Below are 144,179 nucleotides of genomic sequence, written 5' to 3'. Positions count from 1 at the left end.
TTGAGCATTGTTCCTGCACCAATTGCTCAAACAAACCAGCTGAACAGAGCTATGAACGTGAAGACTCTGATACAGAGTTGCAAATATAGTTCTGAGATTGTAAAGAAATGACTTTGGCGGGACACCTTGTAGTGTAGTACTATAGGATCAAACATATACCATACATACTGTAAATTTGTGTTATTGTTTTACTACTATTTCAATACTTGTAAGGTAGGAATGTGTAGCAGCTTACTAAAACTGAAAAAAATGATACTTACCTGTCTACTGAATGCACACAGAACATTAACGTTTGTTGATAAAGTTTAAACATGTCAGAATTGGGAAATTTTGGCATTAAGTACATCTTAAAACAAATGTCCCACCTGAAAAACACTGACATTTGTATGTTTGTTTGATATAGTGCATTGATTTAGTCTCAGTTATCTGTATAACTATTCATACTGTGACCTTTTGTGGTCAGTTCTGTTCGGATTTTCATGTGATTTTGAAACAATAAAGGCTATTAAGTATTACTCGTCCCGGACACAGTCACGAGTAGTAATTGTGTACGGTAAGCTGATATAAGTGCATGTAGGATAGCCCTGCCACCAAAATAAATTGCCACAACCATTCATTTACAACTTCTTATACAATGTCCTTTAGAAAAAATGTACTTTCATTTTGTTCTACCTGGGGGAGGGGTATCTCCTTAAATAAGGCCTTTTTCCAGAATCGCCGCACTCCTATTTGGTCGACCCATTCACTGTACCGTACGGTATGTTCGGATTTCGTAGCCCGTAGGACACGTTAGTGTTTGATTAACAGCCTTAGTTTGATGTGTAGCGCAGCAGCGGTCGCTGTCACATTAGTCACTATCTATCTGTCTATTTATCTATCTATCTATCTATCTATCTATCTATATATATATATATATATATATATATATATATATATATATATATTATCATCTATCTATCTATATCTATCCATCTGTCTTTTTGTCTATCTACCTATCTATCTATCTATATCTATCCATCTGTCTTTTTGTCTATCTACCTATCTATATCTATATCTATCTATATATGTATATAGACACACACACACACACACACACACACAAACACACACACACACACACACACACACGCACGCACGCACACGCGCGCGCGCGCGCGCGCGCGTCCCGCTTTTAGCTCCAATAAATCTGATCACCTTAGGTAAGATCCAGAAACAAAGAAACCGGAACACAATAATGGTAGAATTATCAACTTGCCGATGTGATGGATCACACATTAATTCACCCAGTCGTTCAAGCCCCAGAAAACTGGCTAAATGACGTAGAAAAAAAAGAGAGGAAACGAAAATGAAAGGCTTAATAACTATGAAGGAAAAGGGAAAGGCAATAGGCTGGATGTAAAGAATATATTTATAAAAGGAAAGAGGAAAGGCAGGAACTGTACTGGTCTAGGTATCATACAAAGTATATTTAAAAACTGGTTTCACTGTGAATGAAACTGAAAAAGAGCAAATAGAAACAGTGGTCAGAGTGAATATATTGGAAAAAAAAAATGGCTGTGACTCAAAAGAACACGGTAATTAACTTAGGGAGAAAAGATGAGAAAGTCAACTAAGACGGATTAAAGAATTGTTGTGTTAAGATAAAACACCGAGATGGAAGAGGTAGGTAAAGAAAACGATAAATGAATAATATAATGATAAATAAACCAGATGAGAATATAAATAATGGGCACAAAGGTGGTGGTGGTGGTGGTGGTTGTGACGGCGGTACTGGTGACGAGGACTAAGTAAAGGTAGAAATATGTATCAAAATTTGAGACGGATACCCTCAAAAATGAAGAAAAAAACATGTAAAACATAATATAGGAAAGCAATATTATGTACCAAAAGAGGCTCACCGCCAACAAAGACCAGACAACTCAGATCACCACCAAAATTTAATCAGCTCTTAGTCCTTGATCCACATATCAAAATAATTTCTTTGAAGTTCATGAATAACGTTTTAATATAACAAACAAACAACCAGATAAAAATGACTGAATACATAACCTCCTCCAACTTCGTTGGCGGAGATAATGGTAATATATAGAGCAATTAGTTGTAAATGCAACGCATAAGATGAAAGATTACGGTGACAATGAAAAAAAAAAAAAAAAAAACGACGAAACGTCTGTCAAGCTGGAGTTCGTGAAAAACAATGACAAATGTTTTAATGAAAAAACAATAATAAGTTACACGGAGAGAGAGAGAGATCAATATGATGCAAGGAAAAATATATTTGCAGTAAAAGCAAAAGATCAGTAGAAAGGAATAATGGCAATGATGATGATAACGATGATGATGATAGAAAGGAGAAGAAAGTAAAGTAAAACTAGAAAATGATAAACTGGACGAGAAACGATATTCGAAAAAATAACTTGAGTGATAGCAGTGAACGGAAGAAAAGAGCTGACGTCAATAACATGAAAACAAAGAACATCAAACGAGTTTCCTGTACTCCTACTTAGCTTAGATTTTCTTCCTTTTGCAGCTAATTGTCGTAACTCAGACGTAAAATAACACAATACTAGAGTCTTTACCACTTTATACCACTTATTAATGATTAATATTGCATCCTACTGTTCTATTCTTCCAAATCAACGTTCAACATGAATAGATAGCAATTTTAAGCCAAGTTAAAGCGTAAAGAATATTGTGGATTTGACTTAATCGGAGTCTCTGTTCAATAGTAGCTGATATTTTTCTGAGTGAGGGGAAGAGGGATCTTGACACGGTAGTTGACAGGAGAAAAAATATTTTATGACGTGGAATAAAATTAATGCTAATGCTAAGGAAGATGATTAAGGTTTCCTCAGAACTGTATGAAAGACTGGGAGAGAGAAGGAGCAGAAGGAAAAGAAGAAGAGAGAGATTAACAAAGAGGTGACGGAAGGAGTGAAAGAAGGAAAAGTAGGAGAGAGAAGATGAACTACGAGGAGAATAAAGAAGAAGGAAGAGTAGGGATAGGTAGGGAAGAGAAGGGATGTCGAAGAGGGAGATGAGGGGAGAGATGGGGAGAGGGAAGGAGGTGATGAGAGGAGAAGAGAGAAGGAGAGGGTAGGAATGGAGAGTGAACGCACTGAATGGGAAGAGAATGGAAGGGAAGAAAGGGGAGGAGAGGACTGAAAGGGTGGGGATGAGATTAGATGACAGGAAATGAGAGTAGACTTGAAGGACGTGACATGAGCCGACACGATATTGATAAGAGAAGAGGGAAAGGGAGTCCAGTTACAGGAGAGGAAGAGCTACGTAGGAAGGGGAGGGGAGAGGAGAGGGGAGGAGAGGAACAAAAGGTAGGGGAGATGTGTTAGTGAAAAGGAAAGGTTGGGAAGTGAGAAGAGGACAATAAAGGGGCAGAAAGGACGGGATGAAGATGGGAAAAAGGAGGAAAGGAGAGAAGAGGAAGAGAAGGAAGTAAATTTGGAAGGGAGGGAGACGGAGATTTTGGAAAGGATGGGAAGGGGGAAAGAGAAAATGAGTGGAAACGGGAGGAAAGACTACATAGGGAGATGAGGTGAAAGAAAAGAATGAGAGGAGATGGGAAGGGAGAGGATATAAGAAGAGAGGATAAGAAAGGAAAGAAGTATGAAAGGAGGAGAGAAGAGATGGCAAAAGAGGAGATAGGATATGAAAGGAGATGGCAGATGACATGAAAAGAGAAGGGAGGAGAAAAATAAAAGAGGTTGGGGAGAGGGAGAGTAGGTGGGATGAAAATATTTTGGAATGGCGGGGAGGAATGAGGAGAGCGCCAATATTCGGACGAAAGAAAAGGAGAGGAGGGTAGGAGTGTCGAATAGGGGAAAGGAATGGAAGGGAAGGGAGGGAGAGGAATGATGGGGAAGGGAATGACATGATGAACAAGAGATGATGTTGAGGAAATGAGAAAAAGTGATAGAAGGGGACAGGAAATGAAGAGAGTTGACTGAAGAGGAGGCTAGGGAGAAGGCAGGGAGATGGGAGAAAAGGGGCAGAAGATGAGAGGCTTTACTAAGAAATATCAGCATTACTTGAAGTAGTTCTTTACTGTACATGACGGACTGATTTCGTTAACGTGATGAATGAACCAACATTTATCAGTGTCACTGTGTTCGACGGCGTCTGTTGATAAGTCCGACCTGCTTGTAAAGACGTTGTTCTCTGTCCCCTTTAACTTAACTTAAAACTACCTACCATCTTTTCCTGTTGAATGTTGAGCTGTTGCAAAAAAACAAACAGTAGATAATGGTGCTAGTCACGACGGTGAGCTGCGGAAATGGACATAGAGCAGCATTATTGTCTTACTTTTCCATTTAACGGGAGATAAGCTGTAAAAATACGAAAATCTCCGACATAATAAATTGGATGAAAGATGTGACATGAGTATGGAAGTGGGATCACGGTATTTTATACCTTCCACTAAGAAGTCTTTTTACCCGGAGGGGCTCGGGGACAGGTATTTATTTTCAGTCGGTTTGTCTGTCTGTTTGTTTGTTAACAACGTTACGCGAAAACTACTGATGCGATTATTACTAAAATTACATGGATGATGGGCTATGACCTTCTGATCGCCTGATTAAATTTTGGACCAAATTGGGCCAAGGCCCAGGCTGTAGGTCCAAAATAAGTAAAGATGGGGACCGGCAATCAGTGTATATATATATATATATATATATCCATCCATCCATCATCCAATGCTACATTGCCCCATGAGGAGCGTAGGAGTCCGGGGCTAAGCAGTTGGTCCCGACATTTAAGATGAGAGCGAAGTATATATATATATATATATATATATATATATATATATATATATATATATATATATATATATATATTTTGGATGTGCTAGAGCTCCCTACGTGTCAACAAGTGGGTTGGTGGAGGGTTAGTGCCCCTCCCCGTAAAGCAAATAACTCAAGGTCAAATGGCCACCCTTTACCGGATTATGGCGTCTGGCAATAGATAGATAGATAGATAGGATGTGCTAGGTACTGTACCTGACCCTCATAAAATCATCTGATGTAAGCCAGAATTAAATTCATTATTCTTATTTTGCCGCCAAAAAATTAAAACCAATTGAGCTGCATCGATCTAAGCCTTATCCAACCCTCTAAAAACTACCACAGTATTGTCCATCAAAAAAATATTTTCAACGGTCGAACCTTAAAGTGGATGCATGGGTTTCCGATGCTGAGAGTGGGGAGAGGTTTCAGTGTGAGCCTAGTTTAAGTTAGTTTATATTTTTGTTATGTATCCGACATGAGGCGCAACAAGAGCCGCCTCGGACCGTCACATGATACGGCCAACCCACCTTCCACACTGTATTCACGCTGACTCTGTATTATTCAGGACTGGCGTGACGGCGTTAGCGGGGGAACTTAATTATCATGACATGCTGTGGATAATAGGTTCAAGACTGCTGTCATAATAGTCAAATTCTAACACTTACGCCTTTACTGGGAGATAGCAGAAATGAAATACAAACGGCATCACCGGGTTCAATGGGAAATACTGCTGCTACAGGGAATACTTGATCAAAAGGAGGGATTAAGAGTGATTCGCATTACACACTCCGAGGACGACTTATTATTTCATTTTTTGCCACTGTCTCTATTTCCGACTGCCAGTGACCTCCAGCCCTTCTAAAGTAATGTGTCCAGGCATCTAAATTAACAGATCATGAATTTGGCTCTCTATTATCTTGTTTTTGTGTTTTTCTTGCAGAGACAATCTTGCGGGCTTCTGGACTTTGGTTCCATCTTCCTTGCATTAAAAAGAGAGAGAGAGAGAGAGAGAGAGAGAAAGAGACTTCGAACTGTGAGGGTTGGACAAAACCAGTATCAGCACCTTCGCTGAAAGGTATCTAGGCCTATGTGTTGAACAAAACAATATAGGGGTAGCTTGAATAAAATCTAAGAATAAGTCCCGGCTTGAGGGGGTTTAAGCTAAATAATACATGGAATAGCAGAGGAAAAAGTACGAGGAAAGGGGGACGGGGCAAGGAGGAGAAAGACGAGGATGGAAAGGAGAAAAAATGGGGTTTGCGTGAAATGGAGTGAGACTGGAGATAGATGGCGTGTGACAAGAAGTATGAGGGAAGGAAGTAAAGGATGAATGGAGCGTGTGTTTGGATGAATGAGTTGGCATGTGGAGAGGAGAAAGAGAAAGAGAAAGAGAAAAAGTAAGAAAAAACACACAGTATGAGCGAGAAAGAGAGAGAAAGAGAGAGAGAGAGAGAGAGTGAGAGAGAGAGAGAGAGATGTGACCGGCTGTATGTTGCCAGTGGTTGAAAAGCTGAAAAATAATTGTCTTTTATTTTTATGGGAGGAAGAAGGAACCAAAGGCCATGAGCCCGCAATACGAGTTCCCTCCAAGTGAAAAACAAAATACAAGAGAGAGCCAAATTCAAGATCCATTCATTTCGAGATGCCTGGACACACTGCGTTTGAAAGACTGGAGATCATAGGCAGCAGGAAATATAGACAGAGGGAGACAGTTCCAGATTTGACCTGTTACATAATTGAAGGACAGGGAGTAATGGTTAACTCTTGCATTAGAGAGTTGGACAGAAAAGGGATGAGAGTTTGCTGCTAGACGGTTGCTATGCGCCCGTCGTAGAGGTGGAGGAATGCATGCAGACAGTTCAGAGGAGCAGTGACACTTAAAGTAGCGACAGAAAAGAGATAAAGATGCAACTGTGCGGCGAAGAGACAGAGGTTGAAGGGAGTCAGTAGGAGGAGGAGAGTTAATGAGATGAAGAGCCTTTGACTCCACCCTATTGAGAAGAGTTGTATGTGGGAAGCCTCCCCACACATGAGAGTTGTACTCCACACAGGGGCGGATAAAACCCCTGTATAGAGTCAACAATTGTGCAGGGGTAAAGAAAGAACGAAGTCGGCCTAGCACACCTAATCTCTTGGAAGCAGATTTAACAAGAGATGTACGAGTAATAGGATCTTTCCAAGACTAGTCCCAAGCAAATGAAACCCCAAGCATGTTCAAGGATGATGCAGGATTAAGCTGAATATTATTAAACATTAGTGGGAACACCTGTGGAAGATTTTGACGGGTTGATAGGTGTAAGAACTGAGTCTTAGATGCATTAAAAACAACAAGATTATTTTTACCCCAGTCATAGATATGAGCCAAGTCAGACATTAGGTGTGCCACAGCCTCATCCCTTGTTTGTTGAAGTAACTGCTGAGATGGGCGTTGTGGGAACCGAATGGTAAGGTGAAGGGTGGAGGCATCAGCGTATGAGTGGATAGGGTTAGATGTACAGCTTAGAAGGTCACTGATGAATAAAAGAAAGAGAGTTGGTGATAGGACAGAGCCCTGAGGAACACCACTGTTGATAGATCCAGGATAACAATGGCCGTCTACAACAGCATCTATAGAACGACCAAAAAGGAAGCTAGCGATGAAGGCATAGATAGAAGGATAGAAACCGTAAGAGGGCAGTTTGGAAATTAAATATTTTTGCCAGACTCAATCGAAAGCCTTTGAGATGTCAAGTGCAATGGCAAAGCTTTCGCCAAAGTCCCGAAAGGAGGATGACCAGGAGAGTGAAAGGTAGGTGAGAAGATCGCCAGTGGAGCGTTCCTGACGGAACCCATACTGACGATCAGAAAGAAGGTTGTGATAGGAAAGATGCCTTAAAATTTTTCTATTGATAATTGACTCGAAAACTTTTGAAATACAGGACGTTAAATAGTTGGAGGGTTGGTCACCCTTCTTTGGGACTGGCTGAATGAGAGCAAACTTCCAGCAAGAAGGAAAGGTACAAGTTGACAGACAAAAGCGAAAGAGTATGCCTAGGCAGGGTGTAAGCACAGAAGCACAGTTCTTGAGTACAACAGGAGGGACTCCATCAGGCCCATATCCCTTGTTGGTATTGAGGCCAGTGACTGCAGAAAATTCATCAGCTGAAGAAATTTTAATGTCAGCCATGAGGAAGTCAGAGGCGGGCAGTGATAGAGGAACAGCATCGGAATTGTCTAAAGTGGAATTGGAGGAGAAAGTATGTGAAAAGAGATCTGCTTTATCAGTAGAAGGAATAGCTACAGAGCCATCAGAGTAGGAAAGAGGAGGGAAGGATGATGAGGTAAAGTTGTTAGAAAGGTTTTTGGCAAGGTGCCAGAAGGAGCGGAAATAATTCAAGTTGGAGAGTTGAGAGCATTTATTATGGACGAAATTATTTTTAGCAGAGCGAAGAACAGACTTAGCACGATTCCGGGCAGAAACGTAAAGATGATGTGATTCAGGGGTGGGTTAGCTCCGGTACCTTTTGTAGGCCCTCTCCTTGTTGCGGACAGCATTAGAACAAGCGTGATTAAACCAAGGCTTTCTTGCGTTAGTCAAAGGATATGAGAAAGAAATGTATGCTTCCATGCCCGAGAGAACAACCTCCATAATGCGCAAGGCACACTCAGATGGCTCCCTGCCATGGAAGCAATAATTATTCCAGGGAATATCAGCGAACTACTGCCTGAGGGCCTCCCAATCCTCGGCTCCAAAATGCCACAGGCGACGTTTCCCTGGGGGGGTCCACAGGCCGTACCGGAGTGATAGGACAGTTACGATGATAAGGTGTTCATTTACATGTCATATTACATAGTTTTACTTTGTATAATATGCATTCTACTTTTTATATATATTATAAATCTGGAGACTCTGACTGCGAAGTACACAAGCCATCACTAGTATTACAAAACCATAGTGTCGACTGCACTGATGGTGAGCCACTGGGCTACTGGCAGCAGGTTAAAATTAGTATCACATTCTTATTTTGAGTTACTCAAAACCAAATCCGTTCCTAGCTAGGCTCTTAGGAAGAGCCTGATATTTAATCGCTGAGGCAGAAGTGTTAGAAAACCTGTCATGCCAACGAGAATACCGATAGCAGAGAGTAATCATGGAGCCAAAACAAGCAGTTACTATAACAAGTGAAACACAGCTACAAAATGGCAGGAGTTAGACAAGGGTACACGTAATTAGAATACTGACAATGCAGCAAAGAGACAGAAGTGTTACGAAATGTTATGAAATGTCCATCGCCAGTTAGATTACAGTTTAATGAAGAGGAAGAAGAGGAGTTAAAAGGCTCATACAGTAGAATTACAAGATTTATTGAAGAACAAAGAGACAGAAGTTTTACGAAATGTTATGAAATGCCCATTGCTAATTAGATTACACTTTAATGAAGAGGAAGAAGAGGAGTTAAAAGGCTCATAGAATTACAATATTTATTAAAGAACAGAGAGACAAAAGGAGCTCGAAACTGCTATGAAATATTCCAAGAGAGAAGAGTCCAGAGACAAAAATGATGAAAAGAAGACTTGGAGAAAATGGAGGAGGAGAAGGAGAAGGAGGAGGAGGAGGAGGAGGAGGAGAAGGAGGAGGAGGAGAAGGAGGAGGAGAAGGAGGAGGAGGGGGGAGGAGGAGAAGGGGAAGAGGAGGAGGGAGAGGTGGAGGAGGAGGAGGACGAGGAGGATGAAATGGAGGAGGAGGCAATGAAAAGCATTAAACAGAGCGGCAGAAAAGGTGTTATGAAGTTTTATGCCGTCTCTCAGATTAATCCAGTGCAGAGAGGAAGAAGAGGAATAAGAAGAAGAAGAGCAAGGAGTTGTAATAATATAAATACGAGTAGAACAGGAAGCTGAGAAGGGCAGATGAGACTATGAAGATAAAATAGTGAAACGAGATTTAAATACCAAGTGCAATTGGGATTCTTACCATAATAAAGAAGAAAGACAATAAAACAGAAGGAAAGAACCAGCAAACCGACTGACCTGATAGTGCGAGAAGGGACGAGAAAGTTTTGGTTCTGTTTTGAGCTAGAAAACAGTACAAGAGCACTGTACATTACCGTGATGTCCATACTACTGCAACTAAATCTATTAAAATTGATATTAAAATCAATAATTTTAACAAAAACACAACAACAACAACAACAACAACAACAACAACAACAAAATGAAAATTGCCATTAGCATTTTCAATAACTCACCAAATGACAAGTTATCACCGAACCTGGTGATTTCAATGTCCTTCGTATAGTAAGTATGTACTTCGAAGTGAAGAGCTGGTGTAGAAGGGCCCCCCTAGAAGAGTGTTAAACATGCTGGGCGAAGGTGAAAGCAACAAAATCCTTACAGAGCAAAAATGACAGAGCCCAAACTACTTTCCATTGACCCCTGGACGATCTCAGAAAACTACTAGCCCAAATGGGCACCCGCACCTGACCTGACCGACTGACCAGGCCAAATGCAGAAGAATATCCCCTCGGGGCCACGTCACCATTTATTCATCCACAATTTCTCTCCAGTCATTCCTATCACACGCATCCACTCTTCCTTTCTCAACAGACATCCCTCTTGCATCCAATGCTCTCTTCACACTGTTCATCCATCCAATTCGTGGTCTTCCTCTCAGCCTTATACTTCTCACATCTGATCCAGTTATCTTTTTCACCAATCGCTCATCATCCATTCTCTCCATATGCCCAAAGCATCGCAACACACAACACTCTGTTCAACTCGATCAGCTATCTCCCGCAAAAGAACTCCAATTCTTCTTCGCTCTTCATCATTTTTCACTCGATCCATATGCGTCACTCCACACTTACTCCTCAGACACCTCGTCTCCAATCCTCATACAGTCTTCTTTTTACATCCATTCTAAGCGAACGACATCTAAACACTTTTTTCATTCCTCCCAGCACCTTTCCTACTTCATTCTAAACTTCACTTCTACATCTATTCTTCCATCCACAGCAACATGTGACCCTAAATACCTAAAACACTCAGTCTCCTCAAGCAACTCACCATTCAAAACTATATTCATCCTTCTACCATCTATCAACCTCGTACACTTCATCACTTTACTCACATTCCCATTTACTCTCAATTTCCTCCTTTCATACACCCTTCCAGATCCCTCTACCAACTGTCTCAATCTCTTCTCCAAATCAGCCACCAGTACAGTATCATCCGCAAACAGCAGCTTATTCAGATTCCACTCTCTACCATCAGTATTCACTAGACGCAAACCTCCACCTAACACTCGTATTCACTTCCCTTAGAACACCATCCATATAAATACTAAACAACCAAGGCGACATCACACATCCCTGCTGCAGCCCCACTATCACAGGAATCCAATCACTCATAGTATTTCCCAATCTTACACACGCTTTCCTGTTTACATAAAAGCTTTTCACTCTTTTAAGCAACCTACCATCATCTCTTGTAAAATCTGCTTCCAAGAGATTGGGTGGGCTAAGCCGACTCCGTGCCTTCTTTACTCATGCACAGTTGTTGATTTTATACACGGGTTTTGTTCACCCATGTTTAGAGTACAACTCTCATGTGTGGGGAGGCTCCCCACATACAGCTCTCCTAATAGGGTGGAGTCAAAGGCTTTTCGTCTCATCAACTCTCCTCTTCTTACTGGCTCCCTTCAACCTCTGTCTCTTCGCCGCACTGTTACCTCTTTATCTCTTTTCTATCGCTGCTTCAATGGTCACTGCTCCTCTTAACTGTCTGCTTGCATCCCTCCACCTCTATGACGGGCGCGTAGCACCCGGCTAGGAACAAACTCTTATCCCTTTGCTGTCCAACTCTCTAATGCAAGAGTTAACCGTTACTCTCAGTCCTTCATTTATGCAACGGGTCAACTCTGGAACTGTTTCCCTCTATCTGTATTTCCTACTTCCTATGATCTCCAGTCTTTCAAAATTGAGAGTGTGTCCAGGCATCTCGAAATGAATGGATCTTGAATTTGGCTCTCTTTTGTAATGTTTTTGTTTCGTTCTTGGATGGAACGTTTTGCGGGCCCAGCCTTTGGTTCCTTCTTCCTCGCATAAAAAAGATAAATAAATAAATAAAAAAAAGCCCATACAATCTCAAAACAATCCACAAAGCCTCCCTATCAGTTCTATCACACACTTTCTCTAAATCCATGAATGCCAAAACATATCCTTACCTTTTGCTGAATACTTTTTACACACCTGCCTCACAGCAAAAAGCTGATCCACAGATCCCCTCCTTCTCCTAAAGCCACACTGCTCTGTACCCTCTCTAACTCTCCCAGTTAACACTCTATCACACATCTTATCTACAACACTCAACAGAACTATACCCCTAAAGCTAGTACATTCATACTTATCCCCCTTATCTTTATACAAAAGAACCACACAAACACTTTCCCAGTCAATTGGCACCATTCCTCTTACAAAACACACATTCACAATCGTTGCTCCACCACCGTTCAGGCATTCCACAGCACACCCATCCATACCTGCAGCTTTTCTTGCTTTCATCTCCTTTACTGCCTCCTACACTTCCTCCATCATAATCAAAGAATCATTCAGCTCACCCAACACATTTATTCCTTGCACCCTTCCATCTGCCACAAATCAGCCTCCTTTCCTCCTCTACATTGACAAGTAACAGTCTTTCAAAATACTCTGCCCATCACTTTCTTCCTGCATCCATCTCAGTTAACATCCTTCCATCCTCTGCTTTTACTCGCATTTCCTTCTCAGACTCTCCCTTTCGCATCCTTTTTACCTCCTTCCCAAACATTTTCATATTCTGTTGAAACTTGTCAGTCAACCCCTACCCCACCTCTCATCTGCTGCCACTTTAGCATCACGCACAGTCCTTCTCACCCTATTCCTTGTTTTCTTATACCTCTCATATGTCACCTCATCCTTCCTCTGCAGCCACACTTCATATGAACGTCTCCTTTCGGCCACAGCCATACTTACTTCCTCCCACCACCCTTCACTTCCCTTTCGTACACCATCACCCACTCGTCTCACACCACATACATCTTTCGCATGCCCCACCACAGCATTCTTAAACAACTGCCATTCCTCCTCCACACTGCCATTTTCCTGGTTTTTCACTGCATTCCACTCATCTTTCAACTTCTGCAACTCTATCATTTTCTCCCTTCTATCCAACTCACTCACTTTCAAACCCCCCCTGCCACATCTAACTCTCCTAGCTCTCACCCATCTCTTACCTACTTTCAACTTTTCCTCCACCAGGTAGTGGTCTGACATACCTCCACCCTCCCCTCTTAACACTCTTACATCCAGCGCTCTTCCTATTACATTCCTGAACTCAATCACATAGTCCACCAATGCTTTATCAACAACCGTTTCATCCTCCTGTGTCACCCATGTATACTTATAAATATCTTTCTTCTCAAACAAGATACAGTAAAAGCTCGATTAACCGGCATCTGATGCATCAGCACATCCGTATAACTGGAAAGCAAATTCAGTCCCTCCGCTTCAGCTTGTGACCCTGTTCCTTCTACCTCTTCAGCTCCTGACATTATTCCTTCCACTTCTTCTCCACTGTCTGAATCCTCATCTCATGATCCTGATGATCCCCCTATAATTCTTGATTAGTTCTGTACAGTACAGGATCAAGTAGTGTATGCAGCTAAGTTTTCAAAATTATATTGGCCTGTAACATATGCTAACTTTTTCTTTAAATAATCTTTGGTAATGTTTGCTGGTTTGTGTTCGGTCCAGCACAATTTCTCTTGCTGTCTTTTTTTTGTATTGTAGTGTACCTGTACTGTATCTTACCTGTACTGTATCTAATACTGAATAATGTACTTTATGAAATAAAGTCCTAGGTTTGGTCCTGTTTCATTTGTTTGACCTCCCAGAAAATTTCTAGGAGTAACATTCGGTTATCCAGAAAATTCCATATCCGGAATGGAAGAATCCCCATGCATTCCAGTTAATCAACCTTTTTCTGTATTTCCAATCACCAACCCTCGCTCAGCACATCACTATCACCCGTTCCCCATTTTTATTTCTTCCAGGCACACCATGCATACCAACTACACCTCCAACTGCTACATTTTCCACTCTAGCATTCAGATCTCCCATCATTACCACATGCACATTCGCTCCAAAACTCTGCAGATACTCATCAACATCATTCCGGAAAGACTCTGTCTCTTATGCATCCCTTTGGCTACGAGGCCCATATGACCTCACAAATACCTACAACTCACGTTCAAATTTCACTTTCACCCACATCAGTCTCGATGACACCTCTTTCCATTCAGTCACACACTGCTGCACTTCCGGGCTCACTAACAAGGCCACACCTTCTCCCGCCCTTCTGCTATCAACACCTGACATCCTTCCATTCACACTTCCAAACTTAGACTCACCTTTCTCTTTCATTTTTGTTTCATTCAAAGCTAACACATCCAACTTTCTTCTCACAAACATTCTCCCAGTCTCCTCCCTTTTAGCCTCAATTGTTCTACATCTACGCACATTCATAGACCCAATCTTCAGGGTACGAGGATAACTCAATCCCCCATCCCTATCTTTGGCCTGTCTCTTTTTAGGAACTAAAAACAGAGAAGGGGGTCCCTAGTCCCCTCACCCCGCCCCTTCTAGTCGCCTTTCATGACACACAGGGAATACGGTGACAGAATTCTTCCTAATACAACCTGGCCACAGAGTTGTAGTACCACCTTCTAGTGCAGCCAGGTTGTGTCCCTCCCGCTACAGGGGAGACACAATACAAGCAATTACTTCTTCATAAGAAAGAATAATAGTGACAGTAAGAATAACTAGAACTCTGTAACAGTCCTACGGACAGTCACTAGTCTTCACCTACTGTTTTTAGTGACCTTGATCCCAATGGGGAGATTTCGATTTTTTCTTTTTTATCAGTAATGGTCCATGTCACGACATAGAACCTGAGCCCTTCAGATTCCTTGAGCAAACTCCAGTTCTCTTGGAATCGTTGCAAGACTCTGAGGTGAGAATAATAACAGTACCAGCAAAAACAATAGTCTCCACCTATGTAGTAAGTGGAGACTAATAATAATCCTGACAAGAACAAAATAACTCATCACTGGTGGGGTAAGTTATGATAATAATAGTAAGTAGAACTCTGTAACTGTCCTATGGACAGTCACTAGTCTCCACCCACTGTTTCTTAGTCACCTTGACCCCAGTGGTGAGATTTTATTTTCTCTCAGCAATGGTCCATGCCAGGACACATAACCTGGGCTCTTCATATTCCTTGTGTAGTCTCCGGTTCTCCTGGAATAGTATGGAGACTCTGAGGCCAGAATAATAATTAATTACGTATTTTCATTGTGTAGGTACAATAAGGAAGCTTCGGCACGTGCTAAGATATGTGTAATATAAACGTTATTTGAAGACCCTAGGATAACTTTTTGTGTAACATCAACAAGAGCTCTGACAAAGGCGTCGCAGAATGCATGTGTCTGCTACTGTTTCTTACAATGATCTTGGCCCCATTGGGGAAATTTGGATTTTATTTCCATCAGCAATGGCCCATGCCAGGACACAACCTGGGCCCTTCAAATCCCTTGCACAGTGTCCGGTTCTCCTGGAATGGTTGTGAGACTCTGAGGCAAGTATAATAACAGCTAGAACTCTGTAACTGTCCTATGGACAGTCACTAGTTTCCACCTGCTGTTTCTCAGTGATCTTGACCCTACTGGGGAGATTCCATTTTTTTTTTTTTTCTACCAACAAAGGTCCATGCCAGGACACATAACCTGGGCATTTCAGAGTCTTTGAGAAGTCTCCAGTTCTCCTGGAATCGTCGGGAGACTCTGGGGCTGGAAAAATAATAATTAGGTACGTATTTTTATTGAGTAGCCATAATAAATAAGCTTTATTCATTAAGTTTTAGGGAGAAAGGGATTCATTTTTCACGGGAGATCTTATTTTTCTTTTGTTTTCTGTTCCTTTTAATCATCATAATCATCATCATCATCATCATCATCATCATCATCATCATCATCATCGTCATCATCATCAAAGAAGGTCAACCCATCAGTGTCACTAGGTTCTCCCTCCTGCTTCTCGTCTTCTTGGTCCTCCTTCTCCTGTTCCTCCTCTTCCTCCTCCTTCTTCTCTTTCTTTTTCACTATCCTTTACTTTTCCTGAGAGAGAGAGAGAGAGAGAGAGAGAGAGAGAGAGAGAGAGAGAGAGCAAGTTAGAATATCGCTTGAGTATTTGTTCTTCTCTGTCTCCGTTTCTCTGTCTGTCTCTCTCTCTCTCTCTCTCTCTCTCTCTCTCTCTCTCTCTCTCTCTCTCTCTCTCTCTCTCTCTCTCTCTCTCGTCCTTCGCTACATCCCATCTGTGTTTCCTCTTCCATAATTTTCCTCAAGATTTATTGCCATCTCTTACTGTTTCTTCCTATTTTGTTATTCTCTCCTGTTTCTTGTCGCTCCTCCTTTCCCTTTTATTTTCAATCCGTCTTTCAAGCTGCTCTCCATCTTTGTTCTGCCTCATGTTTTTCCTTTTCCCTCTTTTCAGCTTCTTCTTGTCTATAACTATCTTTTTTGTATTTTTTTCGTTACTTTGATGTTTCTTTTTTTCGTTTTTCTTTTCCATCTGCCTATCTCTTGTTGTTCATTTTTTTTTCTTTTTTCTGATATCTATCTTTTGTAACATCCCTCTTTTTTATTATTCATTGTCTTCTCTTTTCCATCCGACTCTGAATAGTGCTGACGTACATTTGTCCACATACGATTCCAAGAGAGAGCTAATTCATTGTAGCCTTATACTTATTTACCCTGGCAGCTGAACTTCCCTTAGGCATGATGGTCGGTTCCCTGGGCTTAGGAGTCCTCTTTCGTCCCACACATTTGTGTCACCCTTAAAGCACTAACACTCACCGTTCACACTAAGCACATGCCAGGTCCGCCCCGTTTAGGTAGTGGATCACAAATTTCTGCTTTAACGAGACCGAATTTACTCACTTGTTTCCTGCCTCAGAATAGGATCGAACTTGCATTGTTTCAGACACAGATGACGACATTAATCACTTGACCACCACCACAGTCCAGTTGTTTCTGGAATGTTATGCTAAGGATATCACACCCAGATCTGATGTTGTATTATTTTTTTGTGCCTTATAAATCCATACATTTCTGCATTCTCCTACTTTCCCTTCCACTTCCTTGTGTATATTTCTTCTTATTTTTGCTTCTGCATTATCCCCAAATACCTCATTATCGCTTATTTCTCTGCTCTCGGTCGTTCATTTTAATTCTTTCTCCTTCTTACTCCTCTTCGTTTTCCTTTTATGTGTGTATCGCTTTTCGTTTTAATATCCTTCTCTCTTATTCTGTCTTTTCCTTTTTTTTCCCTTTCTCTTTGCGCTTTGCTTAGTCCATATCGCTTCATATTTCTAGTATTTTCACGTTTTTTGTTTCGTTTTCTCTTTTTCTTTCTCCTTTTCATCTCAGTATGGCTTCATAATTTTGCTTATTCAGCTCCTTTCGTCTTTTCCTTCCATCATCTCCCTTTCCCTTCCTTTGTCTGAGTGTGTGTGTACATTCTCTCTCTCTCTCTCTCTCTCTCTCTCTCTCTCTCTCTCTCTCTCTCTCTCTCTCTCTCTCTCTTGTATTCTCGTTTCTTTCCTATATTTTTCCCTCTATTTTTGCTCGGCTTCTCATTCATGACACTGTTTATTACGTACTCGTTCCTCCTATCGCTCTTGCAAATCTTCAATACTCTTCTTTCCACTTTGGATGGGTCTACGGTGAGTGACATGCCTAAAGGCCTCCTATTATCCAGGAAGCCATTTACAACGTTGGATGGTAGCCATTAGGCAAATAATGGGGTGATGTGGAGTCTCCTATGGTGCCTCTGTAAGCTGGGTGGAGAGACGCAAATGCGGCGTCCACCCGGGAAACAAACCTTCACATTCTTCCCTGTGCCTCACAGTGGCTAGGAGCTGTCTACTGCAGAGGAATATTGGTTTATTGCACAGAATGGCCCTGAAGGAACGTCTTTTTTTTTGCCTGTGATAGAGCCTGCGCTGCCAGCCAGACCGTAGTTACAACAAATCCCTTCCGTTCTCTCTCTCTCTCTCTCTCTCTCTCTCTCTCTCTCTCTCTCTCTCTCTCTCTCTCTCTCTCTCTCTCTCTCTCTCTCTCTCTCGGTTTCAATGCCTTTCTTCTATATCTTTTTATCTTGACACACTTGCCTTTTCCTTTAACCTCTTTCTTTTTCTTTTAGGACTGAATTTTATTTTGCTCTTTCCTTAACACTATTGTATGTTTCTTCTTTCCCTCGTGTTTCATTATTTATTTTCCCTTTCCTCATTTACTGTTTTTAGTTTTATTTTTCCTTGCTTACCTCAATAATTCATTTCCGCTTCTTGCCTTATATTATTTCCCACTTTTCCATCCATCTTTAATGTTTATTATTCTCTTCGTCTATTTCACTTCTGTTAATTTTCTTCCTCTTATTTCTACTGGAAATCGCCTCCTGATTATTATTTCTTTCTCCTCTCGTTTCTCTGCTTCCTCCTTCCTATCTTATTTCTTTATTCCTTTCCTTCTTCCGTCCCAGCATCTCGTCGTAGCCTTGTCCTTTCTTTTGTTTTTATCTTTATTTTCCATCTCTGTGTAAACTATTTTCCATTTCCCTCTCTCTCTTCGTCTTCGCCATTTCCTTTCTATGTTCATTCCTTTTCCTTGGGTTGCTACACCTTTTTATATAAATATATTGCTCGTTTCTCGTATTCGTTGCTTAATTCATTTCTCCTCATCTCTCTCTGCCTTTTTTTCGCCATCTCACTACTTAATCTTCCCATTCTCTGTCTGTTTCTGTCTGTCTGCCTCTCTCTCTCTCTCTCTCTCTCTCTCTCTCTCTCTCTCTCTCTCTCTCTCTCTCTCTCTCATGATTACTCCTTCGCTTTCCATAAAATTCCCATTTTCCACGACATTCCTTTGTATATAGCTGTATACATATACAGTATATTTGTATATATATATATATATATATATATATATATATATATATATATATATATATATATATATATATATATATATATATATATATATATATATATATATATATATATTTCTTTTTTTGCCGATTACTCCTTTTTCCTGGCCGTGACATCTTTATTCCTTCATGCAGTTGCTTACATATTTCTTTTTCAATCTCCTATTCTTTCCAGTCCCTCTACATTATGTTTTTCCTTTAGTCTTTCATCATTTTACCGCATCTGTTAAATACCTCCCCTTTTTTTTAATACATATCCGTAACACTTTTCCTTTTCATGTTTTTTTTCCTTTCCTTCACCTGTATATGTTACATTTCGTTCTTTTTTCCTTGTTCAGCCTTTACTTCCTTACAAATTTTTTTTAGGTTTCTTTCTCTACCATGTTTTGCTTATCATTTTGTCGTAAGTTCTCTTTCAGTAATGCATCCCTGTATCTCTCCATTTATGAGTTTTCCTTTCCCTCATAATTCTGTTTCCTTCCAACATCTGTGTTTTTCTTCTCTCTCTCTCTCTCTCTCTCTCTCTCTCTCTCTCTCTCTCTCTCTCTCTCTCTCTCTCTCATGAGACATTTTTTCCCTTATACTTTTATTTTTTTTTTAACTTAATATTACTTTCTTTCCTCACCTTTTCTTGTTCCCTTCTGTTTCCTCTTTCACTTCTCCTCTCCTTGTCTGTATACCTTCTGATAATATTTTTGCTGATTTCTTTCCTCTTTTCCTTTCCTTCATTCGTCACTGGAGTCCACTAGATTTTCTATTTCTTTGTTTCTTCTACAGTCCTCTTATTCTTTTCAAATTATTTTTGCACTTTGCCTTTTGTCCCCTCTCCCTTTAACTTTTGCTTTGTTTATTTTTTCTTCACTCCATTGCCTCCCTCTTTCTTTGATCTGTGTTAACTCTCTCTCTCTCTCTCTCTCTCTCTCTCTCTCTCTCTCTCTCTCTCTCTCTCTCTCTCTCTCTCTCAGGTCTCGGCAAGGCTTTCACCTCGTCCCGTCATCTCCATTTTGCTTCTTATTTTCACTTTCTTTGTCCCTCCGCCTTTGTTTTTATTATTTCTTTCTGCTTTTTCTTTTCTGCCTTTCTGTATTCCATCACTTTGTCGCTATATTTTATCGCTTTTCCAATCCTCTCCTTCTTTTCTTCGTCCTACCATCTTACTTTTGTATTTCGTTGCTTTATATCGCTCAAATTTTACAAAGTTATCTTCACAGCATCACACTTCTTTATATTTTCTCAGCTTTTCTCCTTCCTTCTACAGTTTCCTTAGAATGTCTTATTTTGCTCTTCTTCCCTCGTATCATTGCTACTTTTCTTTCTTTTAGTACCCCTCTTCATGATTAGTACAGCTCAGTTCATTGTTGCTTTCTTCGTTTCTGACAATTTCTTTTCTCGTCTCCGTTATCTTTCTCCATTTAATGTTTTTCCCAAACTCCTTTTGTTATCTTATTTACCTATTCACCTTTACTTTTTGTCGTTTACTAAATGCGCAAAATTATTGTCTGTTCTACTGCTTATCGAGTTATGTATACGACTCTCTCTCTCTCTCTCTCTCTCTCTCTCTCTCTCTCTCTCTCTCTCTCTCTCTCTCTCTCCTGTCTTTTCTGGTAGCTCTTTCCCTTTTACACCTCCTGTTTCTCTTTTCAATGTTATGTCTTTTGGTTTGCGATATGGAGGAGGCGGTGGCTGAATCGGTATAGAGGCGGCCTGCAGTCCTAATGGACCCAGGATCGAATCCGGTTACACTGTTTTGCTGTTAAGTGTCCAGTCAACTTTATCAATGTCCAAACAACTTTTTACGTGATCATGCAACTTTAGTGTGCAACTATTATTCCTGTCACTGTCCAGACAATTGTGGAGTAGTTTTTTCTGCCAATGCCCCCTCCCCCTCTGCCAGAAACAGAGATGAAAACGTATTTCGTAACAGTCCAACGAACTACAAACTCGGTCTAAAAAAAAAACTCATCTACTTTCAATACCTATAGTAGCCTAAATTCATGTCTATCAGTGTTTGCAGTCAGTGCCTTGGTCATTCCGTATTTGTGCCAGCAATCGAATTTTCATTACTTTTTCCAACATACCTTTTCTGTCTGTATTTTTCTTCTTTCTTCTTTTAGTCTAAGTCTTAGCTTTATTTTCTTTTTCTGTCCATATTTTGCTCCAGATATCATGTCTCGCTTCTGTGTCTTCGGCTTTTCTCTTCTTCTTCCTCTTCTTCTTCCAATCTTAATTTTAGTGCAAGCCTCTCGTTTTCTCAGTTCAAATGCTTTTTATCCACATCACCTGACTGTCTTTTCCCAGCCAGTGCTTCTTAGTTTTCCATTCACTTTGTTCCCTGTCCGCGTTTCTCTTCTAAAAATAAACGAAGAGATTAAAATTAAATCTTACTAGCGTTTCCTCATTCACTTTTATCTTTGTACCCAGTCGCCTTCATTGTTCAATTCTCTCTCTCTCTCTCTCTCTCTCTCTCTCTCTCTCTCTCTCTCTCTCTCTCTCTCTCTCTCTCACTAACTTTTTTCTTTTCCCAGTATCCACGTCTCTTTTCAGGTTATTCTGTTTCTTTTCTGTCTCTTTTACGTTTCCAAATATTTCTTTGTCCAAATACGCTTCTCTTGTCTTCCATTTTCTTTCCGTATCAAAGTCTCATTCCTATCCAACCTCTCTGTTTGTCTTTACTCTGGCTGTCCACAAAATACAAAATCTTCCCCCAGGTCTGATGAAGAGAAAACACTGAAAATGTTGTGTTGTCTTTGAGAGGAAAGTATTGAAATAACATGACAATATTAGCGTTACGCAAACTGCAAGAAGGGGAGACTTGTTGCGCAGGTTTATACGGAAGCAAAATTACATTTGTATCCCTGCAGGAGTCTCCATAACTCAGTGAACACTGGATATAAGAACTGTCGATTCTGCTTTAGCTACCTAAGCAGTGAGACTGATTAGAATAATATGACCAGCACGAAGCTATCCGATTCGAAAATAATCATATCTCACACAACATAACATTCTATAATAATAGAATCACTGGCGGACACTGTGCTTTCTCCTTTAAGTGATTGGAGAGTAACACCCTAGTAAGAGAGCGTATGATTGGAACGAAGCCCGACTTCGATAGTGAACATTTCTCACAATGTATGGTGATCCATGGTGCAGGAGTTGATTCATTGTGATTACGTCTTTTATTAGTTTATTCTTCCGGGTACCAGAGTATTTTATATTTTTAAAATGAGGCAGAAACAGCACTAATAAGGGCACTTTTGTGTTGAGGAGATTAAATTTAATCTACGTGTGTGTTTTTCACACATGAGTGGAGAATGAAAGACTGATTAAATGTGCGCGAGTGAACGGGTAAGAGGCTGACTTTAAAGAGTGCCTTAGAGATTTGAGGCGCACAAAAGTGCGTCGCCTCAGGGAATGGGCTATCTAGAATGTGCGCAAATTCGGAAAAGTAAAAACAAATAATAAAAATAATAATGATGTGCATTTCCAGACACGAATATTTACTTTCTTTACCCCCAACCAGAATATCAATATATTTTGCCAAACCAAGCTTTCATATAAATTCCTTAGGTAACAATACTTATTTTAACGAACTGATAACACTTTTTTTTTTTTTTTAAATATTGTTGAGTATTCAGGGCCAGCCACACTTATTATCTTGACGCTTAGCGCGAGAACGTGAGACTATCCATTATTCACCCAAAAATTATCTACCATTATCGATATATCTACCTATCTACCCATCCATGTATGTACGTATCTTAATCGACATATCTATCTATCTATCTATCTAATATATCTATCTCTCTATCTATCTATCTCTCTATCTCTCTCTCTATCTATCTATCTATCTATCTATATATATATATATATATATATATATATATATATATATATATATATATATATATATATATATATATATACTTGCAAGCAGTACATCATCACCAGCATACAACAAATTTGAGATATTTCATCTATCACCATTCATTACTAACGCCATCCCTCTCGCCATTACTCGTGTTTTTACTTCTCTCATCACCCCAACCATAGGCCTATATATATTGAGCTACCATGGGGACATCACACAACCTTGTCGCACACCCACACTAATAGTGAACCATTCACTTAGATGCCCATTAACCCTTACACATGCTTCCCTACCAACATAAAAACTCTTGACAGCTCCTAGCAGCTTACCATCTACACCAAACACGCGCAAAACTTTCCACAGTCCTTCTCTGTCTACTTTGTCGTATGCTTTTTCCAGATCCATAAATGCCATAAACACCTTATGGTCCTTCTCACAAGCCTTCTCTGCTATCTGTCTCACTGCAAATACTTGATCCACACATCCTCTGCCACTCCTGAAGCCACCCTGTTCATCACTCACTAGGACTTCTGATATCTCTCTCAATTTCTCTATAATAATTCTTCCATATACCTTCCCTACCACACTCAATAAACTTATGCCACGATAATTCTTGCACTCACTTCGCTCACCTTTATTTTTGTACAGGGGTACAATCACAGTTTTTTTCCGCTCTGCGGGCACAGGTCCACTCATCCATGCCTTCTTACATGTCTCCAACAAGCACTTCATTCCACTCTCTCCACTACACTTAAGCATCTCTGCGTACACCACATCAACTCCAGCTGCTTTCCCATTTTTCAGCCGCTTCACTGCACTCTTTACCTGTGCGAGTGTCACGTCTCCTGGCACTGCATTCCTTCTCTGCACGCCCTCAAAACCAGTCATGCTAACAGCCGCTCTGCTCTCTCTATTCCCATTCATCAGGCTTTCAAAATATTCTTTCCATCTGGTCCTTACTTCATCTCCATGGGTTAGTAACCGACCGCCTGCATCCTTCACAGCATCACATTTCTTTCCCCTTTCACTTCTACATTTCCTCACCTCTTTCCAGAATAACTTCTTACTTTCAGAGTGATTCGCATTCATTTTTCTTCCCAGATCATCATTTACCTTCTTTTTCCTCTTCGCTAGTCTCTTTACGTGCTTCTTGCTCTCAGTATACTCAGTTCTTATTTCAACTGAACCCCTATCCTGGAACTACTTTAGTCACTTCTTTTCCTCCACCGCTCTCTCAACCCTCTCATCCCACCATGCCGCACCCTTCTTTTTTGTTGATACTCTTGCCACACCACATGTCAGGACCCTAAAATGTCTTAATACATAATAGCTAGCAACATACATATACAATCTAGAGGTTAGGTCAATGTCAAACCTAGGAACCAAAAAGAAATGACGTTAGCACCTCTCCAGAATGCCTCTCACCAGCACAACAGCCCACGAACAGCGCCTTGTGACCATACACACACATACACACATACACACACACAGGCCTCTAGAACATTTCAACAAGAGTATAGCACACATGACACGGCCCTGCTAAACGAGAATGTAGGAATCTGAGCTCAGAAGGAGACTGGCCATAGAACCGGCAGGTGGTGGAGAAAGCGAATAAGAAGAGGGGTCCAACTAGACTTAGTTGGTATATTAAGTCTCTGTATAATACATACGCTGCTCAACTTAGACTTTCTCTGAAGATAATAAATCAAGATCAACTCCCTGTATTCATCTTTAACTCCTCCTGCTTTTCCATTACCAAAATAACTTTAACCAAAACTCAAGACTCACTTATTACAAGAAGTAAGAGTTACATATCTATAAATGTTGGCTACGAAGCTCCAACACACACAGCACTTTAGCATTTCTAACTAAGCAGTCCCTATATGCATTCCACAGGCTGTCCAGATCCAGGGACCAGGTACTGACCCCTGTGGTACACCGCCAGTTACTAATCCTTAATTCCAAATTCGACTTAGTACCTTTTATTACAGCTCTCTGCTTTCGTTTCTTCAGCCAGGATTCTAAACATTTTTAGATAACGCCGTCAATACCATGTGCTGGATCCTTCCTAACTAACCTTTCGTGTGTAACTCATTCGAAAGGTTTGCCAAAGTCAAGATCAATTATATGGTAAGAAATAACCGTATCTGCTGTCTCCAAGACCTCTGAAAGTATGATAACATGTTTGAGAGACGGGATCATCCTTGCATGAATCTGTTATGACTTTTATTTATGAGATTAAATCTTTCTAGGTCCCCTCTCTCTCTCTCTCTCTCTCTCTCTCTCTCTCTCTCTCTCTCTCTCTCTCTCTCTCTCTCTCTCTCTCTCTCTCTCTCTCTCTCTCTCTCCAAAACTGATTCTAGCATTTTACCAACTATTGATGTTAAACTTATACCGTAAGACACTAGTTCGGGGCAACTGATTTATCACCCTTTTTAAAAATGGGTAGTACGTTCGATGTCGTCCACGCCTCTGGAGCTTCTCCTTTACTTAAATAATTATTAAAATAATGTAATTAGCTGGCATAATTCTTTCTTGGCTTCATTTAAATTTTTTGCTTATATAGATAGATAGATAGATAGATAGTCCAGACCGGACGATTATTTAGCCTTTAACTTAATAATTCCTTTCAATACTTCCACCTTACTAATGGTTTTATTACTGAGAATATTTTTCGTGATACCATCGTGAACGACTGTTGCCTGAGGGATGAGGTCTTGATTCTCCTTGGTATGGTCTAGATTTTCCTTGGTAAGTACTGATACGAAATAATTATTTAGGGTTGAACACATTTTTTATTTTCACTGATAATGTTGCCTGATTCTGTTCTAAAAGTTCCTATCCTATATTTTTTTTTTTTTTTGTAAGGTACAACTGTTAAAAACCCTCGGATTTTTTTTTTTTTCGATTATCGAGCAACCTTAATTTCAAAATATCGTTTTGCTTTCCGTATCTCCCTCTTTACTTCCCTATTCAAAATCGCGTACAGGTTATGTAAGTGTTTCTCTCCTCTTCTCTTTTAATATATACCTGTAGATATTCCTTTTCTCTGGTTTATGAGAGGTTTTAATCTGTTGCTTTACTATCGTGGCTCTGAAATGTTCATTCCAAACGCCTTTGGAGGGATATAACTATCTCGTCTCCCATTCCGTGATTCGTTTCACACCGAGATTCCGGGCCTCAGTTGACACCTCTCCTCGCTTCATGGAAATGTAATTCTTCTCCATTCCGCAACCATGCACTGCATAACACACTCACCACAACCAACCATCTAAACAAACAAACAGCCAGCCGACCAACTAACCCAACAATCGAGACCACCCAACTAACACAAACAGCCAATCAACCAAGTCAACCACACAAGCACAACTAACCACATCAACAGTTCAACAAACCAAGCCAACAAAGCCAACAAACAACTAACTAGCCAGCCAGCCATCTATCCTACAATACCAGCTAACCAACCCACCAACCAATCAACCAACCAACCAATCAACCAACCAACCAATCAACCAACCAACCAATCAACCAACCAATCAACCAACCAACCAACCAACCAATCAACCAACCAATCAACCAACCAATCAACCAACCAATCAACCAACCAATCAACCAACCAATCAACCAACCAACCAACCAACCAACCAATCAACCAACCAACCAACCAACCAACCAATCAACCAACCAATCAACCAACCAATCAACCAACCAATCAACCAACCAACCAATCAACCAACCAATGAACCCACCAACCAATCAACCAACCAACCAAGCTAAGGAATTAACAAACCAAGCAATCCGACCAAACCTTGTGGCTCTCGAATATTCCCCGGAATAAGGTACTTATCTCTTAAGGGATACATGGAAGTGGAGGAAATCAGGCAGGAGAAAATTCGAAAGAAAGAAAAAAAAAAAAAACATTGTGAGAGAGGACTAGAGGGAGGGAGAGAGAATATCGAGGAGTGACGCCTAGGGAAAGATGGATGATGATTTACCAAAAAAAAAAAAAAAAAAGAAAAAAAAAATTAGGTGCAAGAACGAAAGAAAAGAGAAGGGAGAATAAAAAGAGGAGGGGTGGAAGAGAGGTGAGGACGAAAGAGAGAAAAGGAAGAACTTAAAGCTGAGACAGGGGAGGGGCACAGAACGTGAAAAAAAAGGAAAGAAGGGAAGTGATAAGCGAGAGAGAGAGAGAGAGAGAGAGAGAGGGAAGACAAGAAGAGAGGAGGTAGATAAGGGAGAAGAAGAGGAGAAGAGGAAAATCTTGAAAGTTGGGGAAAAAGTAAAAAAAAAAAAAATACTGCAAGTGAGAGAGGAAGGATGCAGTGCAGTGAAAGAGGCAGGAGAGATAAGAGGAGCATAGAAGAGGTAGGGAAGAGGGAAGACAGGAGGAAGGGAAGAGGGAAGACAGGAGGAAGGAAGAGAGGAGGAAGGGAGATAGAAGGGAAGAGCAGAGACATCATAGGAGAAGGGGATGCAGAGAAAGAAAGAAGAAGAGGAAGGAGAGGAGGAGGAAGGAGAGGAGGAGGAACGATAAGAGAAATGGAAGGAGAAGAAGAGAGAGAACAGAGGCAAGGAATGAAAAAAGAGAAAGTAGAGGGGGAGGGAAGAGAGGAGGGAGAAATAAGATGGTAGTGGAGGGAGGAAAATAGAGGAAGGGAAGAAGAGGTTGGAAAAAGGACATAAAGTAGGAGTCAGAGGAAAAAAGAAACAGCAGTGTAGTAAAGGAGAAAGAAGAAAGCAGAGGAAAGACAGGAAAAAGAGATGGAAAGCAAGAGAAAGGAGAGGACAATGGGAGCACGGAGGCAGATGAGCAGTGAGGAGGAATCAGGAGCTGAGTGTGAGATGAACTGAAAACAAAAGCAGAAAAGTGAAGGAAGAAGAGGCAAAGAGGAAGAAAGGAGAGGAGGAGGCTAGAGAGGAAGGAGAAGAGATAAGTAATGAAAAAAAAGAAAGAAGACAAGGGGAAAAGGTAGGAAGGAAAAAGAAGGGAGAGAGAAAGGGAGACGTATGAAAGGAGGATGAAGAGGAGGAGGAGTGGGTAGCGGAGAAAGAAAAGGAAAAGGCATGGGAGATGGGGAAGAGGGAGAGGAGGGGGATGAAGACAGAGAGGGGAATAAGATAGTGAAAAAGGGAAGGGAAAGGTGAGAAAAGATAAAAGGGAAGAAGGAAGGAAAAGAATGATCAGAGGAAGAAGGAGGAAGAAAGATGAAAAGGAACAAAGGATGGGATAAAAGAGATACTGTAAGTGCGAGAAGAAATGATTAAGAGACTATATTCACAGACCTCTAAATTCCAAGCAGAATAACTTTATGTTTATCATCAAAGTAGCTAAAATGCCTTCTTATGGTCGGAAAAAAAAATGCTTAATAGTCGGTTGATGCGATAGCTGACATGTCGAATAAACTCAAAGTTTCAGGCAGAGCAACATTGTTTTTCATATGTAAGTTCCTAACATGCCTCCTTATGGACAAATTTGGAAAATGCTAAATATTCAGCTGATGCATCAGCTAATGCGACAGGTGACATGTTAAATCAACTCAGTGTTTCAAGCCGAGCAACTTTGTATTTCATTGAAAATCGCTCAGAACTCTCCAAAAGTAGATATTCGAACTCTCCTTGAAAGAGAAAAAAGATCCTCCAGGTGTCCCACTTATATTTTTGTCAGTTTCGCTTTAGGCAAAAGAGGAAAGATACTTCAGAACGGCAGGGAAGAGAAAAGGGAGGGAGAAGTATGAACTGAGGCTGGAAGATTAGAGGAGGAGGAGGAAGATGGAGGTGAGGAGGAGGATGGAGATGAGGACGAGGATGAAGGTGAAGAAGAAGAGAGTGAGCCAACGAACAATCTATTTCACCTGTGCGGGGGAAAAGTTAGTGTGCAAGAGCGTGAGAGGCGAAAATGCTGAGGAAACACAAGACAAGATAGTGTACTACACACACACACACACACACACACACACATCAAAAAACAAAACCTTGCGCCCATCGTAAATATTAGCACCAGACAAGACTATCATTGCACTTTACGGTATGTTATGCTGAGGTGGCAGGCGTGACACACAGCTTATTATGTGGTGGATGGGATGTAGCTTCTTATGAGATCATAGTGACACAGAATTTGTTATGTGGTCGAGAGCTTCTTATCTAATAACTGTCACCCAAAGCTTCGTTTGTGGTAACTGTGACCAGAGCTTTTTATGTGGTAGATGTAACACAGCTCCTTAAATATTTGTGTCATATGGACCCAGTTCATCTATAAACTTACCATCAGTTCCTCATCGTAACTATCATTTGTGTTTTAAGAAGCATCATAATCCTTGACGAATTCAACTTTCCTTCCAGCTAATATATATCAGAGTCACTGTATGGAGCTGACCAGTCTCAGGATTCTCCATTTGAACACATGAAATACAGAGTCAAGATCAATTCATTCATGAGAGAGAAGGACAGAAAAAAGGTGAGAGGGTGTAACCTGACCCTGAAACTGCAAAAAGTCTATTTGTTTATTTCAGTCCTAAACTTAACTTTTTTGTGGAAGATATATCAAAAATGCTCAAGTATGTATTGTAAAAATCGTCCGATATTTGTCATGTATAAAAAAAGGTAGACCCCGAGGGTTTTCCCCTTTATAAATGTCCTTCTAAAGAAAATTGGACAAAAGGATACTCAATTTATGAACTGTTCATTTCATGACGTTTGGACTCACATCGTTATAAGGCAGGACGTGCTGGGAACCACAGACTGTCTTAAGTGTGACGTGACACATGTTCGAAACCCAAAGCGTGATGGAAATTAAAAGTAGGTGCTGGTGTCATGTTCTTTCCTATGCCTGCATATATCTGCACCCCGCTGAGTTATACAGGTGGCATATGAAGACAAATACAAAGAAAATTATTGAAGCTATGAACAACATTTCCATTTTCAAATGCAGTACTCTTACTACAGATGCCTCTTCCCAATTTGTACTTCAGTAGCATAAGGAAACCCTGGCTATTATTGTGTCTCCAAGAGGGTTTGATAATACAGAAAGCCAATTATGAAGTTCAAGTAGAGCAGTGAAAAATTACATTTAGGAATGATCCTTTCATAACATAGCCATCATAATTAATTACTTCTATAAAGAACGGAAAATAAAATCCCTTAAATCCTCTTAACTCCCTAACTCCCATCACTCATCTTTACCCTCTATATCCCCCTTCATCCCATTTACTCGCACTAACGCTCCATGTCTCCCCACTCCCCCGTACTCCCTTTCCTCGTCATTTTTTGCCCCCATTATATTAACTCCTTTAAGTCTCTATCTTCCCTACCCTTCCTTACTCCTTTGCCTTACGTCTTCCTCCTTTTATATCCCCCCCTCCCTCCAACTCTTCGTATAGTGAACTCTTTATAATATTGGTCTTATCATCTCAGGCCTCAGGTCCCCTCGCTGTTAAAAATGGCGGATTTCAACTGTAATATGTGTGTGTGTGTGTGTGTGTGTGTGGGTGTGGGTGTGGGTGTGGGTGTGGGTGTGGGTGTGGGTGGGTGGGTGGGTGTGTTTTGTGCAAAGTAAAAAGAACCTAAGGCTGAGACTTGCAAAACTCTATCTCTTCAAAAGACTGTTGAGCGAACAAAAAAAAAAAAAAATAAGATACGCTCATTTCGAGATGGCCTGTGTTTAACCCTTTGCGCCGTCTACGGAAGGATTATATTACTTTACACAGGGTACCACAAGACGATTTTGTTCAACTGAAAGAAATTCTAGTAATCAAAGGGTTCAAAACTACCTCGACTACCGACTGGATTTATCAAATTTCTCTCATCTGAAAGTTGTTCACTAGATTCAGCCTGTATACTCATGACAGCCAAAGGATTAGAAGACTGCGTGTCAGAGAAAGACAGTGCCACAGTTGACCAGGGGTGAGCTTGAATGACTGAGAATGCCAGTTAACTTTCTCATTGGACACTTGTACAGAAAAGGAGCGGATAGTCAGACAAGACTTGTGGGCTCGTTGCCCAGGGAGAAGGATGCAGGGAAACTGCTCAGTGAACCAGAGACCAGTGTAATGGCATTAGATGAGAGAGTGATGCATCGCTGCGTTGAGGAGACACAGAAAGCCTGCCGGGAGTCATTGAAAGAAAGATAGTTGTTAAAATGATGCTCTTTAGATTCAGTTAAGCTTAAAACGACTGTACTTTTTTATGCCAGAAGAAAGAAACCACAACCAAAAGGTTTCAAATTTGTCTTTATATAATATCGAGCGAAGTGAATGCTAGTATTAAATTATATAAGTTCGTGTCACTTGGACGCAAACTGCATTGAAAAGCATAGGGATCATAAGAAGTGAGTGCGACAGATTGAAAAAGACAGTCCCAAAATTTTCCAGATGAACACATGAACAACAGAGTACAGTTAATACCTGCATCAGAGAGTTGGACAGATAAAAGGTGAGAGGGTGTAACCTGACCCGACAACTGCTAAAAGAATTGCTTCACTTATAAAGTACTCCACTTAGAAGGTACTCTCGCGGCTTCCACAAAAAAAAAAAAAAAAAAAAAGACATTGCACTCATCACTCACGCTTCTGTGACTCATTCTCAGCTAACTAAAGTTGCCTATCATTAGTCAGAATTGAGTACTAGTTGTCCCGAATGTGAAAGGTATAACATATAAATACATAATTAAAAAATAAACAAATAGGGAAAAAAATAAATCAGCCTACTTAAAAAATGATATATATATATATATATATATATATATATATATATATATATATATACATAGAGAGAGAGAGAGAGAGAGAGAGAGAGAGAGAGAGAAATAGATAGATGTACATATACACTAACAAGTATATGGGACTGATGGGGTCCCTCTTGTTGCTCTCAAGAACTGTGTTTCTGTGCTTACATCCCGCCTACGTAAAACTCTTTTGTCTTTTACTGGCAACTTGAACCGTTCCTTCTTGCTGGAAGTTTGCTCTCATACAGCCCGTCCCAAAGAAGAGTGACCGTTCCCAGTCCTCTGACTATCGCCCAGTTGCTCTAACTGTTTGTAATTCCAAAGTTTTTGGAGCTATTCTACATAAACACAAAATAAAATAAAATATAGAACCTTTCCTATCACAACCTTCTTTCCGGTCGTCAGTACGGGTTCCGCCAGGGTCGCTCCACCGGCAAACTTCTCACCTGCCTTTCAGACTCCTTGCCATACTCCCTTCATTATGGTCTGGCACAAATCTTAATTTCCAAGCTCTCTTCTTATGGTTTATATTCTTTCTGTGCCTTCATCTCTAGCTTCCTTTCTGGTTGTTCTATTGCTGTTGTTGTAAACGGCCAGTATATTTCTCCTAGAGCATTCAATAGTGGTTTTACTCAGGGCTCTGTCCTATCATCAACTCTTTTGCTTTTATTGATCAGTGACCTTTAAACTGTACATCTAACGCTATCGACTCCTACGCTGATGAATCCACCCTTAACCTTTCCACTGACTTCTTGCAGAGTCCATCTCGCCAGTTACTTTAACAAACAATGGATCAGGCTATGGTACACCTAATGTCTTACTTGGTTCATAGCTGTGATTGAGGTAAAAGTTCTCTTGTTTTTAATGCATCAAAATCTCTGTTCTTACATCTCTCAACCTGTTATAATCTTTCTCAGGAATGTCATCTAGCTTTTCACAATATCCAACTCAGTCTTGCATCATCTTTGAACATACTTGTGGGATTCTCTCGGGATTTATTTTGGAAAGATTATATAATCTCTCTTGTAAAATCTGCTTCCAAGAGATAAAGTTTGCTAAATCGACTCCGTGCCTTCTTTATCCTTATATAGTTGTCGATTTTATTCCAGGGTTTTATTCGCCCTTGTGTAACGTACAGCTCTCATGTGTGGGGAGGCTCCCCACATACATTTCTTTACAACAGGGTGAATTGAAAGGCTTTTCGTCTCATTAACTCTCCTCCTCCTACTGGTTCCCTTCAACTTCTGTCCCTTTGCTGTACTGCTGCATCTTTATCTTTTTTCTATCGCTGCTTCAGTGGTCATTGCTTCTCTTACCTGTCCGCTTCCATCCCTCCAACATTATAGCTGGCACATAGCACACGTCTAGTAGCAAACTCTCATCCCATTTTTGTCCATCTCTCTCATGCATTAGTTAGCCTGTACCCAAGTTCTTAATGTATGTAACAGGTCAGCTCTGGAATTGCCTTCCTCTGTTCATATTTCTTACTAACTATGACCTCCAGTCTTTCAAACACAGTGTCCAGGAATCTCGAATTGAACGGATCATAAATTAGGTTCTCTGTTATCCTGTTTATTTTTTTTTTCTTGGAGGGAAGAATATTGTTGGCTTCTAGCCTCTGGTTCCTTCTTCCTTTCATTAAAAAGACTGTGAATTGCTTGCTTCTGTAAAGATGTTAATGCTCTGTTTCACAATTTAGTATCAATATCAACTTGGGTATTTCACTAAATATACTATCAAGTATAATATGCATATACAGTATATATATATATATATATATATATATATATATATATATATATATATATATATATATATATATATATTGTGATACAAACTCTACAATATGGAAGTGAAGCTTGGGCGTTTTTGGAGGGACAGAAGTCTACAGTGACAGCAATGGAAATGAGTTATTTGAGAGAAGCATGTGGCGTCACATGGAGAGACAGACTGACAAGTGAGGCGGTGAAGGAGCGTTGTAGTGTGGATGTGGATGTGATAGGAAACACCTTGAGATGGTTTGGTCATGTGGAGAGAATGGAGAGTGAGAGACTGACGAGGAGAGTGCATGTGAGTGAGGTGGAGGGGGGGAGAGGAAGGGGGAGGCCAAGGATGAGATGGAGGGATGGAATAGAAAGGTACATGAAAGAGGGGGATGTGAGCTGGGAGCAGGGCAGCGACATGGTGGGGGACAGGGCGACATGGAGACTATCTGTTTGTGGCCACCCCTTATGGGATTAAGGCGTGTGGCGATAGATAGATAAACAGAAAAATAGAATAGGACCCAGTACCAAGTCCTGTGGCACACCAATTGTAATATCTTTCCAGAATTACTCTTTTTCATTATGACTCTCTGTTTACATCCTGTATGCCAATTATCAGTCCACAAGAGCACAGTGCCTCTGAACCCATATGCCTTTCTGAAGTAGTCTTGTGTGGGAAACTTTTATCAAGTGCTTTCTGAAAATTTAGGTAAACAGTGTCAACGGATCCGGTCTCATCATAAATATTAAATATATATACAGTAGAAGGATTCCAAGAGATTTCTAAGTAAGAGCTGTTATTCTAAAAACAGTTTTTGTTTCCAAAGTATGATTATATATTTCTAAGAACAGTAGACCGTAGTAGCAGTCAAACAAGGTAATACTCTCGAGGTAAATGGCAAGCTGGTGACAGGAAGAGCAGGACCTCCCGTTTCACCAGCCCTCAGGACCTGTTCCTGATCGTTATCTTTGATGAACCTTTCCAGTGTTTTCATTAACTCACAGAATAGGCCAGCATACTCTCATGAACCTCCACATCTAACTACACCACACTACACGCACACTACACTACAAGCATATTATTAGATATCACACCTATTTGCAGCATGCCATGTTTTTATGAATGGAGGACACCTGTAATATGGAGTATGGATTATTCTTCATTTAATTTGTTTTTCTTTCTTCTGTTCATCTACCGTTAAAAAAAAAAAAAAAAAAGCTTAATAAAATTGCCTCTAGTAATCGTTTCCAACAACCGGCGCACCACTAAAATTAAGCTTATTAAGCGATAACTTTATGGGTCCGATCTGTTTTTTCGTTTTTTTTTTTAATACTGGAGTTAAATTTGCTAGTTTCTGCTTGAGAGGAGCCTTACTATTTTCTAGGGATTCATTGCATAGCTCAGTTAATGGTTTAGATTTTTATTTAACTGCTGCCTTCAAAATGTGAGGAGATATTTTATCTTTTCCCGGTGTTTTATCCACTTCATGTATACCAATGGCAAGTTGTACATTATTCTCACTATCAGTAATGTCTCATATATTATGCTTCCCTCTTCAAAGACAACAGGAAAAACTGAAGGAATGGTACCTGTATTGTCAACTGTACAGGCGGATGCTAAATTTTACCGTTTCATCGTTGATATACACTCCATTATCTGTGACTAGTGGGCTAATTGTTGGTGCTATTGCCTTCTTGTTTCTGATGTAGCTGAAATGTTCGTTAGAACTGGATTAGAGGATACGAGCAGCATGAACCTCGAAGGTTTTCTTGCTTCACTTAATTTATTTTATATTCTTTACGAAGTAAGTCATGTTTTTTTTTTTTTTTTCCAATTTCATCTTTTTGGCAATATAGTTTTTGTGTGCATTTTTATTTCTTGATAGGCAACATTCATCATCATCAACATCATCATCATCATCATCATCATCATCTGGATATCCTTTCCCACCCTAGGACAGGGTGAGGAGTAGCAACATCCAGACAGCCCAAGTTTGCCCAATCCAATGGGCTACGCTTCCATTTACTCATCATTCAAGCCCCCAGAATCCTGGCTCTATCTGATTCTCCAAAAACTTTCACCACGTTCTGTAGCTTCACATAAACGTATCCGATAGAGTCAATCCGAACGCTGTCACGTTAAAAAGGAGAGCCAGATCCCTGATCATGCACTTCTCATAACATTCATTCAGCCTGCTTGATCTCTTGTCAGTTTCCTAGCCTCATCAACTTCCAAACTTCTCTTCCTCACACACTCATCCACCATATCCCTCCGCCTTCTCCTTGGCATACCTCGCCTCCTCCCTTCTTCCAACTTACTCAGATATACCTTTTTGACCACTCAATTGTATCCATTCACTCCAAATGACCATACCATCTCAGTACACTTTCTTCGATTTTGGTGTCCACAGACTTCCTCACTCCGCATCTTTCAGGAATCAAAGTATTTTGTATCCTATCCAGTCTCTGTACTCCACATACATTCCTCAGCAGTCCCATCTCCACTGCTCTCACTCTTGATTTTTCACTTTCATGCCACACCATCTCACATCCATATGTTAAAGTTGGCACTAACACTCCTTCATGTAAGCCTCGCGCAGCTGCAACACTCAAGCCTCTGTTGGGGAAACATTTAATAGACATATTCCACCAGTACGAATTACTTATTTTTTAGAGGCCATCAAATGCGCATTGGAATACAACTTTACTGAGAATATCTTTGAACAATTTCCATACTTATAATTTCCGTATCTACTGCTCAACCAATGGGATTTCAGCCACCAGAACAAAAAATTTCCTTTAATTTTTAAAATCCTTTCTCTTCTAATCGGACAATTTCTCATAACTAGCTCTGACACTATCGTTATTGAATTCGATGGTAACTAGAGAGAGAGAGAGAGAGAATACAAATGTCTATCTATCTATAGCCCGACGCCCTAATCCTGCAAAGGGTAGCCGCAGACAAAACGCCACCAAGTCGCTCTGTCACCCACCATTTGACTGCCTTTCCCCCATCTCATTCCCCCTCCCTCATGTACCTCTCAACTCCATCCCTCTACCTCATCTTCGGTCTCCCCCTTCCTCTCCCTCTCTCCATTTCACCTACATACACCTTCTTAGTCAGTCTTACATTCTCCATTCTCTCCACATGTCCAACCCGCCTCAGTGTATTTCTCCTAATTTTCTCAAACACATCCACGTCCACCCCACAACGTTCTTTCACTTCTTCATTCATCAACCTGTCCCTCCATGTCATTCCAAATGCTCCACTCAGGTAACTCATTTCCACTGCTCTCACTCTTGACTTCTTCCTCTCTAGCAAGGTCCACGCCTCGCTTCCATACGTCAATGTAGGGATCACAATACTGTCATGTAGTGACTTCTTAACTTCCATACTCACTTCCATATTTCTCATCACTGCTTTCAGTGAACCAACAACCATCCTTCCCTGCTGTACCCTTTCAAGCACTTCATCCCCAAAACTTCCATCCTTACTCATCACACTACCCAAGTGCTTGAATGCACTCACGTATGTACAGTATGAAATCATGAGTATGTACAAATGTGTATGAATGAGTATATGTATGTCTGTCTGCATGTACGAATAGGCAGTATAAGTGTATGTATCGCTGTGTAAGTATGTGCCAGTTTGTATGCATGGGTATGTGTGGACCGGAATGTGTATCTATCTGTGTGTGTGTGTGTGTGTGTTTAGGTATAAATCAGCAAATAACCTTGACTCCTGTGTTAATAACTTTTTCATTTTGATGGAGATTTTTTTTTCTTTGCTTTTATTCTCGCTGCCTCCTCACGACTTGTAACGTTGGTAATTAGTAGCCAAAGGTTAACACCTGCATTAAGATAATTTCTTTTTGTTATTGCCAGGAGTCGATGGTGCACTGTTAGCATATACAAACAGCAAATGGTAAAACCAGCGTTTGATACAAGGGTCGGTCACACTTCGGGACTCAACTGATTTCTCTCGTCCCTGTTCTCCAACATTATATACAGGAACCTGGATGTAACACTGACTACTGCGGGACGTGCTCTAGACGGGGACTGACATATCAAATAATAAACTGTCTGCTATAATAACTCTGGAGTAGTCGGTAGGTAGGTATCGATACCATCTTTTTGTTCTAATTTGGTTCTTGTTTTTATTTTCCTTTCGGTCTTCTTCTTTGGACTGGATAAACCTTTGAATTAATCTGCCAACACATCCATGCAAGCAAATTTACAACATCCATTTCCACTGGGCTTTTTACTTCACCTTTCCCAGACTATCTACTTCCATATTTCCACCCACTACACCTTTGTTTACCTTTTCTTCTCAGGTCACTTTCAAAAATGCGTTTCCACGGCGAATGTCCTCCTCACGCAATGCCCCTTTTCACATCCCTTTCCGTACTGACCCAGAGCCACAGCATTCACCACCATAGCACCACCAACACAGTCCCTACCAACACAACAATCACTACCGCACATCACTCTCCATCACGACAACAGTCACCATCATCACCATAGTGACAGTCACAACCATCACCACCACCACTAGTCACTGCTACCTCAACACTCAACACTACCACAAGAACTCACCAACACCACCATATTCACCACAAACACCACACTCACCAGCTCAACACTCACTATCACCACCATAAGAACTCACCACCACTACTACATTCACAACAAACACCACACTAACCACACTCAACCATACTCACCTCTACCACCACCACCAGCACACCCAGTACCACACTGACATTCACAACCATACTCACCTCTACCACCGACACCACCACGCCCATTACCACACTGCATCTGCTTTCACGGAACCAGCCTTCCATAGGTAATGTCCCTTCCCCGAGCCTGATAGTCATCCATCAGTCACCCGTCAGACTTTCCACCATTCCCCTCACCTCAAGTCTTTACACCATTCCCCTCAGCTCACCTGCCTCAGCACCATCTAATTCGCCTCCACACTAGGCGTGGGGCAAACTGTGAAAACGGAGTAACCCTGATTTAGCCAAGCACCCTAGTAAAACCATCTGGGGTAAAACTTCTCCTTAACTTGTAACCTATTGTTCGCTAAACTAAATCACTTTATTCGTCTCTGAACTTCAAACGGTTTCACCACATTTGGTCCAAATCGGAGCAAACTGTTTCATTGATACTGTTCACACACACACACACACACACACACACACACACACACACACACACAATATCGAACATAATTCACATAATTGGCGTGAAGGTGTTAAGAAGCTGTCTGTACCAGTGGATCACTCACTGAATTATATACTGTATATATATATATATATATATATATATATATATATATATATATATATATATATATATATAATCATTCATTCCGACTTCACAATTTCTCTTTCCTCCTCTTCTCTCTCCCTTATCCTTCCCTTCTCTTCTCTCACTCTCATTCCTTCTTTCTCGTCTTCCTTTGTCATTTCTTCTCTTCCCACTCTTTCGTTCCCTCATTCTCTGTCTCCCTCTACCATTCCTTCCTCTTCCCTGTCTGTCTGTCTGTCACACACACACACACACACACACACACACACACACACACACACACACACACACACACACACACACACACACACACACACACACATCTGCTTACTTTACTCTCTTCTTTTCGTCGTCCGATATTCAGTCCTTGCATTCGTACTCCCTGCTCATTACCTCCGTCAAAGGAATTGGAGGAGGTTTTGTATTCACCGGCCTTTGTCTGCCTGTTTGTACGCAGCATATCTACAAGTGTTGTAATGGACTTCAATGAAATTTTGTCGATATCTGGGTCATCGGCCTGGAAAGAATTGCTAAAATTTTGATGGTGACCTGAGTTCGACCGGTTTAGGACTGCTTTTCGTTTGTTTCTCCACAAGATGTCATTTTTATTTATTCATTTTTTTTTTAGTTTTCAGTTTTGTGGTTATATGGGAAACTGGCCAAGGAAGAAGTGAATAATCTTTAGTTTTGATCCAAGGCGTCTGGTATAGAAGTCGTCGGAGATATGCGCTGTGAATGGAATTACGAGTATCACTTGGATACTTTTTCACCTTAGTCTCTTCATTTTCTCAAATTTTAATCTTTTTCATTTCTTATCCATGATTTTCCGTGACTCATGTCTTCCTTCTCCACTTAGCTTACACCCATTTTCCTGCGTTTCCTCTTCTCTGAATCTTCATTTATTTTCTTTTTCTTTTCATCTCCCATCTCTTCTTTTCCTCCTTTCCTCATTCCCTCCTCCCTTCTGTTGTTTTCCACATGTTCCATGTCCTCTCTATTCCTCTTCTCCTCTTTTCATTCTTCTTTTCTACTCCCATATCCCATTGTGTCTTGTCTTCTCTTCTTCTCGCCTCATCTTCTTCCCTTATTTCCATTTCTCTTTTGTTCATTTTCATACATTTTTCTTTCTCTGTTTACCTTCCCTTCATCACCTTATTTCATACCCTTCTTTTTCTCTTCCCTGCGTTTATCTCTCCCCTTCGTTTTCTTCCCCCTCTCATTCCCTCTTTCCTCCTTCTGTACGGTACATAATTACTTCCTTTACACTCCCTCTGTCGAAGTGCAGAAGACAATTTCCACAGCCTCAGCACTGTATGTGTTCCTTTCCTGCAATTTATTCTTTCTTCCTATGTATCTTTTCTGTTCATTTTTTCTTCATCCTATTTCTCTTCTCCTTTTGTCCTTTTTTTTCTTCTTTCTCTTTTGTCTCTTTTTTCTCCTCTTTTCATCTCGTGTTTTACCTTCATTCCCTTATTGCCAACTTGTCTTCCTCCCTACCTACTGTTCCGTCTCTCATTCCTTTAATCCAGCCTCTGCCCCCTCCCATTCACTTCATTTCTCCATTTTTTTTTTTTTCTATCAGTTTCTGTACTGTTTCGTAGCTGTTTCACTCTTGCATTTCCTTGCCTCACCACTGCCCCTCTACCCCTCACCTCTCCATTATTCTTGCTTCATCCCTGCATCACCCCAGTTTCACCTCTTCATCATCACTGCCCCACCCCTGCCCCACTCCTCCTTCACCCCAACCTTACTCCCGCTCACCCATGCTTCATTTTTTCTCCATCAGTTTCTCCTCTGCCTCCTTTTTCTTTCCTCTCCTTTCCACTTCTTATCATAACCTGCTCGTATCATCACTCTTACCCTCAGTTCACTTCCTTTTTATTCCATTTTTACTTCGTCTGTTTTCTGTTTTCCTTATTACTTCACCTCTCTTCATCCCTGTCTCAGACCTCCACTTTCCTCTCTCTCTCTCTCTCTCTCTCTCTCTCTCTCTCTCTCTCTCTCTCTCCCTCTCTCCATCCCTCCTATCTTTCTTGCTGTCTTGCCTCATTTCTTTTCCGCTTCCCTCTTTTCAACATCACTTCCTTCTTTATATGACTGGTGAAATTCCTTCTCTAGCAGTTTCTTCATTCTTTTACTCGTCTACTTTCTCCTCCTGTCTTCCTGCCTACCTATCTTCCTGCCTGCCTATCTAGCTACCTCTTTATCCTACTTGCCTTGTCTCATTCCTTCCACCCTTTCTTTGCATTCCTCATTTCCAATTCACTTCCTAACTTATTCAAATGACTGATTTCCATCCTCAGTGCATTCTCCCTGTTTTCTCATTCCTGCTTCCCAGTCTCCCTTCCTATTGATCTGTCTACCCTCCTCCTCGTCTATCTGTTTGCCTATACATCTATCTGTCCTTCTGTCTATCTGTTTATCTATCTACTTGCTTATTTTGGTACCTTCTTTCCACTTGTCTGCCTGTTTGCTTGCCTGCTTTGCTTCTTGCCCTGCGTTGTGCTGTCTACCTGAAAATTTGCCTTTCTGTCTGATTTTCCGTCTGATTGCCTTTCTACATCCCTTACTGACATCCTGTGTTTTGTAGCTACCTTTCAGCTTTCTTTCCTTCATGCCTTTCTACCTTCCTCCTTTAATGTCTGCATGTTTATTTCTTCATTTTCTGTCGGCTTTTCTACTCTTGCCTCATTCTTCCTCAAATATTTCCCATCTTTTTTTTTTTTCTGTTTTTTTTACTCCTGTTTACCCAAAGCCTTTCTTCCTCCTTAACTTTCTGCTTTCCAGTCTACCTGTTTGTCTGCCTATATCTTTCATCACTGAAGTTCGTGCCTCACTTTTCGTCACACGTAATTTACTCATTTGTTGTCTGATTTGTGTTTCTCTCCTTCCCTGCCAAGCCGTCTGTCTGCCTGTGTGCCTATCTTCCATCCGCATATCTTCCTACTCGCCAGTCTGAGTGTCCACCCACTCGCAAATCTACCGACCAGTTTACCTGCATATCACCATATCTGCCTACCCACCTAACTGCCTATGTGCCTACCTGTCTGTCTGCCTACCTACCTATCTGTGTACCCGATATATCTGTCCAGCCACCTATCTGCCCATCCCCCCTATCTGCCTACCTCCGTATATTTCTATCCTCTATATGTCTGCTAACCGACCTGCCTATCTGACTGTATTTTTACCTGCCTATCTGCCTGCCTACCTACCTGCCTATTTGCTTACCTCTCTACGTGACTTCCCTTCCATCACTTTTCATTATGTTTCACTTTCCCCACATTCAGCTGAGTTCTCTGCAATTTCTTTCTAACTCTCCTGACTCACTGCTTCCCCCTTCATCCTGCCTACTTAGCTACCTGTCTGCATTCTTGCCCACATCATAGTACTTCCTGGTTCATCTTACTCCCACTGTCTTCACTTCGTCCTGTATTTACTTTTAGAGCTTGGTCTACCCTCTCACGTCTACTTCCCTCCATCCTTCATCTTTTATCTACCTTCTCACTCGCGTGCCTTCCTTTCGGTTAGTCCTACTACGTCGCCTTTGTACCCTTGCCTCCCTGTTTTCAGCTCAGTTATTTCTGCCTCTGCCTTCTTTCATACCAGCCTACCTGTCTTTCTACCTGCCAGTCTGCTTAAGTATCTCTCCTCCTACCTGCCTACTAGCTTGCCTTTCTACTTGTCCTCCTGCTTGCTTTCCTTCTTATCTCTCTGCCTTTCTGCTTTTCTTTTTATCTGCCTACCTGACTGTCCACCTACCTACCTGCCTTAATGTTTTTCTTTCTACCTTTTCAACGTGTCTCCTGCCAGGTTGCTTTCCTTCCCAGCTCCTTGCCTTACTACATAACGTGTTGCCTTCCGATCCAAATTTCTACTTCTGTGGCAGTGTCCCAGTAGTACTGCCTACTTTTATGATTTTCTATGTACCCGCCTACCTTTCTGTTTTTATATATATCTGTCTACATTTCTAAGTATGTCTCTACCAACCCCTGCCTTCCTACCTACCCCGTGCCTACCTCCCTGCTTACCTCCCTGCCTCACTGCACTCGGCTTTCTATCCTTCTAGCCATCCCCTCGTTCCTCCATGATGCTGCTGGCTATTGTTTACCCCACTTCTCCCCCATATCTTCCCCCTTGTCAAGTATGTGTGTGTGTGTGTGTGTGTGTGTGTGTGTGTGTGTGTGTGTGTGTGTGTGTGTGTGTGTGTGGAGTGACAGGAGATTCCTTGTAAGAGCTAAAATATCCATACACTTCTTAAATTACTCAATTTGAGTGCCAGAGAGAGAGAGAGAGAAAGCACTGCTGGCATCTTGTTTCTCTATTGTATATTGCAGCATTTCTCCGTTGAAATAACAAGCCATTACATGATGATGATGATGATGATGATGATGATGATGATGATGATGATCAGCTCTATTAGTTAATGAAGATGCTGATGATGATGATCAGCTCTATTAGTTAATGAAGATGCTGATGACAATTCTAATAAAAGGACGATGGTGAAAATGATTTCACGGTATTTATCTCCTCCTTATTAACCAAAAAGAAAAAAAATGCAGCTTAGAAAATTAGGATGCATTGAAAGTATGAACAATCAATCTGCCTGCAGTGATTATGCCATTACAGCACAATGACATATGAAGGGGGATTGACAATTGTGTAGTCGGTTGCATACTCAGCTTGCAACAGAGAGCTCCAAGGTTCGATTCCTATACCGATCATGAGACCGTTTGGCAAGGCCGTTTTAAACCCTACCCTTGCCGTGCTCAGAAATGAAGTAGGGACCTGGAAAATTAAGTTGACTGTTGTGTGTCCTATCCATAACCACACTAACACCCACACCACAGTTATTCGCAGCCTCGCACCTAAAGACATATCTATAACCAAACCCAAATCCGCACCCATACCCACATCCACACACACACATGCAAGCCCACATGCACACTTACACCCAAACCCACAGCCACATGCATATCGTCACCCACTGCTCATCCACATCCACACTCAAACTCAAGTCAGTATCTACACCCACAACTACAGCACTTCTCCATAAGCCAGACACATTTCACGTCTTTCCCTTCCCTTCGCGGACTTTAATCTTATTCATTACCACAATGTCCACCCCGACCCTCGACAACACACTGCCCACCTTTTGCAAACCTAAACATCTGGCCTTACCAAAACACACACACACACACACACACACACACACACACACACACACACACACGACCCTCTCATCTTGCCGCTGTGCATTACCTTTTTGCCGGCTTATCTCTCACCAAAGTCTCCCTTCTACAGTTGTTGTCCCAGATCACCACCCTCGCCTGTTCCATTCCCCAGTATTTTTTTTTACTCTTTTGTCCCTGTAGCTGAAATACACTGGTTACTTCATCGGGAAGAGGGATGCGTGGAACGAAGGACTGGATCTGGGTCACAAGGAAGAGAGGAGAGAGGAGAGTAAAAAAGGGAGGAAGGATTTAGAGAAAGAAATGGAAAAGGAGCAAGGAAAAGAAAGACGGGGAGAGAATGGTGTACAGAAAAGAAGAGAAGAGAGTCCGAATCGTCTTGCAGTGAGGGGGATCAAGGAAGGCTGTAGCGTACCCAGCCCCTCCCATTCGAAAAAGTTGCCTCAGCCTGAATAAAATTGTTAACGCAGGGTACGAATAAACTTTAAAAAACACGTCATCGGAAAGAAAAAGTCAGTGAGGGCTGCATCTAATCCCTCCAGTCAGAAAATCTCCTCAGAACTGAATAAAACTGTCTGGATGTAGGAAGAAATCATATCATCGGACTGAAAGGGTCGATGACACCCTGTGACTGTACTGGAAGGTGCAGGTCACCAGGTAGTCGAGGTAGTTATTTTCATGGCAGTGGCCTCATCAAAGGAGAAATGTGTGGGGTGCGAGGGAGGAAGTGGGCGGGATGAGCTGCAACGGTACTGGTACTTGCGTGGGGGGGAGAAGAAAAAAAATATATAGATAGATAGATAGATAGATAGATGTAGATATAGATATAGATAGATAGATAGATAGATATATCATCATCAGCCGTTTGAGTATCCACTGTGTGTGTAGTCTGTGAACCAAGTGTAATCGGCCCGTGCAAGCCGACTGGGTGCAAGCATACTTTATAGTAAGCGCCTCTGGTTCAGCCACAGCACCCCTTGTTTCCGCCAATGCAGTACGTGGCCAGGTTATATATATATATATATATATATATATATATATATATATATATATATATATATATATATATATATATATATATATATATATATATATATATATATATATATATATATATATATATATATATTTATATTTATTTATATATTTATAATAGAGGATGGAATAACAGTTATTCCAGTGAGATGGGGGCGCCCATCATCCACCCACTTAGTGTAGTGATACTCTGTTTTTAGGGTAGCTCTACACTGAGGGCAAGCCAAATGATTTCCTGTAACCAGGAAAGCATTTACAGCCCATGGTGGTAACCTTATAACCAACTAACACGTGTTCCCTACGTTACAGCAAGTGGGTTGGCGGAGGGTCAGTACCCCTCCCCGGAAAACAACTAACTAAGAATACGAACAAGAAGCCTCGGACCCGGACTGACCGAAAGCTGACGACTAATGCCCGAACAAAGGACATGGTACAGATAGCTACACGGAATTTAAGGGGTGCAAATGATGAGGTGAGAGAGAGATTGTTCAGGTGCTTGAGGGCATATATAGATAGATAGATAGATAGATATAGATAGATATAGATATATACCGGTATATATATATATATATATATATATATATATATATATATATATATATATATATATATATATATATATATATATGGGGAGCTGTGCTGCCCAGACCCTCTGACAAAATTACCACCTTGTTGTATTCATACCTAACTTTCATAATGCAGAAATCGTATAGTTGTTTTGCAATAAGAATGAAGGTAAAAATCATTCGAATCACACACACACACACACACACACACACAATAAATCTCACCCAACATTAACTTACTATTTGCGTTCAAACCTAACCATCAACATGCATTAGTCGTACCTTAGTATTTGTTTAAGACCGTGGTTCTGGGAGTCTGCATCGGGGCCTTCTTGGTGCGTCGAGATGGGGGACAAATTGGTGCAAGTCTCACTTTGTCTGACTGAGGAAAATACATGCCACCTGCTTCATGGACGAAATGGCAGAGTTTGTTTTCACTGATACTGTAGATAAATAAGTAGTGAGGGACGTAACCTACCGGCGGAAAACCTAGCTTCTCTGGTCTCTTGGCCCACTGCTTAAGGTCCAACCACAGTCGCTCTATGTTCTGTTTGTGAGTATGGAGGTTATTCGGGTTCACAAAGTGCTCATGGTGGTTAATCACATAGGAGGTATATCCTTCCTCGGCGAGGTTTGAGTGTACCCTCCAACCGTCACTGTACACAACACTTTTCGGGCAGATGTATTTCTTGATAAGAATTTGTATAGCAGACCTCCTATCCACACTGATTAGAGGGATTATGAGGCACTTTTTGCTTTTCCACTAGATGTCTCCAAATATCCAAATCTGAGTTTTTCGTCCACGTTTGTAATTTTGCCGCACAAACAAGGTTTCGTCAATTTTCTCGGCAATCCCCAGCCGACCAATTTGATCATGATTATCAAGGCAGTTCTCAGTGACCTTGGAGCAGAAGCTTTGCCAATCAACACTTGTATGTCTCCCCCAGTGAAGGCACTCGATAATAGCGTTATGATTCCACTTCTTGTGGAGCTAGTAGTTCACGATGTAGGCTACACAGTATCTGCTGGCTTGAGATGTGTCACAGCAAGGAAAGCGGCATTATTATCGGAAACACTGAATGGTCACTGTTTAATGTACACTGTGTTCTCTGTATAGTTGTCCAGCGCCCACAGTACCAAAAATGTTTATATTTTCCATAATTACGGGAGAGTTTACGGTTAGGACAGTCAACCGCTGTTGGTAACACACCGTGACCTCTCAGTAAATGAAAAGCTACATTGTTTTCTTAGAAATATATATATACTTTTTTTTAACAAATCCTGATTAATCATATGAACACCCACTTCATCTGCCAGCCATTATTTTACTAATTCAAAAATCCAAGTTGTGGAGCCGTGCTGCTCACAACAATAACTCCCATTGGCTTGCCTGCTTCAGTCTGATTGGTCGGACTCAGGGCATCTAAATCCAAAGTTCACGAGGCGTGGCTGCTTACGTATGTCACGTGACCCAAAACACACACGCCCATTGGCTTCCCTCATTCGGTCTGACTGGTCACTGATTCTGCCTCGCATGCCCGTCATCGCCACCCCGTCTTACTTATTTACAACAAATAATATTAATCTGTGATAGTCATTTGTATTAGAAAAATATTAGCAGAATCTGAGATCTGTAATCTGTCAATTGGTAATCTTGTAATCCGTTGTGGTCCAAAACGGCAATTTGTCCATCGGGCTTTGTATGTTGGCCAGCATAGAAGTGATAATGATTTAAGTCAATACTTTCTTCAGTAACTGTGTTTGTGTGAGGAGGAGGGAAGGGGATAGAAAAGGTCGGGGTGGGTGGAGAGGAGTGTGACGAGGGGGAAAGGATGACAGTATTATCGAAGGCTGCCCGTCCTGTTTCAAACCTTTCTACAATATCAGGTATATTAACCGCATTAGCAGTAAGAATATGAAAAAGAACACGCGTCGCTATTGTCAACCTTGCATCGCATAAACACCAGGTAAAAAGCATACCAGGTACGAAAGACAATGGTCCGCTGTGTTCGTGGGAGAGGGAGAAGAGGGGTGTGTGAAAAGGGTAGGCTAATGGACTGTATTAGGGAGAGGCTTGGTGTGAGAGAACGGAAGTTTAAAGAACGTTTTTTTTTTCCACGGAGAGAGAGAGAGAGAGATTGTTTAAAAAGTAAATAAGGAGGGAGGGAAAGTATGAAAAGGGAGAGAAAAAGGAAACTGTTGGGAAAGAAGGAGGGAGACAAATAGTTTATAGGGAGAGAATGATGGGAAGACACGGTTATGAAAGAAAGACAGAGACAGTTTAGGGTGTGAGAGTTGGAGAGGAACAGTTTAGGAAGAGAGAGAGGTAGACAGTCAGTTTAAAAGAAAAGGGAGGCAGCTTGGTGAGTAAGAGACGGAGGGAAACAACTTGGGGAGCGAGAGAGAGTAACATAAAAGAGTGAATGAGGGAATTTTCAACGGGAAAACAGAGGGTGGGATTAGTCTAGGTTTTAGTAAGAGAAAATTTTGTGTGGGAGAGTCGATAACACTTTTGGAAAGTTAAAACAGGAAGGATGTGGCACAGAGAGAATAATACCAATGAAGAGGTAAAATGTCTCTGAACGACCGTGTGGAAAATAGACGTAGACGAGCATAAGTTGATAACCATCGCTAGGAAACGGGCTTTCCTGTGTGGTGTGCTGGTGGACAGGGAGAGTTTTGAAGTGCCGCACAAGTGTGAGTATCACGGTGCTGTGATTAAGAAAAAAAAGGGGGGGGGAGGGTATGTGCACTAGAACATAAACATGGGAAACGCTGATGCAAGGAAAAGGATGGCTGATGTTTAAGGCTTGACATAGAACAAGAAAATAGTACAGAACTGCAAGACGACTGCATTGGGTGTGTTACTTCCAACCGTAACGTTTTTATGTACATGGATGTGATGGAAGACTTCAGTGCAAAAGGAGGTAAGGAAATAGTAGGTGAGATTTTGGCAGAGTCTATCTATCTATCTATATACCTAGGCTGCTTCCCCCAAGGAAAGGGAGGTAGCCGAGACAGGACGACACACTCCCCATTTACTCATCCATTCAAACACATTCATTCGCATCTTAGCCCCAAAGGGGAGAAGGGACAGATCCTCACCGCATCACACCGCACACGGGTCAACCGCGCAGTGCAATCAGTGACATCCGCAGCAGGGCCAGACAGTAGAGCTGGTTTACCCCTGCCACATCATAATAGACCCATCCCTTTACCCGCACTTTTGAATAAATAGGCAACGCTGATCAACATGCCGGAGGTAAAATGCTTGTGGCATTAACAGAAGAGTAGTCTTACGCTGATTATTGTTTTTTCTAGATTGGCACAAATGAATACAGTCTTTTACAGACAAACAGAAACTGGCAACCTAAATAGATAGATGAAAATAATGAATAGGCTTCGAAAACAATATGGAAAAAAAAATACAGAAAGGATCGGTGGGATGGACAAACGAATAAAGCGATGATAACAATGACTAGAATTCTGAAATTGCTTAAGCAATATTCAAAGAACTCCACATTCCTGATGCAAATACTTCTGTTATCATTGTACACCTATTATTAATGGACTTTTGGTATGACTCAAATTTTTTAAAGGATTATGACCTGCGACCTTTATATCAGCGTCAAGATCATTCATACTAAGCAGATCATGTTCACTCATGACCCACCAGATTTTCATCGAGTTTCGCCAGAATCGGCAGAATACTTTCCGATTTAGTACTTTCAGGTATGAGGCGGCCATTTTGATTTTCCTCAGTATCTCAAAACGTATTTTTTGGACCTCAGTATCAATACCTTGGTGCACTAGTATATGTTGAGTACGTACTGGAACATTTGCAAAGCAATCGATTTAGTAGATTTTGCTGCACAGGTGAACAAAAACTGGAGAAAATAACATAGATGGCGATAATTCTACGCATTTTTTTTTTTTTTTTTTTTGCGCCAAAAAGAAGCCTGCAACCAAGATACATCACTCCTGAAACTTTCAAGTCTCTATCTCGAACAGTCTTGGAATGCCAGCCTTCTAGATCTTCCCTCCCTCCTTCCCCCCCAAAAAAAATATATATATATATCTACAAGAATCAGTAAGAAATCCACATATGGAGTTCTTAATGATGATGATAATGATGGAGACGATAACGGTGGCGATGCTAATGATGCTGGTGATGACGACGATGACGATGATATTGATGGTGATGACGCCGATGACGGCGACAACGGCGATGATGATGATGATGATGATGATGATGATGATGATGATGATTAGAAAGAAACCTTACTCATAATATTTTTAACAGGAAAGGATGTTAGTGACGCTGCTGGTGATGCTGATGAAGACGGAAACAATGCGACTACGATGATAATCGTGAAGACTGAAAGGAGTGAAGATGAGAGCGCTAGGGTCTGAGGATATGATTAAAAAGGGTATATACTCAGAAGTGGCGGGTCAGAAGAAGTCTTAATAGGGATGTAAATTGACTCCACATAGCCTACAGAGACTGGCTGGAACTGAATTAGTGAATTGTTTGCCTGTGCAAATAGGAATCTTGTCGTCTTGGCTCAGTTATATTTATCCACCATATAATTTCCTGATATATTATTTGATCAGGGAAATTATTACACTCAGGCTCCGATGACTCACTCTCTCCTGAATCAAATCGTCTGCCATCACCTGGTATACACTGCAAGAGTTGTCCCGACATTGAAAGGGTTACTGATGCTGTATCCATTTTCACAATATGGCAGCCTTCTGCCTAATTTTCAGACTATTAAGATCGGATGGTATTAGCTGCAACAGAATATGATACTTGTGCCGACTATGAATGGGTTAACGAGTCTAACTCGGTGTCGTCTCTTTCGGTATTTTCTTGAGTTCCAGACGATAATATTCAGCTAAAGGGGGACTTTTATCACTAGAAGAGTTGGATACACTGAAAACTTCGTTAACTCTTCAGTATTGGAGGTCTTTCCTCAATCGAATACGAGTACAATCGTGTGGGAGTAGCAAGAACATACTGAAAAAGACGTCTCAGGATACGGTGCAGGATTCTGAGCCTGTTGTGTGTATGTTTTGCCCAGATTGGTTTAATGATATATCGAGTATAGAAAATTATGCTCTACTATGAATTTAGGTTGCTATATATAAGTATACATATGTGGCTATAATACCAGACTATGATATGATGAAAAATATACACAAGTGTGTCTCTGTGTACAATGTGTTGTTGTTGTTGAGTAACCCAGGTCTGTTTGAATGAGCAGACCCGTCAACCGCAGGCAAGCAATCGCCCTTGCAGGACCTTCCATTGCCGTGAACCTACTCCTTTGCGATGAACAGCGCCTCACCACAGTGAGGTGCGGGGTAGAAGGAGGAGGTTTGGTTCCTGGATAAACGCCATAATTGTTTCTCTCCACTCATTTACAGGGACACCACAGGGACACCATAGTAATCTCCGCATCACTCCACTATTTGGATATATGGTTACCACCCAGCGGTGTAAATGGTTTCGTAGGGTACAGGAAACCATTAGGCTTGTTTCTCAATGAACAGCCACCTTAAGTGGAAAGAAGAGTAATAAAAAGTGACAGGAAGGATGGGAGAAAGAGGAAGAGAGGAAGGCACACACAAAAAAAAATGAATGACAAAGGTGAAGGAAGAAGTAGGCAGGACTACATTAAGCGAGTGGATGGTTGTCACCACCACCTACTACCAATACGCAGTGTTGCATTTTTAATAGTTTTTCTTTTGGAACGTACAATACGGTAAGTTTTTGCTCTTTTGTGCGGAATTTTAATACGGTATATTGTTATAGGTTTCTCTTGGTAATTATACGGAACCTGAAGAACTGCAGTAACTTACAGTAAGTGGCTATAATGTGGCCTCATGTATGTGCTGTGTTAAAGATAAGTGTACGTAATATCAATTTTGTTCAATAAAACTGTGAACATTTGGGTATGCACTGTGTAAGGTTAGTCGAGATAAGTACCCGAGATATGTTGTCTACAAATTAAATATATGTATATAATTGGATATGACAAGGGCATTTGAACGTTCTTTGCCTGATATTTATCTATGTACAGTAGTTGTATCATCTAAAAATTTATACTAAGGAAAATTTCTCATGATCACATGAACCTGCCTAGTAAGGGTGGGAGCACCTTACTTAAACAGCACCACTCATAACTGTGACACGAAACCTTCTTGGAAGGCGATGTTCCTTCGAAGAATCATAATTGCAGCAAAGCAAGTAAAAATAGTAATAATAGTAATAATTATTATAACAATAATAATAGTAACACCAATAATAATAAAAACTAAAACGCCGTAAAATTGCCCAAGAACAATTTTTATGAAGAAAAACTCCAACAGCCATTGCCAACTAGAAGCCGAGCTATATAGGGACCTTGAGGCCAAGATCACATATATATCTCTGCATATCACCTTAAGTCATCAAGATCTATAAGTCCACCAAACTTGTTGGCTATAGTTTTGTTCTTTCATGTAAAATGAGGTGAGTTCTCTGTATTCCGGAGTAGTTCAAAATGTTGGACCGTGGGTGATCTCGGAGTGTACTGATCCGATATGGACTACACAAAGCACTGCATTCTGGCCATGTCCTAGGTATATGCTAAAAATTTTTCAGACCCCTAACTTAAGTGGCTCTTGAGTTTTGGGGTCCCCCCCCCTTTTTTTTTAAATTCTGGATTCTATCCGGGTTCCGGCGGTAGGATCAGGAGGATTATTTGGTCAGATGAAGCTGCCAGCCAGTACTAAAATGTGGCAAACAAAATGGACGCTGTAGCTCAAACGGTATTTGAATGACAGCGTTTAGATCTATCCTACATTAATTAACATTGACAAAAACAAGAAAACTTTCCACAGCGATGCCCATTTAGGTAATTCATTCCGGCAACGGCCAGGCAAAATAATCATTTTCAATAGAAAGAAACTGCCATTCACATTCGCCAGTCAACTTTGCTGTTGTGATTCTCAAAGTTCGGCCACCAGCCTCCCGCTTTGACTTTTATGGAGATAAATTGACGCAAGCAAGGCACAAACTGCTTTATCCCCAGCCGCTGTAACTCACGCTTCACACTCACGCTCTTACTCCTGATGCCTCGTTATGGGTCAAAAATATACTTGTCGCTACCCCAAAGTCCCGGACATTATCCAGAAAGTACTGTTAGTTGCTCAACAGACAAACAGACGGACAGACAGACAAGCAGACAGATAGATAGATAAACGGATAGATAGATAAATAGGGAGACTGGCAGGCATGTAAGTCAATGGAAAAATAAATAAATATCGTCATAAATATCTCAGTCTCATTGTAGAGGGGAAAATAAGTGTGGCTGTCTGAATTTACGTAGAAGGTATCATTTGCTGTTAAAAATATAGTATCTCATTTTTTTTATAAAAGACCTTGGTTGAACAAAGTGATTTATTTGTCATTTTGAAGGTCAACTAAAATGTCAGTGTCATAAAATATGCGTCATTATTAAAAAAAGAATAGGTACATATTTTATTTTTATATTTCCGGGTCTATTCCTAAACTTGACAACCCATTCCCTGAAGCCAGGCAGTCCTACGTGCCACACACCCCCACATGTCATCACTTCGATGCCAGTTGCCACCATTTGCTAGGGCTACCTTATTCAAGACTGCTGTGAAGGGGTTAGGTGGGGTGCTTTAATGGTATGTCGGTGGGTTTTGTGGAAGACCAGTAAGCTCTAGTAAACCATATTAGCATCAAATTGTTCTCTGCACCACCCTCTCATGGAACTCGCGTCCTTTCACAACAGGCAACATTTCACACCGCTTGACCACTATCTCAGAATAAGTACGAGTAGTTGCTTAAAATATTTATGCAAAGATCTGAGGAACAAACTGGATGCCTCATTTTCTCTTCTAATCGGTTTCTTACTCTCCATTCAGTTCACTCTCATGTATTCTAATAGTCAGGCTCTCGCTCTCCATACAGTCCTGCAATTTGCCAGTCATTCTGTCTCTCCCCTTTCATTTTCACGCACTCTTGTAGTTACCTCCATCCTCCATACTCTCTCAGGCAGTTTCCAAATCAACAACTCACTCTCCATTCACTCTCATGCAACTGCCTAATTAGCCTGTTAGTCTCATTCAAACTTGTATTAAGCAAACACGAAAGTTTTTTTTTTTTCCCCTAAGCCCGATAGCATCTCTTATATTTTGTCAGTCTCTAGCGCAATTCAGTGAGCTTGATGTAATATAATTCATTCACCGATATGCTCTGATGATAGTGACGAGAATCAGCTGGGTGTCGCAAAGTTTACTGACTTGAGAGGAGGAGAAGAAGACAACCTGGGGATATTCCCGCCTATGCCAGGAAGACTCTTTCCATCAACCCCTAAGCGTCTTCAGTCTTAGACCCGATTGACTGGTCTGATGAAGTCTACGAAGCAGCTTTAACCTTTGGATTTACAAGAACTGAAGTGAAGAAGTTCATTGCTGGGGTAATGCAAATGCATCAGTTGTATGTCATATTCAAACCATAAATCATGTGTCAAGCAGGTCACAGAAGATCCAGACAAAGTATTTGGTTATGAGAAGCGAGAAGGCTTCGTTAGAGGCCAAAAAGCAAACAGGCGGTTGATGTCCAGAAGTGAATCGAAGGAGGACTTAATGAAACGGGCACAATAAAAAAAAAAAAAAAAAAAAAGTCTTTAAGTTATATATTTTGCTGATCTTGTCTTTTTCCTCATTAAAGAACGTGTGTGTGTCTGTGTGTGTGTAGTAAGACAATGAAACAGTGTGCTTTCAGTACCTTTCAATTGGTTTTTAGTTAAATGCAAGCCAAATTTTCATTACTATGTGTGCTTTCTGGGAGAATGACATTTTTCTTTAGTATCATATTTATCATTTACAAACGCAAGTGTGGCCTTACAATATTACAAAAAAATGTTTTGTGATTTTCAGCTTCCCACGACAAATCACATATTTTAGTAGCCCTCGTAGGGAAAATTCTAAAAAAAAAAAATCTTCACCAATCAACAAGCCTGATAGGTGAGCCTCTTAAGCTGAATAGAATTATCTGCGGGTAAGGAAATAGATACCTCATAAGTCTGAAGAGATTAAATTATTCAGGCCAGGTAAATGTAAAAGCAGTAGGAGCAGACATAGTAAGGCGCTTGATTGCTTTGCTCATCTCCGTAACTTAATCCTTTGAGCTTGTGGCAAGTTTTTCACCGGGTAAAGGTAAGATCAGTAAAGGTGGGAAAACATAATGAGGCGCTCAGCTGAGTGCTCCTTTCCGTAACTTAAGCTTTTGAACCTGCGGCTAGTTAGTCACCCATTACTTTGGGATTCAGGCCACTGTATTATCTAGGTTGCCACAGTTACATGCCTTTGGTGTTACCCTAGAAACTCCTTTTACGTACCAACCCACAAAGCTTGAAGGAACATTTGTGTCGAGTGACGCCAGCTGCCCGCACCAGATGTCAAACTTGGCGCTAACGGCCCAGCAACTTCGCAGTTAAGGATACTAAACACTCAGTCATCTTGGATGTTATATTCCTACCGTATTCAAATTGCTTTATTCTGTTTACGGGAGCTTATTCGAGTGAGATATAACCAACATTAACCCGGGACTGTTAGGGTGCTCATAATCTAGGAAAACTCTTGAGCCAGCAGGAAAAATATAGCACAAATAACATCCTCCGTCACTACAAGGGACTCCTAACATGAATACAACGGTGTGTCTATATATAAATGTATGTCTTTATGTATGTACAGTATATACGTATGTATGTATGCATGAAGGAATTTATTTATATCCATCTGCCATTCTACCTAGATATCTATGTCAATCTATCGATCGATATCTGTCATTCTATCTATGTACTGTATATATCTATCTACCTATAATCAAACGCCTTAATCCCGGAAGGGGTTCTCACAGTCAATGCGCCTCCATGCCACCCTGTTCTCCTCCATTAGGCCACCCTCCCCTTAGCTTTTATTTCTTTAATTGCATAAAACGCTACCGGGGGCCTAGGTAGGTCTCCTACCCATGTTTTGGACTACGGTGCCCTAGCCTTGGACACCTGCTCGCTGATGAGGGTAATATGGAGACGGCTGTTTCCATACCTCTCTCTCTCTCTCTCTCTCTCTCTCTCTCTCTCTCTCTCTCTCTCTCTCTCTCTCTCTCTCTCTCTCATGATCAGAAATGCACTCATCTTTATTATTCACCTACCAGTCATCATAATCCTCTCAGTCGTAAAGGTATTGCTTACACCTTCACTACGATGACAAAGTTTTATATACGAGTGCCATTTTTAGACCATTTTATTCAACTTACGAAAAGATCCTTAAATTCAAGTGCTTAATGAAGGCTGTATGTAATTAGTTGATGAAGGCTGTATCTAACTGTTTGATGAACACTGTATCTAACTGTTTGATGAACGCTGTATCTGTTTGATGAAGGCTGTATCTAACTGTCTGATGAGTGCTGTATCTAACTGTTTGATGAGTGCTGTATCTAACTGTTTGATGAGTGCTGTGTCTAACTGTTTGATGAACGCTGTATCTAACTGTTTGATGAATGCTGTGTTTAACTGTTTGATGCGTGCTGTATCTAACTGTTTGATGAACGCTGTATCTAACTGTTTGATGCGTGCTGTGTCTAACTGTTTGATGAATGCTGTGTTTAACTGTTTGATGGACGCTGTATCTAACTGTTTGATGAACGGTGAATCTAACTGTCTGAAGAACGCTGTATCTGACTATTGGATGAACGTTGTATCTAAGTGTTTAATGAACGCTGTATCTAACCCCTCCCCCGGGATTAAGATGCCTTGCTTAAGACAGACAGAACAGACAGTAATTGGACAGAAAATGAAAGAAGGAAAGACTGGTTGGATTTTTTAAATTTTTTAATTCTCTCAGATCACATAGTTTTCCTCTTTTACCATCAAACACAGGACATTGTGCTGCTTTTACTACCGGTTACTTATTATGGACAATTGTCTTTCGGCTAACATCCCTCTCCCCCTCCCTCCCTTCCTTCCTTCCTTCCTTCCTTCCTCTTTTACCTTCTCGGTCATCTCCTCCCAACTTCGAAAACTCTTATCAGTTGATGCCATTGGAAATGCAGAAGCGGGAAAAAAAAATGTTTAAAGAAAATTGAAGGCACGTGTAAAATTTCCCTCCATTCAGTGGACCCCGGGTGTGCTGTGAGAGAGAGAGAGAGAGAGAGCACTCGCAGCCCATCTCTCGTCGCAGCAACATTTCCACCACTGTGACGGGACCAGCTCTTCACAGCAGCCGTATCAGCCGAGGAGGGCTGGCCTGTCTCTTCCACCTGGAACTTGAGGGCCAAGATCTGCTCACCAGGAGGTCGAGGCTCTTTCACCCATAGACCACGGCCGACGACCCTCCCTCAGCCACTGCCTGGATCAGGGCCCTCTCTCCTTTCGACGGGGACTGGGCCTACCCTCCTTGGCGTCCGTCTGCTGCTTCTGGGGAGCTGGACGAGCTTCCATCGCCCTTTCCAGCATCGGGGCGGTGTTCCACCTGCAGCTCGTCGGCGCCCACTCCACCGGCCCAGCGATTCCACCCTGCTTTACCCGTCTCGCCCTGCCCTCGTTTCGATCGTTTGACCATCTAAAGCCGCCCCTCTTCCGCCGAGTCATCTCCTGCCCTTGCCGCTCTTCCTCGTCTGCCATTGCTTGCCGTGCTATGTTCTCCTGGGAGAGCTTTTTCTGCATTTTTCCCTGACGGGCTCCCAGTTTGCCCGTGTCCCACCAAGTGTGGGCAAATATTTACAACAACATCAAAGAGAGAGAGAGAGAGAGAGAGAGAGAGAGAGAGAGAGGACTATGGTGGGAATGCAAGGGGTGGAAAGGAAGCCCTCAGATTTTGTTACCACAGTTATATTTGACATAATAGAAAGGGATCATGTGGCTTTACTAACAAGCTGTTATCCATTACGCGCTGCGTATCATGGCTTACGAACACAAACTATTGATATATGAACTATTTGTTTGTGGTAATTGATACTGCCGATATCTATACGGTACAGGCGAAACCAACTGATATTGCATATGGCAAATAATGAATGCCATATCTCAGTAACCATGCCACCTTTGGCCGTGCAACATTCCACAGGCAACAGACCGAAGATCAATGTCTTTCGCAGCATCATCAAGAATTTAGATCCCCGTCTCCGCCAGCACACTCATGCCCCATGGAGTCACTGGTTGTGAAAGCCTCGGGGTACCTTTGACTGCAACTTTACACACGTTGTCAGAGACCAGTGGGATAGGGTTAGTCTAATAATTGTCAATACTCAAGGTCCCATCCCACCCAGGTACCCTTGTAACCCCACTTACACATCACAGTCTATGTAAATCATAACTCCTCAGCCAGGCCACCTTTGATTGTGCAGCATTGCTCACATAGATAATAATCCTGCAACTGAAGCCCAGCATAATGACTGTCCGTTTCATTTGTGCTCTCTGTCCTCCAGCACCATGATCACAAGCCTCCAGTCTCGTCCCCTACAGAGCATAACAGTTGTTGACGTCAAACTAGCAGCGTTTTCGAGAGCATGTCTGAAAACGAGCACCCTAACGAAATTCATTGCTCTGAGCCACCACTGTTTACACTTAAATTATCCCTAAAACCCGCCACCCATCATCTCAGCACATAACAATTTTTGGAACTTGGTAACTGGCGGCTTGCGTACCACCCCTAGCAAGCATCCTCACCTCCCCTCTCTCTCTCTCTCTCTCTCTCTCTCTCTCTCTCTCTCTCTCTCTCTCTCCTAACACTGCCAACCCAGCTTACAGATTCAGAGTCAATGAGTTTATTGAGCCATGGACACATCCTACCAACTAAACCTGCTGATACACCCACCCTGTTTATTCTCCTTGCTGACCCACCATGCTGACCCACTGTGTTGACCATTCCTGGTGACCCATCCTGCTGACCTAGTCTACTGATCCACTATGCTGACCCACCCTGCTGACCTACCCTGTTGACACCCAGCTGACCGTCCTCCTTGCCTGAATGTAGCAAAAGAAACAACACCTATCGGGATACCCAATATTTGATAAGAAAATATGGACCTTACCTGGACCGGATCACCAGAATTAGCACTGATCTCTCTTTATATCACACACACACACACACACACACACACACACACACACACACACACACATGCAAACATACTGTACATTCACACATCCTTGCACAGTGTGCAAATTCTGGTCTGTCTCTCTCTCTCTCTCTCTCTCTCTCTCTCTCTCTCTCTCTCTCTCTCTCGACCTTTTCTGTTCAAAACTTCTTGAACTCTGTCACAAGTGGGTAAGAGTTTCAATTCTCATTTTCCCATGCATATTGTGATGTCATACTAAAACTTATGATTTTCTCAACAAGCTATTTATCCCCCAACTCCCCCATTCGCCAATCCCTTCTGTCTGTCTGTCTGTCTTTCAGTCACACACACACACACACTGGGATTAACCTTTTCACAGCAAGGACGTTGATTAGTGCTATCTCCAGTTGGTTTTTGTCTTGACTATGGGAGACATTCCGAAGTGAAGTTAGGTATTGCCTTAATTACCCCCTGCGTGAATAGTGAGGCCTCCTAAGATGGAATATAGTCAGGTAGCAGCACAAATAAAATGACGTCCTCCGGCGGAAGCGGTGAATCGAGACCAGTCATCATCATCACCATATTACCCAACTAATGGATGCGTGACGTAGGATGTACATACAGGGAAGTGTGAAATATTAACAACATATCATACAGTGAATTCAACGATCTTTCAAGCCATCGTAATGCTGGTTCCATCTCCTAAGCTTAATCTACACCCATTTATATCTTTTAAATGCACTTCATATTCGCCCGTGTGAGAGATCCAGTCTAAAGAATAACATCTTTAAAAGGCTGCCCATACCTGTCATGTGTGTCACTGTGCATGCATCATTCAGCCAAGTGACCCTCCTCAACTTCAACAACTCTCTTGCACATCAACTTGCCCTGTATTATATATTACCCTTTTATGTTTCCCTGTATGTTGTTTATCTTGTTTTAATATCGACATAGTTTATATCAGCACCATAATACAGTACCATGGGGTAAAGTGCAGAATAAATCGCAAACAAGGAGGTGTTACAGAATCTCCAAATCCGCGAGGAACACAACCCTTAGACGGCAGGAGTGAGTGAATAATAACGAAACGTCCGTGAGGAATGACAAGTTGATTTCTTCCTTCGTTCAGGCCGAGTAAAGCTGACGTGTTGTGGCTGGGTGAATTCTGGAATGGTGTGTGTGGGCGCAGTGAATGAAGTGGTGTTTTGGGTAGAAAGAATCGAGTCGTGGTAACTCAATATTCGAAGGAGGCAACGTGATTTCACATACTTTTTCGATCAATTGACTGAAAGGAGAGTTAAGACGTGGGAAAAAATGGGAGAAGGGAAAATAAGGGAGGAGAAGGAAAAGAAAAATGAAGGGACGAGAAGAAGAGGATGGGGGAGGGGAAACGAAAAGAAGGAAAAGGAAGTAAGAATAAAGAAGGGAAGGCAAAGGAAAGGATGAGAAGGATGGCGAGAGAACAGCGAGAAGGTGAAGAGAAGAAAAAGAAGAATAGGAACAGAAGGTGAGGGAAGGGAAAGGAACGGGGAGAGGGAAGATAAGGAACGATAACGGAACGGAAGTAAAAGGAAATTTAAGGTAAAGAAAATAATGGACAGGGAGGAAACAGGAGGCTCAGGAAGGGGAGGTGAAGTGAGGTTGTGTTAGGTACGGTACCATTATTTATGTAAATTTCAGTTTTATTGATTTTGTGTGAAGATTTTTGAACCGTATTGCTGTTACCTGGAAAGCTGTGTCAACTCAAGTTTAGTTGAATCTTCTACAGTTATGTATTTTTTTTTTTAAGCACCCTATGAATTTCTGGTCAATAATCTATCTCTACATCTATATATTTATCCCTATATTCGTCTGTATAAGGAGGTCGGAGCCTGGTCATCATAACACCACATATAAGCCACCCATAGAAGCCACTTAGCATACGACTTATATATAGATGCCTGAAATGTCAAAAGCAGTAGCAATAATCATAAGAATATCCAGTAAACAAAAACACAATATCGTTTCTGTCAGTACCATTCTCATTCTAGCTTCGTCTCCGCTGTGAGTGGACAAGAACCTAAGAGAAGGAAAAGAAAACACACACACACACACACACACACACACACACACACACACACAAAATCATCAATTAATATTCCAAAATGAGCCACATAATCACTCATCATCATATCATCATAACTCTCATCCCACTATTATAAGACTTGTGAACAGGCTCAAGATGTGGAGATAGGAAACAAAATTGGCAGCAGTTATCATCAAGCAATCCATATATCAACATCATTCAGAAAAACAAAACAAAACCGAAGCACCAATTATTACAGCAGCCAGTAAATCGAACCAGCCATTCTTCCATCCACTCATCACTCAAGCCTCCCAAATTCGCCCAGTCTCAGCAGCGACGATCTGTTTTTTACCCCTGAGATCTCTCCCGGGGCGGCCATCGATAATATACATCCTGTTCCCGCCTCCCTGACTCTTTCACGGGCACTCTTGAAGTATCCGTTTCCGATGATGTGAAGCAAGAGTATCTCTATGAGAGTCATTGTGCTCGGAGGCCTGTTATTGTCAAATCCACGTCGATCCCTCTTGCTTTTGTATTCAGCAGTCAAAACTAGGTGGTCTCTTAAGGTAACTTTTCTATTTTTGTTTTACGCTCCCCTCCACCGCCTCTCTCTCTCTCTCTCTCTCTCTCTCTCTCTCTCTCTCTCTCTCTCTCTCTCTCTCTCTCAGTTATTTCATTAATAAAATAAAAAAATAAACGGTCCTACAAGCAGCTTAATATGTAAGTAATATTTCGACCTTGTCGCTACTTGTTGGTCATTTTTATTATCTGTCTTTGTCAGTGTCTGTCTGTTGGTTCTGGCTGTAATTTCAGAAATCTTTAAGCCACAGACCGTAGACTCGCAACTACTACTCTTATCCAAGTCAAGTTTGTATGCGAGGATCACTGGTGAAAGATAAGGGCCACTGGAATGGAAAGAAAGCAGACCTGTGTCATGCATCTTGGTGGTTTACTCGTATAATTATTAGGTCATCCCTTAATTTTTTCTAAATAATAAGGTTTATGATTGTTATGCTTTTAATCAACGTGTCTATTATTACAGAGGAAAAGGTTAGTGGGATATCAGTGTACTGTAGGCTACGTGTATACATATGAGTATATAATATTTTGTAGATTCTAAGAAGACAGCATGGAGTTGTTTTAATCTATATGACAATGACATAGGAAGATCAGGAGTGGAAAACTTTATATATTGGACTCCAGAGGAAAATATGCAGGTAACGTAAGTTTGATTATCGTAGAAGAATAATGATTCATACATGATGCAAAGTAAGAAGATAGGGACAGAGGGCAAGGTCGTACAGAGACACCTGATACAAACAGCATAGTGTGAATGGTTCTGGATGTACAGTAAGTGAGTATATGGCTAGGAGACCCGGGCGTAAACTTACCATAATCGGGGCGCACGACTCTGAGGTTGTCAGCATTGTACCCTGACAATTTACCTGGCAACAGTGAGTCCTATTCCGTATCATATTATACACGAATCATATTACTATACACGAATATATTATACACGAATATTATTTTACACGAACATATTATACACGAATATTATTTTACACGAACATATTATACACAAAATCACACGCATATCGTATTATACACAAAATCGGAGGCACTGTTGATGGGTAGGTTGCCAGGGCATGATAATGACAACCTCAGAGTCGCACACCGCGACTAGTGTGGATTGTTATAAACGATAAGACTTGAACATAGCGACTATGCTCTGTTAGCTTTAATGCAGGAGGTTAAGTATAAAATGTACACTCTTCAGATTTTCTGAGTTTGAAGCAAAGTGGTCAGGATGGTTACTGGATCAGCGAGTGAGTTTGAGAAATGGCGATATTACACTGCAGTACATGATAGGCCTGTTACATAAGTATCGAACATCACCAGTGAAAGAAGTTAATATGGGGCTAGAAAGCAATATGTGTTGATTGAGTATACTTGTCAATATTATAAATGTTGAGACCTGTAAAAGATGTAAAAGAAGTCTATTGGTCGGAAATTAGAAGCAACTTTCAGACCTCTTCACATCAGTGACTTATTAGTTCAATATAATATTATTCCTGCTGCCTCCAGATTATTTTGTTCAGTTTACTACAACCCTCTCGCACTGAACGAAAAATGAATTCTATATCTAACAGGTTCAGACCGAAATGAAATTCTTCTAAACAGAAAAATGTGGTCGTTAGAAGATAAGTATAAAATACCATTCGTCATCAGATCGAAGGAGCGAAAATATATGATCTACTCAAGAAAATGGATATGAATGAGTGCTTGACCATGAGGGTAGCACAAAATCAGAAGGAAGATGACAGGGTATGGGAAGTAAAAGTGTAAATGAGCAAGGCATAAATGTTGAGGTAAATAATAATGATGTAAATTGGTGGATGAATGAAATAGTTATGGACACTCCTAAATTGAATCCCATTATCAACGTGATAGTCTACGAAACGCTTTCTTTTGTCTCCAAAGTAGCCGGCATGTAACAGAAGGCCTAAGTTATAATATAGTAACTTAGGTCTTCTGTTGCTCGATATAATGTATTTTCACATCTATTCTGAGCAAACATTTTGAATCCTTTGTCAACTTATACCCGTATGCTATTACACTGCATGTAAATGATGGTGGGAAAAAAAAAAAAAAAAAAACTTATCATCACTTGCAGCCAAAGGAATGTAAAGTATACCTAAAAAGAATTCTACTGAGTTAAGCATAACCTGTGACCGGATAATGATGCGTCCCTTGGCGGGGCCTCTCTTGCTTTTGAAAACTGGATAAATAACAATCACTACCAGAAACCTACTGTATTTAGCCAGGGGAAGCCACAGACAGGAAATGGATATACGGCTTGACTACGGTGTAACACAGAAATATACATAATCCAGTCATCTCCGGCTTGTTTGATTTTCCTCTGTGAGGGCAGGTGAGGATTTTTGGTCACGTATTTTTGTTAGCTAAGCAGGCTATCCTGCGCTTCTTCCAAAGCAACATATTTTGCACAATTATAATTTATTATTCTCTCCTTTGTTTTCTATATTTTTCATGTCGATATAGACAGCGGAAATGGCACACGAGGATGTACGCCGGACACAAAAACAAACTGGAAATAAATTGCTGGGGGGGAGCTTCATTAACCGATAAGAATACGAGCTGGGGAGAAAGTAACACATAAAATTATATATAACTGGACCATCTGCAGCTTGTGTTGTTTTCTCAAGTGAGTCATATACTTGAAAAATTTTATATATAAACTCCTCGACGAGTAGGAAACACAAAATTACACGTAATCGGACCATCTGCAGCTTGGTGAGTGTCCTTAGTCAGAGATATGCCTTATTCGACAACATATGAACATTGTGACGAAGTTATGACACGATACTGTATAAAATTAATGTTTGCTCGCAAAAATCATTGAGACAAACTAATAACCGTCCCATTACAGTAGGTTTGCAAATACCATTATCTATGCTTCCATTCGTTATTGAGCTCACATTGACCAATTTTCACCAAAAAGTCGAAAAAAGGATTTTCATATATTTTTTGCTTTCGCGATTTCCAACAATTTTGCGCTGGCGAATCGCGCGCGATCGTCATTTTTTTTTTTCTGACACACTTTGGCCTTACAACGACCTAATGCAAACAGAATTATGTCGATATCTATTACTGTTCCCGTGAAAGACGAGAAGAAACGCACAGACAGACATTTTCGCCTGCCATGATAACCGATAACTTCGTGCCGTCTCGTCGTGCATGATCGCCAAAATTGGTGTTAGGTATTTTTCTTTTACTCCCGGGACGTACCCCGACCTAATACAAAATGAATTAGGTTGGTAATTATTATCGTTCTCTTGAAAGAAACGAACAAACGCACAGACAAACACACACATACACAGCTTGACTTTGCTGTTTTGATCGAATCATGTGCAGTTTGCGTAATCTTCCTGAATGTGGAAGGTGGAGGACATTTTTTTTTTCTCTGTGTGTGTGTGTCGCCATCAACACCCAGTCAAATGAGTTCATAAATGCCCTTAACAAACTTTATCTACACTGTTGCTCCTATACGTTAACTTGTCAAAGAATTTCATCCGCTTCAAGCCTATTTCCTGTGGTTCATTGTTAAATATGGCAACAATACGGCCATGCATCCTTTCCCCAGTAGCGTACTTATTAATTACTAGCTACTTATTCTATTGCTATTCTGCTATTACATGTTTGCATTCAACGACAGATAGTAATTTTACGTCTAGTTAATGAACAGAGTCTAGGGGTAAGTAAAACACAAAATTATATAAAATTCGATCATTTCCAGGTGATAGGATTTTCCATTGTGAGGGTGTGAGACCTTTCTCGGTGTCGCTGTCAGCGCCTGGTGTTATGGTCGCATCCCTCGGCCACTTTATGAGTATTACGACGTGCCGAGGAGGACCCGATCATTCTAGGACGGGGAGGGCTCTGAAAAGCTGTGTTTCGCCTCCCTCATACACTGTGATAGATCCTACTTTTCACCGACACACCACGCCCTTTTGTGTGCTAGCCCCCGACTCATTCCACCACATTAGAGGGCATCCACACATAAAAGCACATTCCACCACATTTCAGGGAATTCACATATACCAGCATATTTCCCCACATTCTAATACATCCATACATACCACATTCGAAAACATTTTCATTACATCCTAACTTTCTTCGACAAACGATGACTCTTCATGTACCAGCCACAGGCATATTACACCACATTTTAGAACATTCACACATAACGCCACATGCCAGCTCTCGCATTCCAGCACATCCTAGATTTGACAGATGCACCATGCCCTTTTTCTTATCAACCAAAGAAATGTTCTAATATGTCCACACATTGTACAACATTTCAGGCTTGACATCCACACACTCAAGTTCCCAGCATAACCTCCGAAGCACACTTGTAATACTCATTATCGCCTATAAGTATGCAAAGTTTCATTCGATTCCATCCGCCCACTGTGGAGCTAGAGGACTTGAAATTAGCAGAATGGCCCACCAGAGGTACAAACACCAGGTGACGCTGCCAGCGATCGGAAGTCGGTTTCGACACAAAAAGTCATTTCTGCATGGAGGTACTCCAGTGCAACATTCCACCAAAGAATCATGGCCCTGGCTTAAAGTTTGATGTATAATACTTCTTATCCTTTTCACAGCGCTGGAAATAAACACACAGACAGCAGGAAATATGGGAGTAGAAATACCTAGAAGAGAGAGGATTTTGGCTGTGGGTTGATGTGGTGTGGTGGAATGGGATTGGAAGTCTGGCTGTAATACTGTAGTGTGGAATTGTGGTATTGTGGGAAATTAGGCATCGTTGAGGTGTAGCATGGTGATGTGGAGTGGTTGGAGGGATTTATTATTTCCTGAATTTTCTTGAATCCTTCACAATTTTGCAAGAGCTGAATAACAGACAAGAGGAATATTAACGTAGATAAATGATGATATACTGTAGTAGGGCATGGCTGTTGTGTGGCAGCGTGCAAGTTTGTTAAGCTAATGTGTAATGGCTGGTGATATGCAAGGTGGTGTGGTAGACTGGGTTGCATGGCAGGATTATTTGGTGGTGCTATAACATTATTTGGTAGTGTAACAGTATGAACTGGCAGTGATGGTAGTGTGGTGGAAATGATAGTGTAATATGACTCGTGGTGTGGTAGGATATAGTTGTGTGGTATGAGTATTGGTATAGTAGAATTGATATTGTGTCAGGCATGGATGTGGAAAAGGATTTATGACAATATTTCATAAACCTTCCACATTGCTGTAAGTGTCTGATTGGTGAATAGACAAACATAAGGAAAATCGCTGAGTATGAAAGTGATGACGGTGGGTACTGGTTTTGGCTGTGGCTGTGTGAGTGTGATGCGGTAGTATGAGACTATGGAAGTGTGGTATGGTAGCGTAAGACTGAAAGTGTGGTATGGCAGTGTGGTAGAGTGTTGTCATGGCCATGTCACTTTACTAACAATAACACAAGAGACGATGGACAACCAAAGTAATTGCGGGGGAATCAGAAGACAGGGTGAGAAGAGAAAGCAGAGAACAGAATGGAGACATAATTTTTTAGCAGATTCGATTGGGTTGAATGGCAGACTCACATCCGTGGACTATCTCACCGTGTTGATGGTAGTGATGGTGGTGATTTAGATCTACATATATAGTTACAGGTACGTCGAATCCATGCCATCATACTGAATGTATATCATAATTAGCCCCTTAAATCCGATTACATAATTTTATTCTTACTGCTTCCAGATTACTTTATTCAGGATGGGAAAAGCCTCTTCTGCTGTAGGGGTTAATGAAGGTTGTATCTAATTCCTCCAGTGTGAAATGTTCCTCCTAAGGTGAATTAAGCCATTGGACTGGAAAGGTAACTGGCTATCGGAACGAGTCAACAGGAGTTCACCCCAGATATTTTCCTTTTCCCAAGAGGTCACTGCAAGCTCCCATCACAGAAGTACACTACGTCTCTCGCAGTACATTTGAAAGTTTCCTCCTCCTATACTCCTCAGTGCAAAGTGGTCAAAGCACGTAGGTGATATATGTCTTACTATTTAATTGCCACTATCTATCTGTCTATATATATATATATCTATACATCTATCTATCTATATACTGTCTGATTTTGCATTTTGTGAAGGGGGCTTAAAAAAAAAAAGCGCCTACATTTTTTTTTTTATGTCACTGTTCGAGCTCGTCAGTCTTTCCTCCTCCTTTGTTGACGTGCGTAGAGTGTTGGTCTTATGAGGACACTGAAAGATCCCTCAAGAGCGTATGCTATCGCTGGAAGAGTGGACCTTATAATGTACAGTGTAGAGTACCCAAATTCTTTCACCTTAACTTGTCCTCATTTCGTCCTGTTGAAGCTTAATGCCCGCAGTTCATTGGTAGAAAGTGACAATAATACAGCTCTGCATCCTTGCCGTAGCACTTTGTTACTAGTATTTTATTCTAGCGCCAATCTGTTGTTATAACGCAACGCTGAAGAAGTCAAACTGAAATGTGTAGCCGATAAACGCAGCATGAAAAAAGGACTAGAGTCTAGGGGTCATATTCTTGTCGCATATTGAGGCTTTCGCATACTTATTATTTTCCAGTTCATTTCTGCATCTGGTAACTTGGTGCGTGCGTGCGTGCGTGTGTGTGTGTGTGTGTGTGTGTGTGTGTGTGTGTGTGTGTGTGTGTGTGTGTGTGTGTGTGTGTGTGTGTGTGTGTGTGTGTTGTTATTTACACCCACAATGCCGATATTAAGGAGATATAAAAGGCACAGAAGAGATTATTATTTAATTAGATAATGTATTTTTTATGTTCTCGTAATCTCCAGACAGTTCTATTCATGTTAGGCGAGATTCCAAGCAGCGAAAGTATATAAGTGGTTATAGTTAACCTTTATACTTCGAAATTACCTCTGTGCTAAATAAAATCCTGTGAAGATAGCAAGATGAACTAAGAAATAAGTCCCTGAATTCTAGGGTTAAGACGAAATATACAAAATAAATCGTTAGGGGAGAGTTGTTTGAAAGCCTTCTATTCCAGCGAGAACACGACCTAACGAATCAAGTATCCAACCACCATCCAATCCCTTTTTGCCCCGTTAAGTGCGTAGCAGCCTGACGCTACGCTAATCAGTTGTGTCATGATAGGCAAGGATGACCACTCATACCTACCCCTGAGTGGCATTTTGTGAGCAGCAAACCCCAACCAGCCCTTAGACCGGTCCAGTAGACCACCAAGTGTCATTTGGTTATGTAATTACAACCTCGCGTGGTAAATGTTAAATGACAACAAACAATTCTGCTTGTCCCCCAATACAAAGTGGCCGTAAGGTCGCGGTACATCAAGTGAGTGGACAGTGAGCGCCGCTAGCTACCACCACGCAACATTCAATTTTTGGTGAATACATCGTGGAAACATCAAACCATCCCCGACTTGCCGCTTCTTTTATCGGATTTTGGTTGTTTCACTAATTTTCAATAATCTAAACACGAAACAGAAAATAGTAAACGTACAGCTGCATTTATCGGCACCACAATACTTCTGCAATACATTATAAATGCAATGCATAAAACTATATAATAATATATAAGTTCTTCCTGCTTGTAATAAACCTATTACCTATCATTCATTCATTCAGTCAGTCTGTCTATCTACCTATTTATCTATCTATCTGCTTGTCTGCCTGTCTACAGCTAAGCTCTGTAATCACGGAACTAGTGGACACAAGCAAATTTCCCCCATGTCACCCGTCCTTCGTCATCAAGCTGCCCTTCCTCCAGTTCACACGATGATCTTTCATTCCTCTCCACTCCATTCCACATCTCATACCCGGTCCCCCTCTCCCATCTCCTCCTTAATCTCACTCATATACAATCGTAATAAATACAAACTGCATATGTAAAACCCACATTGATAGAACCTATTTTTTTTGTTATTGACAAAAATCGCAAGCTACAAAATTCTAAACTTCGGGGAATACCACAACATCGCTTCATTTACTTTACATTCCTTGAATCCAAATATGTGTATCTCGCCCTAACTCCAAAGGATTGTGTTCGGTCTGGAGAGATCTTTTGTACTAAAGGAGTTAAAAAGTCTTGATCTATCTGTTCACAATCAGATCCTCCTTTAACAGGATTATATCTTTTGGGGGTTGCAAGTATATATAGAATACTCCATATATGTGAAGGGGAAAACACAAGTAAATTACTTCCGCAAAACCCGTAGCAGTAGAAAAAATATACTGAATCTTTTCCACCAGAATTAAAGGCAGAGATTCACACACCGCTCGCTGGCTCAGTGGTAACGTTCTCGCTTGCCATCTGGTGGACGGGAGTTCGCGCCTCGCTCAGGTCGCGAAAAGTTTCACTGACGAAGTGGGTGGTTACTGTCCCCCTAGAGCAAGGGGACGGGTGTGTGTATGTGTGAAGGTCACAGCCTTGCCCTTAGATCGCACTATATGAGCTCTCAGCTCCCTTCCGGGAGGGTAAGCGCTGACGATCACGACCATCAGGTGATCCTGACCGACCCGGTGAATTACACACACACACACACACACACACCACTCTACAAAACCAATGTGAGTTGACCAGAATAATCTAAAAAAATAATAATAATTCCCGTCATCAAAGCTAAATAGATGACAATATGTCAATAAAACAAGCACAGCCACACGCACAAAAACACAGTCCACTTTGTATTATCGGTGGAAGTGCAGTAAACTAGAATGGAATGCAACTTTTTCCCCTGCACTGAAAGCACAAGGGTTTAGAAAACAAGAAACCATTTCCCCAATTATATCATACATATTCTCCGTGGAAGTAGACAACTTTGTTCTAAATCTAGTGGTTACACACAAAAAAAAAAAATAATAATAAAATAAATAAATAAAGCTGTTCCCCCTTAATTAGAGCAAGAGCTATTACGAAACTTTGCTACTTGGTTTAACAACCACCTCTACAAGCTAGGCTGCTTTACCAGTGTTGATTCAGCAATGTTTCCGTGCTAGAACAAACAGTGCAAGCCTCAGTGAACACACACACACACACACACACACACACACACACACACACACACACAAACTGCATTCTATGGCGCAGCTACTTTTAACCCCAAAATGCGAAGGATTATTTGAAATAAAAAATGATTTGTGTGTGTGTATGTGTGTGTGTGTGTGTGTGTATGTGTGTGTGTGTGTGTGTATGTGTGTGTGTGTGTGTGTGTGTGTGTGTGTGTGTTTTCCTAAGTACTGCCGATTTGATGATTCCTGATGATTAAGAAATCCAAACGCTTACAAGAGACCAATTTTACCAGCGTACTTCAATGATTTGAGTTGAAAATGTTTAACCATTAAATACGCTGGGTGGTAATCATATAACCAAATGCATGCCCGGTTGTCCAGTGGACTTAGGCACTTCAAGAGGATGGAGTCCTTGAGGATTTTCATACCAAGGTTGGTTGGTGTTTATTACTCACCTATGTCACTCACAAAAGAGTGAAACTTATCACAATTGTCTTAAGTGTCAGGACTGAGTAACCTAGACCTGTCTTAAGTGTCAGGACTGAGTAACCTAGGCCTAGGTCTCTACGTTCCATGTGGGTTTTTTTAAACTTGGGTGACAGATCGATCTTTACCTCTACCGATCAAGAAATACATAGATAAGAACATAAGAAGTGAGGATAACTGTTGTAGGCCAGTTGGCCAATGCAAGGAAGTTCCTAAAAGAATAACTGAACTGCTGTTATGAGATAAGGATAGCAAAGCAGAAAGCTCTCCCTCGTCCGCCAAACCCTCCAGCCAGAGCCGGTGGGAAGAAGTCAGAAGGAACACCACGCATTATGGCAGAACTGCCATGGGCGTTGTATAGGAAAGTGTGAAAGGAGAAAGACTATCATAGTATAACCTGAAAAGGAAAAAGGAATCGGTATGAATTAGTAGAAAGACAGATAGTTAAAATTGCCAAATCCTGACCGATGAGAGTGGAAATATGATGTATAGTTTTCTTAATTACGCCAGAGATAGTTGAAAAATTTGTAGGCTTGGCTGATGAGTCGGCATTCAGCTTAGTAGTCTGTAGTGAAACCTTAACACTAATTACGCTCTGACATTGTGCTGTGTCTGTGCCCTACTATTAGAAGCTTAATGGTGATAGTATAAATACTGACCATACTGAGACAGACTCCTGCGACTTAGTTTCAGTCAAATGTCTCCTGACTTTCGTAAAATACCACATTAGAGTTGTCCCGAAAATGAGAGGATTACAGTAGCAGTTGGGTCAGTGTTAAAAATTAGGCTCCTTTGAGTAAATCATCTAAAATAAAATCCAGCTGAATTATCTGGACAGAACGCTAGGATTCCTTTAATTATGAGGAACAGAGAGAGAGAGAGAGACAGAGAGAGAGAGTCATAAATTGCACAAGGCTTGGAATTGGAACAAGGGGGTCTGCAGTGTTTTTGACACTTGGATGAACTACACGGCAAGAGGATGCAACGGAATGGATACGAAAGACAGGAACAGAAAATCAAGAGTGAATATAGGTGACAGGAAGAAAACACATCATGACTGACTCAGAATGATAGACCACAAAGACGGGAAGAGACATTATAAATGAAATTAGGTGAAAGGAATACAAAGGTGAGATGAATTAATATATAAGTTGAACTAGAGGGAATTCAGTTATAATGATGGTGGGGCGCAGACTGAATGGAAGTGTTTGCTTGATCTTTCAGTATGCTTCTATGTGTATATTGACTGTATTTATCTATGAGTCTGACGCCGCAACCTGTGAAAGGTCGTCTTGACATCACCCTCTGCGTTTTTGTCCATACTCGGTAATAGCCCCTCGTCCCAGGACACACCATCCAGCCTTATGGATACAAGCACCACATCTCGTCACCTCGTTCACGCCACCCTCTGTTTTTCTTTTATTCACCCCAATCTCACACACTCTCCTATAATTTTCACCAAAACATGGTATAAAATATCTGTATCTCCATCTTACTTCATGAGCTGTAATTTTTTTTTTTTTTTTTTTTTTTTTTTTATGTGTCCGACTCTGGGCAAAGGCTTCAGGGCCTATATCTCGGGGGCAGTAGCCTATCCCAAGGCCCAGTAGTCCTCCTACACCTCCACATGTCACCACTTCGGCGCTAACACCCACCGTCCATATTGAATACATGCTAGGGCTGTCTCATACAGGACTGGTGTATTGGTATTAACGGGGGTATTTTTATGACATGTCGGCGGGTCATCTGGTAGATCAGGAAAGTCTGCTTTTAATGAAATTCAAATCCTTAAACTGTAGAACCGTAAAACTGTGCTTTTCTATATTTGAGGTGCGTGAAATAAGCCACAATATGACAAAATCTTAGTAAAGTTCAGACGAAGGAACAATATACTCAGCCTCTCTTTTATACTCTCACACCTGCCTCTCCATCTCGTTCTAGGTCTCCCATACCTTTTCATCCCAACGGCCTAACTTTCACAGTCAAGTGTACTTTAGAGAAATCCTATCCTTTACCCTTTCACCATAATGAAATCTTTTTACTTCATTCTTGACACCACTCGACACTTTTACTCAGCTGTGGAGAGCGCCTATTTACTAACGGAGTATATGAAAACTTTATCTCTCGTTTCTAGTACGAGAACTCTCTAAGCAATATAAAATGTTCTAGGGAGGAGAGAACTGAGTAAAAAAAAAAAAAAAGGGAATCATAGTGAAACGTTTCAACGAAAAAAAAATGAAATCAAGTATTTGAAAGAAGATAAACTATACTAGGTGAAACCACACATATAATTTGAATAGATACCTCCGTACAGTAACCCTTTCTGAAAAATGCCATACATTTTTTTCTTGTCTTCATACAGATTTTTCGAAACAGTAAGGAAGTTGATACAGTCTTCCTTTATCATTTACTACTAGAGAAATATCCTACACTTAATAAAAACACCAGTTATCACCAAAACAGACTATAACTAGATTCCACTGTGCTGGAAGAAGTATGGAGAACACCGGTAACTTAACTGTGGTGGGGGACGGGAATATCTAAATCTTTCAGAACCCCTTCACAGCTAAGACGAAATCCAGAGATGGAGGAAGAAGATGAGGCAGAGAGAGAAAACAAGCTGGGAAGATGAAATTTGCCGCTGCAGTACGAAACAGGCTAACAGCCATTAGGATAGAGTGAAGGAAGATGGTAGAGGCCTCTGTCTAGCAATGGATTGCCTCAGACTTGTCTTGCTGCTGCTGCTGGTGATGATGATGATGATGATGGTGATAACAGATATCCTTAGTAATATCATGAAATTGACCACGTGTGTTGGAATGTTATGTGTATCATTTGTTTAGTTACTTTTCAGTCTTTTTGCTACCACCAGGCGGTTTTATATTGTTTAGAAGAGCGCGCTTGTGTTTAAAAAAATGATAATGCAGGCTTTACCTATCACCTTCATTTTGAAATGTCTCCCAAGCTGAATAAAGACATATTTAACAAGCAAGAGCAATATTAATGAAAATACGTCACCTGACTGAAGGGATTAAGCTAAAATATCTTTTGGATATGAACGATATTCAGTAGGAGAGAGTCTCGATAAATGAACCTTATACCAACAGAAGCATAATACCGATATGTTCACAGTACACTTCTAATTTAATTTTAATATTTGATCATTTTATTCAACTTTTGGAGAGATATGTCTAACTGAAGAACTTACATGCAGCCTTCATTAATGTCCTTCATTACCAGCAGAAATTTAGCCCTATGATAGTAACATGACTCAGTTACAAATGACGTTCTCGTAGTGACGGGAACACAGTAAGTGCTCCTTGAAAAACGTTGTTTTTCTTGAACATCAAGGCACATTTTGACGTGAACCTTGTGTGCCGCGAGTTGAAGCTACCCCTCACCATCAGCTTACCAAAACTCTCTCGAGGGACAGGCGGGGATTGGGAGGTGCTTGTGTAACCGAATTCTGGAGCTGCCCGGTTATACTGGTGGCATCACTTGAAGGCGCCACTCCCCAGCACCACCTTGAAAATACTAAATCACATAATATTACATTGTCTTTACGTGACGTTTTGTGTAAGCACTGGAATATGGGGACATCAAAAGGAAGGATAAACACAACTCTTTTAAAAGAAAAGGAGATCTAAGACAGATGTTTCTAAAGTTACATCACACAAGTGAAAGGGACTGTGGCTCGAGGGAGTAGCCTACACGGGAACAATGCCCATAAGGAAAATTAGGCTAAGAGAAGGAAGTAATTACCTTCCAGTAGTTGAAAAAGAAGCCAGACTTATAACTGTGCGAAAGAAAGGCACTGGAGTTTCGTTTACTGATTAACAGATCGACTACAATGATGTTTATATATAGTTTTCTGATCACTGCATAGGAGTGTTTGATTCAGCTTAGGGGGATTAGAAACATAGTTCATCATCTTCCTTGACTACCGTGTGGAAAGGCTGAATAAAATTGTGCGTCATCCTCCTGAAGAATTTATGAAGTACCAACAGTTGATGGATTAAGCAGATGACAACACAGAACTAACCAAATGGGAGACTCAAAGAGCACATTGACTCCGTGCCTGAAATTTGACTTTGACCCGCGACCTTAAACTCTAATCGATTTGCATTCAAAGTGAACCACTTGCCATCCCCACACACATTGCACGTGCCAGGTCTGACTCATACTGGATCAGACATTCATCAGATATTTTTCGCGCCCTGGACTTTCACCACGTAGTATTATGTTGACCTTTGATGGATGTGCACAAGAAAGGAAGCAGTTCTTCCCTCCCTCGCAGACAGTACATGTACTAACTCTGATTAAGACTGGATAAGGCGTCCATGAGATTTTAACATACATACATACGTACATACATACATACATACATACATTCTGTACATACGTAAATAATAATATACATAAAACTGATTAAATAACAATAACTACTACTTCAACATTTCTAATGAAAGAAGACACTGAAAAGAGTAAAGGAAGCTGCTCCAAAAGTAATAGGAAATCTTGAAACAGTAACAACAATGTTTCACTCAGTACATGGGAATTTATAACGAAATTATTTGGATCGTAAAGGCAAGAAATATTCACACCGAAACAGTATAATAAAAGAAAATTAATAAACAGACGAAAAACGAAGATATCTGAATTTTAACAGGAATATAACCGACGCAACAATAAGTGTGAAAGACAAGAGAGCAACTAAGCAGAGGGTTGGTTGAGTAGAAACGAAATGTTTGTTTTAAAAGACTGTAACGAAGAAACGAACGAAATGAAGGCAAAACAGAAGCATTTTGTGACTGAAGAATGAATTCAGGAGAGGGAAATGGTAGACATATCGATTCCTGTCATTAATTACATTGACAGGAGTGACGCCGTTATGTGGTGGCACTAATATAGCCGGGCGGCGCCATTGTCCGGTTATACAAACGTCCATAAACTGCCTTCCCATTCTCCAAGAGGAGGGTGGTAAACTGAAGGAGAATGGTAGGTTTATCCTGCAGTCTACCAGGTTCACGTTCATATGAGCTTGGGGCCACGACCACAAAGAAATACAGTAAGGCTTGAATAGAATGCAGAGGGGCAAGGCAAGATGTAATGACAGTCTTACTTTCGATCACATGAGGAATGCAGGTGACTCTGGATTGAAGAGATAAGCAAAACTATGTCTTGATTTGAAGCCAAACTAGCACCAAATCAGCGTAAGTTGTAATGTGAATCCTTGCCCACGTGTGTCGTCCTCCAGTAATAAGAAAAAGTTTATAATATTTCTCTTACCCTTATTGCCAAACTGTGTCAACGTTAAGGGGGTGAATTAATAGTAAGATATACTCTTATTGGGAAACTCAAAGATAATTTGTGAAGCTCAGTCTTTTGTTCTGAACTATTGAGTCTTAGAATATCTCTCTACTTATTTGACATTCGTGCCTACCTGACACAAATATTATGGAATATTATTGTAAGTAATTTCGCTGGCAGTGAATGCAGGGAGAAAGAGGCAATCGAGGCTCTTGTTCTGGGTAGGTATCATCTCTCTCTCTCTCTCTCTCTCTCTCTCTCTCTCTCTCTCTCTCTCTCTCTCTCTCTCTCTCTCTCTCTCTCTCTCTCTCTCTCTCTCTCTCTCTCTCTCTCTCTCTCAACCTTCTAGTATTCAACACCTGCCTTTCCCCCACATTCCCTTCTACACTTTCCTCTCCCACACACGTGTCTCCTCCACACCTGCCTAACCCCCACACCTGCTTCTCCTTCACAAATGCCTCTCCCACACACCTACCTCTCCCTCAAACCTGGATCTTCCCGATAATCTATTATATACCTCCCACACCTCCCTCACACATTCCACTCCCCCACATCTTCCGCTCCCCAACATCTTCCTCCTCCTCACACCTCCCTCACTGACACCTGATTCTACCTGATTCTCCCACGAACCTGCCTCTCTCCCAACCACCTGCCTTTCCCCCACACCCGCCCCTCCCCAACATTGCCTCACCCCTTCATCTGCCTCTCCCAACCATCTGCCTTCCCACACCTGCCTTTTTCCACACCTGCCTCTCCCTACGCCTGTATGTCCCCCACATCTGTCTCACTCGTTTGCCTGTCCCCTACACCTACCTCCTCCATCGGCCTGTTTTCCACACCTGCTTCTTCCCCACACCTTCCTATCCCCCACACCTGCCTCTTCCCCAAACTTTCCTCTCCCACACACCTGCCTCACCCATCTCCCTCTCCCCCACACTAGCCTCCCTTCATCTACCGCTCCCCCACACCTGCCCCCCTTCCATCTAACTATCCCCCCACACCTGCCTCCCTCCCATCTAACTGTTCCCCAATCCTGCCTCCTCAATGCCTGCCTTCCCCACAACTATCTTTTCCTCACATCTGCCTCATTCCCTCACATGATTCTTCCCACACATACCTCACCCCTACATTGCCTCTGCTCCACACCTTTCTCTCACCACACATGCATTTCCCCCACAACTGCCTTCCTCCATCAATCTCTTTCCCTCACCTGTCTCTCCCCCACACCTACCTTTCCCCTACACCTTGGTATCCCTCACCCCTGCCTCCCCATCTACCTGTCCTTCACACCTACTTCCCTTCATCTTCATATGGAGCATGGTGGTCCTTCTTACTATTTCCCATCGGCTTCAGCTGGAGGGTTTAGTGGGTGAGGGGAAGCCATTCAGCTTTTCTCTCCTTGCCTCTAGCTGATAGATTAAAAGTTTTATAAGTTATAATCTTTCCTATACCAAACAGCCACGAAAGGACCGATAGGTCTGTTGCTGTTTGCTTTCCTCTGAACTCCTTTGTCATTCTCTCCTCCACACCTGCATCCCCCTATCTGCCTCTCCTCCACACTTGCCTCCCCCACAGCTACCTCTCCTTCACACCTGCCTCTTCCCCACATCTGTCTCTCCCCACACTTGCCTCTCCCTCACACCTACCTCTCCCCCACCTGCCTGTTGCCCACACCTGTGTACCTCACATCTGTCACTGCTCCACACTTGCTCCGCCCCCACACCTGCTTCCGAGGCACTTGTCTCTCCCTCCCACCTGCTTCTCTGACACCTGGCTCTCCCTCACATCTGCCTCTCCCTCACACGTGTCTCCACACCTGCCTCCCATCAGTCCTGTCCCTCCTCCACATCTGTCTCTTCCCCCATACCTGCCTCTCCCCCACACCTGCCTCCCTCACACCCGTCTCACCCCCACACCTGGCTCTGGATTCGCACGTATCACCAATGTGCGCTAATGGCTGCCAGTCATTATTGAGCCTTACTTGTCACCTGAGGCAGCCTGGTGAAATTCAGACCCAATGGAGCAATGGCAGTAACTTACGGTAGGTTTTAAAAGATATTTATATACATGGCAATATATATATATATATATATATATATATATATATATATATATATATATATATATATATATATATATATATATCATCACCATCATCAACTTCATCATCTTCATAAGCATTATCATATTCATCATCGTCGGCATGATGTCACCATTCCAACCCTGTTTCTACCTCAAAACGCATTAAGGTCGAACCTAGATATATGGTAGGCACATAGGTAAGTAGGGAATCTATCAACAACATGGCCAATGAAATGGGAGTTACATTCTTTCACACTTCACCCAGCCTAGAGAATCCTGATTATCCCACACAGGTCAACCATCTGCATTAGCAAGCATTACCACTGCAGGGAGAAGCTAAGGCATTTTTAGAAATATCCCATAGTCCGTTCCTAGAGGCATTAATATCTGTCACATACTTTTTTGTGTCATCACTTCGTCGCTAGTACCCGCCATCCATACTGAATATGTGCTCAATACAAAGGTATTCTGCATCATGACAGGTGTTATCGTATTGCCAGCGGTGAGGCGGGAGGTAGGTATTGACATGTCGGTAGCTCCTGTGAGAACTCATCAAAAAGTTTTTCAAAAGTAATTGTATCTTCCTCCCCCTAACCTGAAATGAAACTCGAGACAGCAAACCATTTTATTAACTGCTTGACGATCACCTCACCACCTGGTTAGTCCTGTAATGACTAATAACGTTATTACACTAACTGTTCCATATTTGCTTCCGCCATGGCATTTTATGAAGGTCTGTTATTTCTTATTCTAATGGAAATAATACCCTGCTCTAAATTTCTAATGACGTTCAAGATCTTAACAGGGTACTATAACGCACCTGTGTAGTTCAGCAAGTCTATGCAGAATAAAACAAAGTAATCTGATAGTATCGTGACTGAAATTCAAAAAGGTGATACTGAACTGAAGCGCTTCAGGTGAATTATGCAAACTAAATTGCTATAAGGGAGTTGGCACGGAGTTTTTTAAGACTAAAGCCGACGAAAATACTGCCCATTAGTTTCCTCACTACGAGAACGTCATTTATATTTTCTTCATGCTGTCTAGACGAACTTTTTTTTTTTTTTAGCCCCGAAACATTATTTGATCCGAAGTAGTTACTTATTGTTTGATGTAACCCTTTCCCTACTACAAGTCCTTACTAAGTTGAATTATTGCCAGAAAACAGCTATGATAAGGTAAGTATGATGTAATCACGACGAAGTGGTTAATACCATCTAGTATGCTTGAAACAATATCCCTGTTAGAAGAAATAATTCACCTGCGTAACAATATCACGGTGTAACATGCGAAGGAAAGGATGGTACGATGTCCTAAGTCAGTGAAAAAAACCATCTTGGTAGCCAGAATATATAAGTTTCCTCCGACTGGTACTAGTATCAAGATTCCCAGGCTCCTCTCATTGTTCGCAGCAGAATTAAATCAAGTGGCTAAATTCAAATACAGTGATAGAAACTATACAAACTGAAACTCTATGAATTCTCCTCAGCCAACGAGACTTTGATACATTTTTTTTTTTAATGGGGCACGTACACATTGTCTCATATGTTATTTGTGTATTTTATATGAACATAGAAATATAAACAAAATGCAATTTAATCGGTCAGTGAGAACTGTCAGAAGGGCTCTTAAACTGACGAAAATACCGTTGAAGATTGTTAAGTCATCGAGCATACAGCATATTATGATGACAATGATGACAGATGATGAAGCAAACATGTAAGTTAAGGTAATCATTCAGCACGGTAAATCTGGACACAAACAATTGAGCATTAAGGTCTAATGTGCAAAATAATTATGAAGAAGGTGCTACGAAGTGTAAGACATCGAAACCATGTACTATTATGATGGTGGGGTGATGGTGTGGGCAGGTAAGGTAAGGTAATTAAAACAGGTAATTGCCGCGCGTCAGCAACAGCCGGAAGAGGCAAGGTAGGGGATAAGAAGAGCTGCAAACCGGAACAACATGCTGGAGGCTTTGCGTCTTGCCCGGTCAGGATCTCAAGAGTAATAACTAAGGAAGTGGAAACGTCAAATATATATGACCATATTCTGAAAATATATATATATATATATATATATATATATATATATATATATATATATATATATATATATATATATATATAGATAGATAGATAGATAGATAGATAGATAGATAGATAGATAGATATAGATAGATAGATAGATAGATATAGCTAGCGCGACTGGAAACTGAGAACACTAAGCAAACTTGGGGGATCAAATATCTTTCCATGAACAGGAACACATCATTCATCATAACAACGTTCGTCGTCAGTAGTCCTTTCCTTTCTTTCTCTCGTCCTACGTATTTTTCACTTGTGCTCGTCATAACTTCCAAATTTTTCACATCCATCCATATATGGTATTAACAACCTCCAGTGGTTTGACCAACGATAGGTGTGTCTTTTAAAATACAAAGAAACACATATTGGAAAAGATAAGACAGTAAGTGCCACCTAGAGAAGGAATTTAGTTGCTGATTTCCGTGATGTAGCTTCTGCGCTCAAAAATGTAGCATCTCCGGAACCAAATAAACTAAATTTTATAGAAAGTTCTTTTGACACTCAAGACGAAACATCCAGTTGCTTACACCTATTCTCACTACTGGACAAATCCTCTGAGATGCGTAAATCCGTTTGGAAAAACTAAGTTATGTAAATCTTTCTTACTTAAACCTTTCACTGATATATATCTTAAGCAACTTACTTCTTTTACAGTTTTACGATATTAGAGCTATCAGCTGCGGTATACGCGAATATGAAGAAGAAAGTCATAATCATAAGTAGATCGAAAATGAGCAAGTGTGTTTTCTTATTTTAAAACAGCCAGACAAGAACGAGTGTAGCCAGGAAAGTGAAAGTAAGTCTGCATCAGAAAGTGTCAAGTGAGCAACTTAATTATGCATTTTGGAAAGGTCAAACAGGAAGCCTTTATTTGTCATTACATTCAGTGTGGTGTTTGTAAACTGTGATAGCATTTGACTCTTGTGCGCAAGTTCTGGAATGCCTGCCCCGGATTCAGGGACGTACAAGCGGGAACTGAGGTGTACTGTGGAGAAAAAATACCTAAGGAAAATTTGCTACGACGATGACGATGCCACGCAGAATGCAACCATAGTTTTTTTTTTTTTTTTTTTTAATGACATTCTTACTTCATTCACAAAATTTAAGAATTTATGCGCCATGCAAGTAAGTTGACTGCAAAGCTTGCAATATTCCGTTCTTTTACCAAGCTCCTGAATTACTTCACGTATTTTATGACGAGTTTGCACGATACACTTTGCACGTCGTTCACATATCGGAATAAGCTTGAATATATGACATCATTACAGTATTAAAATTTCATCTCTTTCAATTCAATGACGTCTTACCAATCTTGGTATATCTAGGCAGGTTTTTCATCACAGGTCCCTCATACTGAATGAATGACCGAAGTATGAAAGTAAATATATGTTTTTAACACTAAATTTAAACCTAAAGCGAATGACCGGGAAGAAACGAGAAAACGCAAGGTTAACAGATTACTCTCTCTCTCTCTCTCTCTCTCTCTCTCTGTATATATATATACCGACACTGGGACTTGCCAACATTGCGTGATCCCAAGCCGTGGTTGGATTACAATGACATACATGTAAAATTCAGGAACGCAGGAAGTGAATCTCACTGTAAAATGGCAATGAACATTTACCTTTTGCATACAACGTCGCCACCTCAATACACTTGCTTCAGTGCGGTGACTCTTTCCCGTTTTACTCATGTTAGCTCGCGGCGATTCAATTTAGCTTAGGGGAAAAACTCTGGAAGGTAAAAGTTGGCTGAATGTCGCGGTAAACTTGTCTACGTATTTACCCTTCATATCTATCGTCGTAATCTGAATCAAGCTACTTTACTGTAATTGTATGAGGTCTTTCTATTTGTTGCATTCCTATCAGACGCTTGTATTCAGCACAGAGGTAGAATCAGGGAGGGTGACAATTATCTGAATGCCGGGATAATACTGGTCATCAACAATTACTGTTTGCAGATAACGTCGTGAACCGATGACACATAACTCACTAGGAGTTGTTGCTTGATTCGTATATCCGACAAACGATTTCATACGTCTGTCTGACTGTCAAAGTAAACTTGATCTCAGCATTACCCTTTCGTATTCAACATTGTAACCTTAATATTCAAGTTTCATCACGAAGACGTGCTAGATATATTTTTATATTACAGAAAGACAATATACGCCTAGCCTAATCTGAACCTTGGAATATCCTGTTTATATCAATTTGCCATGTCCGGACAATTTTCTCCAGTTTGGGGTAGATCTTAACACGCAGTAGTTAGATGTAGCCTTAATAAATCTCTTCAACATGATATATATTCTAAAACAGAATTTCACTGTCTGGAAGCAAAAATAATAATCTATCAAAGCCATAAGTCGGATTCAAGAAATAGTGAAATGATTAGAATCTGTCGCCATAAACCACTTCAGAGGTATGACGTCTGTTTTTATATTTTGCGAGATACCAGGTGAAGATGAAGGAGAGGAACTGACTTTCTTCTTTTTATTCTTGCAGTTCTGCTGTAAATCATCATCTTGTTTATACCGCCCAAGCAATAACGCCAGATTTCCCAGAAAGTATTGCCCAGAAATGTCCAACCCAACACACATCACCCGTCCCTGTCCGATCATTATTCACTTGTTTTCTCCCCTCGTCAGTCATCACACACACACACACACACACACACACACACACACACACACACACACACACACACACACGCACATCAGATTCAAAGAAAAATCTGTTCACATTACCAGTGTTGTTCCCCGTACAACTGATTGGGGAAATGGTAAGAGTGAGAGAGAGAAAGGGAGAAAGAAAGGAAGAAATGAAAAACGTGACGGGATTGAGTAAAAGGAGGGAAAGACGTGGAACAAGAAGGGACGAAGGAGGAGAGAGGGAAAAAGTGTAGTAGACAAAAAGTTAAGAAATAAGCGAGAAAGAAGATAGAAAATTAGATAGATAAATAATTAGACAGGTAGACAAATGAATAGATGGATAGATTGACAGATAAACAGACAGACAGGCAGACAAATAGCAATGTAAATACAGACTGAGAAACGAACACAGACACAGACAGACATTCAGAGAGAGAGAGAGAGAGTCTGGGTGCTGGAATTGTTCTCTCACCAGTAAATAATGTTGAAGGAAATGTCGGATACCTTCGTTTCAAGAGGCTTGGTGGAGAGAAAGGGAGCTGATAGGAAAAAAGGAATTGAGCTGAAAGGAGAGCGAGAGTAAACTGAAAGGGAGAGAGTGACCTTGGAGGAGAGTGAAATTGAAAGGAACGGGAGAGTAAGCTGAAACGAGAGAGTGGAAGGTGAAAGGAGAGGGGGAGTAAGCTAGAAGGGAAACGGTAAACTGGGAAGAGATGGAGAGTAAACTAGAAGGGAAAACAAGAGATGAGAGGAGAGGGAGAGTAAGTTGAAAGGAGAGGGAAAGTAGGCTGGTAGGAAAGAGAGAGCATGCTTTGGAGAGTAAGCTGAAGGAAAGATGCAAATTGTCAGGGAAAACTTTCTGCTTAGGATGGAAAAAGTAAGTTATAAAGGACATGGAATAATGTGACAAGAATAAGCTGGAAAGTGGAGAGCTTAAGCTGCCAAGGAAGAGAACGAGTAAACTGGATGGGACTGACAGTAATTTGGGAAGTGAAGACAGTAAGCTGAAGGGCGGAAAGAATAAAGTGGAAAAAAGAGAGTAAGCCTGGAAGAAGAGAAGGCAATCTGAATGGGAGGAGATTAAACTGAAGGAATAGATGAGGCTTGAATGAAGAGTAACCTGAAAAAGAGCGGTAAACATGGGGACTAATAAACTGAAGATGATAGCATGTTCAGATTAAGAAATGAGTTAAGAAAGAAGTATTATGAGAGACATATAAGCCTGAAGAAAGAGTACGATAAGAAGTATGCAGGTAAACTTAACTGGGAAAGAGTAAGGCGAACAGGACATCTACGCTGAGAGCAAGAGTAAGCAGAGACGTTATGGTTGACTTAGAGGGACAGAGTAAAGAAAAATTCAAGCTGATACGAGCAGTATGCAAGAGTCGTGTAACTAAAACTGAGAAGGCGAAAATGTGGACAACCTTTCGTTAACTTTACGGCTGGTGACTGCATGCTGCGTTTTGGGATGCAGGCTTTTCACATCCAGAAAATGCAAATTTTCTATAAATAACCATAAAAAATTAGGGTATTGTTTTCACGTTCGAACGATCAGTTTTATTGATACGGACGTGAGGTTCGCATATCAGACAGAGTTCTAAAGCAAAAGTGAGTCTGAAAATAAACGCTTCGGTCCACGGATGTCATTTTTTATTTTTCTTGCTATATCATGACGATTATATTTAAGTTAAGCTTTTCAGTCTAGCAAAATCAGTTACAGCTTTCTATAATCCATTCGTCACATGGAATCTTTTCAAAGCCTAAACAGAATCATCTGGTTGCAATATTATTAAACGACAAATGAGCATCATAGTACTTGTCTGTCTGGTCGAGAAGACCTGTCCACCACAGGTATGCAACTACTGATGTGGGGCCTGCCTATAGATACAGTAGAGTACTTACGCCGTGTAGGGATCCGACGCTCAATTGTGAGAGAGAAAGAGAGAGAGAGAAAGAGAAGAAGAAGAAAAAGAAGAAAAAGTAGAAGACGAAGAAGAAGAAACTTAGTGTTATCCCATCAGGAAAGTCAGGTCCCAAGGCCCAGTTTAATGTTCAGCCAAGAAGTAAGGTACCAGGGGGTGGAAGAGAGTTGGGAAACGGGAAGCGAGGGGCGGCAACAAAACACCGAATAAACAGAAGGTAATGGCACTGGGGAGGGGGCACAAAGAAGACTTTTATTTCGCGAGAAGGACTTGAAGTGCCGAAGAAGTTCCAAGGACGCGAAACGAGTGTTGCATGCGAAAGAGTGGTGGTGGAATTGGACAAACTCTCTCTCTCTCTCTCTCTCTCTCTCTCTCTCTCTCTCTCTCTCTCTCTCTCTCTCTCTCTCTCTCTCTCTCTCTCTCTCTCTCTCTCTCTCTCTCTCTCTCTCTCTCTCTCTCTCTCTCTCTCAAGTGCCATTTTGGAAGTGTGAACTTGGTGGGCTTGTGTGTGTGTGTGTGTGTGTGTGTGTGTGTGTGTGTGTGTGTGTGTGTGTGTGTGTGTTTTATGTAAGAAAGAAGGAACCAAAGGCCAGGAGCCCGCAAGATCGTTTCCTCCAAGAAAAAAACAAAAACAATAAACCAGTGAGCCAAGTTCAAGTTCCGTTTATTTCAGTTCGAGATGCATGGATACACTGCGTTTGAAAGAGTGGAAGTCATAGGACGTAGGAAATACAGACAAAGGGAGACAGTTCCAGAGTTGACCTGTTGCATATACGAGAGACTGAGAGTAACGGTTACTTCCTGCATTAGAGAGATGGACAGAAAAGTGATGAGAGTTTGTTGCTAGACGGGTGTTACACGACAGTCGTAGTGGTGAAGGGATGTAAGCAGACAATTCAGAGGAGCAAGGACCATTGAAGTAGCGCTTGAAATAAGATAAAAATGCAACAGGGTGGCGAAGAGACAGAGGTTGATGTGAGCCAGTTAGAGGAGTAGTGTTGATAAGACAAAAAGCCTTTGACTCCACCCTGTTAAGAAGAGCTGTACAGTATATTTTTGCTCAAGTGAGAGTTTTACTTACACAGGGGTGAATAAAGCCCATGTATAAAGTCAACAACTGTGCACCGGTAAAGAAGGCACGGAGTCAGCTTAACACACCTAATATCTTGGAGGCAGATTTTAAAAGTGAGGTAATATGATCTGTCCAAGATAAATGCCGGGAGAATGAAACCACAAGTATGTTTAAAAATGATGCAGGATTGGGTTGAATATTGCTAAAAATTAGAGATACTCCTGCAGAAGATTTTCTCTGGTTAAAAGATGTAAGAACAGTTTTTGAAGCATTAAAAACAACAAGATTACTTTTACCCCACTCAGAGTTATAAGCGAATTCAGACATTAGGTGTGTCATAGTCTCATCCCTTGTTTTCTTGACGTGACTGCTGAGATGGATGCTATGGGAAGCGAATGGAGAGGTGAAAGGTGGAGTCATCAGCATATTAGTGGATAGAGTTAGATGTACAGCTTAGAAGGTCATCGATGAATAGAAGGAAGAGAGTTGGTGATAGGACAGAACCCTGAGAAACACCACTGTTGATAGCTCTAGAAAAATGGTGACCGTCAATAACAGCGGTTATAGGACGACCAGAAAGACAGCTGGAGATGAAGGCAAAGACAGAAGGAAAGAAACCCTAAGAGCACAGTTTGGAAATTAAAGATTTATGTCCGAATCGATCGAAAACCTTAGAGAAGTCAAATGCAATGACAAAGCTTTCAACAAAGTCGCGAAAGGAGGATGACCCTGAGTCTGAAAGGTAGGTGAGACGATCGCCAGTGGAGCGTCTCTGCCGGAACCCATACTGACGATCAAAAAGAAGGTTGTGATGGGAAAGCTATTTTAAAAATTTTCTTTTAAGAAGTGATTCAAAAAATTTACTCACCCTTTTATGGGACAGGCTAAATGAGAGCAAACCTTTAGCAGGGGTAGGTACAAGTTGGAAGACAAAGGCGAAAGAGTTTACCTAGGCAGTGTGTTAGCAAAGAAGCTCAGTTCTTGACGACAACAGGATGGACTCCATCAGGAGGAGAAAATCTGAGTGAAGAGTTCTGTTTTGCCAGTAGAAGAAATAGCTGCAGAGCCATCAGAGTGGAAAAGAGGAGCGATGGATGATGAGGGAAAGTTGCTAGAAAGGTTTCTGGCAAGGCGTCAAAAGGAGGCAAGGTGTCAAAAGGAGTAAGAAGAATTTGAGTTGGAGAGTTCAGAGCTATTAGTACGAATGAAAGTATTTTTAGAAGAGCAAAGGGCAGACTTAGCACAGTTCCCTGAAGTAACATAAAAGGATGAGATTCAGGGGTGGTTGGCCCGGATACCTCTTGTAGTCATTCTCCTTGTTTTGGACAGCATTAGAACAAGCATGAGTAAACCAAGGATTTTTTTTTATAATAGTCATAGGATAAGAGAGAGTAATGTATGCTCCCATGCCTGAGGGAACAGCCTCTGTAATGTGCATGACACACTCAGATGGCTCTCAGCTATGGAAGCTTTAATCACTCCAGGTAAAATCAAAGAAGTACTGCGTGAAGACCTCCCAATCAGCAGCCCCAAAGTGCCACAGCCACTGCTTCTTGGGAGAGTCTACAGGCCTTACTGATGCAATAGGACAAGTCAAGATGATAAGGTTATGATCCAAGGGGTCCAACAGAGAGAAAAGATTAAAAGTGTAAGTAGGAGGATTAGTTGCAGGGAATAGGTCAAAAATATTTGAAATCACTCCAAGGCAGTCAGGGATATGGATAAGGTGCTGTACAAGCTGCACTAGGTCATTAGTAATAGGATAGATATAAGCTTGTTCACCAGGTGGATCAATGAAACGAGAGGAGAGCCAAAGGTGGTGGCAAACATTGAAATCGCCTAGAATGGAGATTTTAGAGAAAGGAGAAATTGATAGGATGTGTTCCGTCTTAGATGTAAGGTTGTCGAAGAATTTTTCATGGTCATTAGGATCAGGAGTTAAGAACACAACACAGATATATTTAATCACAGAACGACACGTTAGCCGAAGACAGAGAGTAGAGAATTAAGAAGTTGCAAGTTCAGGAACAAGAGTGCAAGATATGTTGTTGCATACATATACACAACAGCCACCTTTGGCTTCGAAATGAGTATAGAGAAAGAAGCAGGACACAGATAAGGATTTTGCTATCAATTGTCTCAGACAGTTGAATCTCTGTGAGGAATAAATGAGGTTTAGAGGACGAGAGGTGGTGCTCAACGGCCAGAAAGTTAGAGGAAAGGCTGCGTGCGGTGCAGATATGGAAAAATGATTCAGATAGTGGTTCCAGGCATCTCGGTTGCTCGTCACCAGGAGAGGGGCTGATGGTGGGAGCTTTTATGCCCCTCCCCCTCCCCAGGGACTCCCAGGCTTGGAGTTGCTTTTCCATTTTACAATATTTTAAAAAGGAAATGTAGTGTGTAATGTGCATGTAGTTTAGTGTTGACAGTTAGAGGAACTTGTATTCAGGAGCATGTTGGCATACTCTCTGTGTTACGGAAAGTTGCTGCCTGTCGATGTCCATTATTTATATTTGATCATGCAGTTATCTGTTTTAACCCTCATTGTAAAAAAAAAAAATCAACGTCAATTCATCGTCACCTTTGTAGGGAGAAGACTGTAGCAGAAGTTCAGCAAAAAGGGATGGTCACAAGCTAGACCAGAGGGCTGATGAAACGGGAGCTCCAGCTCTCCCTGTCATCAGATTTCCATTCAAAGGTGAAGTACCACCCTCTTCAACTGGTGCTACAGTCTACACCCTATAAAGGTGACGAGGAATTGATGTTAAGATTTTTTTTTTTTTAATGACTATTAAAACAGATAGCTGCACGATCAGATATAAATAACGGATATCGACAGGCAGCATACTATGACATAACATGTGGACATGCATGGTAAATGAATAGCAAGAGGCGGAAAGAGAGAGAGAGAGAGAGAGAGAGAGAGAGAGAGAGAGAGAGAGAAATATATATATATATATATATATATATATATATATATATATATATATATATATATATATATATATATATATATACCTACGTCTGTCTCTCTGTCTTCAGTGGAAATGGAGGGGGATGCAAATGGAACTCTCTAAACATCTCATAACTTTTTATGACAAATTTATACGCGTGCATTACATTTGTTAAAGTGGTGCCTATGATGGCCAAGAATAAATCAAATCAGAAATGATCATGTGAGCATGGTGGAAACATGGTAGCCAATTACCGTAGAGTTTATTTCATCTACACCCATAGCCTTATTAAGTACAACGGGTCCGATAGGTGGACGGATTGTTGGGGTGGGCAGGGCAGGTAGGGTGGGTGAGCAAGGTTAGTGGATGGATGGGTACTAGGAAAATAGTACTATGAAGGAATATATTTCTGGGGAAATGAGCCCAAAGAGGAACATAGGGTCAGTGGGTAAAATGAGACTCTGGAAGTCTTCTCCACCAGGGTAAGTGGCCATTCAGTGTTCCAGGCAACGTTGGTATGCATGGTCGTACGATTTTGCCCGGTCAATGCAGCTTACCCACGCTAGTTTTGTAAGAAATGTCTTTGGGGAACAAAGGCTAAATTGAAATGCTCTAACTGGTGAAGCCCTCTTCAGTTGAATATAATAATCAACCAGCAGCACAATTTACGAAAGATTTCCTCATAGTATATACCTAGGCCCAGCTATTGCCAATGATGGTATAATGTGATATTTGAAACTCCAGCTGCCTTTGGAAACCGAAACCGTACTAATGTGAAAACAGTCAAGGTGAGATAAGACTCCATGAGGTACTTAGGTGTAGTGCTAATCTGTATAACTTTGACCTTTGAGCCTATGGCAGGTTATCAGCCTCTGTTTTTGGACGCAAGGTCGCTGTATCATCCAAGTTGCTACAGATACTACCCCTTACGTATTCCCGAGGTACCGTGCAGCACGTGTTCATTTAACTATATGACCGCAAAATGAGGATGGCCACTTGAGGTGAGTGGCCTCAGGTACTCCCACAAATTTCGAACTCTGGTGATGTCAGGCCGACAGTTTCGTAGTTACCATTTGTTAACAACTCGACAACCACGGTGTTAGTAGGAAGCCTCCTAAAACCACCAACACACGGACCAGAGTGGTGGGCGGAATCGGAAATTGGAATCTGATAGTAGCCTGAAATATCCGTGTGTGTGTGTGTGTGTGTGTGTGTGTGTGTGTGTGTGTGTGTGTGTGTGTGTGTGTGTGTGTGTGCGTGTGTGTGTGTGTGTGTGTGTGTGTGTGTGTGTGTGTGTGTGTGTGTGTGTGTGTGTGTGTGTTTTGGAGAAATTTCTTATACATTTATATTTTGTCTTCCACACACGTAAGAAATTTCTGTCGCTCTCTTACCTAACGTATCATTTTAGACAGAATCATGTATGGGAAGACAAACACAGCCACCCTATCACACCTTTGGAATATCAGCCACCAGGGGAAAGTTTGGTGTAGAGACGAGGCGAACTTTTCTCACCGACTGTACCCATGCATTAACTTACTGTATTCTTCTCATTATTTTTATTTTTCTCAATCACACCTCAAGTAACCCTCCCCCTACACACACACACCAAGCCCTTCTTTCTCCCATATACCGGTACTCAACTAATTTTCCTTACCAGCGTTTCACACACACCATGCCACTCTCCCCCATAGACTCCACTATTTTTCTTTACCGTTCCACAGTGCTATTCCTATGCAGTTTAAGCTGGAAAGATCCATAACCACTAGCAGCACACTTGACGGTTAAGTGTAATCAGATTGGAGAGTCGATTTGATTAAAAATCAAGGTGACTCCTTCTTGGCTCGTAACTAAAGCTCACTGACTGCATTCATCCACGACATAGTATTCAGGTTGTAGGAATGACTGTTCCGTCAGGTGAAAACAAACCGGGTCTTCTCAAGTACCACCACATCGTCACTTTCCATCATGTAGCCATATCTGTTATTCTAAACACTCGTCGCTTCCCCAGCACAAGTATCTTCCTCAACTCCACGTCTTTCTACGTCACGTGAGTTTCAAAGGTATATGCTGGTTCCCTTCATACCGATAAACAGCGAGACAATGAACAATGAGTCAACTTCCACATGTGTCATCTTGAGTACCAAACAATTTCTTGAGGACATGTTGCAAAAGTTTCGTCAATATCCGACTAAAAGGCTGAACGATATTAGTGCACGCAGCTGTACGCCACTGTTCTTTTGTTACCGTCTCACCATTTCCCAAACGCGAGTTACCTTACATCATCTCTGGCACACTCTTTGCAAGCACTCCAAGCCGCCTTCCCTAATACACTCCTCCACTGATATCACTAAGCGTCTATTCTACGTGGCATATGAGGCTTCGTAGCACGTCTTCCTCAGTGATTTATTTAGTTTTATGTACCAGTAATATTCTATTGCATGATGTTTATGGTAATCTGCCATCCATATATTCTCATTCCTTCTCGAAGATCATAGAATATCATTACTTCTTCTACTCTTTGTTGTGTGCTTCACTTTAGTAATTAGGGAAAACATAATTACCTAACACCAGATGTTAGAGAAGTGTCGATGAACTTTGAATCGCGATTGTGCAACCAGGGCAAAATGTTCGCTTATTGTTCCACGGCGTCTACTTTACCCCTGCCTCCCTGACACATCACATCAAAGAGACTCATTTTTGAACAAGGAAACATACTTGACCTTTCTTAGCTAAGAGCTACTAGCCAGCAGAGGTAAGTGAACGCAGAGGAAGTGAAATATTTGGCGAACCTTTGGTCCCTGACTGCCGAGATGAAAAGAGAAATACTGGTGTTGATATACCACCTTGAACGACAGTATTAAGGTGGTGTAAAGAATGTCCTTCCGATTCTCTGTTACTGTGTTCCTCTTTCCCATTATCTTTGGTGAGAGTAAAGGCCGTAGATGAGAGTATTCACAGTATCGTGAAGGAGGAGAAGGAGGAGGAGGAGGAGGGGATGTTAAAATGCAACAGTACAAATGGTTGGGAGTCGTTTGTAACCAGGACACCATTTACGGGAAGAAGCGTTATGCTGCTACTCATACATTTATCCACCCTTCCCCTCTCCTTACTTCCCATGTCTTCTCCACGTTCCCCCTGTTTCCAGTTTCCACCCACTTCCCACTTAATCCTCTTCTTCACTCTCTCCTTCACGTATACCCTTCACGCTCGCCATTTTTCCCTCTGCCCTCACGTAATCCCCCCCTCTTCAACACTCCCTCTCTCATCGACCACTCCTTCCTCTTCCTCTCTCACTTTCCCTCTCCCTCCCTTTCGCCACCTGTCATTTTCTCACCTACTCTCTTCACCCTTTCAGTTTCTCTCACCTATCCCCTGCCTCTCTCTCTCTCTCTCTCTCTCTCTCTCTCTCTCTCTCTCTCTCTCTCTCTCTCTCTCTCTCTCTCTCTCTCTCTCTCTCTCTCTCTCTCTCTCTCGTTTTTCATTTGTGGTAAGCAAAGGAAAGAAGATCTGCTTTTTTTTTTTTATGATCCAGAATACTGTCGTCTTAAAGAAACTTTTGTTTTTCTTTATTACAATGCTGTCTTTCACTCGAGGAAGTTTTATATTGTCGATGTTTTATACGTTTCTCTTATATATATATATATATATATATATATATATATATATATATATATATATATATATATATATATATATATATATATATATAAAATCCTTAAACTGTTCTATGCCTCAGCGGGGATTCAAACCTGGGTCCATTAGAACTGCAGGCCAACTCTTTACTGGTTCGGCCACATTTCAGACATCTTTCATCCAAGGAGTTTAAGAACGTTGCAATTTTTATATTCTGACATTCTTTAGCAGATTTTCCTTATCACCATCACCATCATCATCATCACAACGATCCTCAGCTTGAGTCAGTCCGCAGTAGAACGAAGGCTTGTCACATCTTTCTTCATTTTGAACTGTTGGCTGTGAACCTGCTCTTTCCAGCCACGACAAATTTCTTAACGTCATCTCACCATCTTCTGTCTTCCTCTTCCTTTCTTTTCATCTCAAATTGCCATTGAGTTATCCTGGTTGACTATCTGTTGTTTGTTCTACAAAGGATGTGACCTCCTTATATGTCTGTGTGTATGTAATTCGTCGGGTCGGTCAGGATCACGTGATGGTTGTGATAATCAGCATTTTACCCTCCCGGAAGAGAGCTGAGAGCTCATATAGTTCGATCTAACGGCAAAGCCTTGACCTTCACACACACACACACCCATCCTCATGCTCAAGGAGGACAGCGACCACCCGCTTCGTCAGAGAAACTTATCGCATCCCCAGCAAGGCTTGCGTGCGTGCGTGTGTGTGTGTGTGTGTGTGTGTGTGTGTGTGTGTGTGTGTGTGTGTGTGTGTGTGTGTGTAGTGATTATTTCCCCTATGGTCGTCTGTTCGTGTATCCAGGAATACTCGTTTATCATTATCTCCATTTCTTGATTCCTTCTTTCATTTCTTCCTTCCTCTCTTCTCACAGGTTTAGACTGCTCAAATTCCTCCTTTCTTCTTCACTCCCCTCCATTCTGTTTGTTCTGTTCTTTCCTTCTTTACTCCATTCCTTCCTTTAGTCAGTTCCCTTCTTTCGTTGTTCCCTCCCAACTGCCTTCCCTAATTCCCCCATTTGTTCATTCCTTCCTTTCCTCTGTACCTTCTCTCCTTCCTTCCTTCCTTCCTTCCTTCCTTTCTTTGTTCATTCCTTCTTCCATTTCTTTATTTCTTCCTTCCTTCTTCCATTCCTTTATTTCTTCTTTCCTTCTTCCATTCCATTATTCCTTCCTTCCTTCCTTCCTTTCCTCCGTTAATTCCTTCTTCCTCCCTATACCCTACTTTCCTCCCGTGTTCTTCATTTCCTTCCCTTATTACTTTTCTGCCTCCTGTTACTATTATCTTATTTGTATGTACAACTTATATTACATGCATGCAGCAATGCCCGTTTTCCTTGCCTTTGTCCTCTTTTATTCCTTCCTTTGTGTCGTACAACACTTCATTTCATGCTATATCCATCTTCCTCCATTCCGCGCCTCCTTCCTCCCCTCCCTCCCTCTCCCCACCCACGCATCCACACTGCTTCTTTTTTTCATCCCTTCGTTCCTGCCCTTCCAAACCTGAAAGCTGTTCCTTCTCTTTGCCTATTTCCAAAATACCCAAGTCATCCTGGCGTCCATTTTCACCTTCTTGCTTCTTTCTTGTTATTTGCTCTTTTTTCTGTTCATGTTTCATACTTCATTGCCTTTCCCTCTTCTTCTCGTTCTTCCTCCTCCTCCACTCTTCACCTCAGTCCTTCTCCCTTATTTACCCTTTCTCCCTATCCCCTTACTCCATCTTCTCACCACCATCCTTCTTTACCTCTATCTTACAGCCTTTAGCTCCATCTTTATCATGCTACTTTGCTCCTCCTCCGTTCTGCATCACTTTCTTGCTTCCTCTTGCTGCTCCCCATTTCCTTCATCTTTATTCTCCATCCCCAAACTATACCTCCTCCTCCACCATGGCTTTCTTCCATCCCATCATCCACGTTTGCTCGATTTTCACTCCATCATCCTTACCTCACCAGCCTCCACTCTGTTTTCCTGAGCCCTCTTTTATTCAACTATTTTCTTTCAACAACCCTTACTCTACCAGTAGCCTTTTTCCTTACCATATGCCACCCTACTTCATCTCCATCTTACCCTCTGCGACAGTACCCTACCACAGCCCACCTTCACCTTTATGCCCCACCGCTTCTGTTTTCGTGTTGCATTTATTTCCTAATTTCCTTCTCCACTCCTTCCTTCACCTTTACCTTTCACCCTTTCTTTCTTTCTTCCCTTTCTTCCTCGATGCTTCCCTCTACCTGTGATCCATCTCTTCCACACGTACTCCACCCCATGCCCTCCATCCGTAAGTTTTCTGGTGAATCTTTGTCTCCATTACGCCACCCCAGCTTATCCACCAACCCTCCTTTTCCACTAATACCTTCCTCCACTAGTATCCTCTCTGCCTGCCCTGCCCTCCACCACCCCACTTCCAGTACCTTCTTCCACCAGCCTTACCCTCCAGCGATTTTTTCCTACCCACCCCACTCTTTCACTACTCTTCTCCACTTACCTCCATCATCACTTCTTCCACGCTCCTTCTCCATCAGTGCCTTCCTCCACCATCCCTGTCCTCCACCACATCCTTGTAACTGGCAGAGGAGACTCTGTGATCTTTTCTTACTGAATTTGGTCTCGTTTAGCTGGGTTGAAGTTTTAGGGTTCTGGCTGTTATTTTTTAATCTGGAGTTTTATTTATTTTTTAATCTTGAGTATGTTGTGATGTGGCAGGGGTAAACCAGCTTTGCTGTCGGGCCCTGCTGCGGATGTCGCTGATTGCATTGCGCAGTTGACCCTTGTGCGGTGTGGTGCGGTTAGGATCTGTCCGTTCTCCCCTTTGGGGCTAAGATGCGAATGAATGTGTTTGAATGGATGAGTAAAAGGGGAGTGTGTCGTCCTGTCTCGGCTACCTCCCTTTCCTTGGGGGAAGCAGCCCAGGTATATAGATAGATAGATAGTTTTATAAGAAAGCTATTCGCCTTAGCTGAACGGGAAGGAGGGGTGCTTAAGGAAAACACAGTTAAGAGCGGTGTAAGAGGACGCATTTTTAATTTACGAAAGTTGATCATTAGGTAAAGAAGATGGGGTGAGAAAACCTTATCTTCTCATACTGCAACCGTTTACAGGAAGAAAGGGGACAGTTCAAACTGTGAGAGCAGTAGCGGTATCCCCCTCCCTGTGAATGCTAGCAAAGAACTAGCCAAGATAATGTTATCCAGCCTGACAAAACATTTGACTGAGTCAGTACTTCCAGAAAACTATGGGAATTTCAGAAAGAATGAAGTACCTGTCATATGATTTTTGTTGCTAGACAGACGCAAGAGAAATGCCACCAGCCGAACCGTGACTTATATATTGCATTCATCAGTCTTGATTCAGCATTTCTAGAACTTTTATGGAATGCTCTTTCAACATTTGGAGTTCCAAATGAATTTCTTACAAACCTAAAGGGCCTGCATGACAACGTGAATGCTCTTATGTCCACAAGGGGGAGGAAATCTGAACCCTTCAATGTGGATGCAGGCGTTAAGCAAGGTTGTGTCCTAGCTCCTGTAATTTCCAACATTTATCTCACTGCAGTCACCCTTTTAAGCCACCAACAAATGAACCTTGACGATAAAATAAAAATCGAGTTCCTTGTAAATGGTTACTTATTTAATCTCAAACGTCTTCAAGACAAAGACTGAAACGGCTCATTTCCTGGAGTTATAGTAACCTGATGATTGAGCAATCCTTGCACATACCCCAGAAGCCCAACAACAGGCTGTCATCATACTTTCCAACATATACCATGCAATGGGGCTCCGAATAAAAATCGTTAAAATAGAAATAATATATCAGAGAAACAGCACAGCAGAGCCTCTTGCATTTCAGATGAAAGGCTAAAAAGTCAAGCAGGCGGAGACTTTTACCTACCTTGGAAACATCTATCTATCTATATATACCTGGACTGCTTCCCCCAAGGAAAGGGAGGTAGCCGAGACAGGACGACACACTCCCCATTTACTCATACATTCAAACACATTCATTCACATCTTAGCCCCAAAGAGGAGAAGGGACAGATCCACACCGCACCACACCGCACAAGGGTCAACTGCACAGTGCAATCAGTGACATCCGCAGCAGGGCCCGACAGCAGAGCTGGTTTACCCTTGCCACATCATAATAGACCCATACCCTTACCCGCACCTGACCTGACTAGCTGATCAGACCAAATGCGGGAGAATATCCCCTCAGGGCTCCGTCATCATTTATTCGTTCACAATTTCTCTCCATTTATTTCTGTCACGCACAGATACTCCTCCTTGCTACCTACTTGCGTGTCTACCTAAGTACCCAGATCCCTACCTACCTCACTGCCTGTCTCCATCAGCGAATGAGCGAAACAGGAGCATATTTTATATATCTTACAATCTGCAAGTTTCTAGCGGGTCTACCAAAATTGAGATGAGGACATAAGGCATTTGAGCGGCGTTTGCAGTGATACCAGTGACATGCCTATATTCCTGTAAATAAAGACGTTTTGTTCCTAGTGATCTTCGGGTTGCTCTGTGTGCGTTTGCCACTCCGACGAGATCATATCGTCAGGCGGAGAAAATTCATTTGACACCTCAATCATCAAAATCAGTCCTCAATAACAATACCGAAAGCGACCACAGTCACTGGGACGGACGGACGGAATACTGTCATCACGGCTCAGGTGCGTCAAGGTGCTCATACTTCGTCTTCGGGAACAGACTGAGTGAACTTATTGTAAATACCGTTCAGGGAGAATGATGTGGTGGGAAATGGCACAGGAGAGAAGTTTGCAATCAAATGTAGTACGATGGAAAATGGAGACTAGTGATTGTGTAGTGACAATTATGAGGGAATACCTGATGAGAGGTTGATAAAGATGTATGGTCCAGAAGCAGAGGAAGTGGAAGGAAAAGGAGGTCTAAAAAAATGTGGAAGGCGAATGTGAGAGATTTTGATTCATAGGGAACTGAGCATGCAGTGGGATGAGAGACTGTGTGGAAGAGAGGACACTGGAATGAAGAGTTTTATGGGATGGGAGGAGGAGGGAATTGACTTTCCGACATTGGTCAACAAGAAGGGGAAAAAAAAAAGAAAACAAAAAGAAATGATTGAGTAAACGGTAAATAAGAAATATTTACTATGGAAGGTTCATAGTTATTCGTTTAGGTCATTACATAGGGCTGCTGAGAGAGCAAACAAGAGTGACGGGTTGCTTACTGGAATTGGAAGTGAGAGGAGGGAAAGGATGGGAAATGGGAGTGAAAGGTAGAAGGAAGAAAGTGCAGGTGAAAGGAGGGAAAGGATTGGAGATGGGTGGGAAATACAGAAGGAAAGAAGTGGAGGTGAGGGGAGTACAAAGGAGTACAAAGGAAAGCAAACGGCAACAGTCCTAATGGTCCTTTCGAGACTGCTTTTTACGGAGAAGACTAACACTATGATATATAATTCTACAGGTTGAAAGTAAGGATAGTAAAACAAGAAGACTCTCCCCCACCCACCAAATCCTCCAGTCGAAGTTGGCAGGAAAAAAAGCGAGAAGGACCACCATGCAGCATGGAAAAGCTGACATGGAATTTTCATAGGAAAGACTGAAAAGTGGTAAACTATATTCTGGCTTCTCATTTCCAAACTTAACTGCCCGTAAACAACGTTCGTTTGCTTTGCTTGCCCGCTGGTAATTATCTTCCTCGTACTCCTCATTATTATTATTATCCTGGTCATTATTACCACCAAAAGGTAGGGTAAGGTAAGATCCAGCAACACGGAAAAAGAAATTACGAAAACGAGAGAAACAGCATTCCCAGTGAAATGGTTCATAATATAATTCACACAACATTCAGGCTCTCTGAATGCTGGTTTCTTGTCATAGGCCTAACTATGTGCCAGTATTGTAAAAGTTTTCACAATACATGCACTTAACGTACACTGTCAGGTAGCGGTTCTTTCGACTGTCAAGTTAGAAAAGGGATGTTTAACCTTTTACGCTCTTAGGGATGTAGAAGCAGAATGTGTAGTCATTTATAGTTCACGGCAGAACTAAATCTTTTCATTATAGAGGGTTGCATCCAGAAAACCTTCCTACGAAGACTGTGGCTGTGTTGACATGGGGTGTGTAAGGAAGTGGTGGGTTGCATGTGAGTTAGTAGTTCCAGTAATTGTGGGTGTCTATCATGTGTTAGTGGTCTTCTCTCCCAGAATACGGCTCTCCAACCAGTTTACATCCACTTATCGACTCGCTGCTAAGTGAACAGAGAGTTAGAGGCTAGAGAGAGAGAGAGAGAGAGAGAGAGAGATTCAAATAATATAAACCTGTATAATGAAATGTAATATGCGAGGTAAATTTTTAAAGAAGAGGTGCTAGAAAGACTCCAAAGATTTCGAGAAAAATGCCAACAGTGCCTAGCCTGCAAAATTTTCTAATACCCAGACTTTTTTCCTGAATTATGGTGCCTTTTTTTTTTTTTTTTTTATGCCCATCGAATACATGCTTGCCAAACCTACACCAGCCGACTCAGCCGTCCCCGCAACGCGCAACTTACCGTCAGAAAGAAACCAGAGGAACGCAACATACGGACCACCCTGAACAATTTTTCGCTGATAGTACTTAATTTCTGTTTGTAGTCAGACGCCTTAATGACACGAATAAATCATCTCAGTGTTAACCTGTCCTCCACCAACAGTCTGCGCCTCCCCTTTCCAACTCACACGTCCCCTGTTCGTAGCTGAAGTAACATTATTATAGCAGTCACACACAAACTAATGTTAGTTTCCACTCTGAAATAATGAACGGTTGTAGTAATGTTATTTCAGCCATTTTAATCTACCTCCCCTTCCCATCCTTCCACCTGTCACACACAGGCGATTAAGTCAATTTCCTGTCTAAAATAATGAAACATTATAGTAATGTGCTTTCCAGCCATTATAATCTCTCATCACAAAAGCGCTTTTAGTTTCCGGCCCACCTAAACGAATTAATTACTTGCTACTCCAGAACAATGCCTCTTAATTCTCCCCACCGTTTCACTGTAATTTCCTGTTTTCATTCTGGATTTAACTGGGATAAAGCAAGTCCTCTGTCATGGCCGCATTCTAGGTGGCATAGGAGGTTCTACGAGTATAGCGTCTTTGTGTTGCGATTTCCCTTGTGTATTCCTCTTTGGTATTGGCTTGCCTGCTATTCTCTGTTTTTCTGAAAATGAATTAGTTTGTATCAGTAACAGATAAGAGAGTAATAAGGTGCCAGGTTGGAAGAAAAATTGCTACAAATTCTCCCACCACAAACCAAAATATCACCTTCCATCTCTTTTCTCTCCTCCCCCTTATCATTTGAATCCTCCTCTTCTTCCTCTTTCTAACTTCTCTAATCTCTGTCTCTCTGTCTCCCCTTCTTCTAGCCTTTCCTATCTCTAGCCACCCCCACTACCCCTACCCGAAGCACAGGCGCCCAGTGGCTCCCTGTTTATAGTGGATTAATAGGACGGAATCACCTGCATCACCGCGTCGGTACCTGTCAACAGTGTAAGTTAACACCCAGCCATGCCCACAGCAATAGCAAGGATTTAAGAAGGAGGCTGGGTATTAGACAGACAGACAGACAGACAGAGGTAGAGACAGTGACAGGGACAGAGGCATGGAAATAACAGGGACGGGACGTGGGCAGGAGAAAGGACAGGGGTGGGAACAAGGGAAGAGACAGTGACAGGCGTAAGGACAGGAACAAAGGTAGGGATAGGGACAGGGAAGAGGACAGGGATAGGGGCAGAGACAGTGGTAGGACTAGCGACAGGGTAAAAGACAGTGAAAGGGTTCGAAACACGGTTAGGGGCAGGGATGGGAACTGGAAGAAGGCCTGATTCCATGTGTTAGGGACAGGATTAGGGACAGAGGCATGAAAAGTGATATAGATAGGAATAGGAAAAGAATCAGACAGGAGTAGGGGACGAAACAGGGACAAGGTTTGGGGTAGGATAGACATACGGACGAGGGTAGGGACCGGGACAGATATGGGTAGTGGTAGTACCAGAGGTTCGGTACGCGCCCTTCACAAAATTAATAAAAACTCATTGCTATTCCCTCATTACTTTTCTTGGCCACGTCCCTTCTCGCCTCTGCTGCCTCAGCCTCTGTCTCTGTCCTCGATGCTCTTTTGTTAATATCATAGAACCTCTGTACTATCGCTTCCCACAATCATACCGGACATATAAATTTTACCTTAATGGTGTGAAAAAAAAATAATATAAACACAGTGCCTTTCCTTTAAATGACCAGAAATAAGGTTTTCATATAGAAATCTGATCCTTTCCTTTATTTCATTCTGTATGTTTATTGAATACTCTTCCTTCCCAGACTAAAAAAAAAAATTGATATTCACATCGATGGTTCCTCTAAAATATCAACAGACATAAAGTTCAACCTGCACAGAAATTTATAAAAACACAACACAATTGCTCAGGAAATAAAATAAAATAAATAAATAAATAATTCACTTCCACTATTATTTAAGAAATTCTGACCTGTTTCCCACCTTCTTTCCTCCCTCTATCTCAGTCCTCCCCAGCTCCTTTGATCCCATGACTAGATCTCTCCTCAAGTCTTGCGTCGTTTATCATGTCTCCTGTTCTCCTGCCCCAGACACGAACTCTTTCAATTCTATTTGTGCGTCTTCATGTGGTTGATGGTACTGACGCGTAACTTAGGGCTTTTGCTGTCAAGAGTTTCAATATTGGGACTACGTTTCAAAAAAGAAATTGTTAACATTGCAATTTTGCATTAATATGGAAGAATCAAACGTACATATTAAAACTGTACCGTGTATTTTTCTATGGTCATTTTTTCAGAAATGAAATTATATAGAAAAATTTAAATACTTATGCAAGCTCTGTAAAATATGGCAGTAAAGAAGAAGCCAGCCAGTATCACTTTTGCTGAAAAAGCTTAAGCTCTATATAAGTAGCGTAAAACAGTGTGTGTGTGTGTGTGTGTGTGTGTGTGTGTGTGTGTGTGTGTGTGTGTGTGTGAGAGAGAGAGAGAGAGAGAGAGATCGTCCTATGAATCTGAATGGACACCGTAAAAAACATAACAAATGGAAAATATTTACCAGAATGCAATGAAAATAATAACAGGATATAAGAAAAAGCCACCCCGACGCATCCAACCAATCGTGCCATAGGAAACATGCTGAAATATAAAAAAAACCATTGTAATTATTGGACAACCCATCGATGTCCATTGAAAATTATACTCTTGTTATTCTTTATTCCTGGAGATTACATGAAATAACTCGACTCAGAAAGTAATACAGGTCAACGAACCAGTTTATTACATATCTATGAGAAACTTGCTTACTCTTATATACGGTTAACCTAATGGATACGATGCCTGATCTGATTATTACCAGCGAACGAACACAGCCAGAGAAGCACGTACAGCTGCGAAACGAGCTACCCGACGCGACCCGGCCAAGAGATTACCGACGCAGTTCGTTGACACGGCAAGTCGGGAGCAGAGAATTGAACATTGCGCGTGTGATAAATGCTTCGGCGCCTCTCTCTAAGCACATCCAGGCAGAAAACTTGAGAGAGAGAGAGAGAGAGATTTTAGCTCAGTTATTCTTCTGTTACTGTTCAACTACCACACCAGAAATGTTGAAAGCCTACACCTAGATGAAATTATAATGATAGGTTATGTACAAATTCTTGCTCGCTCTTCACTCGCTCACAAAACGCACTCTGCTGGTATATTTACTTATTTATCTGTAGCAGTCGATCCGTCTGTTTCTCTGTATATAAGTGTGTGTGTGTGTGTGTCACCTCTCTCTCTCTCTCTCTCTCTCTCTCTCTCTCTCTCTCTCTCTCTCTCTCTCTCTCTCTCTCTCTCTCTCTCTCTCACTCCATAAGCTTTTCACCCATCTCTCCACGGAAGAATCCCACAAGTATTAAAGCAACGCAATTACCTTCCTACCTACCTTACCTCACATTATACCCTAAGAGAGGCGGACTTAATTCTCTACTGGTTTAATATACTTGGCTGTAAAAGAAGTCATATAACTGTAAATCATGCCAAGCTGGGAGGGAGGAGGGAACTGGATGAGGAAGGAGTGGGAAAGGAATGATGACGAGGAAGAGAAAGGCGACGACAAAAGGAGAGGAGCAGGAAATGAGGAGGAAGGAGATAAAGGCGTTGCGGGACAGGAGAGGAAGTGAAGGGGACTGGATGAAGAGTGTGACATTCAGCAAGGGTGACGGTCTGAAGTTGGGTGACTGAGAAGAGACGAAAGGAAAGTAGGGGTGAGGCCGGAGGAAAGGAGAAGAATCGTGATGAAGGGTGACGAAGGTATGAGGAAGAACAGGGAGCGGTGAATGGGGAACAGTTAAGGACTGAGAGGGGAAGAGGAAGAAGGGGATGAGGTGTAAATGGAAAGAGAAGAGAGGAAGAAGAGATTGGTGAAGAAAAAGGGGAATGAGAAGGGGAGGAGGTGGGGACCGGAAAGATGAGAGTGAGTTGATCAAAGGCGAATAGTCTCTCTCTCTCTCTCTCTCTCTCTCTCTCTCTCTCTCTCTCTCTCTCTCTCTCTCTCTCTCACACACACACACACACACACACACACACACACACACACACACACACACACACACACAGCCTGATGGCGGAGGGCAGGGTGAAAAGGAGACTTTTTTTTTTTTTTCTTTTTTTTGTAGCCTCCCTTTTCAGGACTAAGGTGTTTGGTTATAGGCAAATCGATAAAGGCAGATGATCAAGGCCTCCTGTATAATATGAGTACAATCGGCTGGCAGCAGCAGTAACGAAATAGTTTCTTTGCAATACCGTAGCGTTAGCCAGAATATTAGTATATCGGGGTCGTATTCTAAGTGGACTTGATAATTTCATACCACCATTTCCTAAACGATCCATTCTGCACATCACATCTCAACGTCCGTTTGTATATTGAAGATGCAAGTTTAGTGCACATTATCACGATATGAATAACACATAATAGAATAGTGAGATTATTCGCTTAGGCAGAGGGGCTACGAGGCCTGCTGGGACACTTATCGTACGGTCTGCTTGATTAATGAATTATAATAGTAGTAGTAGTAACTTCAACCCCGGCCTCATCTGAAAGGTGGACAGGCTGAAACTCCCCTCATCCTGCTGCTCACCATCCTCATTTCGAAGGATAGGGAGGATTCTGAGGGAAGTTTGCATACTCAGTCAGAGGTGTTGTTCAGTTACATCAGTACATTCATGTGACAGCGTCCCTCTCCAGCGTTACCAGATATACTCATTTATACTGTACAATCATCACTGAGGACCAGTATAATCCCTTCAGTTTGACGATGTCTTGTTTCTGTTTATCCTCGCTACATAGACAGTTTTGTTCAACAAAAGAAGCACCGACTGCTGAACAGGGTAATGAAGGTTATGTAATATCCTTAGTTCGGGGTGTCTTTCCTAAGCTGGATAAAGTTGTCAGAAAGTCAGCCTGATGATGAAAGAAGGACGACATCGTTTCAGTGGTTTTAGTAAGTTCCGTTGGGCTGTGCTGATGTTTACAAAAGATGTTTTGTACTATGCGTATGAAGATGTTTGAGTTAGACATCTACATAAGCAAGGTAAAACTACATTCGTCGATGTGGATGTCTGAGTAACACGTAACTGGTAAGATAATTAGAAGTCTTCCGCTGTCATGGACGCACTTGAGCATTTTCTTCAGGTAAAATCCAAACCATATCATTCAGCAGGCAGAGATTCTAGCAGTTCAGAGTTTACCTTAGGCAGTTTTCAACCCTTTCGCTATCAGAATTTTCCTCAGCTTGACAAAATCATCTTGTGGAAGTTTGATTCAAATAACATAGGTCTGTCTTCTAAGTGGCAGAGGAGGCTTCGTACTACCTGTTTCAAGGCGATTATTTACATATTAAATATTAGCACATTCTTTCATATTATTAAGATCTTTTAATTATCTACATTCTGTGCAACATAAATATAAGAGGATAATGATGTGTAATGGGCTGAATAAATTGCTTAGGAGAAAGTGTTATGAAAACTTTAAAAACACTTACGAGTCTTTATGCATAAACAAAAATATATCAAACAGAAAAGTCACATACTCTGTTGGGTGGTCACAAACGAATTTCCGTTTCACCCTGTCGTCTGTCAGCTGGCTGCCCTTTCTTCAGCTTACACACCCCTTTTTCACATTCTTCTCCCCTTTCACTCTATCATCTCATCCTCTGTTTCCGCCTCCCCCACACCCCCTAAAACACCTCATTCTCATACCTTCTCCCTATCGACCTTTCATTCTCCGTCCTCCACATAAATAATTAAAATAATCTCAGAGTATTTCTCCTAATGTTTTCTAACACATCATCCCCTCCTCATTAACACCAAGGCGCTCCTTCACTGTCTCATATGTCTGTCTGTTTTATAAGATGTAAATTTTTGTCTGTCTGTTAAATAATATGTAAGTTTTTAAAAAGCCTCATCGTTTCTTACGCAAGGTACACACGCCACTGTGTGCCTGGAGAACTTGGAGTTGAATTCTCGTCGACTTAGTGGGATGTCTAGCACCTCCTCCTTAAACTTTTACTGTGCCTATTACATCTTCTGTCTTATGTGTTATTCATATATCGCATGTGTCAAGGTAGATTACCAAAGTTGTATGCATGAAAATATTGACGTACCAGAAGCACAAACGGTCTGGTTAAGAACGAGGTGCTGGGGAGATTTCTTAACGAACGAGGATAAGGGTCTTAGCAACATAATGACCTAAGCCTGAGTGAACACCAAATGCACCAACCACTGCAACAACGTTTCCTTTGATCTCCGGCAAGCCGTTGTGCTGTTGGAACGAGAGGTTACAGAAGCGCTGGAGTGTTTTTCTTTAACAAGATGGATAGATATACTCCAGTTATTCAAGTACCTAGTGTACCTGTAGGCTAGACTGCTATAACGAGTTTACTTGCCGTGTTTTATACTGAGCAGTATAATAGTGTCTCAATAATTTTAAACACTGTGGTGATTACCTTTTAGAGGAGTGTCCTCACTGATGAAATTATCTTGGATATCAGAGGATTATTCAAACTGAAATAAAATAGACTAACTATGCTTATATACAAATTAATTAAAGAATACATTAATCAAGCAATAAATAGTCAAATAGAAGATATTCTGGTACTAAAGTTAAAGGAAGCTTAAGAGTATAAGCACTTCACTCCAGTAACTTATTTCAAAATTGTATTAATTCTGTGCAGTTACTGTTAGTATACTTCTTCAGCATCATTATCATTATCACGTTGTTATTTTTATTATTATTATTATTATTATTATTATTAGACTCGTCCAAAATCCCAATGATATTTTTCATTTAAGGAAATTAGTGCAAGAAACAATATATATATATATATATATATATATATATATATATATATATATATATATATATATATATATATATATATATATATATATATATATATATATATATATAGGACTGTGTGTGTGTGTGTGTGTGTGTGTGTGTGTACGTTGACCAGTAATATGCATGAGAGAAGTGTGAATTACATGTTACGTAACTGAGGAACCCTACTTTAGCTTTTATGGACCTGAGTAAGGCATAAGACCAGAGACGGCAACAACATAATACGGCAAAAGTTACGGATATATGTTTGGTGGGAAGGCAGCTTGAAGGCGCAGTGAAGATTTCCGTCAAATGATCAAAAAACATATTAAAAGGGGATAACTACAAAAAGCCAGTTGGCCCGCACTGGACATGTGTGAGAGAGGGAAGGAGTGAGAGTGAACGGATTCAGGTGAAAGTGAGCTTCCGTCAAGGATGCACGATATCTCCCTGGCGTTCAGGTTGTTTATACACAGGTAAGTGAGGAAGTACTGGGGAGAAGAGCAAGTCTGAGGAATACCGGAAATGAGGGAACATTGGAATTAAGCGAGCATCTGTTTGGGAATGATACGGCATTGATAAGAGGAATTCAAGATAAAATTCAGGAGTTGGTATCTGTCTTCGGAAGAGTTTGTTAGAGGTGAATACTCAGGGCGAGTATTAAAAATGGAGAGAGAGAGAGAGAGAGAGAGAGAGAGAGAGAGTGTAAGTCTGGATAGGAAAAATTTGGAAGTGTATTTTTTGAAACAAGAGCAAATGAAAATCAGAGACCTGGAATAAAGGCATAGGGTTGAAAATGGGTGAAGAGTATGGCTGAGGAGTGTGTACGAGAGGTCAGTTAAATGTTCAAGTGGGAAAGAAAGTGATGGTACTTGAGTGTTTGAAGCCAGCATTTTTTTTTTTTTTTTTTTTTTTTTAAGTAAGACTGATTGGGCGTATGAGAAAAGCATAATTTTAGAGAGGCATGGGAGCAGACGTAGTACGATCGAAAGGGTCGACTACGATGTGATAAAACAGATATGGGCGTCATCGAAACAGGGTGATGAAACACTGACGGAGAAGGAATACAGATTGGAAGTATAGTTAGTGAGAGGAAGGAAGAGCCTATGTAGGAGTTGGAGGAGTGGTGTAAATGAGACCCTGAATTTTTGCGGAGTTACTGTATAACGCTCGCTGAGTAAAAGGTGGAAGAGTGGTGTAACAGAGAGCTTGAATCTTTTCGAAGGAGTTAAAAGATTCATTAGGTTTCCTTCTGCATTTTTTATATCCAGTTAATGCTGATAACAAACATGATGAAAACCCACTTATAATAGAGCCATATCTCATAGTTTGATCCAGGTAACTCTAGACTATTTCATTCATTTTATTCAGCAGAATCTGAGCGATAGAACCATGAGTGTTGATACTGGTATTATAGTCTTCTTATGGACTCTGTTCCAGCTACTCCTAAAGGTTAAATTCAAATGAGTCACTGGAGCTTGAGAGTGATAATACACATAATTATGTCGATTGGAACGTAGAAAATTGAATCTCATTTTATTGAAGTTTATCCTCTTAAATTATCCCAAGTTTCATCCCCAATTCCATTGAAATTATATTCCAGACTTTATCTAATCTCTCCCCAGAGTTCTATGACTGATTTCTTTTCACGGAGATTTCTATTTTAGGAAATTTTGTGTTCACCGTCACTGTTGGACACTTCGTCATCATCACCATCATCATCGTCGTCGTCGTTTTCGTCTTCGCCGTCGTCTCTCAACCTGAAATAAAATTGTTTCGAAGCAGTTACCAACATAAAACAATACGTCATCGTAATGTAGTGGTTTAAATATTTTCGTTACCTTTATTTATGACTGTCTACAAATCTCTAAGTTGTGTTTACCATTTCAGACCTCTAGACACTGTTAATAATCCTCTAATACCCAGACATTCCATACGTCCTTGATACATTAATCATTAATAAGCCTGTTACCTCTAATGATGTCCATCGCTAATCACTGAGCTGTATTTACCGTCTCAAACCACTGGACACACGCCCTAAATAACACTTGAATACCTATCCATGTCTATCATCCATCAATACTACCCTATTAATACACTACTCACATCTACTAATATCTATCCATAATCCTCTACAATGTATTTACTATTTCAAGCCATCAGACACAACTTATAAATCCATATCTATCAGCAATTGCTCATGCCAAGATACATAACCTGGACCCTTCAGATTCCTTTTGCAGTCTCCAGTTCTCCTAGAGTCGTTGCGAGACTCTGAGGTAAGAATAATAATAACTAAAACTCTGTAACTGTCGTAAGGACAGTCACTAGTCTCCATCTACTGTTTCTTAGTGACCCTGACCCAATTGAAGAGATTTGGATTTTTTGTCTATCACCAATTGTCCATGACATGACACATAACCTGAACCCTTCAGATTCCTTGCAGTCTCCAATTCTACTAGATTCATGAGGAAATTCTAAAGCACGAATAACAATAATTAGTTACATAATTATATCATGAAGCCACAATAAGGAAGGGATGTGATATGTTATGTATAATATAAACACGATCTGAAGACCTTAAGGCAGCCGTTCCCAAACTTTTTAGTGTGTGACCCTATTTGGAGTATTCCAAGACTTCGCGACCAACAGGGTCAAGAGTAACCGGACGGTCACTAGTCTCCGTCTCCTGTTTCAAAGTGACCATAACCCCATTAGGGAGTTTTGGATTGTTTTTTCTATCAGCAAAGGTCCATGCCAAGACACATAACCTGGGCCCTTCAGATTCCTTGTGCAGTTCCCGGTTCTTCTGGAATCCTTGCGGGACTCTGAGATGAGAAAAATAATAACTAGAACTCTGTATGTGTCCTACGGACAGTCATTAATCCTTATCTACTGTTTCTTAATGACCCTGACCCAGTTGGGGAGATATGGAGCTTTTCCTTTTTTTTCTATCAGCACTGATCCACGCCGTGACATAGCTTGTGTCCATCAGATTCCATTTCCAATCTCCAGGTCTCCTTTGACTATCGTGGGACTCTGAGACCGAAATGATAATAACTGCTTATGTATTTCTTCCTACAATGCACTCACAATAAGGAAGCTATACTGTATAGTTAGGTACGCATAATATAAACAAGATCTGAAGACCCTAAGGTAATTTCTTGTGTAACGTCAACAAAGGAGATACTGTACAGGTGTCGAAGAACTCATGTGTCTGTTACTCTTTCTGACAATGACCGTAACCCCATTGGGGTGATATGGATTTTTTTTTTCTGTCAGCAATGACCCACGCCCTGTGCCCTGCACATCTCATCTGCACACCTCTCCACGGAAGGACCAATTAACCCTGCAACCAGTGGTGAACCGGATACCCTGCTGCTTGACTCATCAGTAGGAGTAAGACAGCCAATTAGGGTGAATCCGGCAGGTATTTACTGTTGCCAGAGGCAATCAACAACGTTGTCTGCAGTTTTTACCATAGATAACACAAATGACATTGTGCTATAAACACACACACCACAAAGCCAGCCCGGAGACAGGACGTGTGTGCTGGGCAATCCCCAGGTCCTGTCCTCCCCCCATACTGATTTTTAACCAGCCCATACCCCACTGACCGGGCTAATGTATGGCCCGGCCCGCACTACAGGTGCAGGGAATCTTTAAACGAACGAACGAACGTGCTATAAACCATGCTAATACGTTAATGGTTCTTATTTTCACGATTCCTGTATGATTCTCTGTTTACATCCCCATATAAACGTCAGCTGTTTTCCTGCCTCCTTATCCGGCCGCCCACTTGTCAACAGGATCCTGTCAGTTGTTGTGTGCTGGCATGTTTACAAAAATGGTATTTTAGCGTTGTTCTCGTGACATCGCCATCACGAACCTCACAAACCAATCCGGCAACTTGCAAACGGGGCTGGGGTGCAGTGGGGTGGGGTGGGGTGTTAGGGGTAGGGATTGTTAGCTCGCCAGCTATTCACTGGCCATGCCTTCAACTACTTGGAGGGGTACCTGTTGTTGCTTTCGACTGTACAGAGGGCTGCCGCAAGATGGGTTCCAAGCTTAAGAGATCTAAGCTATGAAGAAAGACTAGAAAAATTTAACCGACCAACATTAAAAGAGAGAAGGAAAAGAGGAGACATGATTATGTTAAATAAATGCATCACAGGAAAAGAGAAAATAGACATAAAAGAGTATATAACCTATGGGGAAGCAACACGAAGAAGACACTGCAAAACACTGTACAAAAAGAGAGTTGAAAAAGATGTAAGGAAATTAAGTTTCCCAAATAGAGCAATTGATCAGTGGAATGCACTACCAAATGAAATAGTGTGCGCCAAAACTACAGAATTCATAAACTCAAAGATATGTATGATGAAAATGGTTCAAAACACGGGACAGTAGCCTACGAGCTTGACCTATTCCTGTATAGATAAATTTAGGTAACAACAAATAGGTAAGGTAAGAACACTCACGCGGGCATGCAGTCGACAGGAAATCATTTTAAAATCGATTTCATAGTGAAGCATGTCAATTAAAGTCCTCAGTACATTCCCTTGGGAAACTGGGATTCCAAGGGGTTTGTTTGATCTCATGAGTAAATATATTGATAAAAACTAAATATTTAATGTATCTACTACCTGCTGAAAGAATCTCTTCTCTATCTCATACAGTAGAAATGTTATTAGTCTCTGAAAACCATCGCGGTCAAGCCATGTCGTGTCGGGCCACTCATTTCCCAGCTGAAGGTAAGCATCATTTCGCTATGCCTGCTCGCTTGGCTCCCTGCACTTGCTAGCTCGTTATTATTATTATTAATGTTATTATTATTATTATTATTATTATTATTTATTATTATTATTATTATTAAGGACTGCAGGCACATTCCAAGACCATTATACCTTAAGGCAGTCAAAACAGGCTGGGTAGTAGTGTTAAGGGCACATAGGTTGTCCACACAAATGACACCTGTGCCGCGTCTTCCTGTCTGATTCTGATGGGCAATCTTGACACCTCAGTGAGTCCATTTTGTTCTCTAATGTCACTGGTTCTGCACTGCCTTTAGCAATGCCAGGGGAAGGAGGCTGTGAAAATCGACCACTTCAGGCTTGTCAGTGTCTCCTAGGCTTGGCAATTTGTGCAGTAATAAAAGGAGTAGGGCATTCATCTTTATAAATGGTGTGTCAGGGTCGTAGGACACTGTCATTTCCTTGGTAAAAATGAAATTAATGGAGCTTGGCAGCCGAATTAGGGTCCGTCACAGCCTTTGATACCACTTTTTTTATGCCTTTCACCGTCCCCCTGAGGGTCATGCCACAGTTCTCCGGCAGGGACACTGAGGTGAACCATTTCAGGTTCATAATCTTTGTCCAGGTCACTGTCATAAATCGATTGTGCTTCTGCATCATCGACATCTACATCAATGTTTCCTACGTCCATATTCTCTTCAGGTTCTTCCTGACACAGCCATTTCACTCTTTTCTTCAACATTTTTATTGTATTTTTTCTTCATTGGCAGCGAGTAGAATCAATCTGAAACCAACATTCACTACATAAAAGAAGACTACGAGATTAGATCACATACAATTAATAAACAAACACAAACGTCGGGTGATTTCCACCGGAAAAAAAACAAGTCCAGTATCACTAACGTTGGGTGGAATTTACCTGAACAGGAATCTGTAGGGAAAAAAAAAAAAAAGGGACAGGAGCTGCATGCCACACCTTGCCTCTACATTGTCTGGGGCTAAAATGAAGCTACCCAGGAAGCCTTGCCTCTGCCGAGCCTGTATGACAATGAAATGTCATGGATGAAAATCTGTTGTTCGCGTTCTAGGGTTTATATATCGCAACTTCTTCAATTAGATCCATACCACACCACCACCACATTGCCTACTCACCGAACCTCAATACCACATCTCAACACTACATCACCACAGTCACATCACTTCCACATCACATCAGCACAACTAAATCACCTCTACTACAGCAACCACATCATCACACCACTCCTCAACACCACACCTAAATATCACATAACTTCACGACTATCACACCGCACCATACCACGCAAGCATTAGGTTGTATGCAAGTGCTATTCTGCTCAAACTTTTCATCACCACAACACATCACCGAAAACCAGACTATACTCTTTTTACTTTAACTTGGTTCAGATTTATGTTCTTTTGCAGCATATTTCACGAAACTCAGTGGAAAATAAAGACAACGATTTCACTCTACATCCTCTCCAAACCACTTCTTCGAGACGAGCACCACATGCTTGTGTTACTGTCTAGTTACAAGTGAGTATTCAATATGGAGAGATGGCAAATTAATCCAAGTTAGAGTAAAAGGGGGAATAATAATAAATTCATTTTCTTCACTAGAGTTGCCATAAAAAAACACTCAACCATCACACCCTTTTACTCCCACTACTACCTCCAAACCATACCAATATTTGGGAAATCCCCCTTTCCACCACAACAAGCCTCCATCACATAGCACCACACAACAAACACCAATGCCTCTTCACACCACTGCCTTCCAACACACACCACTCCACACATCACCCTTCTACCTCCATCTCACCCCTTCCTGTCTCCTTGCACCGCATCCTCCCCCTCCCAACACGCCTTACCACACATAATCGCCGATCGCACCACACCCCTATAGTTCTCTACCTTCACCACGCTACAGCATTTACCTCTAGCACCACAACACATCCTCCACCACAACGTTTTCATCGTACCCCTTTTCCTCTTTCCTCTACCACACTATGTCCCACGACATACTAATCACTGCTTCCTCATATCTGATGTCAAAGCACAAACCACACTAGTACACCACATAATCACCACACCTACCAGCACACCACACCACCACAGGACACGTTTACATAACACCACACCACACCACAACCTAACAAAACACAGCATATCAACACACCTTTTTACACCACAGCACCATATACCACACCTTTATCCCATACCTTCACCACACTACATACCACAACACCCCTACCTCACACCTGTACCACAAGTCTCTCCACACCACAACACATTACTCTTCGATTACCACTCCCTTATTACAGCTCTCACACACACGCACACGCCAGCAGTATCAACCATTTCTCCAACCATGACCCTTTCTTGTGCCTCTAACATTAATAATTTGACAGCGGCCTTCGTGACCAGGGTGGGAAGGGGACGGAGGCACTGTAAGAACAACCCTGGGGCGTGCAGTGACCAGATGGGTAGAGAAATTGTTGTTGCCTGAATGGGTTTGAGCTCTTTCTAAAAATGAGGCGGAGAAAGGCCTGAAGAATTGAAATTTCATGAAAACAAACAGTGCAGATTATCCGATAGTCAACCCGACGTGTCATAACAGGGCCTCCGCTAAACCACCACATTGTCTATTTATCTATCTATTGCCAGAGGCCATAATCCCGTAAGGGGTGGCCATTTGACTTTGAGTTATTTGTTTTACGGGGAGGGGCACTAACCCTCCACCAACCCACTTGTTGGCACGTAGGGAGCACGTATGGTTTGGTTATATGGTTACCACCCAACGTTGTAAATGGTTTCTTGGCTTACAGGAAACCATTTGGCTTGTCACTCAATGTAAAGCCACCTGTAAAGGAAAGAAAAGCAATAAGAAATGACAGGAAAGATGGGAGAAATAGGAAGAGAGGAGGGCAGGCACAGAAAAAGAATGATAAAGGCTAAGGAAGAAGTAGGCAGCACTACATCAAGTGAGTGGATGATAGTCGCCACCACTACCACCATATTGTACTGGTCCTAAATGAAACAGCCCTATGATGTATTCAGTATGGACGGTGAGGATTAGCGCTGAAGTGGTGGAATATGTGAAGTTGTTTGTCACGTTGGAGAACTCCTGGGTCTCCGGGAACGGACTATCAAGTTAATGTCGAGCTGGATAGGCAAAAAATATAGCTGAGAAGCACATAAATAAGACTGAGACGTGCATAAACAAGACAAACGTTTACAGACAAGACAAAGACCTTCATAAACAAGACAGAGATGAGCACAAACAAGACAGAGTGTGTACAGCATTACTGAGACATGTATAAACCAGACTGACAGGTGTATAGACAAGAGACATGTAAAAGCTAGATTTAGTTGCAGAATTAATAGCGCGTTAAGCAGCACACACTGACCAGCCATCAACAAGCCTCCACAGGTTCACACTCTCATGTTTACAATCATGTACTAAGCTTCTAGATACATACACGCACGAAATCCGGACACAATTTCTCATCATCATAATATTTATACCACAAAATGGTTTTATCAGGGCATTTCATTAGAGACAATGCTTGAAATATATAATAAAGTTTTATGCTTACAGTTCATTCACCGTACAGAAAATGAAGCAAAAATGTATACATTAAACACAAGTAATGATGTAACTTACAAAAGCTGACAATCAGAAATGGACCTTAAACTTTGTAAATCTGCAGATAAATGTGTAGGCCAAGCTTCAGGCTCAAGTAAGCTCACAGGTATTCTGCATATTCTGCCCAATACGAACTTTCATCCGCAACTTGGGGTTACTCCCCAGGGCCTGTATTCTGCATAGTGCTTATGGTCGACCCTAGCTAACCGTCATAGCTAAGCAAATTTATGACAGTCAGTCTTATGGCCGTCGGAAGTCGTCGGCCATACCTCACTAATCCAACAACACCGTCAGCTGCTAGAACGCACCGCTCACAATTTGTCAACTTTAAATTTATGGAATAAAATAGGTTCTTGGCATTATTTTCTTGGATTTAAATTGTTTTAACTTCATATTACGACTTTTGGGGAAGTTAGACATAGTAAAATAGGAATTCGTTTGTGAGAAAATGCGCTGAAGCGTATTCCCGTTGAAAAGTGTGTAACCAAAAACACTGTCTGACTATAAACTTAACCTACCTTATTAATTTCATCTAATTTCATATTAGTATTTTTTTGTTGGCTAGGCTAAACTTGGTTAGGTTAAATTTTATTATATATATATATATATATATATATATATATATATATATATATATATATATATATATATATATATATATATATATATATATTATTCATATCATTATTTATTATAATATACTTAACCTACATTACAAATATTTTCTTAAGTCCAAAGAAAGTTAAAGAAAATGTTCATTGCTATGGACAGCAATGGGACAATAACCAGTTCATCTGGGTTAGGTTGAGTTATATATTTCTATAATTTGTTTCTGGTTTATTTAATATTTTCATATTTTTTTTACACTAACCTTAACCTACTGTAAAGTATTATTTTTTCGACCAGTCTAAACTTTACCTATCCCATTATTATTATTTTATTATATTTAATTATTTATTATTTAATATTTTTTAGACGTCCATAATTAACCTAACCTGCTGGGGCTAGCCCTACAAGTACTGTAAAGCCCAAACTCTGCACATTTGCATTTTTCCGGTAGCAAGATAACGTAGTGTTATGATGACCTTAAGCTCCGGGGTGAGTGGGTTTCTCCTCTTGGTGTCATTCGATAAGGCGTCTCTCACAAGATTGGTGACATACAAAATACCGTCCCTGTCTAGCCGGTATCTCTTGATAAGCTCAGCATCACTGAGCTCGTTAAGCACGTCCCTTCTTCGGAAAATATTCCTCGGCTGGGGATCTGCTTGCTGTGGTGCGGCCATGTTGACACACTTCTGACGGTCATAGGCGGCGTTAAGACAGGGTGAACCCGAACATACCATCGCGCGTCTTATTATGGTCGTCCATAGGAGTTTATGGTCGACCATACGAGTTTCTGACGGAGTTATGTCTAAAATGCGCCATTTTGTTTAGATATGTACGACGGACTTAGCTATGACGGTTTGTAGAATCTGGGCCCAGGCATCTCCTTTCTTACAGTCTCTTTATTAGCATTGTTTGTAGATCTTTATGGACGTAAGGGTAGCAGTGCTGTCTGTATCACTGCATTTTACTACTTTTTCTTCAGCTTGTCTTCGATTCACTCCCATGACTGTCACTCTTTCAACTGAAATAATTTTTCACACATATCATGCACATAAGTTTCTTTTATTCTTTAGTTTGCTTAAAGACTTAGTTAATAACTTGAATATTCATTTCAAGACTGAATGATTTTTATTTACCTTGGGAGCCACCTCTTGTAATGAAGACATGTACGGATTTCAAGGCATACTGAGCTATGGGTTTAAGGGGCACGAAGAATGTCCTCATGAAGTGTGCATCACCCCTTTCTTTAGCTGGTGGATTTCTGGGGCTCCCGTCCACGAGGTAATGGAGTCTGGAAGATACATGAACAGCCCAGAAAATGAACTATATCTGGGCCTTCTCTCTCTCTCTCTCTCTCTCTCTCTCTCTCTCTCTCTCTCTCTCTCTCTCTCTCTCTCTCTCTCTCTCTCTCTCTCTCTAAAACACACACACACATTCATGTAATATTGTAAATTGTTTATATTTGCCATTACGTATCGGAATATGTGAAATTGATGCATGAGGATTGGAAGTCAGGTATACTTTTCTCCTATACAAATGAAAAGGGAAAAAGTAGTGTGTAGTAATCATAGGGACATATGACTTCTTAGTGTAATAGGAAAAGTATAATTATGGTAGGATGCTTATTGACAGAGTTTGCGAAATAACAGAGGGATTAGTTGGAGAAGGACAGGTAGGTTTTAGGGAGGGAAGTGGTTGTGTAGATTACATATACATCCTTAAGTCTTTAGTGGAAAAGTTTCTAAAGAAAGGAAAGGGATTTAATCCCCGAGCTAGGCAACTAAGGCCATATAGTCCCGCTAGGTTACAGGAGCGCGCTACCACTCCCGGCACGGCAGCCAAGGGAGAAGCTCGAACTCACGATCCCCCAATCATGAGCTCGATGCTCTACCTCTGAGCCACAGTGCCCCCTAAAGAAGGGAAAGAAGTTGTTTGCGGCAGTCATGGATTTGGAGAAAGCATGTGACAGAGGAATGTGGAAAATCTTAAGAATATATGGAATAAATTGGAAGTTATTGAATGCCGTGAAGAGTATGTAAGAGGATATAAGGGCTGCAGTGCGCGTAGACAGTGAACTGAGTGATTTTTTTTTTTTTTCTGTAATGTTGGATTGAGACAGGGATGTGTCATGTCTCCATGGTTGTTCAGTCTGTATATGAACAGGGTTATACGACCAAAGAGAAACAAGTAAGGCAGTGGATGTTGGAGCGGACCTAGTGATTGAGGGCAGCGTTTGGAAACTTCCTGTACTGTTGTCTGCGGAAAATACCGTACTGTATTGTTAAGTGGAGACGAAGGGGAACTACAACTCTTAGTGGATGAGTTTGGGAGAGTTTGAAAGAGAGTGAATCTAAAGGTGAATGTAGGCGAGAGTAAAGTTATGGTGTTTGAGAGAACTGAAGTCACTGAATGTAATATGGGGTTGGATGATGAGGAACAGGAAAATGTGAATGCATTTAAGTACTTAGTGTCAGGAGTAAGGGTGGAAGTTAGGAGGGTGAAACGCCTAAAACGGTACAACGGGGAAGAAAGATTTCTGGTTCTTTGAAAACAATGATAAGAAATAGGGAAGTGTGCTACTGTGATACCAAATCTAACGTATGGAAGTGAATCTTGGACCTTGTTGGAAGGACAAAAGTCAAGAGTGAGAGCAGTAGAAATGAGTTACTTGAGAGGAGCATGTAGAGTTACATGGAGAGACAGACTGACAAATGAGTGAAGGAGCGTAGTGGTATGAATGTGGATATGATAGAAAATGTTAGGGGATATGCACTGAGGTGATTTACCATGTGGAGAGGATATGGAGCAAGAGACTAACGAGGAGAGTGTATGTGAGTGACGTGGAGGGGGGAGAGGGAGAGGGAGGCCGAGGATGAGGTGGAAGGATGGAGTGGAGAGGTACATGAGAGAGGTGGGCGTGAGCTGGGGGGAGGGCAGTGAATTGAAGGGAGGAAGGGCGACATGGAGGCGATATGTATGTGGCCATCCATTACGGAATTTAGGCGTCTGGCAGTATATAAACAGACATGTGCTGTGTGTATGGTCTTTATCATCACGCCGGTATTTTGTCATCAGGTCGATCATTATACCAAATGATACACACACACACACACACACACACACACACACACACACACACACACACACACACACACACACAGCAGCCACTGAAACACTATTTTAATTCTCTCTCGTTGATCACCTCTTCCCGATTCGTCTACTTGGTCAAAATAGAGAAAGGTGGATTTTTTGTGTGTTATATTCCAAAGCTGAGAGGTCTGGTCCGGCAGTATACATTGCCATTTACTTAATATTTTTACCTAAAGTAACGCCGCAGTTTTTAGGTTAGGTAATATTTCCTCTCATTATTTCTTGTTTAAAATTTTCCTTGCTTCCTAAAAAAAGATCACGAGGTCTATGAATCGGACTTACTCAGCAGAAAAATTCATATATCACCTGTGCTGTTCATCTTTTTTGGTAAATTCTTTGCTTACGCCTTAGTGCATTTTTCAGGGCATTTTCCATACTAAAAGATAGGTCTGCGAAGATTAAACGATGAAGGAAAATGAAAGGGAAGGAGGAAACTATAATGGAGAGAAGAGATAAAGAAATGGAAAGAGAAGGAGAATAATTAAGAAGAGAATGGTAAGGGGAAAATGCGATGAAAAACCCGAGAAGGAAAGAAGGAAGCTGGAAGGAAAGAAGAAGAAACACTGAAAAGGAACGGGCAATTCGGGAGGAGGAGAGGAAAAGATAGGAGAGAAGATGAAAGACATGAAAAATGGAAGAGGGAAGGAGATGAAATGGATGAAAATAAATGATCTTCTTTACATCACAGATAGTGGCTAAGATTTGGGGAGGGAAGAGAGAGAGAGAGGGGGGGGGTAGGGAAGCGAGAGAAGAGAGAAGAGGAGAATGAGGAATTTCATGGGGAAGAAGAAGGGAACAGGGAAAACATTTGAAAGAAGGAGGAAAGGAAGGGGAGCGAGTAGAGAAGGTACTGGGGAACAAGGAAAACGGAAGAAAGAAGTAGGAAAGGATGTGGAGGCCGAACTGAAGATAGTAAGAAATGTGAGGGAATAATGGAAAGCACAGAAAAGAAAAAGGAAGATAGGGAACAAACTAGTAAGGTGTAGCAAAACAGGAGGATGAAGGAGAGTGGGATGGGCCGGAAAGAAGAATATGAGTGAGATGAAAGGGAAGGAGGGCGTGAATAAGGGAAAAGAATGTTGGAAACAGTGGAGGAAACAATGCCAGGAAGGAGGAAGGATGTTGTTAAGTAATCCCGGTTTGTCTGGCCGAGCAGACCCAACTACCTCAGGCAAGCAACCACCCGCGCAGGCCATCCCGTGCAGCAAACCCATGTTTCCTTTTGGCAGACAGCGCCTCACCGGGAAGACAGTGGAGTCTTGGTTCCCGGATGAACGCCGCATTTGCACCTCTCCAGCCAGTTGACAAGGGAGCCACACTAGGCTGCAAATCGCTCTGTTATGCAGTTATATTCTTACCACTCACCGTTGTAAATAGTTTCCTGGATTACTGGAAACGATTAAGCTTGTCACTCAGTGAAGAACCACCTAAAATGGAGTGATAAGAATGGATGATTGAAAAGAGGGGTGCGGAAAGCAGAAGGAATGTGTGTGTGTGTGTGTGTGTGTGTGTGTGTGTGTGTGTGTGTGTGAGAGAGAGAGAGAGAGAGAGAGAGAGAGAGACGGTTACATTCCCCTTTGCTAAGAGGAAAATGAATCATTGGATACAACAAGAATTATTGTCTTGATTTCAGTTTTACCTGCGTTTATTGCAGGAGTTATTCTTACACCCTTGCTCACGAAGGGAGACCGTGCTTTATGTTTTAGTCAACGTGTGGGTCTCTCTCTCTCTCTCTCTCTCTCTCTCTCTCTCTCTCTCTCTCTCTCTCTCTCTCTCTCTCTCTCTCTCTCTCTCTCTCACTCTCTCTCTCTCTCTCTTACAGAGTGTGTGTGTATGTATGTATGCATGTGTGAGAGTGTGTGTGTGTGTGTGTGTGTGTGTGTGTGTGTGTGTGTGTGTGTGTGTGTGTGTGTGTGTGTGTGTGTGTGTGTGGGTGGGTGGGTGTGGGTGGGTGGTGTGTGGGTGTGTGTGGGTGGGTGGGTGGGTGGGGGGGTGTGGGAGTGTGTGTAAGCAAGCTAACGTACAGGTATTATCCGAGTCGACCCAAAGTTGGAGAACTTGGCAGTCAGCAGGTAGGCTGACCACATCTGAGACGGGCGACAGCAAGGCAAGAACGATAGGCTTCGGATTTTAGAATAATATGCCAAAAGGCAAGGTCACAAGGCAAGGTCAATGTTCTACACATGTGTCTGAGTGTGGACAAAATGACCAGATCATTTCTGATCTGATATGAGCCAAACTTCATGGATGGGTTGTGGATCACACATGGGGTTGACTTATTGCTTTTCGGAACAGTTGTCAAAGATCAGGGCAGCGCTGCAAGATCAACTTACACAGGTTTTATCCACTTTAGATAAAATCATTGTATGAAGGTTTCAAGGTAAGGCAATAAAAAAGTATTGGGTTTTGTTGTCCCATGACAAGGTTTTCATTGGAAAAAAAATATGCTTGTTCTAATAACAGCTAACTAACGTGTAAGAGAAATGGAGAGAAAAGAGGAGGGCTCTCTCCCACCCACCTCACCATCCGGTTACTCTGATGACGTACAGTACTTCTCATTTTCATTAAGTGATCACCAGAAGAGTTTATTAAACTTCAGAAGGATCCTTTGTAAAGAAGCAGTTATTGAAGGATGTATCTGCAGTAGTCTATCCAGTTGGAGAACTCTCATTTGGCGATGAATATTATTGGGAGGGAAAATAATACAATACAACGACATCCTCCTGAAGAGCCGAAGCAGCAGAAGGAATAATTCAACACATTTGCTTCTATGACGTTTTAATTCCTCCTACCTTTATAACATTTCATCCAATTGACAAAACACCTCTCGTTTTAAATGGCTAAATGAAGGCTGCATCTAACATCGTTCAGCTTGGATAGCTTATAAGATTAATAAAATATTAAGAATGCTAAGAAGGACTTATCCTCGAGTCTGCGAACCCATGTAAGGCGGATGTGACCCAGTTCTTATTTACCCGTCTGTCTGTCGAGGAAAGATTTATTCCGATTAATAGTCCGAGCGTTCAGCAGGAAGGAAAACAAACCCTGATCGTAAATCCCGTGAGGGCCTTCCCATAAACTGGAGTTGCGGGACTAGATGGGACACGTGTATGTGGTGCAGGTGAGCCATGGCATAGGCGAACTCTCTTCCACATCAGCTCCACTAAAACGTTTCTTGAACTTGGGTTTAATATGCACCTAGTCCTTCCTTAATCTTAAAACACCAACAAATATCAAGAATAACATTACTCTAATATCACAGGGTGGTCCGTATATCACAATGAAACGTTTTATGAGGGACGTTCTGAAGTGGTTAAAAGAAGGGAGGTAGGCGAGCAACCAACCTCCACCCACCGTATCTAACATTCATTATCAGCATAACTTCCAGCTTGTCTTTAATCTGCCTTGTGGTGGCATTCTTTCCCATTGTAATTACCCGAGGCACGGCCATTATTACCTTTCTTATTGTGCCATTACCGTAACTTCACCACGCACTAACTGCTGCCTGGATCCTTTAGGTTTATGATATTCTGAAATGGAGCCTGGGTCGGAGCCTGGGTCATATAATGTGTGTGTGTGTGTGTGTGTGTGTGTGTGTGTGTGTGTGTGTGTGTGTGTGTGTGTGTGTGTGTGTGCGAGACGTATGTATGCTGTGCGTCCTAATGGAAAGTATACTATTATTTGCGCCTTGGGTCGCAGTCCAGGTTGCTGTTAACATTTCGTATTACCTACTGCTTAGCAATTTAGGCTGTAGATTACACTTCAGTATCTCTTGTATGTTTTAGAAGGAATGTATGTCGATATTAATTCTCTCTCTCTCTCTCTCTCTCTCTCTCTCTCTCTCTCTCTCTCTCTACTATATATATATATATATATATATATATATATATATATATATATATATATATATATATATATATATCCTTAGCTCTTCGGGGATACCTGGCGCAAAACCAAATTATTTTGTAGCAGCCGTGGCTCAGTGGGTTAGAGCGCTCCGCTCTGACCAAAGGGTCGGAGGATCGAATCCACCCAAGGGTCATTGGTAGACATCAGGAAGGGCATCCGGTCATAAAAAACTGCTACAGGCTCCAATCCAAAATCCTCTACCCAGGGGCAACGCCTTAGCTCTTCGGGGATACCTGGCGTAAAACCAAATTATTTATTATTATTATTATATATATATATATATATATATATATATATATATATATATATATATATATATATATATATATATATATATATATATATATATATATACTAACATATACACGGTATTTATATATATTTATATATGATGTAACATCCATTATTTGGCCATGTGGAGAGGATGGAGAGTGAGACACTGACGAGGAGAGTGTATATGAGTGAGGTAGAGGGGGGTAGGGAGGGGGATGCCAAGGATGAGATGGAAGGATGGAGTGGAGAGGTAGATGAGAGAAGGGGATGTGAGCTGGGAGCAGGGCAGTGAAATAGAGGTGGACAGGGTGACATGGATGCGAATTGTTTGTGGCCACCCCTTACGGAATTAAAGCGTCTGGCAATATATAGATAGACAGATAGTAACATACACTTTAATGCTGTAATTGTAATATGCAGAATAAATCGCTGAAGAAAGTGTGTTACAAAGCCTCCTATGCCATTTAGAAAACGACCCACAGACTTCATATTGTCGTGAAGAAGTAAGGAAGTGGTGTAGTGTTGATGTGTATGTGCGGAAATGTGTTTGAGATGGACCTTGAGATGGGCAATCTATGGCATGAGAATGAGGAATGAAAGATTGACTAGAGGAGTGAATGCGAATGAGGTGGACGGGGAGAGGGGCAGGGGTAGACAGAGGATAAGATGGAGGAATATGGAAGAAGTATATCAGTGAGGATGGTGTGCGTTGAAGAGAGTGGGACCTAATGGTGGGGGACAGGGTGACATGGATGTGATTCTTATGTAGCCAGTCCCTCTGGGTTTAAGGCTTCTGGTTATGGATGGTTAATGAACTGTTCCATCGGAAGAATCACAGTCACCAAATAAAAATAACCCTTTCAATATTTGGGTATGATTTCATTAAGTAACTGCATTTCTTTAATCACGGAATCAGAGGGACGTCTCATGTAGGTTTATATTAGCCTGCCTCCAAACGAACTTCTCCAGTTTAGGGAAGACATCTTGTAGTGAAAGGTTAAGGAAGGTTGTTACCTTTCCAGTTCAAAAACAGTATCTTAGCTGAATACATTCTAGGTTTCAATAAATATTATCCGTCAACGAATTTGAGGTTTTAAAGATTATACCAGCATTCAGTAACTGTGGTATAATTCTTACATATATTTACTGCGTTCCATCAAGAATCACATACACACGCTGACATAACACTGGAGGAAAACTGTCTTCCGGCAGTGAAGAAACTTTCTCATCGTAGTGCTCTTGGAGTTACGCCAGTACTAATTATTTTAAATCTCAATGTACCCAAATTTATGTGTAGGGTTAGGTCACGTAGTTCAGTGGCAGAGAGAGAGAGAGAGAGAGAGAGAGAGAGAGATTTAAGCGTGAGAGGTTAAATGAGACCTTTATAAACTCTTTCACTACACTGGCACATTACTAAGCTAAAATAAATTGTCTTGTAGTACTAAGACTGAATATACCGACGTTGTTGTAGCTAAGAACCTAAACTTTGCAAAACTTTACTGAAAATATGACAAGAACACCGTGGAAATTTGCCTTATTCCAGAAAGAGAAACACACGATTTCATTTTCTTCTAGTACAGGCACAAATAAGAACTGAATATACGTTTTTAGCCTTTTCTTTTTTCTCTATGATATTCGAGCCACAGCATTCCTACTCTATTATACATTCATCCTTTTGTTTTTCTTTTTTTCCCAGTGCCACACGGTATGCGTGGACTTGTCACCGCTGCACAGCATTATTATGGAATGAAAAACGTGATGTAGCAGCTATTTGCACGATATGTTCACATTTTTATGGAGCTAGCGTGAGAGCCCAAGTATGAAGTCTGCATATAAACCCGGTCAGAAAAAAAAAGAAGAAAATCTTACACCGTAAGAGTATCTCATTCAAATGACTTCCGAGTCGATCAATATAAGCGTTTCGTCAACCTGTTGCATGCCAAGTATACTCGGGAAAATTCTTATTGTAATCTTAACCCCTTGAAACCGAGGACATTTTGCATGTTATTCTTGCTATTTTCAGATGGTTTGACTCAGCTTTAGAGACATCACTTGAGACTGAAGGTGTTAGATACAGCCTTCACTGACCCCTGTGCACTAAGAAGTTCTCCCCAGTCGTTTCGTGGTACTTTGATTAAAATAAAAAATACGTCACTGGCTTCAAGGGGATACAAATCTAGTACTGGAACGTCTGCATACCACAGCAGCTACAACACTGCTATGATATCTTTTTTCAATTATGTTTAGAATCTCTTGAAGATTTTAGTCCTCACATACTAACCTTATGTTTTTGACACACCAACACTAACCATGGGTGCCTCACACCCGATATTGAAAAAAAAAAATAAATAAATAAATACAAACTTTTATTCAAATAAACTTATACATACGAGCATCAATCTTTGTACTTGAAGTTTACATTACAGGGAACTGAAAATCAGATTAATTTTTTATGTAACTCAAGTACTGAAACAAATGTCTAAAAACGATTTTTTTACAAATTTCCAGCCAAATTACGAAACAAAAAACATAACTGTCCATTGTCTTCTAAACTCCTCTCACATCCTCCTGTGAGTCCTTTGGGCCACTTTTGAAGAGCTGACCATCTCTTAACTACTTTGTTTCCTGTAGGGTTAATGAATCTCTTTTCACCAACCGTGGGAGTCACGCACACGACTGACCCCCTACAGCAGAAACCAGCTGTCTGAGCAGGATGTGCATGACATCCTCCTCCACAACTGCCTACCAGGTGAGGGTACTGGAACTCATAGGCAACTCGGACATCTGCCTCCCTGCGTAACTGTAATGATGTCATGGGTGCCGGGTGCCTCCCACACGTGGTTATACATCACAGTTTTCAGATTGTGAGAATTAGATAATACTTCAAATAAGCTCATCAGTAACAGAGGTCTCTTTAGGTTGAATGCACTCGTCTGTTAACAACAGTTAACTAAAATGACGTCACCAATATCAAAGCATAATAATAACATCAATGTAGTTTATATCCTCTCAATATCACTATATATTTTATCAACAATGACATACACGAGGATATTAGGGCGTCATAAATAATATACAAGGTGTTCCCGGATGTGAGTGTGAGAAGCTTAAGGTTATTCTTGAGTTTACTTGAAATAATCAGAACTGTATCAACCTGGGTCCAATTCTCAACCGCTACGGAGTTGAAGTTTCTGATATCTGTATAAGTAAATTATGTAGATCATTTTCACCCATAAGGTCATCAGTAACTGGTACAATGTTGTGGCTGAGAAGCAGACTTTGACTAAAGCATTTGTTACCCAGAATTAGCCCAGGAATAGCCTTCATTGGGCGCATGATAATTTACAATTTCTTACTAAAACTTATCCCAAGAATGACTTCTGAGCTTAATCACGCATATCATGGAACGCCCTGTATCACTTGGGAAAAGGTATTACCAAGTCTTCCAAGCCAGCAAAAATATTGGGCAAGACGGTTAAAAAAAAAAAAAAAAAAAAAAAAATCAATGTACTTCCTTCTTAGTCTCCTCCAGTTAATCATAACAATGGTTTCTTGAATTTACAGGATGTGAATTAATTTCTTGAAAACATGAATACTGAATTTTCATGGTAGCTACATTTAAATACGTAAGATATCATGGCACTGACAAAGCTATTCCCTTCCCTGTTTGCATACGTTATTAAAACCTAGCTTACTCACAGTTGTTTAAGAGGGATGCGTTAATATGATGGAAACACCTCAAAAAGGAGGGAAACAAATTAAAGAGTAAGATTCAACTCACGCAAGGAGAACTAGAAATCTTGCACAACCTAAAGAACAGCATCAAGGAACTTATCAAAATACACATGCAAGAAAGCTGAAAAATTCTGTCTGTACCCTTGGCCATAGAACGAACACAAGAAAAGTATGGAAAACGATAAGAAATACGAACACATGCAAAACCTCATCATTATCACCTTTCGTAATCAAAATAGCAATATATGGCAACCCAGAAAAAGCCTCTTCAGCCAGAGGACATAATTTCCATAATATTCTCGTCACCGCAATACAGTCTTATTCTGTGTAGGGGGGAACCTTAGTGGCGAAGGGCGTACTGTCGCTGTAGCTAGAAAACTCCATCTTAATCAAAATAACATTGCAAGGAGACTGGAAGAATAGCATAAAAATACGCCATCATAATCAAGTAAATAGACAAAGAGAGGACAATATAGTGAGGTGATTGAAAGAGCTGTAACGGCCGGTTTGCATACGCCTTGTAAGGTACAGACATGTTGAGCTGGGAACAAACAGGTTGAAACTGCGTGGAAAACAATTGATGATGATGACAGTGCATGGGTAAGCACAACATACTTGTAGCTGTAAGAACACGACTTCTATTCTCAGGTCGGGCAGACTGTTAGGAACACACTGATTCTCCCGTGTCCTGTTTAACGCAACCGTACGTACAAATGGGAACTTAACTGTAAACTCGACTGTTGCAGGAAATTTTCTAGGAAATTTGAGGACTTATGAAAACTGATTATTTGCTTTAATGATCGTCCACTTGCGGATAAACATAAATCTAAACCTTCTGATGATGATGATGATGATGATGATGATGATGATATATATTTCTTCTGTGATGCGTCGTTAACTTCTTTTCTCCGATAACCTTAATTGCCATTTTTTATTATTGTTGACCGAAATTACCCAGCTTTGGAGAGACCTCTAGTACTTCTTGTGTTTAGGAAATATTTTCTAAACTAAGAGAATCATGTGAATATGCAAAAAGTACAATGGAAAATACTCATGTGATGGAAGGAATTAATTAAAGACCGAATGTTTGACTGCGTCTGAATTTACTACATGTTGATTGTTCTCAAAATTCATCCACATCATCCATAATTGATCCTGGCAGCAAGATTAGTTGAATAGTATCAAAAATATTCAAATGAACCATACCCTGTGATCTTAACCTTCGACCTTGTGCTCTTGAAATCCTTGGCTAATCTTCGTTTCTTCCACGTAGTTTACTCCAAATCGAATCATAGTTAGGGCCGAATCTTTGACCTTGACCTCCGACTGACTATTTTGAAATGGAATCACTTCATCCTTCCGTTAACCTCAGCCTGTCCAGAGAATTTAGTCTAAATCGGATCAGCACTCTTCAAACTGACCTTGCGTGTGTTTTGACTTTACCTACAAAGAAATAGGCGTGTCCTTGGAAAGACCTCCAGCCCTTATAGTAAGTCTGATCACATAGAATTAAAATTGTTTGAGTTATTTTGTTCACGCACACACACACACACACACACACACACACACACACACACACACACACACACACACACACACACACACACACACACACACACACACACACACACACACTCATACACACACACACACACCTTGCGACACAATTTCGCTGTTGCACTTACGCACGTTCACATGTAAAGTTAAGCAAAACCTTATACCGTGTGCATAAAGAACCACACATCTTTAGCACAGGAAATTTTTACCTGCGTGTCTTTTACCTTACAGAAACTACTATCATTACGTACCGTGATGGCTCTTATGCTTGTTTTACTTTAACTTGGCCCAGATATTCACCATTTTGCAGGTTATTTCGGAAAAAAAGACAATGCTACATTTCTACATGCATTCCATAACAATTCATAACAATTCTTTGTGTTCAGTGGCATAATGTATTATTAACCTTTTATTGAAGCTCAGAGTGTAAGATGATGAGGCGGCACTTTTATGTTAAGTTACGGTAAAACGAGTATAAAATAGCTCTTCTTTCAGCACATCTTCACGTATGTTAATCCAAGTAAATTACCAGACACCTGCTTGGTACAAGGTTAAACCAGATGTTACTGAGCTAGACACTTCGGATGGATAGCTGAAGGTCAGGCAGATGTGGGTTAATGGAATGCAATGGATGTCACATGTTTAAAAAGTGCACCACAACAAGTTGGCGGTCCCCAACCCCGTGACACTAACACAGATAAAACTGGAGTCACATCATCAGGTGGATGATTTGGACTGAACACAAACCTTCCCCAAATATTAAATTTGTAGATCTTATCTGCAATGTAAAATGTCTATACATTTAACCCTTTCAAGGGCTAAGGCTGTCCTCAGTTGCTTTAAAATGTCTGGGGACATACATATACAGTATATATATATATATATATATATATATATATATATATATATATATATATATATATATATATATATATATATATATATATATATATATGTGTGTGTGTGTGTGTGTGTGTGTGTGTGTGTGTGTGTGTGTACGGTAGATAGATCGATCGATAGATAATAGACAGATGAATTTGTCATTTACCAAGACTGCTATCAGACGATTTTATGCAAAGCAACTGGGATCTCTATTAATGGAGTGGTCAAAGATGACTATATTTGATACCCTGACTTCGAAAAATGTCCAAAACCCAAAAATGAACTGTGCAACAATGAAAAGAGTTTAATTAAAAGTATGCTATTGTTTTGACATAGTTAAGCATCAGAACAACACCATCTGCAATCGCGTATGATGTTCCCATTCTGTCCATTCAACCTTCAGCCCGAGCACGTGATAATGGTTTTCAGTGTCATAGTCAGATTATATTACTTAACTACATAAATTTTCGAACTGGAAAGACTTGACTGCCTTCATTATACTTAGTCACTACGAAGGTTCTCTTAGAAGCTGAATAAAATGGACTGGTTGCAGCAGAATTAAAAAAAAGAAAAAAAAAAGACGTTACCTGACTGATGGAAGTAACCGTCAGTCGACAAAACTGTTATAAGAAGAGTAAGTAATGTGACTTATGATTAGCCCATTTAGGTCACCCTCTGACTCCAACTAAGTACCAAATCTACACCACAAACATGGAGAACGACACCGAACATTAGGCATGATGAGATTAAAGGATTCCAAGGTTAGGACCACATGATGTCCAGGTTAGAAGCAATGGGAGCCAAGGTTGGGATAAAAGGATGCCAAGGTTTTGTCAGAAATGGTTAGGAGAGAAGGATGCCAAGGTTAGTACTGAAGTATGCTAAGGTTGGAACGGCAGGATATCAAAGTTAAGACCATGGCATAGTTAGACATGAAGGATGATAAGGTTAAGATCAAAGGATGACAAGCTTTGGGTTGAAGAATGCTTGATATGAAGAGCAGGGTGAAAAAATTACGAACGAAGAATACCTAGACTAGTACCGAAAGAAGCCAAAGTCAAAATCAAGTGATACCAATATCAGAACCGAAGGATGCCAAAGTTAGGACCGGTGGATGTACGGTTGAGATTGAAATATATCAAGGTTAGGATCAAATATGGGGCTTTGGCTCCTACTTTAGATCAGGTTTGGTCTATGTAATTCCCATCAAATCTTTTTATCTAATCCTTCCGGGTACTGCACGAAATTTCTCTCGGATTTTAAGTTTTTCGTTCATGTTTCTTTCACCGAACACAAAAGCTGACTTGGAATTCCAGCTTTTCAGTTTCTTTATTTATATCTGTAAAGGTTTGCTCGCATTTTCGCATTCTTATTCCATTTACTTTAGCTAAATAGGTTAGTCCACCCTTTCACTTCTCATTTCTTCAGGTTCATAAACGAATAGCTTAGAGACTTCATTTCGACTAACTTTACATAATCGAAAAATTGTTGCTTTTTATTATATTTATGGACTGATGCTGCAGAAGGATGTCTTGATGCGGTTGCACTGGTATAACCATACGGATCTGGTGCTTAGTTATGTAAAAGTCTCTCAGCTCCCTCCCCATCCACCGGAAGGAGGAGGATGAACTGCAAGACAAGGGCAACTTCAGGCTGAGGTCCACTGAGTTCAACCCACAGATCCTAAGGCCTCATAAACAACAACTGTTATGGATTTGGAGGAGGTATTACGTGATGGATGGGGAGGGTATACTGGAAGGCTTTAAATGTGTGTATGGTCTGGATGGAAAACTGTTGAATACTCTAGAGTTTGGTATGGTAATCAAGCATTTCTTAATTATGCATGGGTATCCAGGTGAGTATTTTTTTTTAAGTATCGCACTGGGATAAGGGTATGCGACGTTCTCATGATTGTTCAGTAGAACGTTTATATTACTGGATGTATAAAGGAGGGAAAACAAAATTTTTGGAAAGGAAGAAGAGCTGGTGATGACTGGTGAAAGATAGAGAATTTCGAGTCAGCTGTAGGCCGATGATACTCTGCTGTTTGCCTGTCATGATTTTCTAAGTGAATGTTCTTATGCCCATGCTTCACCCTTACGACCAACAGGCGTAAATTGTTTGGTTTTACGAGTAGCTGCATTAAAACGGATAATTATCAGATGACGTTAAATGGGGATAAATTCCTAATGGATACACCTCGGAAGGTTTGGTATGTAAAACGTCTAGCGTTCTGCTGTATTCTACTCTATAATTTTTTTTTTTTTTTGGTCCTACTACGATCATAGGGACCCAAGGCTAGGCCATTGTCTCCTTAGGCAAAGGTGACCAACCTCGCCTGTCCCTGACTGACATTACACTGAATGAGCAATAAACCACAATCACTCGTCTGATAGAAGATCTTACGGATCTCATGGGCCTGGAGCGCTATACCACCAAGCATCTTTTTCGATAGTTGGTTAGCACCAAACCAAGTGAACGATTTCCTAAATTACAGAATAACATATGGCTTATCACTCTGTTAATTAATATAAAGGTTACATGACACCAAGTGCGTGGATGGCCGTGGCTCTCACATTCCTCAAACATTATTTTGTCCTTACCAGACAATATTAGGTACACCGTCAGCCAACATTTAACCCGTTCTCGTCGATGAAATATATTTCTTGTTTATACCTACTCTCTCCAAAAGATTGAAGTTCGTCATGGGATAGACTCTTGATACAGGAGTTACATTTAAGTATCTTTTACCTTTTCACGGCCGAATTTCCTGTGTTAAGATGAATCAAACCCTCCGAATATAACAAGAATAAAATAAAAAAAAGTCCCAGGATAAAAGGAGTAAGAGGGTGAAAAATGATGACTTAATGATGTTAATTCCTTAAGTCCAGTGATGTCCATTATACTGTGCTCTTACTATCTTCACACGCTTCTGTCTGTTCTATTCAGAGGAGACATTTCCAATGGCAGGGGCCAGCAGTAACCCTAATCAGCCCCTTCAGTAATTGAGCTGAATATAATAATAGTAACAAACTGGTGGTAGTGTGATATATAAATAGTAAACCTGCACCAAAATGAACTACAAAGAAATCCAAGAATCACTTTTCATTCTTCCTACACCGCCTCCTAGCAGGAAATGTGTGTGTCTCATTTCTCGCGGTAAACCAAACGAACAAGCACTGAGGCGTCGTTCCTAGTGATCTGGCAGTGGGATAAAAGTTAATGAGCTCTTTATCCAAGTTTTCCCGAGGCTTGAGTTGGCGCTGATGACGCCTTTGTCTCGGCCAGAAGTGCCTAACTATGTAAATTCATGCATGGATTTTTCTGTCCGTGTTCGAGACTGGTGTATGGAAAACTCGGCGAGAGTGTATAAGTGTGTAGTATACGATTATGCATTCCCCTCTTTTTTCTCTCTCTCTTTCAGTGAGTGTTTATTTTACGAGTAGCTTTCTGTTTTGCGAATGGCTTGTACTAGCAACGTTAGCCCATTTCCTGCCTTTTCCTCTGGGGAGCCACCATCCACCCACAAAGTCCAAGCCTCCTACAAAAACACTGTGTCCCCTTCCCACCTAACCCACCTACCCACTCCACCAACCCACCCACCGAATAACGGACCTCTCCCCCCACCCACCCAAGCACCGTACCCACCTTGTCCACTCACCCACTCAACAAGTCTCACTCACCATGCCTACCCCACCCACACTCCCACGCTGCCCGAATACCCAACCCATCCATCTATGCCGGCCTCCCACTCCACCCACCCACTCTCTTATCCACTCGCTTTCTCACCCAATTATCTACCCACCTTGCCCACCAACAGACCCAGCCGACCCACCAATCACAAGCACCATGCCTACTCACCTCGCACATCCACTCTACCCACTCACCCACCCACACATCCAAACTGCCTATCCCATCCACCACACCAACCCTTCTCACCCGAAACCACGCCTCCTACCCTGCCTGTCCACCTTTACCCCCATTCTTGCAGCTTCCCTTCCATCCCTAATTTATAAAAAAAAAAAAAAAAAAAAGGTATCAACAACCAGTGATTGATGGTCCACAGTGTGTGTCGATGTTGTACGTGATTGTCTCCAAGGCCAATATTTCTGAGTGGATACAGTATTATATTTCCAATGTTCCATAAAGTTCCTTTTTTCTGGTATTTCAGTAAAAGTTGCAGGCATACATATTTGTGGAATGGTACAGATTACTTACAAGTAATTTTTCAGTTTTTCAGTATTTCAGTATGTTAAGACGGAAAGGAAGTCAAGTAATCTTTAAGCGGCTGTGAATAAGTAAATGTAGGTACGAAAAAATAAAAAAACTCTTACCTCATACAACCCGATGCTTCTTGTTGTTGTTGTTGTTATTGTTATTATTATTATTATTATTATTATTATTTATTATTTATTATTATTATTGTTATTATTATTATTATTATTATTATCATCATCAATATTATTACTATCGTTAGCAGGACGGTCGTCTGGTAGTAAAGGAAATAACCTTTTCAATCGAATGACGCTGCCTAAAAATTTCATTTTTTCTGCCTTTAGATGATGTCATTTAGTTTAGGAGAGATTTTTCGAACTATGTCTGTCAGATAAAGCTCTCACTGCCCTATTAACTACGAAAGCTCACCCTAAAGAGATGAAGAAACTCGATTGAGAGTAAAAAGAATTAAGCAGTATCATACCCCTTCTGATTCAAAGAGTAACTGAAAGCTGTATTTCCCCAACAATTCTACGATGCTATTCATGACAGAATAAGAATCTTCTGGATATAAAAAAAAATTGAATATAAAACACCTTCAATTACTGGAGAGATTATTGACTTAACCTCCAAACCTCGTCATTGAATCTGGAACGCCACTTTATTTACCCAATGATATTTACAGAAATTACTTTTTTTTTTTTTTTTTATAACAGAACAGAGGAAGGAAAAACAAATTATTTAAAAAAAAAATAACAGAACAGAGGAAGGAAAAACAAATGAATATTTTTTTTCAATAACAGAACAGAGGAAGGAAAAACAAATGATTAAAAAAAAAATTATTATCAGAACAGAAGGAAAAACAAATGAATATTTTTTTTTAAATAACAGAACAGAGGAAGGAAAAACAAATGAATAAAAAAAAATAAATTTCAGACCATCATATCTCAACAACTACACCACATAGAACATTCAATAACTGGCCGAAATGCTCATCAATCATTCGTCTCTCCACTGCAAGGGCCCCCAGTGTCTAGGTGAAAGCGTTGGGGAGCCCTGGGGACCATACAGGTGAGGAAGCGAGGTCACTTTTAGAGTAACGGCGAGGCTGCGTTCAGATGAGCTCCGGAGACCATGGGAAGGATTTCACTCAATCATTTCCCTGCATGAGTCGGCGTCTGGGTGGGGAATAAAGTGCATGGACCAGGCGGGCAGTGGTGGCAACGAGCAAATTCGAAGTAATGGAATCCGAACAAATAATTCCACGCCCTTCCATGGCAAGCAGTTGACTACCTCTGCCATTTGCCAACATTCACCATGCTTCTGTGATGCAGTGGTGACTTCAAACTATGGTAGTCAATAGAAAGGCAGGAATATTTAGGCAGACACTGGGGAAGAGCTCAGCCTGGTACAAGTGCGGAAAGGGCACTGTCTCTTGGTTTTTATTACCATCCAGAACTATTGCCGGGAAAAGCCCGATCACTTATCATGTTTCTTTTTCTAATGACTTTGAAAACTGCTTCTTGAATCCGCAACACGCAACACTAATAGCTATATTTGGCACCAAATACCGGTAATTGTCAAATCTGTCTGATACCGGAAACGGACATGTTGGTGACACCGATATAGCCGTGCGGTAAAGTTACATTGTTATACAAACTTCCATCAGCTCTCTTGCTGTTCCTGGAAGTGGAGGATGATGGACTGTAGCAGAGCATCTTCAGCCTGCAGTACACGGGACCCGTTCAGAGAAGGCCAAGGCAACAACAATGGGAAGATCAGACTCATCTGCCTAATTTTCAAGTCAGTGGGAAGGAGGGGGCAGACCTGCTGCTGTCGATGGTATATGTAAAGAGATCTGTGGTGGTGCATGGTGCCGTGCTTGTCTCGTGATGTGCGCGTATCTTGACATAATATACAAAGCCCAGGCCATGGTGGACATATAAAATGGGTACTGGTAGTATATACTTTCATACCCTTGCGTATAGTCACGCCCTGTCGGTTCACTCCATTTGCATCAAATGACTCTGATACACACAAACATAGACAATACTGTACTTCGACATGCACATGCGTCACTCTCTCATCAGACATCCCTTCCCCATTTGTACTTCGCCAGCATGGGGAATAGGTTAGTTCAGGCTGTTGTTCTTCCTCCACGGAGAAGGTCTGGTTAAGCAGTGGGTTTCATATAAACTGCTGCAATTACAGGTACGTCTCTGAATGATGACATCTTATTTATCATCGTTATCATCATCAAAGAAAGAGTCAGTATTTCTAAACTGTGTGTTTTGATATTAATTAGCAAACGAGTGCAAATACTGTCATCGCATTATCTTTATAAGTAACAGCTACAATATCACCATCAGCAGCGCTATCTCAAACACCATCACCACCAAGCAGCGCCACTTCATACCACACCTTAATGTTCTCTTCTATGCGTTTTACATATATTATAGTTTGTTATGAATAATATACAGGGGTGCTAGAGAATAGTAACGTGCTACTTGCGGAAAAACTGGTAATAAGATTTACTAGTTCACCTCCTTTCTGCTAAACGTAGGACAAAACGTTATGAAATATAGAAGTGTGTGGAGATCTCGGTAAAGACAGTGTGATGGACAGTACCAGATATCACTGTATCGGCGAATCTGCTTTCTGAATGGCTTTCCTATGAATGGAAGGGACATCATGATTGATTGAGAATATGTTTTTTTCTTTTACGTTGATACAATTTGCATATCCAATTTAGTTTGAATGAATTACAATACTACGTATGCACAAATGCACACAGGTTTCAAAAAGTATTGACTGTCATGGCACTTTTGTATCATTCCAGTCTGTTCTCAGGGAAAACCAGCATCATCATCACCATTATCATCATCATTGTCATGACTCATTTGCCCCGTATTTCAGTGAAATAGAACTGGCCCCAAAACAAGACTAAAAGCACAAAGTAGGAAGAATTATCAACACATTGCCTGCAGCATCTTTTGTTCATATCTGAGGAAGATACCTATCTCTTTTTTAACTCACCTGATGCCCAAGCTAATTTTTACTGGAAGGTCAGGCTGCTTAATAATCAAGGGATCTCCTTGTATCATATCTAAACTTATCAATTTTTAAGTAAACCGAACTTAGTATTGAAGTTGTGGGGTTGTCACAGGTATATCAGCTGAAAACAAACCAACTAAGGAACTGGAACACACAGTTAATCTCATTATCCAAGCCATTAAAAATCTTGGTTCCATTACACAGACAATATCGTTTACTCATGTGCTTCATATCCGTAACTGTTTCCTTCCCATATTATAGTTCAGAAGTAATCTTATTATTACCAGATAATTATATTCACAGTGAGAGAAGCCTTTCGACCTGCAGGGGTTAAATGTAGCTTTCATTAACCCTATAACTACTATCACTCTCGCCAGTGACAAAAAACTGTTTGGAGGTAGCAAGCACAGACCAACAGAATATGCCAGCTAAGTCAAAGGATTAACTCTTAGACTACAAGTGTCCTTCCAGAATTACTATGATGGCAACTGCGACAGTCATTCCAGATCATGGGGATTTTCAAATTTTGTGTGCCTCATCTATGGCGCCTGTTTCTTGTTTATGCTTGACAAGTGGGTTGCGCGAGTCCACTCCAGCGTGTCTGAGCTGGTTGCATCCCTCAGTCACATACATCCCTCAGTCACACACTGACATCCATGAAGTTATGATGTCGCCTTGTTTCTCCCAAATTTTTCCCCTTTCCTTCTCCGCCCAACAAGGCGCTGAGTATGTGGTCATCCTTTATATGGGAGAGTACATTTTTGTGCACGACACATCCAAATGCTTTCGATGTTGACTGTCAAAGAAATGTTGTAAAAACATGTAAATACCCGGTACAGTATGTAAGAAATTATATACTTAGCATAATAGCAAATAAGAACACAATTGTGAGTGAAAGTGCACTGTGCTACACACTAGCAAAAATGAAAGTAACATTTGCTATGAAATTATGGTTACTTGTAGTTTCAAGACAAAAGAAAAAGCTGTACTGATAGAGATTTAAAAATTTCGCTGTAAGTGCATAGCCGCTAATAGTTTTGGTGAAGTCAAAGTGATATCTTTTCGTTCACATGGCAACTCTGCATAAATGTAAGTTACCTCCATACCTTATTAGTGACCCTGTAGTAATAAGTAATTATAATAAGTGATATAATGGTGAAGAAGTTAATAATTATAAAGAAAACATAATGTAGTCACACGAATTACAATTACACTTACACGGCTTGCATAATGTGAAGTGATATTACTTACCTCCATACCATGATACGGTGCTGCAAGTGTCTTTAGCACTGAAAATTAGTCAGTAACCCCCGCAAGTCACTTCCCATACATCTTCCTGCACATGGTGTGGCAGTCACAGGCACAGGCAATATTGCATTGCTCTCCCTCCATTATTCCTGGACCACTTATGGACCTGCCATTTCTTTCAAAGGTTGGTGGAAAGATTGAAATTTGTTTAAGTAAAATTTCAACTTCTTTGGTTAAGTATAAATGGACCAAAACGGATGCTGAAACACCCTATTTTTCCCATGCCTCATACACAAGCGACTTAAATAGAACACACACACACACACACACACACACACACACACACACACACACACACTAAACAGCTGCCGGGGGACTCGTATGACAGAGTGCACGGACGTTTGTTACGTGGAACTCGGGTACCCGTCATTGAAATCTTTAGTACTAGCAAGGCAGAGGAAGCTTTTCCAGCTACTGTGGTGGGGAGAGGCGCGGTATGCCCGATGACCCGTGGGTGCACGCCGTCAGGCTGACCATGGCAACCAACACATCAACAAGTAAACACATAAAAATTTTATTAACAATTCTCTTGATGATATTAAATTCGGCATTGAATCTTTAAATCAATCAATTTCTAACTCTACATCTTCTAGAAGACTAATTTACAACGTGCTGAACCCTACCCTAACAGTTCACGAGATCTCTACATGTCGTGGTAAAACCAGTGAGGTACACAGAATGGCATTTAGTCGGCTGCGGTTAGTCAGTCATAATCTGGTGATTGAGATGGGCCGTTGGAATTGGCGTGGGCGGGGACGTCTCCCGGTAGCAGAGCGGTTCTGTCTATGTGATGCTGTACAAACAGAACTGCACGCACTGGAGGTGTGTCCACCGACTCAGCACGTACGTACAAGGTATAACTTTACTTCCTGGAGTCAAATCATTGGTGACGATGCTCAGTTTCCTATTGAGGAGGTAGTGTATGAGGTTCTTTCCTGTTTTGGCTAGTGTGTACTGCAAGGTTTATAATAACCTATGTTATTCAAAGTGTATTCGGTAAATTTTGAATGTTCTTATACTAACCATGATATATGATTTGGAAATCTTTTGTAATAACGTGATTGGTCAAACTGTAGTTATGTTACTGTTCAGAAATGTAATGATTTCAAGCTTTCATTAAGGATCTATAGGTGCACTGATCAACCCTTTAATACTTCTCTTGTTTTGTGAACCATAATTGTTAGCTAATATCTGATGTGCTGTTTATCATGTTAATGTTTATTGTTACTTGAAATTTTGTGTGTGTAACTGGATATTGTGGTCAATAAATACTTACTAAATTAGTGTGTGTGTGTCTGTCTGTTAGCAAAATTATGGAAAAAGTACTAGAAAGAACCGTTACATAACCGTTATATCGACTGAAGAAAATCGGAGAGTAACTTAGGTCAAAAAACATAGGCCATAGGAACAAGGTCATCCTAGTTTTATCCAATTTTGATAAAATTTTCTAGAAGGACTGAGGGAAAAGAAAGGGTTTTAAGTAGTTCAACCTACAGAGCAATCGGCCAAAGATAAACGTCACAGGGCGATGCCAAATGTTCTGCCCATCAATTGAGATAGGTTTGATCTGAGGCTTGAGGGACTCCCAATCAGCAGCTCTAAAGTGCCACATCCGTCGCTTGTTAAGAGGATCCACTGGCGTTATTAGAGAGATAGGACAAATTAAGAAAAAAAAGTTGTGATCTGAGGCAAGAAAGATGGTACTGTAGAAGCCATTCTCCTAGAGTGGACTCTCGTTGCTGCTGGTACTGATAGTGGTGATATTAGATTATGTTTGCCTTGAAATGATAAGTATTCACTTTTAATCCCAGGATTCAGATGATGTATATTGTACTAAATTTTTGCTATCTCTGGATATCTTTATTTACCGCAGGAGATTTATTCAGTAGAAGAGATTTCTCCCAATTTATATGTGCATGAGTGTCACAATGAGATGGAAGGGTGGAGTGGAGAGATATAAGAGAGAGGGGGTTGTGAGCTGGAAGGAGGGCAGCGAAATGGCTGGGGACAGGGCGACGTGGAGGCGATTCGTTTGTGGCCACCCCTTACGGGATTAAGAAGTCTAGCTGTAGAGAGTTAGACAGATGAAAATTATCATATTTATATTGAACACTACATGAAGGTTCTAGATTATCAAAGCGAAAGGACAGGGGAGTGTGCGAACCAGCAGAGCAAGTTCAGTGTAGTGTTTGTAATGTGGAACAATAGAAAGGAAATATCAAAGTCTTCTTCAAGCATGAGAAAAAAAAATAGGTGAGGCAGGGTGTGAAGGAGTGAGGCAAGGCGTGAGCGAGTGAGGCTAGGGGTGAATGACTGAGAAAGGAGTGAGTGAATGAGGAAGAGCGTGAGGGAGCGAGGCAGGGCGTGAGGGAAAAAGGTAGAGTGTGATGGAGTGAGGCAGTGCGTGAGGGAGTGAGGTACGATGTGAGATAGTATAGAGAAAATTAATCCCTTGAGGCCGGTGACGTTAAAATTTAGTTCTTTCCGTTACCAAATGATTTTATTCTGCGCAGGAAAGTACATACTTTTGTCACAGGTACTGAAGGCAACATGTAAGCTTTTACTGAGATAGCAAAATTGTATGATAGGGTAGTTGCAAGAGTAATTAATATAAACCGTCATCGTAGAGACGTGGTTGAGGTGTTATATGCAAAATTTGACACAATGGATGGAATGGTATGGAGTGTCCTGAAGCGCAGATACTATGTTGTTTTTATCACGAAATTTTAAAGAATTCTCTCTCTCTCTCTCTCTCTCTCTCTCTCTCTCTCTCTCTCTCTCACACACACACACACACACACACACACACACACACACACACACTCACACACACAAACATTCAACCCCACTTTCACTTGCTGATACTCATTTGCTCATTCTTACTCGGGCACTCACCCCCCTCCCTCATCAGTCTTCAACACTGTCAGCACAGCCTTCCTAAACCTATCCTTCCAAACACTCATACCATTTCCTCTCATCACTCTCACAACACACTCAACCCGTCAGCATACATAAGTGGTTAGGGATGTGGTCTGTTATCCGAATAGATGCGAGTTCGATACCTATCTTAGATATTTGAATTTCGTCTAAATAGGCATAACATTTTCTTCCGCAAGACCCACCAACTTGCCATGGAAACACCCCAGCAAACACCTTTAAACCTTTCCTGGTTGACAGCCCACACATTTACAAGTATTAAAAACCAATGGTTGGTATTACTTGTGAAGGGTGTCTGGCATAAGGACTGTGAGGCGTCAGGGAACGGACTGTCATACTTGTGGCCATACCTCAATCATACCAATCCCGACCCTCTCATGCTAACTCAGCTTACTCCATTACCTCACTCCTACCCTCGCAGCTCTCATGCACCATTCACAATACCCCACTGGCATCAATCTCATACCCCACTCACACCTCAGTCGCACCACTCAAACTCATTCCTAGCATTCAGTCCGTTCACACCACTGTCTTAAGTCGCTCACACCTCTCATACCACATTAAAGACCCACATGCACCACCTTGATACCTCACATACACCGTTCTCATACCCAACTCACACCAATTTCATACCTTCCACACACTATCATACCTCTTACGCCACTCACTTTAATATTCCTCTTACACCATCCTCACACCCCACTCATACCCTACTCACATCACCCTCATACCTCAGTCACACCACTCTCATGTCCCTCATACCTTACTCACACCACACTCATGCCCGTCATACCCCATTCACACCACCTCATGCCCCTCATACCATTCTCATACCTCACTTATCCCACTCACACCACTCTCACGCTTCGCTCACACAAATCTCATATCACTTTTATATCCCTCCTTCCGCCTCATTACCTTCTTTCATTCTTCATTTCTCACCCCACTACCCTTCCCAAACTTCACTTCTTCTCCCTCTCCACCTCTCTCACCTCCCCTCACTCTCTGTCTTCCTTTCCCCACTCTTTCTCCGTTGATCTCATATTTTGTCCGTCTTATCAACTCAATGACTAGCCTTCACCAACCTCACTTTTCTGACCTCACCCAACTCTCCAGCCTTCCCGTTTCTCCTCCTTCTGTCATCTCCCCACCCCCGTCCTCTCTCTCTCTCTCTCTCTCTCTCTCTCTCTCTCTCTCTCTCTCTCTCTCTCTCTCTCTCTCTCTCTCTCTCTCTCTCTCTCTCTCTCTCTCGCGTAATATCTCACATTTCTATCTTCTCCCCTCACTCTCCTCCCTCTCACCCTTTCCTCTCCACACCTCACTTCCCACCCCAACCCTACGCCGTACGTCTCAAATTTCATCCCTTCTCAGCTTGTAGCCATCTGCTCACTCTTGTCCCTTCTTTCCAGCCCTCTCATCTTTCTTCTCTCTCCATCTCGATACGCCTCTCCTCACCCCCCTTCTCACCACCTCTCCTTACCTCTCTTTACTCCCCTCCTCTCCTTTCCTTCTTTCACCTCATTCTCACCTCTCACCACTATTACTTCTGATATCACATCCAGTTCCTTCACCAAACCTGCCCTGTTTCATTTCTCTCCTTACCTCCTGACTCTCTCCCCTCCTTTCTGCTTTTTCCACCCCCTCTCCTTCATTTCTAACCTTATCATTTGACCTTTCTCATTTCACAATCCACTCTCCTACCCTCCCCTTTCCTCTCCTCTTTTTCCGTCTTCCCCTCACCCTCCTCCTTGTCCCTTCCCTTCACCCTCCTCTCCTCGTCTCTCTCCACCCTTCTCTTCTCCATTCCTAGCTTTCCACCCACACCCTTTCCTGTCTCTAACCTCACTCCTCGGATCTTGACCCTTCTTTATTCCATCTTTCACCCTCCACTCCTGACTTTTCTCACTTATTATTTCAAATTTTCTTTCCTATCCTTTTTTTTTTTTTTTTTTTCATATTTTCCACGCCCTGGTCCTTCTTATCCGTGTCTCCCTCACTGCCCACCTCTCTCTGCCTGCCTCTTTCTTTTCTCTTTCTTTTCTCTCTCTCCTTTCTCTTCCTTTCTTATCTCTCTTTCTCTCCATCCCCTTAACTCTTTCCCTTTTTCTGTCCACCTCTTCCACTAAGGAGGCATAATTATCCCCGTCCGTCCGATGACGCTGTTTTCTGCTTGCAAACGGTTTTGTTCAACTAAGAAAGGATCTGAGGCAGTGAAGAGGTTAATGAAAGCGACAACAATTCTCTCCATCTCCAAGGGTCTACCTTATTCTGAATAAATTGATTCGATATAGCAAGTAAAAGCCCAACCTGACAGAAAGGATTAAATCAAAAATTAACCCCTTTGCGCCCCGCGTCCTCAATATGGGACGAACTGGGCATTTTCAAAATCTAATAAAAAAGGGAACCCCGGGGTAAAGACCTATGAGCTTCGCGACTATGAGCCGACAGGCGGAGGGCGGTACGCCTAGCACCCTTCCAGCAAACTCCCTCGCACAAGAACTCTGGGAGCTAAGGGTGTTAATCACACCTCTCCCCTTCTCCTCACCCCCCTCTCTCCCTTTCTGCATACTTTTTCTCCTGTTCTCCACACCCATTTCCACGTCTCTCCTTTCCCTCACCCCTCTCTCCCCTCCCACTCCTGTCTTCTCTCCGACATTTCTTCCCTCGCGTCTCCTCTTTTTCCGTCTCCTCTAATTGTCCCTGTAATATTCTTCTCTGCTCTTCTCTCCACCCTCCTCTCCTCGTTTCTCTCTAGTCTTCTCTCCTCACTTTCTCGCCTTTCTCTCCACCCTTTTCTCCTCCTGCTTCACCCATCTCACCAATCCACCGCTTTGCTCATAGCACCTTTCCTCTTTTCGTTCTCTTTCTTCATCCTCTCTCTCTCTCTCTCTCTCTCTCTCTCTCTCTCTCTCTCTCTCTCTCTCTCTCTCTCTCTCTCTCTCTCTCTCTCTCTCTCTCTCTCTCTCTCTCTCTCTCTCTCTCTCTCTCTCTCTCTCTCTCTCCACCCCTTTCTTATCCTTTCACCTTTCTCTCCACCCTCCCTCATCCCTCGCCACATCATCCCTCATATTTCATGTCCCTGACGCCCGATGTTTATTCTGCCCTGCTTAAGACAACTCGAGTCGTCAGCCCCGCCTCGTAAATTTAGGATTGCTTCTGTACGTTCCTAGCATTCTTTTCCCTCGCCCGGCTTCTTCCTCCACGGCCTTTCCCTTGTTACATTGTTTAGTTGGCTTCATGACGAATTGTTAACCTTCTTGATTTGTTATGTTATTCTAAAATTACTGTTGGTGTCTGTTTTAAGTAACAAGTCCCAGGTTAACATCGCCGAATGCAGGGTTGATTATTATTGTAAATCCTCTCTCCTTATTTCTCCACGTCCCCTTTCCATTCATCACATTACTTAGTGGATCTTCTGAATGATCATGTTATTGTTTATGTTTGTATTATCTAGCAAATCCGAGTTTAACATTGATTATTTCAGGAATGCCTTTGTATGTTCCTCGCCATCTCTTCTTGCTCCCTGTTTGTTTCACCTTTTTCCCACATTAAATTACTTATTCAACTGCATGAACTAATATAATTTTGTTTGTGTTTTCAGTTTGTAAGCTTGGATGGTAATGTTGCCTGGCAAATTTAACATTGCTTTGGTCGGCCCCTTGTCTACTGTTCTCTCTCTCTTTACTTCCCCCTCCACTTCTCTTACATCACATTATATGGTGGATTCATGACGTATTATGTCATTTTAAAGTCTCTGTATCTATTTTAAGTAACATTTCCTGGACTAACGTTGTCTATTGCAAGATTGTTTCTGTAGCCTACATCTCTTGTATTCTGTTCTCCCTCCCAAATTCTCCTTCCTGTTTTCTCATTACATTACTTACTGTGATTCGTGAACGATTATGCTATTGTCATTTGTGTGTGTGTGTGTGTGTGTGTGTGTGTGTGTGTGTGTGTGTGTGTGTGTGTGTGAAATTACAAGTCCAAGCGCTAACATTTCGTTAAGTCCCTTCTTCTGTTCTCTTCCTCCCTACTTCCCATTGGATACTATATTGAGCTTTATCGGCTGTTCATTATTGCAGTTCCATTTATTTTACTAAGGAGTACAAAGCTAGATAAATCAACTACTCTTAAGATGATATCCAAAAGAAACTCTTCTCTCCAATTTTCATTCCCTGGGTTTCCTTACTCTTTTCTCACATACCTTTACTTATTTATTACTTATTATTTAATGTTAAGTTTATGTCCTTGTCTATATTAGCGAGCAAATCAAGGTTAAACATTGTCTAATTCAGGTTAGTTTCCGTACGTTCCTTGCCTTCTGTTCTTTCTGCCTGCTGCTTCCTTTTCCTCATTTGCATTGTTACTGCTTTGAGCTTCCTGATTACATGTCACTTGCAGTTTTGTTATCAACATTTTTGATCAATTTGGAATTTTTTATTCAGTCATCTTCATCATAATGAAATGG

Source organism: Coenobita brevimanus, chromosome 30 (assembly GCF_032717465.1).
Source record: "Coenobita brevimanus isolate Jiangsu-jjx chromosome 30, ASM3271746v2, whole genome shotgun sequence".
Classification (NCBI taxonomy): domain Eukaryota; kingdom Metazoa; phylum Arthropoda; class Malacostraca; order Decapoda; family Coenobitidae; genus Coenobita; species Coenobita brevimanus.
Note: the sequence above shows the minus strand (reverse complement) of the source record.